This window comes from Hemicordylus capensis, chromosome 4 (genome assembly GCF_027244095.1).
Source record: "Hemicordylus capensis ecotype Gifberg chromosome 4, rHemCap1.1.pri, whole genome shotgun sequence".
In the NCBI taxonomy this organism is placed as follows: domain Eukaryota; kingdom Metazoa; phylum Chordata; class Lepidosauria; order Squamata; family Cordylidae; genus Hemicordylus; species Hemicordylus capensis.
The window spans coordinates 180,831,221-180,975,399 of NC_069660.1; the positions used below are offsets into that span (position 1 = coordinate 180,831,221).

Sequence of the window (144,179 nt, forward strand, 5' to 3'; positions counted from 1 at the left end):
ATTCACATGGGTGATTTCACCCAATCATGAATCACACAATCAATAGGATGCCATCACAATCCTAGTTGGTTAGGTTTGGCTGTGTGATGACATCAGTGAGGGCAAGTGAAGGCAATTCAGAGTGAGACCTAGTGAAGCAAAGTAAATGAATAGCCAAACATTTTTCATTAAGTGGGGGAAAATCACTGGGAAAAGGAAGCATTTTTTGCACTGCTGAAAATATTTGCGAAAAATATACCTTCTGAGTAGTACTGGCTCAGCCCCAAATACAATAAACTTTTAAGTATTACTGCAGTGGTGTTCATGGTTATGTAACTCTATTTGAGAATCAGTTTTGTCTTGTTTTTGTTAGATCTAGTTTTATGTCTTACCAAAAAAAGTAGAGGAGAGGTGGAAGTAAGCATCCTCACGGCGCATCCCTGCTATCGCTGATGTGTATAAAAGGCTTCCTCTCTGCTTTTAAGGTGATGAAAAGGACAACTCGATCGTGTCTAAATCAGAAGAATCTGATATGATGTCAAAGCCTTTGGCAAAACATAGATTGACTTAATTCTTTCAATAATGAACTTTGGTCCACAGCATTTAACAACCACAAGAGGGAGAAACCCAATATAAAAGAGAAAATCTCCTTGTTCAGGTTATCTTGACTCTGCTGCAGGCAAAACGTAGAAATTTTTTTTTAATCGAGATTCTCTGCAGCAGCCCTTTCCCAAATGCCAGTATCCATCACCGATGACTGGATCAATAGCTGTGTTTTGGCCCCAGTCTCCTACGAGAGATGGCATGCCATCACTGACAGACAAATATCACAGTTAAGCAAAGTATCCAGCCAGACCTAGTAACATTTTTATTGATTTTTGTTGTGCAAATAATGTCTTTTTGGGCTGAATAAATGGCTTTGAGCCAAACAGTCATTGTTTATGATTCCAAAATGCAATAAAAGGACAGGAAATATATTATAGCCAATGTCTCAAGGCACACAACATAATCATCCTTTGGTGGTGAAAAACTATCCGGCTGAACCCTTGAGTGCATATTTATCCATGCTTAAAGGTACCTGTAGGACTTGCAAATCTTACACCAACTGTCCTGTTAGGAAACAGATGGTATTGCCCTTTAACCTCCCAAATCATGACCAGAAAAAAAGCAGGGGGCGGGGGGAAATAAGCCCTCTCTTTCTTCAGTCAATACAAAGAAAACACTTTATTATATTCCCTTTAAATGAAATATCAGACTTCCTGGAACTGCATTAATATGCTTTCAAATAGCACGCTCAGACTTTTTCCAGTCTGTAAAACAAACACTGTGTAAGTGCTTAGATTATGATGATTATATTAGTATAGTATAGTATAGTATAGTATAGTAGTATAGTATAGTATAGTATAGTATAGTATAGTATAGTATAGTATAGTATAGTATAGTATAGTATAGTATAGATTATATTGAATCATCTTTGTGTACATGATGTTAGCACAGGCAACCAAAAAAAGGTCCCTGCTCTAAGGAGCTTACACACTATGAGAGCAGGAGACCACCACATTTTTCTGTTTCTTTGTCCAGCCCTCCTCCAACCAAGGTGATCTGTCCAGGATCTGGATTGGAGAGGCAGGGTTGAATAGGGAAGCAGGAAGCATGCCAACCTCCTATAAGTAATGTCTCTTGTACTGTAAAATGGATGCACATATGTACATGCATGATACACACACACACACACACACACACACACACACACACCCCTTAAAAAACATATGCACACTAATTATCAGCTCTCTCTAGCCCTAGTCATATGTTATGTTCAACGCACATGGAATCTGTATACAATATACACATGTACAGATCTGTAAGCACATTCACGCATTGTGGTTAGCACATGTACAATCGTGCACTTCCTATCTGTACCCTGCATGTTAGAAGGCCTATACCAAGCTTTATGTTTAAAATGAGCACACGTATATTCATTTGCATCACACGCTTTCCCTGCTCTTGGACAAGAAAGGGGGGGGCGCCACCAGCTCAAGCAGGAGCTTAAAAATTAGACCACCTGGATACTTGGGTCCTATACACTGGACTGAAGACATGACCTTTTGATAATGTTTTGTTCTGTACTTCATATTTCTTCTCTTGTCTTGGAGTGCTATTATTTGCCCTCAGGATCCGCCCAAATTTTTAAAAAAGTTTTAAAATATATTTATTAAGCACCTATGACATACAGAATTTCTTAAACACCTGTGGCATACAGATACTGTACAGAATTATTCTAAAAACATGACCTTGCTCAAAGGCCTACCACCAAATTGAAGTTCACGCGATGTTGGAGGGAGAACAACAGCAGCTGTACACAACACTTTTTCTAAGTTCTCAAACCACTTCCACATACATCATCTCAATAATGCTAATAACCACCTGCAAGGTAGGCCAGCATTATTATCTTTACATTACAGCTGGAAAGCTGAAGCAGACAGTTAGAAGTTTGCTTAAAGCCATCCTGCAAAATGATAGCTGAGCTCATACCTGCTAACATGTCCCTATTTTCCCATTCACCTGAATGGGAAAATAGGGACATATTGACAAATGTGCAAGCTGGAATTTCAAAGAGAAAGCAAGGTTTTCATTTTTGGCAATGGGATATGGGAAGGTTCCACTAACCCTGCTGCTCCTCTGTGTTATAGAAGAGAGGAGGGGATGGTCTCGGAGGGGAGGGGAGTGGACAGTGAAGCAAAATATATCTCTATATTTGAGACACAATCCATGGGGATTGTCTCCTATGCTGAGATGCCTCTTTGAAATTAATGGATGCTGTGGAAAAGTCAACACACAATTGTTGTAGCATGTGCATTTGCTTGTCCTGAGATGAAGAAGAGAACCTAGGTCAGAGGAACACATTATAACATCAGCTCCCCAATGTGAGTGATCAACTCCCGGTAGTTTTGAAGGACACTGATTATCTAGACCCATTTCAAACTGGCTTTAGAGCAGGCTATGGGGTAGAGATAGCCTTGGTCGGCCTGACTGATTATCTTTACCAAGGAATTGCTAGAGGGAGTGTGACTCTTGGATCTAGAGGGAGTGTGACTCTTGTTCTCTTGGATCTCTCTATGGCTTTCAATACTATCGACCATGGTATCCTTCTGGATCATCTGAGGGATTCAAGGATAGGTGGTACTGCTTTGCAGTGGTTCTGTTTCTATCTCTCAGGTAGATTCCAGATGGTGTCCCTCACATCTTGTGAAACAGGAGCTATTGTATGGTTCCCTCAGTGTCCTATCCTAACTCCAGTGCTTTTTAACATCTACATGAAGCCTCTGGGTGAAATCATCAGGGGATTTGGAGCAGGGTGTTATCAATATGCTGATGACACCCAAATCTATTTCTCCATGACACCACCATCAGGAAATTGCATAGTCCCCCTAAATGCCTGCCTACAGGCAGTAATGAGATGGATGAGGGATAATAAATTGAAGCTGAATCCAAACAAGATGGAGTAAAGGTTGATAATTTGAGGGATGTGATGTAACTTCCTGTTCTGGATGGGGTTGTACTCTCTCCAAAGGAACTTGTATGTAGTTTGGGAGTGCTTTGGGACTCAGGCCTCACCCTGGTGTCTCAGATTTAGACTTTGGCCTGGAGCGCTTTCTATCAACTTTGGTTAATATGACAGGTGCATCCATTTCTTGAAGATAATGATCTCAAAACCATGGTGCACTCACTGGTAACCTCTAGGCTTGACTACTGCAATGCACTCTACATGAGCCTGCCTTTGTATGTAGTTTGGAAACTTCAGTTCACTCAAAATGCAGCAGCCAGATTGGTCCACAAGGCTTCTCAGAGCAACCATATTATGCCTATTTAAAAATAGTTGTACTGGTTGCCGATATGTTTCCAGGCAAAATACAAAGTGCTGATAATTAGTTACCTTGAAAGCCCTAAATAGCCTAGGACTGGATTACTTGGAAGAGTGCCTTCTTCAACTTGATCCCAACCGCACACTAAGGTCATTGAGAGAGGTCCATCTCTGGCTGCCATCAGCTCTTCTGGCAGCAAGTCAGGATTGGGCCTACTCTGTAGCTGCTCCTGAGCTGTGGAATGAGCTCCCTATAAATAGGCTTAAGATCTTCACCAGCTTTTAATAGAACCCTAAAAGCCTGGCCTTTCGTGATGGCCTTTAGCCTGGCCTTTAGTGGTTTTTAAATGGTTTTAAACTGTTTTAATTTTAATAGTTTTAAATGTGTTATTTATTTTGTTTTTATCTGTTTCATTTGTGTGAACTGCCTAGAGCCATCTTGGTGGGGGCGATATGATATGATATGATATGATATGATATGATATGATATGATATGATATGACATGATATGGACCAGCACTGACCTGAGAGAACGGTTTTATCTTAAGTCATTTGTATGACGATATTTCAAATGGTGCTTTAATCTTTTAAACTGTAAACCACTTGAATGCCAAGGCAGAAAGGTGATATATAAAGGTAGTACCTTTGGGAACCAGCATGGTGTAGTGGTTAGAGTGCTGGACTAGGACCGGGGAGACCCGAGTTCAAATCCCCATTCAGCCATGAAACTAGCTGGGTGACTCTGGGCCAGTCACTTCTCTCTCAGCCTAACCTACTTCACAGGGTTGTTGTGAGGAGAAACTCAAGTATGTAGCACACTGCTCTGGGCTCCTTGGAGGAAGAGCGGGATATAAATATTATAATAATAATAATAATAATAATACCTACGTTAATGAACTTATAGCCATGAACAAATGGAACTATTTGCAGTCTCCAATATTTCACAGACAAACACTGACCCATTTTTATAACACCCAAATTCTGTTCCCAAGGATCACTGCCAGAGCCCTCAGCACCATCATTACACATTGGGAAAGGCTCCTCCCTATCTTTTGTAGGTTGTATTCATTTGCTGGGCAATCGCTAGTCTTCCTGCAGTTTAAAAGCCAGGAGAGTGTTTGTTCTTCTGATTAAAGGTATATTTGAAAAACATAATTGTCTAATATGTTATGGTATTATATGGTATCAAAAGATATCTCAACTTCTGTAATACATGGAATAGCAGGCTGTGCAGCATGGTGCCTTATTATCTATCTATCTGTCTCTCTATCTATCTATCTATCTATCTATCTATCTATCCAGTCAGTCAGTCAGTCTATATACTGCCCTTCCTAAAGTGGCTCAGGGTGGTTTACATTAAAATTAAAAAACACACAATAAAACAATTATTATTTTTTTAAAAAAAAATTAAGCAAAATTAAAATTCTGTCAAGGCTCCAAGCAGATTGGCTTTGGCTCCAGGAGTGGGGGGGTGTAAGGGGCATGGCTAGGCCTCAGAATCCTTTCAAGAGTCAGGTGTTCCTTCTCAGAACAGGGCTTGTTCCTTTCACAAAGCCCCTAAGAAATTACTGCCCTAAGCCTTAGCAGGAGTCATCAGGCTCTTACCAGGACGAACCCTCCTTACTGACTGGCCCCTCATCATTGGCCAGCCAGACCCTATATAGCCCCTGACAAGGGGGCGAGTCTTCAGGCGAGAACAGTATCTCGTTCCAAAGTCTTGCGGGAACTCCCCACCATCTCGCGAGATGCTCCCAATTACTCGGGCGTCCTTGCTTGCCATGGAGAGTATCTCACTTCTTCCTTGCAGTGGCCAGTGCCAGGTAGAAGGAGCAGCCGCCACCGCTTGAGGGGGTAAGTGGTGTTGTGACAGTCTTCCCGCTCTGGACAGTGGCCCGCCTTCCTCCCTGCTCTGCTCCATTTCCCAGGGTCCCCCCACAAACTCATTAAAATTAGAATTAAAACTAGATATAATTAAAAGCCAGGCTAAAAAGATGGGTCTTTAGGGCTCTCCTGAAGGCCTCCAAGAAAGATAATCCTCTGATATCCACAGGGAGCATGTTCCACAATGTGACAAATCAGAAGGCACAATTCCTGGTCACAACCAGATGAACTGGTGGCACCTGAAGACAGACCCCCTCCTTATGATCTTAAGGAGTGGTGGGGATTTTGCAGAGAAAGGCACTCTCTCGGGTAACCCAAACCCAAGTCATTCAGGGCTTTAAAGGTAATTACCAGCATTTTGTACTTTACCCAGACACATATTAGCAGCCAGTGCAACTGTTTAAGAACAGGCATAATGTGGTCTTTCTGAGATACCCCAGCGATCAATCTGGCCGCCGCTATTTGGATTAACTAACATTTCCTAACTATGTACAAAGGCAGCCCTACATAGAGTGCATTGCAGTAGAAGAACCTGGAGGTTACCACTGTTTCCAGATCATTGTCCTCAAGGAATGACTGGAGTTGTAAAATCAGTTGTAGCTGGTAAAAAGCACTCCTGGCCACAGACTCAACCTGAGGAACCAAGGTGAGACTCAAGTCTAAGAGCACTCCCAAACTATGAACCTGTTCTTTCTGGGGGAGTATAATCTCATCCAGAACAGGAAGTTCTATCCTATCTTGCAGATTACAACCCCCAACAATAAGCACCTCCATCTTGCTTAGATTCAGCTTCGGTAATGGGCTGGATCCCTCATCCAGCCCATTACTGCCTGTAGGCAAGCATTTAAGGGGCTAATGCCATTTCCTGATATTGATGTTCCTTAGCATTCATATGAACACATGCATGTGCACCAGAGAAAAGATGCACCCACTCCTCATTCAGAGATCTGTCTTCTAGAGACCCTGGGGAGGGAGCTGAGCCTTGAAGAATGACAACTTTAATAGTTCACACTAACACAAATTTCACAAGGCATTCCCCAAAGACAAAAACTGGGAGAAAATAGGCATAATGATTTACAGGGGGCAAAGATACTGGCTGCCGCTGGTAAACAAAGACAGTTGGAGTGCATGTGCTTTCCCATCATCTTGTCCACGTAGACAAAAATCCATTGCAGATGTTACATAATATGCATGATGGTCGGCACTTACCCAGAGACATTCCACTGTGTATACACTCTTTCCAGATGACTACCTATATTATCTGATCCATAATGTCCAAATTAGATCTGAAAGAAAACCTGGGGGTTTCTCTATCAAAAAATATTGGCTATCAAAATGGCCTTTTCTCCAAAGTTAGAATGGGGGGAAAGGATGTTTCCAAACTCTGTTGTTTCCGACTTCTCTTTCTTATTTCTGCTTTTATTTATTTTCACTTTTTCCCCTTTAGGGGCCTAGGTACAGATGTCAGAAAGAAAACAGAAAAGCTGCCACTTTAGATGATGGGAAACCTTTCTATAAGACTTAACCCACCAGAGTGTTGGGGCTGTGACATGAAGATAATAAAGAGATGATTGCTACAGAACAAAATCACTTTTTCGAACTAAAGGAGAGTTGAATAGACCCTTTTTCTCCCTTTATAAACCTTCTGCTACTGCAAGGTATTTTCCCTCGAGTGCAAGCAATGCTCCTGTTATCTCTCGGGTCAGATCCTCTGCCCCACCTTCCCTGACATCAAGCAGATGGATGGCAAAAACAAAGATGCAGATACAGATACAGCCCAAGACAGACTGGTTGGTTGGTTATGTTTTAAAGGAACATCAGTGGGCAGTAGGGTAGTGTGTCCGGCTTCAGGTAGAAGACAAAGACTTTCAAGGCCAAAGAAATTATCTAGCCTGGAAATGGAGGAGGAGGTGTCTTCTGCCTTACAGCACAGCAGGATGTGAGTTGGAATCATAGTACACTTTTCATCTTCTTTCCCCCTCCTAATTTATGTATTTATTTATTGATTGATTGGCTACTTTGCAAAATTCAATGTGACGTATACTATTTTAAAACAAAACAATATGCATATGAAATAAGACAGCAAATGATAATTATAAAATAGATTGCAAAGTATTAAATTCGCCAAATGCCTGTTAAGTTTCAAACAAACTCTTACAGCTCTAATGGAAAATAGCCAGAGATATTCTCCTCATACTAAAGGCAGGTCTTCCAAAGCCTATGGTCACTGTATCAGAGCACAGCAGTATCTGAAGCAAACAATGAGGTCATTCACACAATCAAAAACTGAGTTCTACCTGGGTTTGGGAGCTGTGTGTGCCCTCAATTTTCAGTTGTGTGGAAGCAAGGTAAGAGGAAAACCTGGGTAGAAGTGACCGTGTGGACACAAGGAAAGAGGAAAACTTGAGTAGAGGTGATTGTGTGTAAGCATGGTAGGAGGAAAACCTGGATAGCTTTTCCTCCTGCCTTGCTTCTACCAAAAATTGGGAGCACACACAACTCCCAAACCCAGGTAGAACACAGTTTTTGATTGTGTGAATGACCTCAGTGTTGTCAAACAGGTTGGGGGCAGGGGCAGGTTTCACAATATGCAAAAGATGACAGAAGGAGCCAGGGGTTAAGGGTGTGGTCGAAAGCAGGCTGGTGGGGAGGTTCTGGAGTAGGCTAACAGAACGCTGAGGGCCAGAGGGGTCTGACATGGTCAAGAATTTTCAGATTTCAGAGCAGGCAAAGAAGGGGGCAAGGAATAGCATGACAGGAGTCTGTTTATAGTTCCTTCTTCGAAGGATGAGCCACCTCGATGAGGGAGTCAAATCCAAGGAAATCCATTGGCTCATCAGGTCACCACCTGAATCTTCTGCCTGTCTGCAATTCCCTCCTCTGCCACTGTCAGGGGAGTGCTGTGGTGCAGCAAAGCTCAGGACAACCCATCCCACACTTTGTATGTGATCTCAATGGCACAAAGACTAAGGTACCTGTGTCTTGCTACCAGATCACCTGGTTTGAGCCTGCTTGTATCTTACCATATGTCATTGTTCTCCCCTCAGTTTAAGAACATCACTATCGTAACATTCCATTCCAGTTTCTCAGTGGTTATGCCCATGTGATTCAGGTGAGGTTGAGTTAATTGCATATTATGATGCATATTTTATTCTGATTCTCAGTTAAGGATTATTCAGTCTTTATTTAAAAAATGTCAAGGCCACCCATTTGAATTTTATGTTATGTATCTGTTAGCTGATAAATACTCTAATATCACATATCAAGCTGCAAAATTTTGTTTCTTTGCTATAAGGCCTTGCTGTATTCTTGTATCTCCTCCAGGATTTTTACTGAACTGGTCATGGGAATTTAGAAGTACTATCTATGTATTTGTTATATTAATATTTTACTGCCGTTATCAATTTTTCTGTTAATGTTGATATTTTGATGATTGTGTCACTGCTTTCTTATTCTGGTCTATGACCGTAAGGCATGCAAAGCAGGATTTGGTCACCTGATCACAAATGACCATGAGCTAATATAGGGAGAGGCAATTTCCCCAGTATCTGGGTCTCAGACTCTGAAGGGCTTTATAGGTCAGTGCTTGCACCTGGAATTAAGCCCAGAAGCACACTGGTGGCCATGCAAGACTGACTGAATATGCTCACACCTCCCTGTGCCCATTAAAAGAGGGGCCACAGTATTAATTTGCAGCAGCTGAAGCTTCTGAGTTGTCATAAAGGCAGCAAACATTCATGTTTTCCATTTATCCAATGCATATCAGGGATGTACAAAACGTTTTGAACTCAGAAAACGGGTCATTTCGAGTGTTCTGACCTCGAAACAAAATACCCTGTTTCAAGCTCAAAACAAAATAACCCCATTTGGAGTCAAAATCTTTCGAGTGTTGCGAGTGCCATTTTGGAGGGCTGTTTTTCTATGGAGAGCTGGTCTACTGATTGGAGCCGGCAGGTAGACCAGACCTCAGCTCTGGACTTAGTGTGTCAGTCCACCTCGGAGGACTGATCTGCCCATTGCGTGAGGTGGGTAGATGCTCCCTCCTCCTGCCCCTAGTAGTAGTAGTAGTAGTGGTAAAATAACTGATTGTTTACCACCAAATTTGTTGCCCAAATTTAGGGTCACCATGCAGTGCCCTGGAAAGTGACTCTCGCTTACTGTCAGAACAAATCTTCTGTTTGGCAGGTATAACTCGATAAAAAGAAGATCCTGGAGAAGCCGGCAGGAGCCCGGGTAGAGTTCTCTTTCCCCACTTGCAACTCCCCCCCCCCACCCGCTTGCAAGGTGCTCCTGTTATGTGTGTTGGTGTACCTCAGGGAACACTTGCTGGATCCGGATGATTCTTTGGCAGCAAGCCCTGTTCATGTCACTTTGTCTTAGGCTGGAATTAGATCTTGTGGGCAGTGTGTAGCTGCCTGCTGCTGCCGCCGCCCTGCATCATCCTCTCCTATCCTCCACATGATGTTGAGTAATTTAAAATGTGTGATGTAACACTAGTGCTTTGCGAGCTTCCCCTTCCCCACATGGCAGCAAATTGAGTGGACCAGGCTATGAGGAAATGTGCAATGTGATGACATCACATCACATGTTTTTCATGTCCCAATGTCCAGGAGGGAGAGGAAGAAGAGACATAAGCTCATTGCTTTTTGATGGCAGCTGCTCATTGGCTATATTGTTTAATGTGGGCCTTTTCCCCCAAGCACTGCAATTAGGATCTGGGTATAGGATTGGCTAAGGGCTGGACAGCATGTTATGTGAAAGACATGCTTGTTCCACAGGCTTTTTTCTTTCTCTTCTCTAAATAATGCAAGTGGGAACTTCTCTCCTGGACCAAAGATGGGGGAAATCTGGATTGGGGATATGATGTGGTTAAAGGGCTAAAAGCTCCTTCCCTGATGCCATGGTTCTGATCTGGATCGGACCTCCCACATGTGCAGCTATTTAGAGAAGAAAAATAAGTGTGTCAGGTCCAAGCACATTATGCACATAGTGTGTAGTTTGGTCTTAAAACAAATGTCAGTGACAGATTTTGGAGTGTAACGAAATGTTTCACCAATGACCCATCTCATTTGACTGTAGCATATGTAAGACTTCAGAAGGTATCATTTTGCAAGGCTGGGAAAAGTCTTTGGCTCTGGGAGAGGAGGGGAAAGACACCCAGCCAAACTATTTGCAACAATATTGTCATAGTAACCTATTCCTTGTGGAGTGTGATTATAGGAACTGGGTAGCAAGCAAAGCAGTAGTGAGGATTTTTTTCAGGGTTATCTAGCTTTGAAAGGATCATGTTCAAACCCTGAAGAGATAAAAGCGAGACTATACAGAATGTAAGCTGGACCGTTAAGCATTTCCATATGACAAACTTCTCTCCCGAGATCTGACCTGCCTGTAGATTCCCCAGTTTACAGATCTAAAGGAACCAGACCCACCCGCTCCTGCCCTAAAGAGAGGAAACTGACTCTGGCTCGCTTTTGAAAATTCATTTAAAATTCTCTCTAGAAAAATGCCCCCAATAAAAAGGGAATATATATCCATAAAAATTCAAAAGGGGAAAAAAGCCATCAACTGCGGTTTTAGAAAGCTTCTCTTTAGATATGGCCATAAAGAGAATATCGTACCTAGACATTTCTGAGTTGCTATCCTCTATAGATGACAATTCTTTTCCTTTATTGGCCAGTTATATCCACAGGCATCAATTATTTTGTATATAGTTTGTGGCATACAAGCAGTTTTATAGAACTATATGCTCCAGATACCCAATGTGAAACAAAGGCAAAGATGATGGTTTAATTCGAAGCTTCACTGGCAAATCATTAGTTGGTTGCTTAAACTATCAATACAATTGCTGAAACAACCACTCAGGAAAAATACCTATTATAGACTCTTACCTTAAGCAACTTCTATTCTTTGCTTATTAGTTTTATAGATTCTTCCATAATATCGAAGAGGAAGGACATTAAAAAAATGAAATTACTAGATAATTTCATTAGGGATTTCACACAAAAAGCCTCATTCTCATGGTCATATGTCGCAAACTGCTATCCCTTGTGGCTATAGAAGAAGCAAGGGTGGGGCAAGGGAAATACAGCAGACATGGAAGAAGCACAAACTTGATTCTTAACGGAACCAAAATAAACATGTTCCTCAAAATTCTGCTCTTTGAATGTGGATGCCAAATATTCATAGCATAGTCATTGGATGACCAAATATTTGCTGAATGTCCTCCAGCTATTTAACATCCAAATTTGCTATCCAATAATATTTGATTGCAGTATTTGATAGCTAATGATATTTAGTACATGACAGTATTTGGTAGTTGATGTGCAATTTTGTTTTATATTTGATGGTATTTGACAGCTGCTGTGTATTGTGAAGCTGCGGGAGTGTCCCCACAGTTAGGGCATCTTGCTTATTCAGTGTTCTATCATCATAAAGTTTGAACATGCTATTATTGATTACATTGAGATGATATATCTCAGATGGCATGAAGAATGGTCTTGGTGAGGTCTTACATCCTGCGGTGTGGAGTCTTACATAGCTGGATGAAAAATAGCTGAGTTATAGCAGTTTGAAAATGGTGCTTTGAGAAGTGAGGGTCACATCAACCACTTTTTGGCCCTTCTCAATATTCCTTAATGTTTGGCAAAAAATAAATATCACTCCCTAGTTTGGTGAAAATCCATTGTTTAGCTTCAGAGTGCTATGAAGTTGCCCTTTAACTCCATTGTGGCAAGTTATGCAGCACAAGTCATCTGGAAATTCTACAATATGCACCACTAGGTTTGTGAGGGAACCGCTGGGGCTGAGGCAGAGGGCTGAGTGGCTGCCGCCCAAGGCAGTCTGAGGCCCCTAACACCATGACTTGTGTTGAGTGGCAGCAGAGACACTGGCAGCTCCCCCACCTGTGGCCTCCTAGGCTAGCCATCGCAGGGATACTGGGGTATACTCCCGGTTGTCGGTGAAATTTCGCGACATGCCAGGAGCCTCTCGCAAGAACTCGTAATGGTCTCGGGAGAGTTCAGGCTGAGATCTCAGCTGGGGTCGAGATCTCATGAGAACTACCCCCAGTGTCAGGGGCTTTATAAGGATCAGCCGGCCCATAATGAGGAGCCATTGCCTGAGGAGGGCTTGGACGATCAGGAGCCCTATGACTCAGAGGGGAGCCTGGAACGGTCCCTTCCATACAAGGGACCTTGTGAATGGAACAAACCCCTGAAAGGCCAAAGCTCCCTCCTCGCCTAAACACTGAGGCTTGGCTGGACCACCAAAGCCCTAGACACAAAGGGGAAGCATGACAGGGTTGCTGGCTGAAGGGGGGAATTGCTGGGAATTCCAGCCAGGCTATTCACATGAATACCAGCACGTATAAAAACTCTCACATCTGATGGTTTCCTTAGACTGAGCAATTTCTCACTGGAGAATTCATCCCCAGTGAACCTTGTTCTTAGCCACCCTGTCTGCCTGCAGCCTATCCTCAGCCTTTTTGCAGTCTGTTTACTGCAGACTGTCTCTGGCTTGTCTGCCTAAATCCTGCTGTTGGCCAACCATCTCCAAGATACCTGTCTGCCCTCAGGCTTGAGCACCTGGCAAATGTTTTAAATAAAACAAATAATGTTATAATGTCAGCACTGCCATGGATTTGAACAAAGATATAACTGTGTGACCCCATGAGATTAGAAAGCAAGGACAGATGAAGGAGGCCACTGAGCATGTTGAGAATGAGTCATACTGCCTTATAAGGAATCATACTGCCTTTAAGTAGATAAAGAGCTGCCTTGTATGGAATCAGACCAATGGTCCATATAGTCCAAAGACATCTATCCTAGCTGCCAATCTCTCTCTCTCTCTCTCTCTCTCTCTCTCTCTCTCTCTCTCTCTCTCTCGTCTCAGCCACAGGTCTTTCCTTCAGCTGGAGATATCAGGGATTGAACCTGGGACCTGGATCTTACATATACAAAACATGCCCTGTACCATTGGTCCCTTTTCTCTTTTCCAAAGGATCACTAATTAAAAGGTACACTAACTTGAGTGCCAATTATTAGGCCTATGTGCATTCAAGAAATTCAGATTCAGATTTGTATTTTATGGGCTCTGGCAATATCGGACTGGATTTAGAATATGAATCCAAATTCCGACTTAAATTTGGAAAGTTCCCCATAGTGGTCAATCACCAAAAATCAGTTGTTGGTCCTAGAGCATTGAAACTTGCCACACATGTGGAAAAGGAGGTCAGAGCCCCCTAAAGTGAATTTGAAAAGAATTGGTCTATCTCCTGATTTTTTGTACATTTTTAAAATTTTTGTTTAAAATTGCTTAAAAGCCAGACATTTACAAAATGTTCTGGATCTGAATCCCCACCTTGGACCATCATTCTATGTGGAGGGGAAAGTACATTCCTTTGATTTTATATTAATTTTTTTCTTCCTTATCGCAGAAACAGGAACAAACAAATGATTTTTCTTCCAATTTCCCCATTCACCTCTATGGGGGAAAATCCTATTCCATTTTGCTAATTCTAAAATTCCAAAATATTTCTGAAATTAATTTCGATATTTCAAAATTCATTCCAACTTTACTGATCCAATTTTTTTAAAAAAATGGATTTGGATTTTACTTATTTTTCCTGATTTGGGGCAATTTCAGAATTTTGGGCAATCTGAATTTTCGAATCTGAATTTGCACAGGCCTACCAATTATATGCAGCTCACATTGGTTCAGCTGTGGACCAAAGCAGGGCCTGCCTAAATCCCATGGGCCTATTCATCAGACACACAGTTGTCTGCTAGCAAAAAAGAAAAAGAAAAGGGACTGCTGATAAGAGCCTCAGTCATCCTTTTGATGAATCCCCCATGAATTTTCCAATTGCTTTGTCTTTGCAAAAGTAACAGAAGCCATTCTGGCATAGCATGGATGAGAAAATGTGGTTTCATTTTACCATTCACACCCAATGAAGCTCTGAGGGTTGAAATGTGCTGGGATGGGGATTCAAAATGACTATTGAGAATTAAATTTTTTCTTCCTGCAGAATGTTAAGAACCATTTTTGCTAAACATAAGACCTCTCAGAGCTGCTTTAGTGCATTATAAACCTATAGCAAGAAGTGATGGCAGTGAAATTTCACCCATAATAAGGGTGAATAGCACCTTCTGCTCACCATCTAATGCAATACACATAGCATGAAATCAGTTTTAATTGCCGAATTAGGGAAAGACTAATGTGACTCTGTGACCTCCATTTACATGTACCTTCACCGGCATGGCAGCTGTTGCTTCTACAGTTTCTCCCACAATGGTCCAGGTACTTGAAAATGGTATCTATTCACATCAGCATTTCACTCTTTCTCAAGGAAGTTCAGGTGGCACACATCCTAAACTTCTGCACATTGTGGGATAAATGTTCACTCATGTGGTTGGATTTCCTGGCATGTTTACATTCCACTAGTATGATGTTGTCAGCAGAGTGCTGGGCATGAACAAAGCAGACCTGAGTTTGAATCCTCATACGGTCTTCATTTGATTATGGACCAGTTATTCTTTCTTAACCTTAACCTCATGGGCAGCGGCAGGATGGGACGACAGTGCTACCCCACAGCTCCTTGAGGTAGAAAGATAGTAAATAAGATAAAAAAGGAACAGTTTTCTCCAGGGTCTCAGCATGTCTTGCATGGTCACCAGGAAGCCAAACCATGCGGGAGAAGATCTTTGTATGTACTCAGACTGGCAACAGCAGCAACCATGCTGGTAAGAACACATGTGGGAAATGCACATATGCTATTTGGGTTGGAGCAGATAGCATCTTATTACCTCATTAGACAGGGAGGATGGATGGATGGATGGATGGAAGGAAAGGGTTCCCACAGTCTTTTTTGGTACGGATCAATGTATTCACTAGTGCATACTACTTAATAAGCACCAGAGCTGTAGGGCTGGTTCACACAAGCATGTACATAACCTAATTTTTGTTATTACTTGATAGTTCTCAACTAAATCTGACTCCACTGAAAAGCATTATATTTAAAATCATATGGAACTTCTCTCTGTGTTGCTAGACTCACACATACAAGTTCACCACTTGATCTTGCAGTCATCGAGTGATAAACATGTATCTGTGAAGCAGCCTTTAATGCTTTGATTCTCTATGGTTCTCTAAGTCTGTTCGCTGTGAACTGACACTGCTTTCAGTGGGCATTGAAGGTCCTATTGCTATTCTGGCCTGGAATATTACACTATCTCTTACAATCTGTTCAATCTGAATTCCTTTATCTACACTTTGGAAGACTGATCTAATTTGTTAAATTAGCAGTGTGGTTTAAGTGATCTGAAGGTATTTAAATCCTCTAGTAGGAAAACGGACATATCTTCTATCGCTCAGTATTTAATATTGCAGCAGGAAACTGGGGGGGGGGGAACCACGCACACACAGTACTCACTTTGTGTTTTATCACCAACTACTCAGTCAAAGTAGAATTCATAACAGATAGAGACAAATCATCTGATGGCAGAGGTTAAAAGAAACCTGTTACTATGACTACAGATAGGGTCAGATAACAAAATGAACAGCCACTTTTGATCTTCAAAAAAACCTTTTTCCTTTGCTCTCTCCTCTGTTATCTGGACCACTCCATCAAACACCTAGCAGATAACAGAGTTGAAAACCCAATCGACCTTCAAGGAAGACCAGACAAGTTGGAAAGTCTGTGTAAAGGTTACTCTTACAGTGGAAGGGCCTGTGATGACATTTTTGTATATGTGTATGGGCCTGTGTATTTATGAATATAACTAAAGCAACAGGCTGCAGTTCAAAAGAGGTTACTAGCAGGTTTCACGCTGCTGCAGAAACGGAGATTGACAACTGTACACATTGTGGGGGAAGCCAAAATTAAAGGGGGCAGGGGAATTGACAGTTCATCAAATGGCTATTTCAGCAAATTATTATCTTGTCTCACCTTTTCTGTTTTAAACTCTTCGTCAATGAACACTTTTTTTGGTGCTTTTCAGATAAACTGTTGCTAGAGGGCATGGTTTAAAGGCATCTGTTTGTCTTTGCTGGTTGTGTTTGGGAAATGAGGATGGTAGGAATAGTTGGCTGGGAAAGGGTGTAAATTCATTTATTTCCATAACAGAATGTACAAGGTAGTGTTTCTCCATCTTTGTCATTTTCTGTGTTGTAAAAAATATATTCAGATATAAAAAGGAAAAAGGAAAAAGAAATAAATATTTCCCTAAAGTGCTTCATCAGTTAAATTGCTGCCCAAGGCCGAAGGAAAAGACCAAGGCTAGATGTGGTACATAGGACCTAATGTCCCAAGCATTATGTATGTCCAAGTCATTACTGCTTCCATGAAGCAGAAGTGAAGGTGGCCAGCCGAACTTGAAATCTCCATGTGCAAACTACTCTCATCTTAAACCAAGGAGTTTAAGTATAAATATAAAAATATTTTATATCTCAGGGTTTTGTAAACATCACTAAATTGTGTGTGTGTGTGTGTGTGTGTGTGTGTGTGTGTGTGTGAGAGAGAGAGAGAGAGAGAGAGAGAGAGAGAGAGAGAGAGAGAGAGAATATAATTTTAGAGCAGTTTAGGGTGCTTAAGCCACATCATCTATATTATCTTGTCAAACATGCACAGTGTTCTGCTGCTTAACACAAGTTTTCAAGAGTTCATTTGCAAATCTTACAAACAATAATTGATGAAAGTAGGGCAATTATCAAATGAAACAATCCTTTAGATAAATGTATTTATTTTTTTATTATTAAAAATTTTATACCACCCTTCCAAAAGGCTCAGGGCGGTTTACATTTAAAACGCCATTAAAATCAATTAACAGAAACAGAAATTATAACAGAAATTATAAAACTGCATAAAATCATAATTAACAATTAAAACATCATAAAACACCAATTAAATAGCCAAAAATAGGTGCTCAGTTGAAGTAAAAAGTGAAAAATGACACAGGAACTCAGTTACTGACATAACCAATAAATTACTCAATGGAAATCCCATTGAAATTAAGTAGAGTAACTCCTGAATAGTACTACTGAGTAACTTAGTCTGGTTGTCAGCCAATGAATGGCAGGGGAGAGCATTCTTTCAATATTACTTCCGTAATACTGGAAAAGGCCCCAATGTAATGTAATTCAGCCATTTCAGGGGCAAAATCTGAGGGCCAGGGAATGAGATATACACTCTTGCATGTTCTCCATGGAAGGCTGGCTAACTCCTGATCCACAATTTTCTCTCTCGATGCAATTGAAACATTCCCAATGCAATCTAAAGGAGACATTAATTTTGCAGTCAGCCATTTTGAGAAGCAGAAATCACTCTCTCAAACATTTGTCAATACTTATCCCTCCCTTAAATCCTCAAATCTGCCCTTACATCTTGAAAGTTGTCAGAATCTGTGCCTTTAATTGATTAGCCTATTTTAATAGGAGCTTCAAAGGTGAATAACTCAATAAATACTGAACATTTTTTCCAAAACAACAAAAGCACATACTGCTCTATGGACCTGAACTTTTCTATTTAAAAGGGCAAGGGGATGGGGTGAGGGGAGAAAGAAAGATAACCCTGGACCAAATACAGATCACCAACAAGTTAAATTAGCTTCTTAGAGGTCAGTATCCAAACTGCTGCATCTTGGTCAGTTCTCAACAGATCTGCATGAAATGTGGCGAGATAACGGTGCTTGTCATCTACTTGCTCCATTCCAACTTTCACATGGAATGGATAAATCGCTTACATTTTATTACCAATGTTCAGGGCTTATAGTGGTGGAGCACAGTTTTTACAGCTCACAACTATACAGACTACCATGCCTGAAAAATTATTACCCATTGTTTTAGTTTAATATATGAGCATATGTAGTTAGTTTTTCTAGATCTCAGTTGGGTGTCCCCCCCCCCCCGCTTTTCTTTCTTTCTTTCTATCAATCAATCTCTTTATTTCAGTCAGCGACCAGCATAATTTCTTTCTATATAATGTTGGTATTTTTCAATAATAAAGAATAAAGTTAAAAAAAAGACATATATCTGCCCCAAGAAGCTTACTGTTTACATTTCAGTACTGCAGGAACCACAAAGGGAGCAGAAGGAAGGGCTAAAATGGAGAGGAAAGGGCAACAAATGTGTTGTTTTGAAAAAATCAAATCCCATACATAAACATTCATTAAATATGCACTTTTGTCTGGGGGCGGGGGAAGAGCTTCTGGCTCATTTATCCCCGACCATAAAGTGCTAAAGGACAAAATATTTGATCAGCAACCACAGAAGATTGTTGAGTTTGCTCTAGGGCACACACTTGATACACAATGTGATAGGGATGTGCAAGAACCACATTTCGAACCACGGTTCAAGCACATTTGGGGAGAGGGGCCCGGGAGCTTTAGAAAGAGGAGAGCAGGTGCACATCCCAAGATGCCCCACGTGGCATCAGTATGCATATGGTCAGCAACACTATGTCATCAGCAACACCATGCTTGCCAGGCAAATGGTGCCTGTGATGTGCAGACATCATGTGCATGCTGCCACGGTGCACGCTTTCTTGAGATGTGTGCTGCCCTAGCAGGAAGCTGCATAAGGACCTGCTCTCCTCTTTCTTTAAGCTCCTGGGCCCCGCTCGTAAAATGTGCTCAAACCACAGTTCATGCACATCCCTATAATGTTAGGGTGAAGCCCAGCTGTTTTCTATATGATCTGCGTGTGCACCCTGGAATAAACCCTCGAATTCTCTACAATGTACATCTATTCCTTGGCATACTCCCCTGTCAATGTGGAAAACTTACCTTGAAGGTTGAAAATTTAAAAATCACTGTGATCGCGGCAGCAAGCAGATGTGGAAGACTCGGGATCAGAAAAATGAGGGAGTGCTCGCTCCCTTAACCTCATTTCAGCAGGAAGCTACTTAGGCAGGGTTGCCACCGTGTAGCCACCAGGATTGGCCATGATCCCCATGGTTCACACAAGCATGCAAAACGCGGCTGGGCTCCCTTAGCTTGGTTTTGCATGCTCATGTGAATAGAGCATGTCAAATATCAAATGTGATTAAATACTGACTGTCAAATATCAAATGTGATTAAATACTGAAATCAAATCTCAAGCGTCATGTACAAATAACAATATGTGATGCATATTTGGTCATTCAGATACTATCTGATAAATGTTGACCTCAACATTTCCAAAGGAAGATTTGGAGAGAAGTTTTATTCCAGCTGTCTGTGGCTCCAGAAAAAGTCCAAGATAAAGTTCTGCCATTTATGTTCATAAGAGAATTGAAGTGCCTTCTTTAATACAAATAATATGAATGTAGTTATTGGGGTAGCTGTAGCGCGTCCCTCTTGTACTTGAAAACAATCCATCAGATGAGATTACCTTTAAGAACTGCCACATCAGCGTGAAAGTCAAATACCAAAATCCTATTGTATTGCCATGAGAAGCAATCACTAAATGTGCCTTTTTAGCAAGACGAAAATGTTTCAGTGGGAACCGTACTGGGTGTCAATACCTTAGAAGGAAATAAATGTTAAAACAAGCTAAATAATTGTCTAACAGTACTTGTACTAATGACCTTAAACTTCTACTATGCTAATTTTTCGTCTACACTTTTAATTACAGATCGATAATACTTTGCTGTTGACATTTTAAAAATGCTGAACCACACAGAGAAACACTGACTAGATGGAAATATACAACGAATTTGCTAAATCAATAAACTTTGCCATTTAACAAACAATCGCATGTACGGCAGTGACCAAGATTAGCAAGCATAAAAGACCACACTTCAGCTCCTTAATTATTCCTTAATAACTTTAAGCCTTACATCATTGACAAAATTATGTTGCTGTGAAAACCAATAGCTTCCTTTGTTTATTTACAGCATCTCCTTCAAATGTTTACGGTAGCTGTTTCTGAGTACACTAACCAAGGATCTTTATAATCCAAGGCTTTGAATGATCAGACCATAATCTAGAAAGAGAATTCCAAGCAGTCTATTTCTTAGGGGCTTGAGCCAACCAAAGTTAAACAAGTTCCATTACTTTCAGTGAGTGTTAAGGAAGTGCTTTTTACCTCCTAGTCCACACTTAAATCAATGGGATTCATGGTGGGTTTGTCTTTCTTTCTTCTTTTTGAGGAAAATGGAAATATTGTTGTTGCTGCTATAGACTTCCAAGTCCCCTTTATCTTCCTAAACGAGATCATTTTTTTCTCTTGATACAACTACTTGTCTCAAAGTACACTTACACTAGATAGTTCCAGCTAAGATAACGCCATCTGAAATATGAGTTGAAGAATATTTAAAGGCAATAGGCACTGTCCAACCAAAGTTAAGCACTCTTAAGATTCAAGCACATGCTTAATTCTTTCCCATTTAAATCAATGGGGATGTTAAAAATGCTTAACTGGTGGGATCATGCCCAAAGTATTCTATTCATTTAAGGATGGGAATTATTTCTTTCCTGACATATACTGTGCCATATTTCCTGACCTATAAACCTTATAAAAACAAGTAAAATGAAAACATAAATACCCTTAAATGTCATTTTAGGGTGCACGCTAATATAATCTCTTACTAATAATTGCTTGAGGTGATACTATCTGCACTGTATCCCATGATCTGTTCTTTGTTTGCCTTAGTGTTCCACTTCTTGTGTGTATGTGTGCGAGATACAAACTTCCTGCAGTTGGCTTAGGTCAGAGCTGTCAACTAATAAAACACTTCTTTGGTGAAATAAATTCACACATTCTCTAAACCCTTGAAATAGGTGCCTTTCTGACATACTGAAAGAAGTGCGAGATGACTTACAATTTCATGAAAACAAGTGTTGGAAAACTCATTGTTGGAAGGTCAACTTCAAATTTTTCTTCATTTTCTGTTACACTAATACACCAAAACCTAAATAGCATCAAAGAACTATAAACATGCATCCCAGTAACTATAAGCTGCACTGATAAATCAACTTTAGTTGGTTAATCAAATGAATTAGAGCTTGCAATCCAGATCTGAACAGAAGTGTCATGTTGTCCTTCTTCCTGACCATTTTCCTATTCTTTTTCCTTCATGTAAGATACACCAAAGAAGAACACTGCTAGAGCCCAAGCATGGTGTGTGTGGGGAAAAAGAATACACTTTATGAAGGCCCCAGCTCCAATTCCATTATCATGGGGGGCTGGGCAAAATAAGGATAAATTATAGTTGTATTTACAAACCAGAGCCAAAAAGGCAACATTCTGAAGAATGAACTGCTGGTTAAGGCCAGTATTCCCTGTAACAGAAATTCCCAGACGTTGTTGACTACGACTCCGAGAATCCCCAGCCAAAGGCCATTGCAGCTGGGGGTTCTGGGAGTTGTAGTCAACAACATCTAGGTATCCCTGTTACAGGGAACACTGGCCCAGGCCCTCCTCTAGGAGAGAGAGAGAGTGAGTACACACACTTGTACAGGGAATTCTAGGACTTGTAGTTTGAGAGACAGAGTGAAATGTACCATCTCAAGTGACATGGTCTGTTAAGAACTGTGATCCAATTTGTACTGCCATTTCCTGTGCACAGGCAGGAGAAGTCAACAGGGTGTGTCATCTGACTGTACGGATATGCAGAACGTTCCAAACTCGGAAGGTTCTACCACAAAACAGGCCGCTAAGAGTGTTCTGATTAGGGGTGTGCATGGAACCAGCTGGCCCAGTTTGGTTCACATCTGATCCTGAACTGGACCGGAATGGGCCAATTTGGTCTGGCACCCCCTCGAACCATCCCCCCCCGTTTGGTTCAGTCCAGGGGGGTTCGTGAATCCCCCCATTTTTTATCACTTACCCCCTCTGGGGGGCTTCCTCTAGGTGGTGAGGGGGTCCGTGGGGGTTCCCCCTTTCCCCAACCGGCCTCCTTGCCACCCTAACCAGCTGTTTGGCTGGCTCCTTGGCCCATTTGGGTCTTCCCCCTCTGGCGTGGTGACCATTTTGAAGGCCACCAAACCTGCGCAATGGGCCTCTGTGTGGCCTGGGTCAGGGTGGCAAGGAGGTCGGCGGGGGAGGGGGAAACCCCACAGGACACCCCCACCACCTAGAGGAAGTCCCCTGGAAGGGGTGAGTGGTTAAAAAAAAAATTGTGGGGAGAATCACAAACTCCCGGTGGGGTTTGGTCTGAAGCCAGACTGAACAGGGGGTGGTTCAGTTCGACCCCAAATGGTTGAACCGTTCTGACCTGAAATTGAACACCCTTCAAATGAAGGGCCATTCTGTCAGAACAACTGGCTCCACGGGTTGTTTTGATGGAACGTTCCAGACATGTGTTCTGTTCCAAATGTCCAGAACATTCCATTGAAACAATCAGTCAAGCTGGTTGTTCTGGCAGAATGGCCCTTCATTTGAAGGGCATTCTGTTTCAGGTTTGAACATGTGCAACAGCCCGTTTTGAGACAGAACATTCTGAGCTTGGAATGTTTTGCCCATCCTTATCTGACTACAGTAATAGCAAGGGACTAGCACCACAATAAAAAGATACCCTGGGATTGCAGAGGCACTAGAAGTTAGTGCTTCTGATAGGATTCACAGGCCTCAGAATATTGTGTAATATACATGCATGCCATACTGCCTCAAAGACAATTCAGAGTGAGGGAAATTCTTCATTCCATCACTATTAATGGGTAGACACTTTTCAGAGCCCCCTTTTGAAGAACTGACAAAAAGGAAAGGTGTTTTTCATGAGGCTAAGATGATATTCAAAAATATCTCCCTATTTCAGCTCAGCTTTATTCAATAATACCCTATGAAGATTCCCTCCCATATATGCAGCTTTTTTAGCTCCACATGCTGGACAGCATGGATCATGTTCTATGTTTAAGGCTGCAGCCCTAGGAACAAGCCCTGCTGAAAACAATGGATCTTACTTCTGATTAAGCATGCACAGAATTGTGCTTTTAATCAGATGTAGCATTACAGCCAATATAGATTTTTTTATATGACTTACAGATATGAGCAATGCAAATACCAACTTGTGTCATCTATGAACACAGATTGTTACACCTTACTGCATCATCATCAGTGTGCTAGATAGAGGGCCTAGATTGTATATGGATTTACGCATCCTTCCTCATCACTATAGGTAAACAAATAATTGATACTCCTGTTCCTCAAATCAAATTAATCTAAAGTCATGTTATTTATAAATTTTTATTTCATAATGTAAGCAGGAAATATATGTGTTTCTATTAAACATTGAAAGTGCTCTGTCGATGGATGTGCAAAAATATAATTCAATTTAGAACCAGTAATTTGTGTAAATAAATGTCTAATATTAAAGAATCACTGCAGGCAGAAATTAGTAGTGTTAAATTTTTATGACACTTACCAAAGGCGCAAAAGGGTTTATGTTCATGAGTTTGATTTTTTTTAAACTTAAAAATAGCAAGCCCTTATTTCTTCTGATGATTTCATATGAATTTTTTATTTTCTATTTTAAAGATACAGCTCTGCTGTACACACACTTTATACTATACGCATAAGTTGAATTTAAACTTTTCTCCTAAATTATTAAGCATGGTTTCAGTATGCTATGAGGTGAACAATTCAGAGTATATTGGCTTGTAGAAAATTGTAGGGAAATAGGGCATATGTCAAAAGAAGTGTTTATGATATTGTCTAGAATTATCTAGGGAGGGATACTTTGGTAGTACTTTGGTAGTATTATATTACAAGCAGAATACAGGAACTTGTCTTCTTTCAGCCTAGCTTTTATATGACTCTGGTCTTTTTGACAGTTTCTGCTAGCAGGAGCTGAAGATGTGGAGAAGCGATATGGAAATGCATATCATCATGGTGTCATGATGTGGGGTACAATGAACTAGACATTTTGGAGAGGGAGAGACACTAAGCTGTTGTTTGGGGCAGCAGCCTCGTGGTGTTTGTTTGTTTGTTTAATATATAGGTCCGTCCTGAATACTAAAAACCACAAGGGGAGGAGAAGTCATATGGGCCCTTCTCTTCCAATCACTGCCCTCCCTCTCAGCCAACTGGACAGTAATCAAGTGGAAAGGATCTGCATGATTGGTCCTATCGAGGTTATTCTACTATCCAGGTGCTAACCATAAGAAGATGGGTCCTTGCCACAGGAAACCCTTTTCATCATCCTTGGGGGTAAGCATGAATGAGGCCTTTGTCTTGTAATGCAAGGCAAGAAAGTCTTCTCATCACTACCTTGATGCATATGCTTCTGATGCTCGGAATAATGTGGGGAGGAAAGTTTGGAGGACTTTGCTCTATTGGAAGGCAATGATAGGCAAGAGACAAGGGATCCAATTCCAACAGAAAGGAAAAATCAGAGTCTGATGGTCTGGGAGCATTGCTGCAGAAGACTGAGCAGCCAGTGAACTGAGCTTCATGGTCAGGGCTTCCTAGGGACCAATCTGGATATCTGTGAATGGGCCATCACAATTATAAAACAACAGATAGAACTTTCACAACACTTCAAACACAAACACTTTTTGTTGGAGTCAGAGCAAACGTTCAGCTGCTGCCAGTCACCAAGTGTGCAGTAATTAAGGGCAGAGAAATTAAGGCTGGGATCCAAAGAATTGTGAAGCTACTTCCATAAAGTGTGTGCTTTTAAGGCTGTTTTTCTTGAACAGCTCATTCCACATGGCAAACTGCTTTTGAAATTGAGGAGAATTTCATAAGCAGCCTGTGACAGAATAGGACCCAATTATTCAGTGAAAAAAGTAGAGGAAATCCACACTAAGGTAAGTAAAATCCCATCTGAGATCTTAAACAATTATCTCCCAAATAATGTACATATAAGTGTACAAACAGCTGTAAGCTACACAAACAGCTGATGAAGTAGTATGTTTGTTGCTGGACCATAACACTTCAGACATCAAGTAGGGGTTGGGGTGGAGATTTGCATAATTGAATGTTCCGTGTGTGTGTGTGTGTGTGTGTGTGTGTGTGTGTGTGTGTGTGTGAATGAAACTTCCTTGGGTGACAAGAAGTTGTCTATGTATAGGATTTGGGGGGCAGGGGGAGGTTTAAACATGTGACCCACCACCACCAATGCCACCTAGAGTGTGATGTGCTACTGTAGCTCCCAAAAAGATCGGGGGCTTGATTACGGACTTCATGCCTTTCAATGCCTAGTGGTGCCCGTGGTGTGATATGGTATAATCCAGGAACAGTTTTTCAGTTAATGTAGACCAGTCCTTAGTTTCCCTTCTATAAGTTGGAAATGATAGTGTCTTTCTCGCAGGACTGTTGTGAAGAAGAACACAATAAAAATTGATAAATACTTAGAAATGCAAAGAGCTACATCAGTGACAAATAAGTCACCATTTTCTGCTTGTGTTCTTATACATTTTGCAAAGCTACTGTTGTTCTTTTGGGTGCCCTAAGTTTAAACACAGCTCCTGCGCTTGTGCTCCATGAATGTAACGGATTGTTTTTTGCATGTCTGTTTAATTTTCAGAAAATTGTCCTATTGCCTCCAAATTGTAAGTTTAAGGAAATCCAGCTGTCAATTCCTATTAAACAGAGCTGAGTTTCTATCGTTAATTCAGTTGTCTTTCACAGTCTGGCTGCTCAAGCTAAAGAACTCTTTAAAAAACCAGATTTATGATGGATGCCATCTGGCCTGATAGAAGGAAACAGATATCGATTTTTAATATTTTCTCCAAACTTGTTTACTCTGGGATAATACAGCAGCTGTGTGGCGGCTTGTCTCAGAGTGGAAAGGATTATTACCCCTGCCTTTTGATGAGATAAATTACCAAGAATGACTTGAATGGCTAAAGGGTATACTTTGATGTTCTGTCGCTTCATTTACCCTTATGACTAAATGATTATTGATTTTATATTTTTAAGCTCTTGAAATGTGAAAATAAGTTGGTCGAGAAGCCTGGCTGTGTTAGTTTTATTAATTTATTTCTGCAGGGCATAATTCACTTTGGACCAGGTTGTGAAGGTTTTTGGGTTCATGACCGACTCCAGATACAGTTGCAAAGAAATGGCTTATTTATATAGTCATTGCAAGTAGTTCCAAAATCAATACAGTCTGGGATTGGATGATTAAACCTAGTCCCTTTGTGGGATTCATTCCTGTAGCTACCTCTGAAATGATCTTGAGTCTCAAGCAGATTCATGTGATCCAGTCTTACAAATAGCAAGTTTGTTCAAGTTGAAATATTATTATTTTTTGCTCATCTTTTTCTTTCTTTTTTTATCTGCTGGGTTCATTCAATGACATTTTAACAGCCGTTGGCGGGGGTGGGGGGGAGGGAGAACAGTTGATTGACTACTTCAATGAAATTGCTAATCTGCATTCAAAGAGTCGCCTCCAAAGACTACTTAGATTTTCCATGGATAGATTTAACTACTGCTTTGATCAGTTAGTCCCAGTATGCAGTGGATTTAGGTCTCTGTACTTATGTAGACAGCAGGAATCCAAGGTGTACACTAAACCTTTAAATAGTTTTCACAGTTCAAAACAGCTGTTTGCCTTTGGAGTACAGCAGACACCTACCTTTCTCTGTGAAGTACTGCCTTTTCTGTCATCATCACTTAACACATTGGAGCTATTTAATGTTTGTCTGAAATGGGGCCTCTTGTCAATCTACTGAAGTATTTTGTAGACAGAACAAGTGCAGAAATGTTATGCCAGGAAGAAAAAAAAAATCCAATACACCCCCCCCCACACACACACACACCATAAAGCCCCCCCTCCCCATTATATACATGTGTGTGTTGAACATGAAAATCTCTGCATCTTTAGTGTTAACATATTTTAAATTTAATTTTCAAGACAATGATAAATGCTTCTAATGTACCTTTTATTTTTGCTTTAGCATAAAGCCAGACAAATTAATGTGAGACCAAATTGCATGTGCTGGGCATGATCTGGCCAACATTAAGCAATTATTAAGTCTCAGTGGCAGACATCCAGAACAGTGTATCAAATGGGGAGGATGTTGTGCTAGCACAAAGCTTTTGTGCTAGCAACTTGCACCAAGTCTGGACCATGCATTCCAGACTAGTGTTGCTGCTGCACAAATGAAAGCCCACTTGCAGCTGCACAACAGTTGTGCAACCACAGCATGCCTCGTTTGCTTTTATGGGAATTTTTACACACACACACACACACACACACACACACACACACACACACTATAGTACAATCCCCATTTGTAGTGCATCTAAGCCATCTTCTTTCACTAGCACAACAGTGCTCATTCTGTATGCAGTACATTGCTCTGGATGTTGGCCACTGCTTTCCATGGGAGAATTAAGCACATGTTGAAAAATGCTGTCAGTGGAAATTGATGGCATTTAAAAGTGCTTAAAATTGGCTGGATTCTGCTCATTGTGTTGAGAGTTTGCTAACATTTAACACATTTATGTCTCTTGTTTGGCTGTTTGGTGATGTCAGAACTGGCTCCTATCAATCTGGGGATAAGGCAGAGATAGTCTGAAGCCAGCATAACAGCAAGAGCAGGATCTCATAGCAAATCAGCAAGCAGCCTTGTCCTGGGAGCCTTTATGGATGTCAGGGTGTAACACTTGCTCTGTTCTGCCCCGTTGTTGAGAGGCTTCTTTGGCTGGTGTGGCTGGCTTCACTGCAGTTCCATCCTTTGACCAGAGCTAGACAGTGAAAAAGGTAAAGTGTGCCGTTGAGTCGGTTTTGACTCCTGGAGACCACAGAGCCCTGTGGTTGTCTTTGGTAGGAGGGGTTCACACAAGCTAAATTCCCCCAGTGACATCCCTCAAAGCCAAGGATCCTGTTTGATCTAGACCAGGGATTCTCAACCTTGGGTCCCCAGATGTTACTGGACTTCAACTCCCATAATCCCCAGTCCTAGTGGCCTTTGGTTGGGGCTTATGGGAGTTGAAGTCCAATATCATCGGAGGACCCAATGCTGAGAATCCCTGATCTAGACTCCTGACAATGACTCTAAGGAGGAAGCAGTCCCTTGCAAATGAAGGTACAACATCACACAACCTACCTTCATGCACCTACCTAAGTCTTCAGCAGACCATGTCACAAGGTCACAGATGGTGACTTCTAAGAGCTTGGAGTGTGGGGCTTGCTCTGGTGTGATTTGAAATGCGAATAAGTGCCTCAAGCCCCCATGAAAGCCTCTTGCAGAAGCTCCCTTAGTATTGTGCAATTTAGCCGCATTGCCAGAGTGCCTGGCAGCAAATATTTTCCTTCAAGAAAAAAGTAACTGCTTTCATAAGTAAACTGTACATTTATTTACTCAGAATTTAAACCTTTTATAGGAACTTGAAGTCAATACAAGTTAGACAATGGTGCTTTCATATTTTTTGTGTATGTCTGTGTGTTTAATTTGGGAGTGGGGAAGGAATCAAAGCAGCACTCTATACCTATTTGTGGAGCATTCTCCGAATTCAAGAGCAGCACTTATTATTTTCTCTCATGTCTGACTAACCCCATAGCTATCCTTCTTCTGCACCTCTTAAGTCACATAACTAAACATTTAGAAATTGTTTTCAACAAATAATAGAATTCTCCAGCAGCTAAAGCATCGCGTTTCTAAAACATGCTGACATTTCCTGGAATTAAATCGAATGGAATTTTGTTTAATTTTCAAATTACTCTGCTTAATGGTCAAGTATATTATTTTTTTCACAAGTAGTTGCCTTTCTTTTATTAAACACCATGACAGCATACTTTACAGAGCTTTAAAAAAAAGGTGTAAAACACTTTCTTTAGCCATATATGATGTATAATTAATGTGTAGTAAATTATACAGCTGGGCTTAAGGCTTGTTTAAATGCATAGAATTCGAAGTCTAATGCAGAAATAAACTAACTTTTGGATCAGCGTAATGTAATATGTTGATCCATTTTACAGGGTGGTGGTGGTGATTATTTAATTAATCACCTTTTGACAATTATTCACACCAATCCAAATCAAGGTCTCCATTAAAACCAAAGAATGGCTTCATTACAAATGACCCATAAAAGTGTCAAGTGCTGGCAGCAAAGACAAGTAATTTCCTTCCCCTTTAAAACCATTAGGTCGAATGATGGGGGTGGGGAAGGTGATGAAGTACATAATAGTGTGATTACAAAGAAAAATGTAAACAGTAAATTTGACAGCCATGTTGGAGTGGGTAGAAGATAAAGGTTATAAAGTGTTGGTTTCATGCCATCAAAAGCTTTTAATTTTCTATGGGAAAAGGAATAAGTAGTTTATATACATACACACACCTATTCCTTTTCCTTCAGAGAGAGAGAGTATAGATATATAAGTAAACTTTTAAAATGAAAAAAATCACCCAATCACACACTTTCAGTGCTACATGTTAATTGAGTATTGGAGCACTCCTAGTATTAGAAGTATGTTAACTCTAAAATATCATGAGGTTTTCCCCCTCCCCTGCAAATTTATTTATAAAGCATCATCAGTCTGCATGGTGCTTTGCAGAGAGAGGTTCACAATGTCCCTGTCTCCAAGGAGTTTACAATCTAGCATCAGCAGTGGGGAAGATAAAAGAGGAAGGGGATAGAGGATACCAAGGACAGAAAGGGATATATGTGAGCTAATGATGTTACATGTACTTAAACCTGATTTTGGTTGGGGTGAGGATTAAAGATGTAAACCAAAGACTTCATGAAAAGTCTTACTACACAATGAAAAAGTACAAAAACCTGTTTTTGAGGCGAGAGCTAGAATAGACAAGAAGGCACCACAAACATATCCTGGGAGAAAGTGGGCACCAGGGAATGGGTTTTGTTGTTGTTGTTGTTTTGTCATGGTACCCTGATAGTGGAATGGGCTACCCAGGTCTGTACACCTGATGTCCACACTGATTACGGCCGGCACCAGTTTATATATATATATATATATATATATATATATATATATATATTTGCCCAATCTTTTTAATAAGTATATTTTGTTTTGATGCTGTCAATTCAAAATTGGCGAGGGGGGGCGAGATCAGTCCAATTACATTTAACCATTGTGAATTGTTTTTGTCTGCTGCTTGTTGCTGAATTAATACAAGAGGTAAAATAAATAAACAATTTGTTTATATACATGTGTTGCAAGTTTCTCTAAAAAAAATTTAAAAAAAAATTAAGTGAGGTTAAAATGGTTAGCAAAAGTAGATACATTTTCGCTTTTGTTTTTAGCTTATCCAGGGCTGCACAACTCAAATGCCCTGGTGGCTCGGAACCATCCACAACTTGGCATACAGGGGCTGAGGTCAATTTTTAGCACATTATTACATTAAAATTAAAAATATTATTAGTTAGTTGTGGATCTATTCCCCGTCAATGGACCCATAGTTTTAACCAAGGATAGTGACCAGAAAATAGATTCTGTCCCTGCTCATTCAGTGGGCCCCCTCGAGTACATGCCAGGCCCAAACAAATGCCAAAACCTCTCCTCTCCCTAAATTTGTCGTTGCTTTCAGACTGCAATGCTAGGCATGTTTACATGGGAATAAGCCTCACTGGGTACACCATGGAACATATTTCTGTGAAAACATGCATAGTATGGCGTTATAAGGCAGTTTCCAGCTCCTGTGTTGCTGCAGGACACCTGGGGGTCAGTAAAATAGTCCCTGCGGGTTGAATCCGGCCCCTGGGCCTTATGTTGTGCAGGCCTGGATTATACTGATGTTACCGTTACTTGTTATATGTATTATTATTTCCTTGTAAGCCGCCTTCAACTAACCTTGTCAAATCAAATCTCCTTGAGCAAAGTCACCTTGGAGACCTGGGATATAAATTGATAAAATAAAAACAATACATAAATAAGGGCTGCAAAGGAGGTCATTTAAAATGAGGCCTTCAAACAAGATGGTAGAGTTATTGTGCATAAGAACACAAGAACAGTCCTGCTGGATCAGGCCCAAGGCCTATCTAGTCTAGCATCCTGTTTCACACAGTGGCCCACCAGGTGCCTCTGAGAAGCCCACAAGCAAGTGATGAGGGCATGCCCTCTCTCCTGCTGTTACTCCCCTGCAACTGGGATTTAGATGCATCTTGCCTCTGAGGCTGGAGGTGATCTATAGCCACCAGGCTAGTAGCCTTTGATAGACCTGTCACCCATGAATTTGTCTAAGCCCATTTTAAAGCCATCCAAGCTAGTGGCCATCACCACATCCCATGGCAGAGAATTCCATAGATTAATTATGTGCTGTGTGAAAAAGTACTTCCTTTTGTTGGTCCTAAATTTCCTGGCCTTCAGTTTCATGGGATGATTCCTGGTTCTAGAGTTGTGAGAGAGGGAGAAAAATTTCTCTCCGTCCATTCATACCTTAATGGATAGATGTCTGATGTTTTAACAGATTCTTTATTTGGACTGTGTCCTGGCAATTTTTAATAAAGCACCATCAGTGTACCTAGCACTTTATAAAGTAGCATAAGCAAAAAAGAAAAAGAAAAAGCAGAACCCTGCCCTGAAGAGCTTGGATTCTGAAGCTGAGCAGTGAGGGAGCCTACAAGGGAAGGGCAAGGTTAACAAAGGATGGATGTGAGTGTGTATGCATTTGCTCATGCTTAGATATTGAAGCTGTAATATTCATTTTCTCTCTGGGAAGTGGAGAGAAGGGGGGCAATTTCTCCCTTACTGCTCGGGATCTTGATAATCGTACAAATGATAAAACTTGTCTTCTCCCATTAAAGAAGTTGAGAGGAGCCTTCTTTAATGAACAACAGAGTCCATTAAAGGACTTTGGTATACTGCCCACCCTAAAGCAAAACCACAAGAACATGAGATGTTGGCACCTAGGTAATTTTGAACTCTGGACCTACTGAGCTTCACACACACGCACACACACACACACACACACACACACACACACAGAGCATCCTCTCTGTATGTATACATTTCATCACAAACCCAGAGTGCATGGGGATGGGAGGAGGGGATACCACAAAACTTCCCAAAGGATCATACATCTTCTTGATCATTCACCACAAACCCACAGATCAGGGCTAGAGTGCATTTGCCAAAAGAAAGAAAAAACTACACAAGCCCCAATGAATTCATACAGCTTCTTGACCATTCACAAACTAACTAGGATACAACATGTGTCCCTTCAAACACAAAACACAAACTAAAATAACTTAGAAAATAAATTAAATCCACAACTCATGCCCCTTGCTTCACAATTCCCATGCAGACCTTTTGGATCATAAACCAACTTTAGCACAGTATATTTGTAAAACAAAATGTTGTTTGTTTATTCAGATGTAACAGTTAGTTCTACTTTCACTAGATGTGAAGAACTCTATGGATAGAGATAACTCTTTCTGGCAGCTTTACTGCAGTAGGTGGGGAAATTCATTAAAAATCACAAGATTGACCAATTTTCTTGAAACAAAAATACACTGAGTCCTGCCATATTGGGCTACATGTGTGCCCAGTTTCAGAACTCTAAGCCAAGCCATTCAGGAAATGTAAAGGACTGAGCAAACGGGGAGGGACATGTTGCACTTTTTTATGAAGGCAAAGGACATGATCCTTCACATGGGCATGGAATGATGGCCTAAGCTGGGGTGGGGGGTGTGCTTTGGTTCCAGAAGATTTACTAATTTTCTACCATGAAACAAACCACTTATAGAATTTTTTTGAAGTTTTTTTTTAATTCACAAAATCATTAAAAATCAACTGATTGACCAATACTCTTCAAAATCAATATCTATAAAGAGTCCTGAGAACATCTTACATTTGTGCCAAATTTCAGAACTCTAGGCCAAGCCATTCTGGAAATATAAAAGGGGCCCTCTTTTCCCTTGGGAAACATCATGGGGCCATCTAAGAGAGTGGGCACAAACCTGGGCCACCAGCCACTAAGGGTGCCCCTGAATCCACTGAATACCATATAGAAAAACTTGGTTGAGATCACTTCTTGACATACTGGCGGGGAAGAAACATTCTCTATTAAGTCCAATTGAAGACCATAGATGGGTCACCAAGAGAGCTGGTCTTGTGTTAGCAAGCATGACTTGTCCCCTTAGCTAAGCAGGATCTGCCCTGGTTGCATATTAATGGGAGACTAGATGTGTGAGCACTGCAAGATATTCCCCTCAGGGGATGGAGCCGCTCTGGGAAGAGCAGAAGGTTCCAAGTTCCCTCCCGGGCATCTCCAAGATAGGGCTGAGAGAGATTCCTGCCTGCAACCTTGAAGAAGCCTCTGCAAGTCTATGAAGACAATACTGAGCTAGATAGACCAATGGTCTGACTCAGTATATGGCAGCTTCCTATGTTCCTAAGATGCACGCCAGGCTGATGACCCTCTTTTGACAGCGTTGCAGCTATGCCTCACTTTCCTCCATTACTCATACAATGAAATGATGATGTGGCTGCTCCACATTGAGGGCCATGATGATATACACTTGATTATAAGCCTGTGGAATCTGCTTCTCCTCAGCACAGCAGCATCTCCACAAGAAGCCGGGCAATAGGGCTGTGTGCAGTCTCCAGACCTCAGGTATGGCCACAGTTAGTTGGGACCATAGCAACAGTGCTGTCTGGTGCTGCATCCTGGAAGAGTGCAAGAGTATGAGGATTGCCGTCATTGCAGATAATAACGGAAAGGCACAATCTAGCCAAAGTTAAGGACTTTTAAAGCCCCATTGATTTTAATGTGAGAGTTGAATCCATCCTTTGGAAATCAATGGGACTTTAAAAGTGCTTAATTTTGACTGGATCATGCCCAGAAATATTTTTTAAAGGGAATAATTGGTGGCGGGGCAGGGGGAGATAATAATCTCAACTGGTGTGCTTCCTGTATGTACGTATGTATCTGTGAAAAGTAATACTGTATACCTGTTTGTTTGTTTTTCAGAAGGGTATCGAATGCCCTTTCCCACACACTTGCTAGTTGAGTCTACTTGTCATTCTTTCTTTGATATTCATTTGTTTTAAAACCTGCGCCCATGGTTGGATTAGTTATTGTGAAAAAGAATAACCCCCAAAGTTCAAGTGCTGCTCCTGAAAACAAATAGCTATTGACTTTCATTAGCAGATCTGTGATGTTATCTAACCCCGCAAAGGCATTTGTGGTATGCAGTTTACATTGTATCTCCTGATTGTATAATCATTATTGATTTTCCTTGTGTGTAGTACCTATGTCAAACAACCTAATATATTTAAATGGTGATTATTTTAGCCATTTATCTATTATTAGATAAGATCAAAGGCAGTTAAACTTGCCGTAGATTGTGATAAGATAGTTGAAGGGTACAATCCACCAGCCACTGTTTCTGTGCAAGCTCCATTTGTTTCCTCAGGCTGTGCAAGGGAACTTTGATTCTATTCTTTGGGCTGCCTTTTGTGAAGCACCCTGGAAATATTCACACTGAAGGGCAGTATAAAATAAATACATTTGGCCAAATCCTATTGAACTATATGGAGACTGAGAAGCCGCAAGGTCAATTGGATTGGTGCTGCTGAGCAGCTGTGCCTGAATCTTGACTTAATATAGACTTAACATGCAAGTTCTGCTATCCAGGGTCCCTGATCATTGCAGCTGTAAACCGGAAGCTGACAGATCCAAACCTTCAACATTCAAAAAAGTGCTCTGTTGACCAGTGAAGGCAAAAGTCAGGCTCCTAGTCAGGGGCAGCCCTTTCATGAGGAGGAGAGCTGCCCTTGTGGTAGCAAGCAGGACATGTCCCTTAGCTAAGCAGGGTCTGCCCTGGTTGCATATGAATGGGAGACTACATGTGTGAGCACTATAAGATATTCCCCTTAGGGGATGGAGCCACTCAGGGAAGAGCATCTAGGTTTCAGGTTCCCTCTCTGGCATCTCCAAGATAGGACTGAAAGAGATTCCTGCCTGCAACCTTGGAGAAGCCACTGCCAGTCTGTGTAGACAATACTGAGCTAGATGGATGGACCTATGGTCAGACTCTGTATATGGCACTTTCCTATGAGGCAAGGTGAGGCAGCCACCTCAGCTGGCAGATTACTGGGCCACCACCAGCAGGGCAGTGAGACACCCCTTGCTGCTGCCATTAAAGCAGCTCTTCAGCACAAAGCTGCCCCTTGCCAGCTCTGCAGGGAGCGCCTCCCCACACACTCCTTGCAAAGCTTGCAAGAAACATGAGGAGAGAAGAGGAGGCTGCTGGCAATGGTCCAAAACTTGCAAAGGGTAACTTTGAAGGGAGCTGCTCCCCGCCCCGCCCCGCCCCGGGTCGTGAGGCAAGGCCACATTTGGCACTGCAATACTTAGGGACACTTCCCCTCCTAATATTGATACTACGTCTGGCCCATCTAAAGGCTTCATAACGTCTACCAGTCACAGGAGATGAAGTTGCATCTTATTTCCTCTGTGCATGAAGAGAGCTCCAGGACCTGAGCAGTGAGCACACATGGTCCATGATAGCTTACTTGGCTATATCCCAGCTTCATATTTTAGGAATATAGGAAACTTCCATATTGTCAGGCCATTGGTCCATCTAGCTCAGTATTGTGAACAAAGACTGGCAGCAGCTTCTCCAAGGCTGCAGGCAGCCCTATCTCTCTTGGCTCCATCTTGAAGGTGCCAGGGAGGGAACTTGGAACCTTCTGCATGCAAGCATTTTGAGAAGATTTTGAGCCCTTGAGTTCCTGACAAATTGCTGATATCCTGAAAAAATGATGAACTCTATTGTTTCAACAGGGTTTTGCAGTGAGTGTAGAGGGGTAATTCCGATGAGCATCCTTCACACAGGATTAGAAGGCATGCTGAGATTGCATTGGCACATCCTTTAGTGGCTTCGGGACAGGTGCATTCTCGCTGCAGCCCCATTCTCCTTGCATGTAAGGAGGCTGTTCATCTGAATTGACCCTAGGACAGCTTGCTCCACTTGGTCTGGACCATGAGGTTCCAGGTTCCAGCCCTGGACTCTCTGACATTGCCTGGTGATATTTGCACCATTGGCTGTTGCTATTGTACATAAAAGCACAGTTCATAGTTTTAATCATTAAACTTTCTGAGGCATGTTGTGATTTCTGTTCTAAGGAATAAAATATGACAGATGGATGGGGGGAAACCCCATTTGAGAAAAAAGGCATTGGAGTTATGTAAATGTAACACAATTAGATGAATTGCTTCTCAAAGACCATGGGAAATCATTCTATATACTGCACTTCTTGTTCCCTTACAAGTTCTTCTGAAGAAAACTCAAAATGGATTTAGAAAGCACCATGATTTCCCAGAGGATATAATCACTGTTAATCCCACGAGTACGATTTCAACAGAATAACTCACCCCCAAGCAGCCAGTGGTTTCTTGGGCTAATCTCAGGAGCAGGGTAGTTATCGTATTTTATTAGTGATCAAACAGTATTCCACTTAAGCTACAGTGGGAAAGTAACTAATCTGATGCATTAATTTAATATAAAAGACAAGAATACTTCTTTTTCTATTTTGGAAACTTTCCTACTTGAACTAGTAATTTGATTAGTATGCATGCTATTCAAAAGAGAAGGCCTCATTTGTACTGAGTGCAAACACTGAGCATAACAATAAGGAACTACTATACTAGTGATATACCATAAATGATGGGAACGTGTATTACAAACTGGGCTAGTAAAGGTGGGCAAGTCTTTCCAGATTGTGAATGGGTTTTGTTGTTCACCCTAGTTGCCCACAAGACTAGATCATGTACCTGTGCCTCCCCTGGGCCGATAAAAAAATTAGATTCCCGCCCCTCCCCCAATGCAAAATTTTCAAATATGAGAATTTATGTCAAAATTTGATTCCCCCCCATTTGCTATTTGAACTTCAGAATTGAAATTTGACATCAAAATGTGAAAATTCCAGTTTAAGAAATTAATGACTGATGCAAGGATTGTCATTCTGACATGGCTCTATCTGAGAAGAGGTGAATAAAAAATAATAGGTGGGTTGTGCCTGCTTCTGTGCAAGGAACACCACTGTGAAATGCCTCATCTCTGCAAAATGGCTTATATAATTTTGTATTTTGTATCTGGGTTTCAGATCAGTTATTTCTCAGAGAACCGAGGGCCACATTTAAATCTCCTCTCCTGTGCAATTACAAACTACCTCAAACATAATACCATTTGCACTATGCTGTCATATATATTTATATAATGTGAACTTTCCATTCAAACACAAACAAGTTCAAGTTTACCTATAATCCTTTCTGAGTGGATGTTCTAATTCAATTCACCCTGAAAAAATGGATACCTGCACCATATAAGTTCAAACAACTCACTGCTGTTATTCTTCTACTATGCATTGAGATTGCTATAATATCACATTTGCAGCAGAACACTTTTATTGTTCCCAAGATTATGGCTGTTTTTTCTGCAGGTATGGGTGTATTTTCGATTACAATATTCACCTGTGCATATTCCTTGTCCATGCACACATACTTTGCTGCCTAGATTCACATCCATGACATTTGGAAATTTACATAGAATGGAAGAAAATCCTCAGAACTGGGAATTTGACAGCACTATTGCAGAATAGTGTTGTATTCATTGGTGAAGACTCTGTAGGAGTCAGCAGGAACTTTGATGGAGGGAGGAGAAATGGATCTGTTTGATCAAGGTCTCAGTTCTAGAAGAGCCTAGGTGACTCACTTTGCTTTTCTCATTGTCATCAGGCACTTTTTACTAGGGATGTACCGAAACGCCATTTGGCATCCAAATCACAGCACAATCCCTTTAAAACTAAGGGTTTCCACCGCCCATTTAACATGGAGAGCAGGTCCATACCTGCTCAGATCCATACCTGCTCCTCCTCTCTCACTGCCACTTCCATTATCAAGGCACTCCACCCAGCTATGATAGCATCCAGGCGGGGCGTCTCCCAGCTTCCCCTGCATGTCGCCCCATGCACAGCAAGTACAACAGCTATTTGCATGGTCAGAAACATCACTTTCACATCACTTGAACTTTTGACCTACACAAATGTTTTGGGTTTTTTAGGACTGCACATTTTACTTTACTTCTGTTTTGGAATTGCATATTTTGTGTACGGTTGCACATTTTTAAAAATCCTGCCTCATATCTTTCGATAAGAAACCTCAGCTCTCCATACCCTGGTTACTGGAGATATGGATGGAAGCTATAGACCTTTCTGGTATGCCCTGTGGAATTCTCTACAAAGGAGAGCCCACCTGGCCTAGTTTTAATATACCACCCAATCCACAGACTCAGGGTGGTGTACAAAGCAAGAACAGCATCCAAGATTTTTTTTAAAAAAATTTAAGGGCAAGTGTCTGGCAGATTTAGAAGATTGCTCCCCGCAAAAAAGACCAGGAAGGCATTTGGGCTCTTGGAGTGCATTTGACATTATTTCACTGAGCAGTTGTCTGTCTATGAATCTCTGTAGTTTGCATCATGTTTAATTTTTACTGTAGATTTTATATATTTATAATAATTTTATAATCTGTATGCAGCTCTTTAACACATTTGTTTACCCTAACTGATTTCAAGTGAGCTTCCTGCCATTTCAACTTCCATTCCTTTCCTTCCTATTCAATGTTCCCTTCAGTGGCCAAAGGCCATTGGCTGGGGAGGATGGGTGCTGTAGTCCAACCGTATCTGGGGCCCAAGGCTTGGAACCCCTGCTCCAGATCGTTCTATAGTATCATAGCAGCTTAGCCATGGGGTGTGGATTTGTTTCACTATCAGATGCATTTCTAGCTTCCTCTACCCTCTTCTTGTTTGGTCTCTTTCCCCCAGTCTACACCATTCAAAACTCTGCCGCTTTCATCCAGTCTTCAGCTGTCCCCTCCTTCCTCCATGTCTTCTTTTCGACTGCCCCCCCCTCCACCCAGCTTGCTTCCATCACCTGTGGCTGGCAACTAATTTTTAACAGGGGCCAGATTGGGGCCAGCAACATTGGTTTTCCCCACTGACTCCTGTGCCAGCAAAGACGGAGACAAATAGCTCCTTTAATGGCCCCTCCTTTAAATAAAATGAAGACTCTGTGAAGTTCTCCCCTTTTGTATCTCATCTGCTTATTCCCACTAGTTTGTGTCTTGGTTGGCTCCTACATGGAAGTCAGCAATGGGGGTGAGAGGGGGGCAAAAGCATACCATGTGAAATCTGTTGCTTTGCACATTGTGAGGAAGAAGACTAAGGAGCTCTTTGCCCATATATTCGCTCATGGGATAGAAGGTGGGTTCTAGTGTATTTATGTCCTGGATCAATTTTGCTACATGAACAGAAGCACTCACATGGTAAGATGCCAATTATCTTTCCCATCTGCCATCATATCCCTCCACAGAACTGGGTATCCTGCTGAAAAGCCTTCTGCTCACAAAATAAGAGCTCTGTGTGCAAGCTTATGTTTTTACTAGGGCTGTATGTACATGGGCAAAATTATCTGATCCGATCTGATTCCAATCCAATAGTATTAATTCATGCATCCAGTAATAGTACTGGCCCAAAGCATTTAATTTGATGCATTGTTATTGGATCAATGCATCATCCCATAGGATATGACCCACAGAAAAGAATGGGAATGCATCAAAATATATTGTTGTAAGTCAGAATTGGATAAAACTTTCAGGTGTTGTAGACCTTTCCTAGCTTTGACAGCAAGCCCTTCTTAGGTCTTGATACCACCCCCGTTTTATGCAGAAGTGTCATGCTTTCAGAGGAGCAGGAAAAATCCCCACACCCCACACCCCACCCCACCAAACTTTTTCTTTTAATATATACATTCAGATGAGGCAAACAATATTCAGTTGCAAACTCTCCTGGCAAACAGTACCTTCCCAATGCTCCTCTAAAGAGGTGCTCAAAGAAGGGTGGGGTTTGGCTCAGACAACATGTAATATACAATGTTACATGTCCCCCACCCACCCGCAAACACTGTAATTGGGAGATGAACCAATTGCAGTATACTTGGAGCAGCTGCAAGACTGATTTGACAACATGCAAGTTTTGTGACAGCAGCAGCAGAAAAAAGAATGTAAACTGCCATTCAATCATTGGATGGTGTTCAATATAACCCGATACATATCGTATCATATCCTATCGAGCACTGCCAATATTATCTATTTTGCATTGAAAATCATATGATGCAAAAATGCTGCCAATAGGAAATGTATCAAATTGGATCCAATTATTGTTCCTATTTGATGCACAACCTAGTTTTTATCCTGCTTTTCAACCAAAGTGAGCTCCCAAAGCAGCCTACAGTTCAAATGCACATAAATTAAAAATAAAAATGCAAAAAATAATAATTCAGATCAAATCTAAATGGAAAGGCAAATTGCTCACAACAAAAGGCAAGAAGGGCTAAAGCATATAATTAAGCTATTAAACTCCAGTAACGCATTCTCAGTAGTACTGGTCTAGAGGTCTTTAAACATCTGAAGTGAGCAGGTCAGATGAACCTCCCTCAGAAGTGAGTTCCACAGGGAAGAGGATAGAAGCCCTGGCTCTGGTAACCACCTCAAGGCAGAGGAAGACAAATATGGGTTGAAGCATATATCACTAAATTGTGGGACGGCGGATTCCAATGTAGTTCAGAAAGTGTTCCATCCCAGTTTCTCAGTTCTCCATGCTGTTTCCACAGGTTACAGTGTGTTACAGATTGTAAAGACTAAATCAAACCAAGTTACCCCTGTATATTTGGGGGGCTTGTGGGGAACAGATTTTTTTTAAAAAACAAAAAAAAACTCCAATGGCAGTACTAGATGTCCCTCTCAAACTTTAAGGGCTTCTCTGGGTCAGTCCAAACCAAATCCAAGTCAGCCCCCTACCACATATTTAGGGGCATGCATGAACATGTCTCCCTCCCCTTCACATCATGCCTTCCCCCTTCTCTTAATTCCATTGAGGACTCTTCTCAAGCATCCAATCATATTCAAATACTACAATGTGGTATTTAGATATTGTTTGTGTGAGGGTAGTGGGATATTCCACCTTGTTGCTGCAGAAGGTGAGCATCAAGTAGTGGTGTGCATGGACCATGTGTGGTGGTTCAATCCAAATTCAGACTAAATGGCCACTCTGTGAACCACTTCGTCAGACTGACTGGCTGGGCTTGTCTAACCAATGGACCAGTCAAACCAGTTCGGAGTTGTCAATGATTGAACCACTCGGAACACCCAGTTTGCGGCAGACCATTTCAACCGCAGATTGATCCATACCCACCCCTAGCACCAAGGCACTTGGCAAATGTCATTTGGCTCCTTCCTCAGCAGGACTGTGTCCTCCTGTAGCCATTTCCACCTGACTCAGCAAAGGCACCAAAGCCCCCTCCACTGGCCTGTAAGAACCAGTATCGTACTACTAAGTCTAAATACATGTACCTCAAACAATCACATATTCTTTCCCTGTTTTCTCCTGCCTCCACCTCCCGCTCCTTCCCCTGCTGTCTCTCATGTGCTTCTTTTTGGATTGTGTGTGAGCCCCATGAGGAAGGGAATCATCTTCTCATTCTGTGTACAGTACCCTCACACACACACACACACACACACACACACACACACCACACAATGTGCTAAATAAATAATCGCAGCAACATCAAGGTAGATTGTGCTGCAGAAGGTAACATAAGCAACATAAGTCAAGTCCCTGCCCCAAGCTGTTTGCACTCTAAGTTCCAACAGAATGGGAGATAATAACACAAGAGGTAAGGAGGGAAGGAATGGAGAGACAAAGATAACCAGGGTGCGATGAGAGTCAATGCACTTAGATGTGCTTAGTTGTCACACCAAATAGGGGAGGGTGGGATTTAAGGAAGAAAGAGAGGAAACATTACATGAGGCAGTTCCAAACATAAGAGGCAGTATAAATGAAATGACAAAATTTTATAAGTAACTGGCAATTAAATTATGGATTAGTCCTCAAATACCTGAGGAACACTTCAGAAAAATCATGATGCAGGACAAATGAGATGATTTCTGCCCCCCTTTTATGTCTTGAGTTTTCACTGATCACGATGGTGAAATTCTACTCAACAGCCTTGAGCCAAAATGACATGTCATTTTCATTGGCCTCGAGCCCTGTGAAGGTGACCGGAGGCTATTTAAAGAAATTTTAAAAAGTAAAGATCCAGACAGACAAGTATAGTTGTGGATAATACAGAATTCAATATGAAGATAACATCAAGCATAAGTAGACAAATCAATAGAACGGCATTGTAGGCTGGTAGGAAGTCAGGATAAATGGCATAAAGTGTTAAGACTAGCAGACAGAGGAGCTGAACAGTAGGCCTGTGCAATTCTTCAGCTCCAGATTCCTGAAGCCAAATATTCTGCACAGCCCCACTGGCACCAAGTGGAGGCAACCATTCCCATGTTTTACCTCTGCACTCTGCTATGCTTTCCCCAGTACTGGTGAGTGAGGTTAAAGAAAAAAAGATTCCCAGTGGCATCTGGGAAAGTACACAGTGACAGTGTACTTGAAGTGTACTATACAGTGTACTATACAGTGACAGCACTTGGGGGGGGAACTGAGGGGGGTACAGAAGGGGCAATGTGCATATCTGGGAGGGCATGTTATGTCCCATATGTTAGACTGGAGGAGGAAGAGGGGGCAGACTATTTGTCTGAGTGGGTCCTCCCCACCCCCACCCCATTGTGCCTTTCCTCTGGAGCCATCCTTGGTGCTATATGGAGAAAGTGCTGGAAAGGACACCCTTTCTGCATGTGTGTTGCTGGGGTTTGGCAAGGCTCCACTTCTCTTTAAAGGGCTCTATAAGCAGCACTAGGAAGAAAAGCACAGCAGTGCACAGAGTTGAGCAGTGGGAACGGTTGTGTGGCTTTAGGTATTCAGAGTTGAAGCTCTGAGAGCCAGTGTAGTGCAGTGGTTAGGGTGTTGGATGAGGACCGGGGTGACCAGAGTTCAAATCTCCATTCAGCCATGAAATTCACTGGGTGACTCTGGACCAGTCACAAATCACTCAGCCTAACCGACCTCACAGTGTTGTTGTGAGGATAAACATAAGCATGTACATTGCTCTGGGTCCCTTGGAGGATGAGTGGGATATAAATGTAAAATAAAAAATTAAATTAAATTTTAAAAAGCTTTGCACAGATGCTGAAAGGCACCATCTAATACTGCGCAGGAAATGGCAATGTTAAACGCCTCTTGTATTCTACCAAAGACAACCACAGGACTCTGTGGTCGCCAGGAGTTGACACTGACTCTACGGCACACTTTACCTTTACCTTTACTAAACAGTCCTGTTTAGAATAGAAGGTAACAAAGACTGTCCTGCTGGGATCAAATTCAAGATACCATTGGTCTATAGCAGGGCTGCTCTACTTTGGCCCTCCTGCAGATGTTGGCCTACAACTCCCATAATCCCTGGCTATTGGTCGTTGTGGCTGGGAATTATGGGAGTTGTAGTCCAAAAACCGCTGAGGAGACTAAGTTGTGCAGGCCTGGTCTACAGGGATGACAATAGGCTTCTCAATCCAGTCCACAGAGATTTCCCATGAGGTATCCAGCACCTCAGACACTTTCTCTCACATGAGCCAAGACAGAGCAAAGGGGCTTCTTATCTCTCTCTACTACAAAGCAGTACCAGCTGAGATACTGTAAAAGTTTTCCGCTTATGCACTTGAGCTGTTTGCTGACCTCCATATGTAAGCCAAGGCACAGGTGAAAGAGAGTGAGCAGTGTTTGTATAGCAGAGGTTTTTTTTAAAGCCCAGTTCACTTCTTAGCAAGAGAACACATACCCTGGGCCTGTATTGGCCTCTGATTTTGACAGCCAGTACAGGGTGTCACAGTGGGAAAGCTCCCTGATATCAGTTGCCTTGCTTTATAAACCAGGTGGCAGGGCTGGCAGTAGTGAACGGTGAACATAATGAAGTAGCCCATGAGATCAGTGTATGGATTGTTGTCAGAGGCGTAACTAGGGAAAACGGCACCTGGGGCAAGCACTGAAATTGCGCCCCCCCCCCCGTCGCGTCCCCCCCGCCGCCCCCCCAACATACATCTGACTGACACACATGTTTCAGAAAACTTTTATTTTAAAATTTTAAAAAATTACAAAAATTACCAAAAATTTCAAAATGCACTACATACTTAGGTTTTTCCTCACAACAACCCTGTGAAGTTGGCTTGTATCTCAAACATCAGAATTATGATGCAATGATGATTATTATGATTAAGATGCCCCTCCCTCATGCCCTGGTTCTGTTCCTGACTTTCCCTTGTGAGTGACTGTATTTTAACAAAACAAAAACCAAGGACTCCAAAGTAATTCGAGGGACTAGGGTGATAGTGCTAAAGACTCCTTATTCTCCCACTGTTAAAGAAAGACTCCCCTTTTCCAAAACCTAAAAGGTTTAAAATGGAGGGGGAAGCATTTATGCATTTATGCTTTGTTTTATGTTACGATTTCAAAGTTAGAAAAACTATAAAAGGGCCATTTTAGAGAAGATATGCACTGCCTTAGTTGCAAATCCTGCTTTTTTGAGATTCCCTGCAATTGAATAAAGCGATAATATACACCTTTGCTATTTAAATTGGTTGGACAGTATTTATGACAATAAAAAATGAAATGGCATTTCAGATGCAACATTGGTTGCCTAAGACCACTCAGATTTAACTAATCTTCATCACATTGACAAAAAGAGCAATTAAAATTAAAATCCATGACTAAAACCAAACCACTTTGGAGTTGTTTTTAATGAAAGGTGGTATATAAATTTAACAATAAATGTTTATAAGTATATACTTTCACCCCCTGCCCAACCTACAATTAATTCCAGCTTATTTTCAAAGGGCTTCTAGTTTTATTTACAAATTGCTTGGCAGCACCAATGTTTAAGTAATCGCTAATTGCTCCTAATGATAGTTTTACTTATTGTTAAATTTATATACCACCTTTCATTAAAACATTCTCTGTTCATCTGATTTTCAGTCTGGTTAATTAAATCGGTGGAGGTTTAGACTTTCCTGATGGGCTGAAACAGCTAATCCATTTTGATGATGACATATAATTAAATTAGCTTGCATTACATAGTGAAAAAGTCCAGGAAGGGAGAGATGGGGGGATGTGGAACCCAAGGTTCCACATCCCCCCATCTCCCCCTCCCTGAACCTTTTCAGTTAAAATGTGGTTAGATTATAGGGGAGGAAGGACATGAATGAGCAAAAAGGGGAACTGGTTCGGGCATTCAGGAAGTTGTTCAGAAGAGGGAGTTGTTCAGGAAGTTTGCTCTGGTGCGTGTCCTCCTCTCGACGCATGCGCGACTGGTGGCGGGGCGGCGGGGCGCGCCGGGGAGTGAGAGTCAGAGACTTGGACTACGAAGACGCCGCGGCGCCCAGTGCTGGATGAGTAATGCCAATTGGGGGGGGGCGGCGCCGGGACTGGGGGAGGGGGACTGCTCTGCAAAAATAAAAAATAAAAAATAAAATCAAAAAAAAATTTCTGGCAAATCGGCAGGGGCACTTTTTGGCACCCCCTGCCAAGTGGCGCCCGGTGCACGTGCCCCCCCGCCTCCCCTATAGTTATGCCTATGGTTGTTGTTGTTGTTGTTGTTGTTGTTGTTGTTGTGTTATCAGTCTTTCTGTACTTTCACTACATCCATTATTTGCCTTTCAGAGGGGTGGCAATTATCTATTTTTTTCCCCACTTTAATTTTTTAAAAATAAAATAATCTCTTCCTTTGACCACCCCCCACCCCAATTCCTCTGCACTTTGGGAGGGAAAGGCTATCATAATCATTCAAGTCAGCTACTTCAAACTATAGTTATATTCTAGCATTGGTAAACAGTGTTGGCTTTACTACTGGCTACCCTATACAAAAGAGAAAGGATAGGGGAATACACTTAAAATAAGGACAGGATTGGATTTGGACCATGATTTATCTTGTCTATCAGATCAAACAGAGGACATCTGGAATCTCGCCATTACAGAGAGGTCTTGAAGGAATGTTTACAGAAATATGTTTAAATGATGGTGTGAACCGCCCAGAGATGAAAGTTTGGGCGGTATATAAATGTGATGAATAAATTAATAAATAAAAAATCATCATTCTAATCCTGTGGGATAGTCCGCAATATGGGCACTTAAAGTCAGCAAATTCTTAAACTCCTTGCACTTGTGCACTAAATGGGGTTGTTGGCTTGTCATTTTTCCCTAGTAGGGTTTCCTTTATCTTTAATGCCTGCAAAACAGGCAGAAATTGTCAGGTGAAGCTTTTCCTATCGCCGAAACTCCATGGAAAAGTGATGGCCTTACATCCTATTTGCTATTTCTTTCTATCTCTTTGAGTTTTCTTTCTCTGAATATTTATGCTAGGGACTTGCCTGCCATGGAAGATAAAACGTATGTAGTTACATGAACTTTTTTTTATTTCCTACTTGAATATATGTACAATGTCAGCTATTCTTCAGACATCGGATATCTCCTAGAGTTGATTTATTAAGTATCATTGCTAGTGGACTTGCTGTTCCATTCTCTCTCTCTCTTAATGTTCTTGGGGGCAGATTATTCAGTCACCTAAATTTAAATATAATGTGAGCTGCAAGATTTTCCATAACTCAAACACATTAATGTACATAACCAGGGGCATAGCAAGGTTGGAGTGGGTCCTGGGGCATGAAGCAAAGGATGCCCCCTCGGCCCCTGGCTCCTTCTCCTGCCCTGCTCTGTGTTTTTGGTGCAGAAGAACTGTGGTGAAAAAATAAAACATTCTTGGCATGCCCTGTCTTTCGCTCCTATGCAAATAATGTCACACAAGTAGACAGTTTCACACACACACTGGCACACATGCATTCCCCTGGCTCAGAAACATTTCTAAACATACCACCCTGCTGCAATGACCTCATATATCCATACGACACCAACAGTGAAGAGCAAAGGGTGACCCAGCTGGCTATTCCCCCTGGGGCCCAGGGACATTTGTTTCCCCTCCCTGGGCCTTGTTCAGTTATAGTGATAATGTGGTCACTAACTATTTGGATCAGCTGCTCTTTAAGGCTGCAGTCCTTATCTGGAGTTAATTCTTTTTTAAAAAAATCCAATGGGACTTCTTTCCAAGTAAAAAATAAACATGCATCAATCTGGCCAATTCCCTTCTTGCTAAATGAGGACAGAGGTGCCATTTTAAAGTGGTGATTCTCTTTATTGAGCAAGGGGAGAGCAACTAGCCCTATCTATCCCCAGCACAGCATCCCTCCAGCAGCTGTTGCTGGTGTCTATCTTATGTTTCTTTTTTAGATTGTGAGTTTCCAAAGCGGTTTACATAGAGAAATAATAAATAAATAAGATGTCATGAAATAATGTATGAATTATCCATAAGCTTTCCCCTTTATCCTAAAACACTGGCCTATGTCTCAGTTTAAGATAGTTTGCACTTTTTCATTGTTTCTGGGGTGGGGATGGGGTAGGTGTAGGGTAGGGGCTGTCTTTTAAGAGGAGAGAGAGGGAAAGGATGAGCAAAACAGAATATGGGCGGGGGGGAGAGAATGACTGAAAGAGAGGGCAAAAACAGAAGATCAGCATGTATGGCTAAAAAAATGAGTGGGACTCAGGTCGTAGGTTGGGGCTATAGATTGTCCAGGGTCTGAAAAGACATGGAAGACCACAGTCATGAGAACATAAGAACAGCCCTGCTGGGTCAGGTCCAAGACCAGTATCATCCAGCATCCTGAAAAGTGTGTGTGTGGATAGATAGATAGATAGATAGATAGATAGATTGATTGATATGCTTTCAACAACAACAAAAACACTGTTCTCAAACAAAAACCCTGTTCTTATTTCACAGGAAATAAGAAAATTATTCCCTGTAAGGTTTATTCTAAGCCTCCTTGTTTCCTACCGCACAAGCAGCAGATGCAACTTATTTCCATGGATGGAAAATAAAAAGCAAAATTCCTCCTCTTACTACACAATTTTCTAACAAAAATAAAGGAGGATTGATGGAAGGGGAAATGACCATGAACAGGAAGAGGAAGCAGAAGAGGGAGGGAGCGAGGGAGCAAGTGAGCTGGGGGGAAGGAGGAAAGGGGTGTAAGGAAAATGAAGGTGCCTGCAGATAATGGAGGAGAGTAAGGGAAGGCTGTAATATATTTTTGTATAAGGCTATGAAGACTCAAGGGAAACTATTAATTTTCATTTTCTGTTTCTTTTTATCTTTTCTTTTTCCTCTCTATTTCTTCCCTTTTTTAACAGCCTACTCCTTACTACTTCTTTAAAATTCCAGCCTACTTGGAGTTCCTTATTAAACTCCATAGGCCCAACTACACAAAAACAAAATATGTCCAGCTGCACATTAGAAAAAACCTTGGTTCTCTGTCCCAGAAGGGCTTACAATCTAAAAAGAAACGCAAGGGAGATACCAGCAACCGCCACGGGGAGGGACACTCTCCTGGGTTGAACAGGGGGAGTTGCTCTTCCCCTTATATGTAAGAGAGCCAACACTTTAAATTGTGTCTCTTTGCCCAGTTAGCAGAGGTTGGGGCTGTGATTATTGAAGTTCCTAGAATCATAGGGCAGAAGTGGGAGAAGCACCACCATCGGAAACCATTGTTTTGCATAAAATGCAATAATGTCCAAACTGGGTGAGACAGTGCACACTAGGGTGCGAGGAGGGAACTGCCAATGCACTGTAAGAAATAAATTAACTAAACAAGATTCACTGATTTGACCTTGTCTCCTTCCCTTCAGTCTCTGCTGAGGTCTTGCAGTTCTCTGCACTGAGTACAATTGGATCCTTTAATTGTGAGGAAAAGAAGCAGCAGAATGACCTGACATCGGAGGAGGCCAGCTCAGAACAGTGACTCATGCAGAAACACAGTGAGTGGGCCCCTCTTCCAAGGATCAGGAGGTGAAGCTCTTCACACTTTTTTTATTTATTTTATTTATTTTTGCATTTATATACCGCCTTTCATTAAAAAGATAACCCCAAGGCGGTTTACAAAAGTTAAAAACATACAATAAAAACACAATAAAAACATCATGTTAAAAGTACAAAAACATATAAAAACAGGCATAAAAACAACACAACAAATACAACAAATAGAAACACAGAGAAGCCGCAGTAGAAAACAATCATGTAAAAGCCTGGGTAAAAAGCCAAGTCTTTAAAAGCTTTCTAAAAGCCGTGATGGAGTCCGAGGAACGAATGGCCACTGGGAGAGCATTCCAGAGTCTGGGGGCAGCAACAGAGAAGGCCCTGTCCCGAGTGCACGACAACCGGGCCTCCCTCATTGTCGGCACCCGGAGCAGGGCCCCCTCAGATGTCCTCGTCCAGCGGGCAGCAACCCTTGGGAGCAGGCGGTCCCTCAAATACCCTTGCACTCAAAAAGCTAATCTTGTTGGGCAGAAGCACGCTCCCATTTTAATTCAGAAAGAGAAAGGTGCTCCAGATTGAGATCATCTGATATTTAAGAGACACTGGCCTAGCACCTCCCTTTGAGATTAAATTGTGTCCACATTTTAGCTTGTGAAGTCACTTAGCCCTGGTCCACACATGAACCAGAATGTGGTGGGAGAATTCTGAGGTGTGTCCATTCACACTGCAAGTCAGGGATGCCATTTTTTACCGTTACACTGCACAGGTATTCCCTGAAAATAGAAAATTAGCACATCCAAGAGTAAGGTACTGTTTCAGTGATAGATAGATAGATAGATAGATAGATAGATAGATAGATAGATTTATTTATTTATTTTGAGTGTGTGATTCCTCCACCTGCAATCTAGAACCACCACCTCAGGACTGTGGCACCTCATTGCCACCTCTTTCTGTTGCATCTGTGGATCAGGCCTTAACTATTCATATTCAAAATATTCATCTGAAGAAGAAACTCCCAGAGGCTTGTGGAGGGAATGACTATCTCTGAATAACTCTGAAGCCTAATCAACAGATATCTTATTGTTAACTTAATTGTCACAAAAGCGGCATCTACCTAATAGGAAGGAAGGAACAGAACACGTGATCAGGGTTTTCTGTGCCGGGTGACAGCGCATAGGCGCGCTCAGTGATTTCCATATCCGCCGATGAACCGGAGAACGCACATAGCAGGTGATCAGGTGCTCTCTAGCGTTAAGAGCGGTAATAAAACCGATCGAGGGATAAGGGAAGGGAACGGCGGCTCGCGGGAGATCTTGCAACGGCGCCTCGGGATTCGGAATCACACCGACCAAGCCTGGCTTGCCGGTTGCCGCTCCAAAGGAAAGGATGGACTCGGCTCTGACTTCCAGTAACCTGGAAGTGTCTCTCTCCACATGTGTCGACTTTGCTCAGCTGCCAAAGGCTGTCCTCCCCCGTGGGCGCCTAAAGATTGCCTTTTCTCCATTGCGTTAAACTTTCCTCTTTCCATCGATTCTCTCTGGCCAGCAGCCAGCGCACAGCAGCTCCGCAGCCGGCAGGAGGGAGACGCTCTGGTCCCCAAATCGAGCGTTTCTTCAGTCGTACGAGCTGAATTTGGTGAATCCAATCCAGAGGTCTCACTGGGACGTGGTGAATTGGCTCGCTTGACAGATCTTGGGGAGGTGGGGTAAAGGGGGCCGGGGGGGGCAGCCAGGGAACTGGGATGGAGAGACTCTCCTTTTCTGATCGCATGTAATAAACAAACAGCGCAGACTTGAACTTCCCCCGGTGGACGAGAGAAGGCGCCCTCCTTATTCTTTCCCTTCCGAATGCCGCTTCTTACTACTAAAAGTTTTAGATAAATTATTTCTTTCCGTTCTTTTCTTTCAAAAGCGACAATAAGATTAAATAAAAGCCAGCAAAGGGGGAGGAGCTGTATCTGAGACATTTGTTAAAATAGATGGAGAAATACGAGCCATTTTGCAAGCCCATCAATATATTTTCCTGCCAGGTTTCTACCCCCTGAGTAAAATAATTCTTTTTGTTTGTTTTTCTTAAGAACCAAACACTAGGGCCATGGGTCTGGCTGTGCGTTTTTTCTGAGTATATATTGTGCTATGAGACTGTGATTTCAAAATCGCTTCTCTAACATATATTCCTTCCTCTTATAGGAAGGGAAGAATCCGTGGGCACGATTCAGCCTTTTGAGACCCGTTGGTTTTGAAAATAGAATAAAAGGGGTGCTTCCAGTCTGATGCTCACTTTACTAAGGGAGTAAGCTTCATTAAAATCTGTGGGGCTTACTTTTGAGTAAACCTTCTTAGGATCAGGCCTTCCCATTGAAATCAGTGGGGCTGCTTGACAGAGCTTAATTGACGCTTGTTCTCATTCTTCATTCCCCTTGCATTATTCCAGCACTGTTTTATATTCTTTATATGATTTGTGACTTTATTTCAGAGACCGAAAGGTGCTTATACTACGTCACAGCCGAAAATGACAGTGATCTCAAGAGAAGATTCGCAGTGACTTCCTTTCTACTTCCTAAATCTGGGATTTTGCTGCCTTTTTTCTTCGGAAGGAAGGATGGAAGGAAGGAAGGAAGGAATGCTCTCATCGTTATATTAAGGGCTGGACAAGGTCCAGCCAAAATTAAGCACGTCCCACATCCCTATTGATTTAATCAGAAAAGAGTTGAACAGGTGCTTGCATCTTTCCTATTTAAATCAATGGGGACTTAAGAGTGTTTAACTTTGGTTGACCAGCGCCTATGATCATTAAAATAATCTTTTAACTCTTCCATTCACTTTTGAAGTGGTATTATCTCAGACGGATTTATCTTGCTAGAAATATACTCCTGCAGCGCAATCCTCTGCAACTTTACTCGAAAGTCAACCCCACTGTGTTCATTGGGACTTGATCCCACGTAATTTTGCATAGGATTGTAGCCTTGGGCTGCTTTTTGTGTCAAGAAGGGATTCCGCCCCGCCCGCTCCCCCCCCCCCCAAACACGATAGAATGGTGTGGGTGAAAATCCATGAAGGGGACGTTATGGAGAAGATAACAATATCTCAGTGTTTCACGATATGAGAAGATTAAACGTGTTCGTGGAATTTACCCAGTAAAGTTTGGGGCGACTTTGTAACAGTCGACAGATTTGAGGATGGGTGTTGGCTCAAACCATACGGGGGTGGTGGGGCAGGAGCGGGAGGAGGACGACAGCATTATAAGTGAGAAGCACCTATGAGCCCCGATCCCATGCATGTTTGTTTACTCGGAAACAAGTTTCCCTAAGTTCAGTGAGAGTTTTCTTAAAATTCGGGGATCACCCAATGAAGTTGATCATCAGTAGGTGGTTTATGACAAAGGGAAGCTTTGAACAAAGCTTCAGTTATTTAGGCATTATTTATCTTCCGTGAAATTGATGGCCAGCGGAAAACTTGAAAAACGGAAGAGGCAACTTGAGAATGCTTACTCTCCATGGAGTGTCCATGCTGAGGCAATGCAGGTCTGTGGGAGACCAAATGGGCTGCCCATCGCCTTATTTGCCCCTGGTTTCTGAACTTTCTGAGGCAGCAGATCAGATGCTGCGGGGAAAAGACGCAATCCTATGTAACCGGGCCGGGGCTTACTTCCGAGTAAAAATGCACGATGGGCTGGAGTTTGCAAGGTTAGTGGGAAACTTACTTGGCAGTCAGCCTCACTGAACCTATTGGGGCTTATTCTCGAGTTAAACGTTCGTAGGATCTGATCCAGCTGGTCTCTTCCTATTAGAACTTACTCCTAAATCAGTGAAATCCCATGTACACTTACTTGGAGGTAAGGCCCATTGAACTCGGCATTCACTATGTCTAGGGCCAGGGTGGTGCAAGGTTGCAATCCCAAAGGTATTTTCTGGGTATAGTAAGCACCATTGGATTCAGTGGGGCTTATTTCTGTGTAAGTCTGGCTGAGAAGGCTTTGAAGCGGCGTCTCAGTCACGCCGCTGGGGTTCTGGGCACCTGCCCTCGGCAGCAACCTGGACAGGAGCGCCAAGTAGACATCATAGATCCTGTAATTACTAATATATTGGCAGCAACGTAAATGTGGCATTTTCTCTTTTTTTGTATGGAATAAGTACGCATGTTTTCAAGAAGAAAGGACAACTAGCAGCTGGCTCAGAGGCTTAGTAAGGGCAGCATGCCAAGCAAAGCGGCAGCATATTCAGCCACTGAAATATGGAGAATAGAAAATCGACGAGTGTGACATCGAGTATGGCTGGAAAAGAGAAAATCGAGGAGTATGACATCGGATAAGAGCAAACCAACCATCAGGTTTTGTATGCTTTTCACAACAGATTCTTCTGAACAGCCAGGAGCGGTCTATTTGAGTGCCAACAACTTGGCATTTCCGCAAAGTTCACAACAATGTATACATAACTCCCACGGCATTGGTTAGAGCGAGAGGACGAAATGTGGAATGGGAAGTCTGCCCTGAGCTTAGAAATTACTTGTGGCACAGAACTCTACTGCTGATTGCCGGTTGGTTGGGGTGCCAGTTCTCAGCGTTCCAGCCCCCTCCACAAGCGCTCCCAGAACTAGCCGCATTCTCCCAGAAGCTTCTGCCCAGCATCTGAATCCACGGGTCAAATACTTATTACCCGGGGGGAATCCTGCCAGGATTCCCACTTCCGGATTCTAAACTCATTTCCCCGTTGAGAACTAGATGACTTGCTCAAATGGGTCAAAGAAATCGACGGTCAGCTTTGTTTACACGATGTTGTTAGGATTCAATGTTGTTAGGATGCAAGTCAATAGGAATGCTGGCATTGATCTCCATGCCCTTAGAGCGCGCCAGCGTTCAAGCAAGATCCACAACCCTATTTAGCCAGAACATTACGATTTGAGAGCAAAGACCCATCGATTTCTTTGCAATACACCTCATTGGTTGCAAAGAAACCGCATTTTCTTGCAAGAAAACCGCTTTACGTCTTATTATCGCAGCCTACAGGACTCTGAGTGACATCCTGATTGTAATGTTGGGGTACCTCTGAAATCAAAGAGACTTGCCGCCACCTAAGAAAACTGGTATTTACTGGTTCACACGTGCATTTAATCCCTTGAGGCGGAAGCATATACACGATTTTTCATCACATATGAGCCCTATTCACACATTATGTTGTATGAGTGGGCAGATGTCTGTACACTTGTAAAGTGTTTCTGTGAATGACTGTACCTGCACTCCTTTTAAAAGTGAACCTGGGACAAGCCCCCACGACTACATGATACAGATAGGAAGAAAACTGCTGTGCCTGTGTTCAACATAAACGTGTGAATCGCTGTAACAGTGTACAGATCTGTACCTGTGTATACAAGTGTTGTCCTTTTATAAGTGTTGAGCATAATGCCTGAATAGAGCTATGATTTCACATCAGTTGATTTCTTTACACCATGGCTGCACAGCGTTGATCCACTTTCAGTTGTTGGACTCCAGTGTAGCTATAATTGAGCAAAAGGGTGCAAAGAACCCGGACCGCTGCTCCTGAGGGCCCCCCTCCACTCTCCCTATTTTTTCATTCTCTCCCTCACTCTGAGGGGCCGCCAGAGAGAGGGGTGAACATGGCCCCCTCCCCTCTAGTTATGTCCCTACAATTCTCATCATCACTGACTATTGGCCCAGCAGTGACTGGGGAAGGTGGGGGCTGTTCTGCAAAAATAGCTGGAGGGCAGAAGTTGTACAGCTCTGCTCTACACTATGACTGGCGGTTGAACATGTGAATTGTTTCCACTGAATAGGATTCTGTCTGAACTGATAGGAAACCTATGGAATCTCTGGAGACTCGTGCACACATGCAAATGTCAAAGTGATGAACTTTCTTGTAGGAGCAAGTGACTAGCTTGTGTGAACATGTAACCCACATCATCACACACATCCTGCTGTCTATAATTCAAGGCATGTGTGAAACAGCTCCAAATTATTGTAACTAAATGAGTTCCACATCCAAGTAAGCATGCATTAGCTAGATATGTCGATATCCCACCTTTAGACTCCCAGGAGGCTGCAGTGCATCTACAATCCAGCTAATCAGAGAAGCTGGGATTTATACTAAGTGGGCCCAATTGAGTTCCCCCATCAATAGACTGGCAACCTCATTATAGAGTGCACTGGATAGTTGATTTCATTATATACCAGCCTACACTGCAAGGTTGTTGGAAGGACTCTATCTTGAGCTTAAGTCATATTCCTGAGTTTATATTATGTAAAGGGCTTTGGCTACTTAGGGAAAGCGCTTCACACTGTATCCAAGAGTTGCCCTGTTTCAGACCATATGTGATTATTCCTCAGCAACAACTGCAATCGCTGGTATTATTTTAAAAGAAAGTAGAGTTTTTGTTATTTTATTTTGTATATATCCCAAAGCAGGCCTTTGCTAAGCCTGCTTTGCCTTCTACTGAAATCTCTTTGCATTCCCCACAGCCCCACTTTCTGCAATGACGCCCCATCTGTAATGATGATGTTATGTAATCATATGGACTGTCAATATGTAAGGCCAGTCCTTAAATATTTTCACTTGGAAGTAAGTAGCATTCGTTTAATACAAGTTACTTCCAAGAAAGTGAGCTTTGCAAAGCGATCCTAAACGTATTTAGTCAGAAGAAAGATCCACACTCTCATTTCAATAGAATCACCACCACCACCACCACCCCGCCGCCCCAAGCCTGTATAACTGGACAAGACTATAGCCCTGCAGGCTGATTCTGGAGAACTGACTGGTAGTTACGCCTCCCTCATTCAAACAGAGTGCATAGGATTGCAGCCTCAGGCACTTAATGCTCGGATATGACTTGGAGCAAGTTTCTTGGGGTCTAAGCCTCGTGGTCACGTTTTGAAGACCGGGGCTTAACCTCTTAATCCTTCATTGGAATTGGGTTGCGGATCAGATGGGTCAGACAGTACCTCTGGTCAGCCGGCCAGCTCAAATCAGAGGAAAGGTCACAGGATCTCTTTGGGACAAGGAGTGCGGAGCCCCCTGTGCTTTTTGCCTTTTCCCAGAGTATCACCAAATCCCACTGGAAAAGCATTCCTACGATCAAGAAGACGAACAGTGATTCAATTACCGACGTGCCTTTTTCTTTCTAGCTTCTCAAAACATTGGGCCAGATCCTGCGCCTTTCTCATCTCTTCTCTCCAGTGCGATTTCTCCACGAATTCGGTCTTCCTTGGAAAAATAGATGAACCTAATTAGTGTCTTTTTAATCAGACAGCTAATCAGACCACAGGGTCTGAAGGGACACGATCACCACCACCTTCACTCGGCTGATTTCAAGGAGACTGATTTCTCAGGAAGTATTAGTAAGGTTGTATCATTAAAACCAATTGATTTCAATGGCAAATAATTGATAAGTTTTCCTTTTAAATACATGGGAGTTGTTTTTTTAGACCTTAAGTTTAGCTGGATCTTACCCGTATTTAGATCCACAGATCTTGATCGCTTTAAAACGTCATCCCAAGAGAATGAGCCTATCTGGGGGAGGGCAGCCAGCAAATACCAGTACCACCACCATCCCGCCCCACAAATCTCCCTCCAGACCTGATCCAGAAATAATTGATGATTGCTCTTTCTTCACTGCTAGTTTACTGTAGCTTGAGAAGAAGTTGATATTCAGCTAAATCAGACGTGAGTCCCGCTTAGGGCCAAGGGGTAAAACGCTCCGCTAATAAATAAGTATTCAAATAAACAGCAAGGATCCGCCTAGGAACTGTAAAGCGTCTACTCAGGCGTTTTCATATCCCTCATTTATTATCAGTAATAAGCGCACGTAAGACAGCCCTGCTGTGTTACAACAATGCAGGGTACGGGATTTTTTGATATTTTTTTTTAAGTAGCAGCAGAGCGAGAGGAAATGGAAGCTTCAGATGGTCCAGCAGAGCCAACCATTCATGAGTCAGGTATCCCAAAAGCAGGGTCAGAGAGAGAGAGAGAGAGAGAGAGAGAGAGAGAGAGAGAGAGAGAGAGAGAGAGAGAGAGAGAGAGAGAGGTTTAATGTATCATTTCATCGCATACACATGGCCCAATTCCAGACGAGAACATTGCAGCCTTCCAAACAGACAAAACTCCCCGTGTATAGTTAAATGCTCCGTGTAGCTCTTCTGCGGAGTCAAATTAGGAAGGATCTCTTTGTCACAGACCGTATTATGTTCGCTCTTGGAAATGCGTGACAGCAATGTGGTGTTGCTCTTTTGAAGCCATACAAAAATTATGCAAATCGACCCAAAAGCAAGGACTCGCCTTTTGAAATGGTAATGCTCTATTCATTAATCACTTATTGGAAAACTAGCCGCTCTTCTCCCCACCCGCCCGCTTTTCATCCCTTCTTTTTTTTAAAAAAATGGAAAGCAACACACTGCATGGAAATATATCCACATGGGAAGCAAAAGGTGGAAGTACTGGGGAAGGCGAGTAGGGGGAAGGTGTGGGGTGGTAGATCTAATCTGTTTCTTAAAGTGTGTGTGTGTGTGTGTGTGTGAGAGAGAGAGAGAGAGAGAGAGAGAGAGAGAGAGAGAGAGAGAGAGAGAGAGAGAGAGAGACTCGGAAGCGTGTGTATGTGCCAGAGGAACTCGAAAGCACACTGAAGTTTTGCCTTCCCTTATCCTGAGCATAGCACATAAACCAAGCGTGCAGCTGTCCTGTGTTAGGCGCGTTATTTGAAAGTATATCCCTCTAAAATCAAGAGGACTTACTTCTGAGTCGGTGTAGTTGTGGAGGAAGTAAAGACAATAAACAGCACCATTTGGATCTAGGCAGAAAAACGTCGAATCTCTCATTGGAATCAATTGAATCTCTCATTAGAATCAATGGGAGAAGTGCTGGACTTTAGCCGTAAACCCCACCCGTTCCATTTAGTAGCAACCAAGGGGTGGGGTGGCGTGGTGGAGGAAATATACCGTTTTTAACTTCTGTTACCCAACATTAGGAAGTCGTCCCCACTTTATATAGAGGGAGAAATCAGTCCGAGCCCTGAGCAGGTATTTCCTTCCAGTGTCCCTTGATGGAAAGGATCAGCCCTCCAAATTTTAAAAAGGAGAAAGGAATGGAGGTAACAGCATTGCGTCGCTCATCCAACTTGACTGGGAGAAAAGTCATCACGGAGCGCGTTATGACATCCTAATTAATTTTGCAGTCCCAAATTGCCAGCTGCTGCGAGAATAAGGGAGAAGGGGGGGGGGCTTGTATACGCTTCAGTCCGTCTCAAACACAGACACTTGGCACCTTAATCTTCAGGTAAGCCCCCGCTGAATTCAGGGCTCTGGCTGCAGTTTTAAGAAATAATCAATAGTGGGCTATTACACCCCAATAACAGAAGCACCCATTACTGATTATTTCGCATAGCAACTTAAATATAAAGTATACGCAATGGTAAACTCTTGTGTATACAGTTCACCCATCCATCCATGCATACTCATATGCATATGCATACTCGCGAACTTTAGCTGTGTGCCTTGTCAGGAAGAAAGACCTGCGAGCCGAATTACGTCTCGGCTGCCAGATGTGAGGCAAAGAACTGAACTGGATGAATGGTAGAAGTTTGCGAGCTAGATTCTCTCGTTTGGGTTCGTAAATGTGAAACGCGCTTTGGTGCGGGGGGGGGGGGGCTTGTGGGAAAGGCAGATTGCAGAAGTCCCCCACACGTGCGGCCCGCTCTCCTAGTCCAATTTCCACCCCTGGCCTGGGGATCATCTTCACTAACCCTAATACTCAAAGGAGCATGGATCCGGGTTGTACCAAGTTAAGTGACACGCGGTAGTGCTTTCTGGCTATCTCCTAACTCCACCTTCCCTCCTCCGCTTCCCCTGAACAGAATGCTCTCAGTCGCACAATGATCGCTCTCCCCCATTTGCCTAAAAATAGTAAACAGGATTGCTGCCTTAAAACAGGATTGTTGGATTCGACTACAAAGCTCGATGCGCCTCCTCAAGCCGTCTCCTTGGATTCCACTGGTGAAGTGGGCAGAAGTCCACCCGTGTGCAAGGAAACAGCCCATGTTTCACCAACCCAGAATGCAGATATCATTATGAAATGTGATTACCATTGCTACTTGACATCCCACAGTTTCTGCCTCCAAGACTTGATCCCGACTCCCTAAGCAAACCCTAATTAAGGAGATGAGATTTTGGGATTCGCGTGCAGGAGTCATAAGAAAACCTAAGTGCCGTCAGGCAGATACACCAAGCAGAGAATTTTTGCCTATAAAGATAATTCGCTTGGGATGCAGGTAGCTGAATTTCTCCATTGCAAGAAATTCGAGCAAATGGAAAAGGAAAAAGGAATGAAGAAAGTGTATTTGCTGAGGCGCAGGTGTGTGTGTGCGCGCGCGAGCGGCTGGGTGTGTGAAATTAACCACGTAATCCTACACACCCCGATTCTTCCAGGTCATCTCCCTTTGAGAAACTGAACGCCGTAGATTTTCTCCACCACTCAAAAGTGCGAGATTGTAAGAATAGGAATGGCAAAAACGTGTTGGGGGCCCATTTGAGTAATTCATTTATATACAATTAAAATGTGTCCCAATGGGACACATTAACAACACTTTTCTCTCGACCGCAGAGAAAAAGGCCGATATCTTATCTACACATTTATTTACTTTTGTTCTTTGGCTCAGCAAAAAGAAAAAAGCAAAGTAGACCCCACTTTCTTGTCCCAAACTATGTTGTTGCTTGTACTTTCTATAGCACTTTAACAACTCGATCCTAAATATGTTCCCTTGTATTTCTACTTAGTCTTCACTGCGATCTTTACTTGGAAGTGGGTTTTTCACGAAGGCCGCGAACCTATACCGTGGAAATAAGCAGTCACTGGACAATTCGGAATTTACTTCCGAGTAAACATGTAGCCGGCTGATCTATTCTAACCTACAAAGCGTTCTCTTGGCCCTGCCTGTGCCTTGTGCTATACGTATTTCCCGGCCTCCTTCCTTCAAGATGTGACGCGGAAGTTCCTTTCAGACTGCGCAGGCATCCTTTCGGAGCTGGGCTGGTCCGAAATGGGAAGACACATGTCAATTGTCAGAGTGTCAGCCTTCTTGTGCCCACTGTGAATGCCTTAGTCTTGGTGGTCTGGTCTCCCTTCCTTCTCCCCTCCCCCAACGCCCTCTGCCTCCTCGGTGGACAGCTATGTGACTACGTGACGCGATATAACCTCGCGGGGTGGAGAGAGGAGGAGGAGGAGGAGGAGAGAAGAAGACAAGAATACATTTTGCGGCTCGGCGTCCGGTCAGCTTCTTCAGTTGCAGCCGCTGCGCAACATCCCCGGGCCTCAAGCGCCGCGCGCGCTCTCTTGTCTTCAGGCGCCGAGGGGGCGGGATTTTTAAATTATAATTTTATTTATTTATGGCCTTGCTTTCCAAGAGCCCCGCCCCCGTCCTTCCTCCCTTCCTTGGTTCCATCTGGGAAGATTCCGGGCGAGAGGGCGTGTTCTCCCGAATATGCAGATGAGCTGCTGTGACGGACAGCTCGCCTTGCCAATGTCCCTCCGCAACTCCTTCCCACACAAACTCCTCGCCTCACAGACTCCTATGCCTGCTCCAAAATCCAAGACTAGTCACAGGCGCTGGGGGGGAAAGCTTGCCTTGCCTTACTGGCGGGCTACGAGCGCCGGAGGGAGGGAAGGGAAGAAAAAGAGCCGGCCCGGCCGCGGCTGCTTGCCTGGTAGCCGGCCGAGGCTGATATTTCCTCCCGCTCTCTTTTATTTTTTGCGTCTTCCCTGCCTGGGCTTGAGGAGGCGCCTCCTCCTCGTCCTCCTCTTCTTCTTCTTCTTCCCGCGCGCTCCTCTTGCCCAGATGCCCACCTTCTCCTCCTTCTGCAGCAGCGGGTGACTCCTGTGTGGGAAAGAAGGAGAGAACGCGAGAAAGCGCGCGCGCGCCCGCGCGCCCAGGAGCGAGCGGCTTTCCCTTCGCCTGGCGCCAAGCTCTCCTTTTGGCTCGCGCTCCTCCTGCCTATGGAGGGGACGCTGTGAGCTCCTCAGCGGCTGGAGCGCCCAGCAGCAGCGGCAGCAACAGCAGCGCCAGCAGCTGAAGCGCCAGCCGTCCTCAGCCCGGCTCAGTCCAGGCCCCCTCCTCCGCTCCTGCCCGCTCTCTCTCTCGCCCGCCGGCCCGCCCGCTGCCAGTCGGCCAGCCAGCCATGTCCTACCCTCAGGGCTACCTCTACCAGCCCCCGGGCTCTCTGGCGCTCTACTCCTGCCCGGCTTACGGGGCGTCGGCGCTGGCGGCGCCCAGGAGCGAAGAGCTGGCCAGGTCGTCTTCGGGCTCGGCGTTCAGCCCTTACCCGGGATCTGCGGCGTTCACCGCCCAAGCGGCGGCCACCGGCTTCAGCAGCCCGCTCCAGTACTCCACAGACCCGGCCACGGGATTCCCCTCCTACATGGTGGGTAACTGATGAGCGAGGAGCGAACTACCCGCCTCGGCGCCAGCCTTCAGCACCAGCCTCCTCCTGTTCCTCCTCCTCCTCCTCCATCTTCTTCATCATCTTCCTCCTCATCCATCGCGCCCCCCCCACTCTCACCTCCGAGGCTGCCTGGGCTGGGCTGGGGGGGTCCGTTTGGATACAAGCCGCCGAGCAGTGGGCAACTTGCGTTAGGCACACAGTCTGAACTGACGAGAGGGGAGGGCAGCTCTTCTAGTCGTCCTTCCTTTTTTTTCTTAAATTCTTGTCATCTTTGGTTCTCTTGTCTTTTCTTTCTTTCTTTCCTTCCGCTATCTCTCCCATTTCCCCCTTCTCTCTTTTGTTTTCCTTTTCGTTTCTTTCCTCCTTGCCTTCATTTTTATTTTTATTTCTCTCCCCCTCCCCCTCTTTTTTCTTTTGCCCTTTCCCGTACCTTCTCTCTTTCATTTCTTTTTATTTTCTGACGCGCATATCTGAGCTTCCTACTTTCCCCTCTTTCTCTTTCCTTCTCTCGGTCCTCCCCCCCCCACCCCGCTTTCACTTAGATCTCTTACTGTATGATTGACAGTGGCGGCGGTTCTGCTGATTTAAACTGGAGTCCAAGCCGAAACTCGAAAAAGGGGGCTTGAGCTTAGGTGAAGCTTCGGACGAATTTCCACCTCTGGGCGATTGCTTCAAAACGTGGTCGCGCTGGCGATCATGTGTATTTTGTAGCTATTGCACACCGATGAAGGATTAAAGATAGCAGAGCCAATTGGTCCTGGAAAAGTGGGGCAAAGGGTTCGTTTTGTCTCACCACACAAGGGATATCAGATCGAGCGCCTTTGGCTGGAGTATTCCCTCTTCCCCCCCCCCTCCACCGCTCCCCTCCCTTTTCTCCCAGCCTGGCGATCTTTATTTAGGATAATGGGAGCCGATCTCAAACGCTCCTCTGTTTGACTTTCTCGTGGCAGAAGAAAAGCAGCCGCAAGTTGCCAAGCCTTATTGTTCCTGGGCTATTAAGAACATTAGGTAAATTTGGAGCGTTGTGTAACTTCGGTTTCCTATACTGGCTCGGAAAGTTATCAAGTTGCTCAACTAATTTTCTTTCCCATCTCTCCACACCCTTGTATTCTACAGACTTTAAATCAGCGCAATTTAAACGTTTAAAGGGCGAATTAAAATGCTAATTATATCGCATTTGACCAATTCGAAACGGTGCATATCTTCTGCTTCGCAAATTGGATTTGCAATGCATTAGCGAAGTGAATTGCTAAGTGGGGGGCTTTGTTGTCTCCCCCCCATTGTAAGAAATATCTCTGCAACCATGGGGGGAGGAGGAGAAAAGTGGGAAGATATTAAAAACTACCTGTAGGGCCTTTGAAGGATGAAATAAAAATGTCTGGTTTTAATTACAATAAATTGCATCGAGTAAGAAAGGAAAACGTGAGCACTTTTTAGTGGGGAGAAGTTCATTGTACTGCCCCCTGGGTACCTCTCTTTAAAATGATGTGTGTGAGACATGAAAATAAAAAAACCAATATATCATTTGCTAAAATAATCGCAGATTAGTTAACACTGTGTATAATGTTGTTATCACGACGTTTTCCCCCGCTTGACTTCTGGATGAATCGCTAACTCGTTGCTTTTTGTGTTCTGCAGGGGTCTCCTTACGATGCCCATACGACGGGCATGAGCGGGGCCATTAGCTACCACCCTTATGGTAGCCCAGCCTACCCCTACCAGCTAAACGACCCGGCTTATCGGAAGAACGCCACGCGGGATGCTACGGCCACACTGAAGGCCTGGCTGCAGGAGCACCGCAAGAACCCCTACCCGACCAAGGGCGAGAAGATCATGCTGGCCATCATCACCAAGATGACCCTCACGCAGGTCTCCACCTGGTTCGCCAACGCCAGGAGGAGGCTCAAAAAGGAGAACAAGATGACCTGGGCGCCCCGCAACAAGAGCGAAGACGAGGACGAGGACTTGGAAGGAGATGGCGGCGGGATCCGGGGCAAAGAGGAGACGTCGGACAAAGTGCGGGACAGCAACGAAACGTCAGCAGAGGACGAAGGTGAGAGAGAGACAGGCTCGCTCCGTGGGGCAGGGAGACGAATGGGCCTGGATTCACTTCTGCCGCCTGAACCTATGTATGCTGCTCACTTCGACATAAGTCTCTTGAGTTCAATGGGGCTTATGCGCCCAGGTAAGTGTGTGCGCATTAGGTTCGGCTCTTCCTACCGAAATGCATTGCAGGATCCTGGATAGGGGCTTGAGCTTATTGGTCCCCAGGGACTCCAGTGCCTTCCTTGGCGCTTTCTCTTGAAAGCTCAGGTGAGCAAGCGATACGGTCATTTAGGGTAAGCTCCATTGACTGGAGTTTACTTCCGTGTAAGGCGCTTTTCAGGGGGATGGGAGTAGTCTATTCCGTTTCAAATTAATCATAATAGCAATGCAATAGCATGCATTTCGAACGGTTAAGGCGCTTTAGGAATCCTTACAACAGCCTTGCAAGGAGGCTAGTGATGAAGATGACGATGATGAACAAATGCATACATACATACACACACGCACACACATACATAAAAATAATAAGTGAGGCTGAGAGATCAGTGTCTTATCGAACCACCAAGAGAGTTGCTACCTGAACCAGCGAGCCCCCTGCGAGAAACCCCCCTCCCACTGAAATCAGAGGCCAAAGCCCGAGGAATTTGCAAAGAGTTCAGGTCCCCAAGAGAGGCAATCCCTTAAGGCAGGCCTGTTGCTCCAAGCTTGGGGAGTATGAAGAGGCCGGGGGCTGTGGGGAGACGACAATGGTGTATGTGAGTGTTGGAATGTTAATCGGAGATCAAAGGTCTTCGCTTTCCCGGTTTGTTTGTTTGTTTGGGCGGGGGGGGGGGGCGGGCGGGCTCGGAGTTGGTGGGTGCTGCTCTTCCGCTGCCTGCTTTCCCTGATGGCTTCCCTGTGTTGTTTTTTCCCCCCTGCCACAGGGATCAGCTTGCAGGTGGACTCTCTCACCGACCACTCTTGCTCGGCCGAATCGGACGGCGAGAAAGCCCCTTGCAGGGCCGGGAATCCACTCTGCGAGTCAGGCTCGGAGTGCAAAGACAAATACGAGGAGATCGAGGAGGAGGACGACGAAGACGACGTGGAGGAGGAAGACGAGGAGGAAGAGGAGGCGGCGGGCAGGGCCCTCCCCGATAAGCCCGTCATCTCCTCCCCTCTCACCGGGGTGGAAGCCCCTCTCCTGGGCCATCCGCACGGGGAGGACTCCGCCAGGAACGCCACCAAGGCTGTTTTGGACTCCCGGATTCCTCCGTCGGCGGCGTCTCAGACGACTCAAGCCACCAAGCCCAAGCTCTGGTCGCTGGCGGAGATCGCCACTTCGGACCTTAAGCACCCCCACCCGCACCCCCACCACCCCCATCACCACAACCTGGGCCAGAGCTGCCAGCCGTCGGCCCCGCCGTCTTCCACCCAGCATAACGCTGCCTACTCGCCCTCCTCACTTCTGGGGAGGCATATTTATTACACGTCGCCTTTTTACAGCAATTACACAAACTATGGGAACTTCAACGCTCTCCAGGGCCAGGGCATCCTGAGGTACAACTCGGCGGCGGTGGCTTCCAGCGAGGCGGGTCTAACTCAGACTGTCTTAAGCAGTGTTGGAGGCGGCGGCGGCGGCGGCTCCACTCACAAGCAGAGCTCGGAGAACTCTTTGAAAACCATCGCTAGCCACCAAGACCATTACAAGTCCTCCAGTTCAGACGCCAAGAAAGGTAGGCGAATTCTTCCCCCACCCTCGCTTCTTCCTGGGGAAGGAGGAAAAGGGAAGGGAGCAACTTTTCGGCGGGGGTGGGGGCAGAATTTAGTTCTCTGCGATTCACTGCGGTGGGGGCGGGGACGGTGGCAGAGACAAAAACACGACCAACAGCAGCCCAAGAGTTAGATCGCATAAAACAATGACGGGGAGAGGGCGGGGGAAGGGGAAGTTGGCGTCTGGCAATCCTGAGATCTGAAGGTACACACAAAACTGTATTTGTTAAGAATCCAAACTGCATTCTCCGAGCGGTTGCTTGAGATCCAACAGATTCCAGTGAGATCTTTTAAAAAGCAGCCCCTAACTGTGGGCTGAATTGCAGCCCACGGCTGCGATCTTAATCAAGATTCTGTTGGAATTCAATGAAAGCAGTGGGATTTACCTTTCAAGTAATTAATGCGATTAAGCAAATAAATACACAGTAAAAAAAAATCTGTTCAAACTTTAGCTGAAAAAAGGCAAAATATGTATAACAAGTTTTAACTGGGAGAAGAAAAGCATTTTCGTGTGTATGTTTTGTTTTTGTTATTTTGGTATTGTGTTTGTTAAATATCTGTATAGGGCTCCTTTAGGATTCCTTAGCAAACAAGGAAGTTTTCCGTTTCGGGAGAATAAAAAGTAAAAATCACTTAAGAAATGTGAAGGACTCAGAGCCTTGATAAGTTGTGCTTAAGTATATTTCCTTAGAAGTAAACCTCACTGAATTCAGCGAGACTTACTCTAACGTAAATGTGTTCAGGATTGCAACCTCAGTTCCGTGCCTTTCCCCAAGGTTTGTTATTGTTTTATGAAATTAACACAAGCCATCCTATATAAATAAAGCAAGCAAGCAAGCAAGCAAGCAATGGTCCCCAAATGAACAACTCCCACTTCTCAAATCCCCAGTTAGCTGTGAAAGGCTGATTCAGGGAAAGGGTTTCCAAGGACTGGGCTGGGGGTTTTGTGCAAGAGAGAGTTGGGCCGTGCCCAGAGTGTATAATCTAGTTAGCCAGCTGTGTCCTGTGACTAACTGACGCTTCTATTTTGACAGACCCCACTGAAGTGTGCACAGTAGGAGTACAACCATACCTATAGAAGTGCAATCACACAGCAGCTAGGCAAGTAAGTGAGACCACTTCTTTTTCATTCCTTTTCTAAAAAAAAAATAATATTATTCTGTAACACTGCTTAGGAGGATCATTTGGCATCAATTCCAAGACATCTTGCCTGGCCTGTAAATTTGCTTAATGTTAATTTCTTGCTCCATTACCAAAGAGCATGATTACCAAGAAAAGTCTATTGCTTTCTCACCTTTTTTTTAAATTTAAGAAATCAATTCAGTTTTTTCACACACACTCCTCCCAACTATTTCTGGGGTGGCGGGGAGGGGGGAATCTTGTGTTTTTAATGAATAAATTGCAACATTTGTTAATTTTTCCAAATTAATTATTGTTTGCAGATTAAGGGCACAATCCAGCAGCTAGTTTTCCTGCATAATTCCCCTTTGAAATGAATAGGATAATGTTTTGTTCTCTTTGGCATGCAGCCAGAATTCATCTTGTTCCTCTCTGTTATTTGAAATGTATATAAACATATCAAATAAAGACAAGAATGTTGCTTTATGATGTATAATTCTAACAATTTCATGTTAAAATAGCGCACAAATCAGCAGGAAGTTTCCCTGCACAATCCTCCCCTTTCTCAAAATGAATGGGAGCTGCACAAAAGCACAGTAACGGTTATTCATTTCTGTGAGAGCTTCTGCAGAAAGTATCAATAGTAACAAGAAATTCTAAGAATTGTGAATAAGATGTTGTGTATTATGGTTATATATATTTAAAATGGCAGAAGGGGACAATAAGATGAATTCTGGCTGTGTTCCAAAAAGAATGCAATGTCAGTTAATTGCCTGTTTTCCGTGTTTATTTCCAAATAGCTGCTATGATTAAGATTTAAAATATATGTTTATTGAGGCCAAGCATTTCCCATGCCCCTTAAAAAAAAACACCCCCTCTAATCCTTTATAGTAAAAAAGAATAAACATTTTATTTTGCCTTTAATTTTTCAACATTCCGCATGTAACTGAAGGATTGTGGATGATCTGGTGTTTTCCTTGGTCCACAGGTAGGTGTCACAATTGCTTTGAGAAAAGTCAACAAGCCATCATCTCTCCCCAAGCTAATCTATCTATCTCTATCTATATCTCTAACAAAACTTTAAATCCGGATCACATCTTGTGCCACTGTATAAAAGAAGACCACAGAGCACTATTAAATCTACAGACTCTCTCTAATTATTAAACCAGAATTTTGTTGGACATTATGTGAGTTTGCTGGTATAGTCTAGTTTTCCCCAATGTATGTGTGACTTCAAAAAAGAAAACAAATCTGTTTTTTCTCAGGATATCTTGAATTGATCACTTCATTGCCACGGTATATATATCTATATATATATATATCTATATTCTGTAGGTGTGATAGGATTTATTGTCAAACTCTTTGTAAAAGATGCATACTGTAGCGATTAATTAAAGAAACCGTGACTGAAGAACTTGAGTACTTACAAAGTGGAAAAAATTTGATATTTATTTTTATAATGATATAAGTAAGAGCTTCTAGTAATTTATGCAAGTTGTATTGCAATGGAATCTCAACTCTTTTGTAAATAAATTATGCCTGGTTTTTATTTGAGACATTGATGGTTATACAATCCCTCGTTGTTTAACGAGAATTCTTTACTAATTTATATCTTTAATTGTAAATAAAAACAGATTAGTCTACAACAAGGTGGTGACTTCTTTGTTCATTTTCAGTATATTTGTGTGTGTGTGTGTGTGTGTGTACACAAACACACACACACCCCAGTAATTTATGGTAATTTATAAAATACTATCACAGTAGCTTGAGGTACCTCCTTAAATGTTTTACAAGATGACTAATTAAAGTAAACTAATTAAACCTAGATGAATATGTGCACTTTAGTTCAATGAAAACCTAATTATTGGATTTGAATATATACAGTTTACATGTTTACCTAATTGTATATGCTGTTGTTTCTATTCAAAATAACATTTTACCTCATACCTTAAGCAAACATTTATCTTTGATCTTTTTAATCAAAATGTACACCTTCTCCCAATATACCAAAAATTTGAACAAGTATTCAGAATATCCTCATTCCTTTCCAAATGCCTTTAATTCTCCTTTTTTGGATGTATTCCTGTATCTGTAATGTGGTAATCACCTAAGAGATCCACCTTAGGCTCATAAAATAGCTAAACAATCTCTTCAACGCCCCCCCCCCAGCAAATAATGAGAATTCCCATATAATATAATTTCAATAAAGAGACAAACAACCATTTATTCTCTCCCCCAAAGATAAATTGAGTGAATATAACTTACGGTTATGAAACAAGAATAATAGCTTCTTAGATTGCCCTTTAATCAATCATACACTTATTTTTCAAGAGGCTCATCTATTTTATTCCATGATTAATAATGTTCCAGCGTGAGAGCATTATTAGATCCCAGCAGGGGAGATCCTGGATGCTTTTAGCTGCTTTGGAATGGTCAGTTGGGGTTCATTATGGTCTGATATTGAACAATTTATAAAATCTTGTCTAAACATCTGCCAGCTCAGATAGGCCGATGTGTCTGAAGATGGGAAATTGCTGGACCAGTTGATATTGACAAACGGGGCGCTCTCCAGTGGCTTTTTGTTCACTGAAAATTAGTGGCCTCTTGCTCAGGGGCTTGTTAGAAAGGGCATTTGAAAGTGATCTTAGATACTTCAGGCTTCAGCCTGGGGAATGTTAACGGGATAAAGAGTGTGGTGTGTGTATGTGTCTGGGCGGGTGCGGGGGGGGGATTTCCTGTAATTACAAGAAGGCTGACTACCGTTTATTTTCTTAGGAAAATGTATTTTCCTAATACTGTCAACATTATTGTTAATATTATCATCATGCCCTGGGCCTACAGAGGAACCTAACCATCAACTTGTTTTTCTAACCATAAACCCTATACGTTTATGGGGGCGATCCTAAACCACTTAAGTTGAAATTAAGTCCCATGGGTGTGAATAGGACTGATGTCAAAGTAAATTTGTTTAGGAAAAGGCAATGATTGGGTCCATTCATTTGAGCAATGCAAAGCTACTTCGTATTCTCTCAGAGAGTTATTCTTGAGTTAGCATAAAATATTTTAATCTACTGATTACGTGTGGAATTCTTTGCAAGTTTACTCAAAATTAAGTGCTATTTTGCTCAGTGGAGTTTATTCCCAAGTAACCATGTATAGAGTTGCAGCCCAAATATAGTTTAGCCTTCATAGTTTGAAAATACAAGTGAGCAATAACTAGGAGGAACTGCAAACCATATTAATAGGCTTTAAATGATCAATGAAATCTTCAGTTTCCCCCTTATCTAATTTCCTCCTATGAAATCATTCAGATGACATTTCAAATTGCTCAGGGCAGAATATTACAGACTCGTTTCAGCTCGAAATTCTTCTGCGCAAGCCCTCATTTAAACGAATGGGACTGGGAGTCTCCCAGTCGTTTCGATTAGGTTTACCTAAGAGTGCTTGGTATTCTTGCCATTTCTTTTAATGGGAAATGAGTAGGAGAACTTCCCCGCGGATTTCTGCTGTTTCCATCCCAGATGGCAACAGAATTTAAACGAATAGCCCTGGAATTTATGCTTTTGGTTTTATAATGTTAGTTTTTTAAAAGTCTTAATTGCAATCTATGGGTTTACTTAAATACTCGCAAGAGGAGTTTTGCTCCCCCCCCCATTTTCCTTTTTAAAAAGATCTTATTCTAGGCTAGAACTGCTCGAGAGAATATTGTGCCTTCAGGCAGATGGGACGATGTAGAAGCAACCCATGCCACGGTTTACAGTCAGATATTCTAGCCGGGAAAAACTGTAACATTATTTCGGTTGGTTTGTGTGTGTGTGTGACATTTGAATAGAAACTTCTTCCTCCTATAGCTCGGATAAGACTTCCTTCTTTCTCCTCCACCCCCACCCCTCCCCTTGTTTTATCCCAGGTTCTCTGCCGGGTACCGTGTACATTTCAGCTGGGGTTTTTAAAAATACATTTTTAAAAAAATCATTCTGTGGCAGCGATTAGGAAAGCTAACGACTCTCCTTTGATGTTTATACGCCCAAAGAATTATCTAAGATTTCCATAATTTACTCACCCTTTGCTAGAATTTAGACCTGGGATTTCTTTTACTGGAAGGAAAAGTCGAAAGACTTTGGGCAGCTGGCTTTGAAACATTTCCCTCTTTGCCTGTCAGATCCAACGGGTTTGCTATAATCTCTCTCTGGGCGGGGAGGGGGGGAAGCAGAGCGAGAGGTCTGGAATGGACACCCCTCGCCCAATTATTTGGCAAATCAAACGATTCCTTAAAACCTAATTACGGCAATTCCATTGGGAAGTTCTCTTGCGGAAAAGAAAGAGAGCTGAAATATTAAGGGCATAATTCAGCGGACGCCCGCCTCCTCTAAGCCCTCTCTGATTTACACAGTCTACTGCGCAAAAGACAAGTCTGCTTTTGCGCAGGTTTCGTTTCAATGGAGGTTTGGCAAGAGAGAAAAGCCACCCACCCCGGCTGCCCTTGGTTTTGCACACGGCCATTTGTCTGCTTGCGCAGGAGAGCTTCCTTCTGGATCTGACCCGAAATTAATAGACAATCGTTTATACTCAAAACTATTGATTTTTTTAAAAAAAATAAAATAAATGAAGTGAAGGCACCGGAATGGCAGTGAGAATACTGTCTTACTGCTGTTGGAGGCTCGCGTATGTCTGGACGTTTAAAACCTTTTGCTTTTCTGAAGAGCAGCTGATATGCTCGTTGTTGTTTTACTGCTGGTGTTATTTTGCCGATCTCCAGAAGAGGCCTTTCTCTTCCCGATTCTCACCCGCCCCCTGCTTCTTCTTCCCACTTTTGGTGCTTGCATGGGACTTGCCCCCAAGCCAGCCCTCCTGCTTCCCTGCTGTGGCAGTTTCCCCCTCGGCTCAGCGCAATGGCAGCGTTGGTGTCAGCTCCGCTGGCGTGTGTCTCGCCCGCCCCGCTCCAGGAGAAGGGTGCCAACTGGACTGGTTGTCGTCCAATAAGGGGGCAGAGAGAAGTCCTCCCCCCCCCTCTCCCCCGTCTGCACTGCCCCCTTCTCCTGCCTTCAAATGTCAACATTCGCTCGCAAGCAAAGGAATTGTTTCTGGGAAGCGACTGAAGGAACTTGCTCCACCTTTGTTTGCCTGCAATCGGGCTGGCGGGGGAGGCGGACGGAAAAGCGCAGCCCAAGACCGGCCTTCCGCTCGCCTCTCCTTCCCCGCCCCCATCAAACATGTTTTGTTTATTTGTTTGTTTGTGAAGGGAGACTGGGAGAGACTTGCTCCCAAGTTCACGGCTCCAGGGGCATGCTTAACCCCATTGTTTGTAATCGACACCGCCGGGAAATCTGTTGCCGTCGCGTGGACTTGGGCGGTGCTGGTAGTGCGAGGGAGCCTCTGCGCATGTGGGGCTTCTCTCACGACAATGCAGGCTACGTCGACTCACAAACAGGCGGGCTGCCTAAGAAAGCCTGCTTACTCGTTTACTGGGGAATCAGCCCCATTGGAGTCAGTGGTACTTACAAGCGCATCCTATGCATGTTTCCTCCGAAATTGGTCCCTCTTGAGTTCCTAAATGTGTTTAGGATTGCAACCTAATAGACACACACCATGCAGAGGTGCAGATCGTGTCCCCTAACCTTTTGAGTCCCCCCCCCCCATTTTTCTCTTTCCACAAAAATAAAATTAAAAAGGGAGGTGCTCCTTAAGCTTTCCCTTGGTCTTCTTACGCTTCCGCGGACATTATGCACACTTTCTTGGGAGGAAGCCATATCGGACTCAGTAAGAATTACTTCCGAGTAAACGTGCACAGGGGAGAACTGCCAATGCTTGCCTGGACCATGCCCATTATTTGGAAAGAAACCCTATGTATTGCTTCTGTGGTAAAATCTGCAAAGCGTGTCAATACCGGTTTAAATCGCGGCGGATCACACTATTAGGGATTTGAAAGTGTGTATTGTTAAGCAAGGCGACCACCAGCAGCAGGAGATTAAATTATAGGTGTGAACCCTTCACTTGTCAGCTATACCCATACAGCAAACAACCAGTCTTTTCACCTCTATTAGGAGGGATGTGTGTTGGGGTGGGGCGTTTGTCTCCTGCCACCTTCAGACAAGTACAAAGCGCGGGGCTGGGGGAACCCTTAACACATACATCCTACATGTCTCACCTGAAAATCGGAGAGTCAGAAAATTGAAACCGAAATTCAATTAATTGCGCAAAGCTTTATTGTTTATTTTAACACTGATAAAAAGGATAACGGCTGCATTCTTATATATACTTACCTGTGGGTAAATCCCGTTGAATTTATTGGGATTTACTGCCAGGTGGGATTAGATTGTATATCTGTAGAAGTTTCCACCATTCTTTAGAGATGGTTTGCAAATAGGCAGGTAATTCCTCAAAATATTAAACTAACAATCCCCTCCATCCTGTTATTTTTTAGGGTGAGGGTGAGGGAAAGTAAATAAAGTACTGAAAAAGCATGTTGTATCGCACTCAAAAAAAGAAGAGCTGGAAAAGATAGGGGAAAAGAAAGAGGAGATGAAACCAAAAGAATAATATACCAACACCTTTAGAGCTCCGCATCCGAGGAAACTCCAGTTAAACAAGATACGCACACATCTTTAAAACAGAACACCCCAATTCCATAATTAATTTAAAAACAAAAAAACCCAGGCCCTATTCTTGAATATGGCGTGTTGGCTTTCTTTGCTTTTGAAGTCTGTGATTTAGACATAAAGTGACTTTCCAGAGTGGAAACTTCTGGATATGCCCGCCCGGTACACTCCAGACCGCTGCTGTATCCATGGATCTATAATCGCCATTGGCGCTTTGCATCTTGACACTGAAGCCTTTACTTACCGTCGCTCTCCGCTTAGGTCGACGGGAATCTTGCCATTGATCACGATTCGGAAAAGGATTGCACACCGCTCTGGCTTTAACGGCGTTGTGTGAGAGCATTGTTGTCCATGATTTGCGTCACTAACTTCCTGCTTCTTCCAACAGGCCCAGCATCTCTCTCTTTTCACCTGTGAGATAAACCCTTTAGCTGTAACTACCTGCCCAAAGTGGCCAGCTGGACCATTCAAGCTAACTTCCCCCTGCCCCCATCTGCCAGCGAAGCGAATTCCACTCACTCACATCTAACTGGGAAAAGAGTTGTGCAGTAAAAGCAACAACTACTACAGGTGCTCTTTTGCGCGGAGGAAGAACTTTCCTATGAAACCTGGCAATTGGTCTCGGTCTCTCTCTCTCTGGGGGATGAAGGGTAGAGAATCAGCTCTTCCAAACTGTAATTGAACATGTTAAGCAAGGAGGCCCCTGTATATTATAACTGCTGGCTTAAATTTTATCGAAAACCCGAAGAGGTGCTTTGCTGTCTTCTCTTAGGAGGCATCTAGCTAAATATTCATCGATCCAGTCTGAAAGATCCTTGCTTGAAACGGAGGTTCAGTTAGGGGGGTTATTTCCAAATAAAATGTTTATGATCCAGTTTGCAGGAGGGTTTTTTTTAAAGGAACGGCCATATGTGCATTCTCAGAGAGAATAAACTGACATTTCATTGTGTAGAACATCCGATCAATTATTAATCGTTAGCGTCAACAATGGGGTTATAATTACTTTCGGTTACTTAAAGGCATATTTATTTATTTTTCCTCTCCTTCTCTCTGATCTGGTAATTAGCTAATCCTCTTGTGTAATGGATTCCGAGTTTATTTCATTAGGATGTCAGCGTTGTCCTCAGTTCCCTCCCTTCTCTTGGCAGACCCTTCTGGCTACTTGGTGTGGAACCACCACTCTTCTCCATCTCTCCCCCCACACCCCATAGTCCTTCGCGCATTCTGCTTTCTCTTCCGAGAGAAAGGATTGGATTGGTAGGAGAGAAACAGCAGCAAATCGGCTCACAGCTAGGAAAGGGAGAAGTCTCTTCCAAGCGAGCTGCAGCAGAGATACAGGAAAGCAACCCCGGTGTCCCTCCCCTCTCGAGAGAAAACAAGAATGTGTTTTAATGCTTAACCTCCTCTTTCAGGAGCCTGGATTCCTACTAGCCGCAACTGGATGCCAAGCAACAGGAGTGCAAAAGTACCTGTTAGCATCAATGGCGATGTTTGGAGAGACAATGTAGGAAATGGCTGGTGTGCTGCCATGAAACGATCAGCCTGATCCTGTATGTGCTACTCAGAAGTAAATCCTACCCGCCCCCAGTTCAAGGAGGTTGCAGCCTTCGAAGCCAGAACGCTGTGTTGGGGCGACGACGAAGTGCAGAGTTAAAGAAAAGACCATCACCGGGTAAACAGTTGTGCTATCAGGCTTGCTTTTTCCTGGAGGAGAGAAAGTGAAGAACAGGGTTAAAGGGAAAGTGTTGGCTGTGTGTGTGAGAGTGATGCTTCCCTGAAAATCACCCAACCACATTCTCTTTTCTTGGAATAACTGGGCGCAAACCCTTCGATCCCTCGATTTGCGGGACTTTGGCCGAACCGGAGAGATTCAGGCCTCAGTTTTCAGCTATGAACAAATGAGCGCTAACCCACAGGGGTGTGAAGGACCTTCTAACGGGAACAAACATGCACACAGACCTCCTTTCCATTCGGATCCACTCTCCACTTTGTAGAGAACGCATTTATTTTAACCGAACTCTACGTCTAGGGCTCTGGGAATTCACAAAGGGATGCATTCCAGGTATCGGCAGCGGGGAGGTGGCAAAAAGATCTTAGTAGAGTATCGGAACGCGATAAGATCCTTCCTCAGCAAGTCCTAACATAAATGTTTACAGGAGAGACAGCCTATTTTAAGAGCAGTTATCCTTACCTTTTATTGCTCGGAATCCTAGCATTTCGAACCAATACAAAATAAAAGGACTCCAATCTTGCTTGCTTTCTTTAAAAGGAATTTGTTGTGCCTTTGCATGCACTCCAGTTAGAATAGATTATATAATTATAATAATCACCCAGTGGATAGAACTAGAGAGATTGTGTGTGTGTTGTGTGTGTGTGTGTGTATTTTACACACACACACACACACACACACACACACCTGAAGAAAAATCACATGAAACAGCGAGGGGACGAAATCCTCCTTAATTCACATCTGGTGGAAACAAGTATCTCCTTTTTGCGTCAATGGGACCTCTTTCCATGGAGTGTGTGTGTGTTTATAGTCCCGTTGATTTAAAATCGGTCAAAGTTTCAGTTGAACTGGGTTGAGCAGAGAGCTGAGCTAAGTCACTGTCTCTCAAGCCTAGTCAAGCATTACATAGCAAAGAACCCGGGTTTGCTAATAGACAAGAAGGAGGCTCGGGTATTGACGGATGCTATCTGTCACCATTACACTTTTTACAGTTCCAGGCCTACATTTAAAAGAACCTATTAATATGTAGTTAGGAGGAATGAGATAAATTCACACAGGAAGCTGCCGTATACTGAGTCAGACCCTTTGTCCTTCTAGTTCAGTCTTGTCTACAGTACACTGACTGGCAGCGACTCTCCAAGGTTTTAGGCAGGAGTCTCTCCCAGCCCTACCTGGAGATGCCAGGGATTGAACCGGGGAACTTCTTCATACAAAGTTGTTGTTCTTCCAGTGAGTTTGCCCCCACCCCCTGCTTAGGTACCACTTTATGCCCTGGAACATGCGACAATTAATTAAATAAGTGCACCGTTAAGCGAATTAAGGGCGTCCCAATACCTCGATGGAAAGTGCGAGCAATCTGACATATACAATTCCCCACCTCCGCCGCTTCCAAAACGCAAGAGCAAAATGCAGTCTCTTCCATCACTTCATCCTGCGAGCTCGGGCACCTCGCCCCCTCTCCCTGTCTGTAACTCGCCCTCCACAGATGAATGCCGCTTTGCAGAAGGGTATGTTTTAATTTGTCACATCAAGGCAATAAAAGGCAGCAATATATACTTATCCAGTTAACATCGTAATAACAGGTTTAAAAGGAGCAATTAAATGGCTGAGAGTCCGCACGTCGGATTCTCCCCACCCCCTCGCCTGCCAGCCCTAGGCATGACCACATCAACTAGGCTGCCTCCAACTTCGCCCCATTGTTTCCCTTCGCTTGACTGCAACCCGGAGAGTGTTACGGCAAACTCTTTGTTGAGTAATCAGCGCTTTTGCGCAAGATGAGAGATGGAGGTCTGTACTTAAGCAACAGGGACGTCCTCAGGAAGAAAACAAGGTTCGTCTCCCAGACTCCCTCCCCGCCTTCCAGGGGAAAAAAAAAGCTTAAAAATAAAATAAAGTATTTTTATAGGCAGTCATCCAGGTGAATTTCATCATAATATTCATTTACAAACGAACCCAAACACACGCCATTTTCTCCAAAAGTCGCTCTGAGAAGTTGTGTTTGGATAAGTCGCTATTGATGATCAATATCTAATCGACCAGATTCCAGAATCAGAGTGGCGGCAAAGACAAAGAGCCGTTTGTTTCTGTCCTGAATGTTCCTCAAGAAACCCGAGTCTATCGTTTTAGGGTTGTCAAAAAACACAGCACTTCACAATGGATCTGGTCCACTTGCGCTGTTTTGGCAGGTTGGGAGTGTGTATTTCAGTCTCGATCTGCAAAATAAAATGTCCCATAGGCCGTTCTGCAAAAGCTGCAATGGTCTAAACCCACGATGCCCTCCTGGCAACACAAGAATGGCTGGGGCGGATCACCACTACAGACAGGTAGTTTGCTCCCCCCACATGCCCCCATTTCTATTTCAGAAATCTAATATGTGGGGCACAGCTCGCTCACCCAGAAATGCACTTAGCCCCTTCTATGCCCCCTCCCATGCTGCCACTGCGCCAGGGCTATTGGAATCCGTGGGGCCTATTTCTACCGCAGACTTTAATAGTATGAAAGAAGTGCTTTAAGAGTCCTTGTCTCTCGCTGAGAACTGGGTGTGGGGCGGCGGGGGGGGGGACGACGCTCAGCAGCCTCACCATGATTTTCAGGATTTTGGTTTTTTTTTTTTTTTAGAGTGGACGGGGGAGCCACAGTAGTTTAACTAGTATAGCTAATATACCTTTAGGGTTATAATAGGTTTACCAGCCAGTATGAAACGGTTTTAAATCCAACCGATCTTGAACACACGCTGAAGGAACATGCAGTTTCTCCGATCAACGCAGAGAAGTGGCATAGGATCACAGCCTTCCCTAGAAACGAGCCCCCACCCCACCCCCCAAGGCATACAAGGAGCTTATTGGCAAGTCATGAGCTGAAGAATGTGTATTCTTTGGAAATCTGCCCCACTCAATGCAATGACGCTGCATCCTAAGGCAGGGTTGATATTCGCCGGCTCGCACTCCGCCAGGGTCACCAATCACTACTTCAAATAATCCTGTGGCATAGTGGGAAGGGAACAACCTACTGAGCAAATTAGACTAGGGAAAGTGCAAGACAGAGTGTGCACCATCTGAGGGGAAGAAGCGGGGAGTGCTTGTCAATCCAAAGGAAAAGGAAGGATCCCCATGGATTGTTTTTAAACAGGGCCCGCTTTTCTATTGCTGTTTTAAAAAGGTGCCGGAATCAGCCTGTTGATGAAGAAGCTTTTCTTGGCGAGAACTCCTCCACAGCCCACTTCCAGCAATGCTTCAGCCTCCCCTTTAAATAAGCCAAGAAGAGTCTGCTTGTGACTCCAGATTTTCAGGTTCCCCCTCTCCCCCCCTCCCAGTTTTCTGCATGCACATTACATTTCAGTCATGCTTTGCAGCAGAACACGATATCCCCCAAAGAACCCAAAGCAGAGAGGGCGGGGAGGGGGAGAAAGGAGGAAATGGAAAAGGTGTGGGGGGGGAAGCCCTGACAGCAACCATTAGTTAAGAAAACCCCTTGCACAAGAGTATCAGCACTAATTAAGATTCTGTTTAGCAGCCCTGGCTGGAATGTTAATGTTAGCTGGAGAGAAGCAAGGAGGGAGGGGTGGAGGCAGGGGGGGAGGGGGAGAAAACCCTACCCCTGCTTCTGAAGAGGAATGCTGGGGTTGGGTGATAACATCTCTCGCTTGTGTCCAAGGTCTGCCCAAGCCTGTTAGAAAGTCATTATCTCAAATTACTCCTGTACTTCATTTTCTCTCTGTCTCTCTTTCTTTCTCTCTCTCTCTTTCTCCAGGGTTTGGGGCTGAGCTAGGCTCCCCTGGCGTTACAGCCAGGCCTGGAGCCTGGCAAAAGCCAATACTCTCTGAGGGGGATGCAGACTGAATCAAGCTACTCTCTCTGCCTTGGAACTGTTGGCCTGTCCCAGCTCCTTGGACAAATATAGCCCCCCCCCCATTGCTGCAGCCCGATTAGGATCTCTCTCTCTCTGCTGGCGTCTCCGCACAGAATCCCGAGGGGCTTTGCTGACCCTTTTGAAGTTCCTTCCTCTTTTGCTTACATAGAAGTTTACATGATTAAGTCAGGGTTTTACAAGGTGAATTTAGTCAGCTTCCAACACTCCACACCTGGGGGGTGGGGAAGGTTCTTCGGAGTTGTTCTACTGTTCATTGAGGACATTTAGAGACTTGATTTGGGCCTAGTTGTCCAGAAGGTAGCAAATCTGTGTCTGGGCTGTCCCACTTCAGGCTAAAGTTTAGAGGGTCTCATGTTCCTCCATACAAAATAAATTCCTTGCACGTAGAACAGTAGCATGTCAGCAAGAAGAGGTTTAGTTGAATTCTCCTTGACATGCTAGCTTTTGAGGTGCAGGGACTTTTTGTATAGAGGAGTATTCCAGCTTTAGCGTACCCTAGCTGCCTAACTCTTTGGCTGGAATCTGTAGGGCTTATCTTTAAGTGGATTAGTGCCCAGCAGCTCTCTTACTACTATCTAGAGAATTAGGGTTCCCTCTCCAGCTTGGAGGCCCTTTCATGGTTCTGGAGTTTCTTCCAAATTGCAATGAGATCTCTTTCACCTAGACAAGCATGCTCTTTGTAAAGACAGTTATCTCACAGAATGAAATAGTAATGTTGATAAAAGTAGACATTTAATGCAAAAAGCCATACTAGGAAGTTTCTTACATATTTTTGATGACCAAATCAAAACTTAGGAAAAGCTCCAACATCCACATGGTTTGAGAAATTTATCAGATTGATCAATATTATTGTATACTAGAAAAATATGCATAGGATTGTAGCGTAAGTGTAATTTATGAACACGGGGTTCTCCTGTTCAACTCTTAGCTCAGCTACAAGTTTCCTAGGTAGCCTTGAGCAAACCCATCCTCCCCCCCCTGCTGCCCCGCCTCTCTGCCTTAGTGTCCTCTTTGTTGTTTTGAGGATAATAGTTCTGGTCTGTCTTACAGGGCAGTTAAAAAGATGGCAGCGGTGATAGCAAGGCATAGGAAACACTTTGAAAACTTGAAATGAGCTCTGTGAAAGAAAAATATTATTCTAATGTTGAGTTACCGTATGTTGCAAAGCAACCCCAAAATCATTTTACTTCGCAAAGGCCTCATTGGTTTCAACAGAGTTGCTCTAAAACAAGCTATTTATTTGTAGGAGGTGAGATTGAATGATTTCAATGCATTTGTAATATGCTTCATCATGCAACGTTATGACAAGGACTGCAGGGAAACAATTGCACTTATAGGGACTCATATAGAATTTGCACCAGTTAAGACAGATTCTTGCTCAGAGTTTGTGATCTGGGGCAGCATTATTATGAAGAACAGTTGAGGATTAAGCCTGCTTGGAAGCCACAGCCTCTGAAAGCCTTGCTTAGGACCTTGGAGACTGAGCATAATTGTTCAGTTCTAAGGGAAATGCACATGCACAGGGACTCCAGTAATGATCCTTACCATTGCTTCAGGATGTTCAAAGCTTTTGAGACGGTCTCAGTAAGCCTTACACAACAATCCTGTAAGGCAGGCCATCATGCTTGAATTATGGGGGCCCTGGTACTCTTACCATTTGTGATGCCATCCTTAGCTACGGTTGTTAAAACTGGATGGGATTGGACTTCTGGGTTTCATGAAGCCTCCCCCGCTCCTCTCCACTCCAAGCAGTGGTAGGCTAATATCATTGTCCCCAGATTGGAGAAGGTGGGGTGGTGAGGGATAGAATAGTGAGCTGCAGGCCAGCACAACTATTTACTACTAATACAAGCAATACGAGTGGTTATGTGGAATTCCAGAACTATAGACACAGTAGATGAGGTCAGCCTAGAGATCCAGGACACACAGAGGAAGGGAAGAGAGAGTTAGAGAGGCACTGGAGTGGATGGGGAATGAGGAAGAGGGAAGAATGAAGGAAAATAAGACTACATGGCTGAGAACCCTGCTTCTGCTTGCGTGAAATGACTGGCACATTTGATTCACTCTTAGTAAACCATTATTTACTTACAAACCATTCCACAAATAGCAATATTTTAGTGTAAGTGGCTCATGGCCCAGCCTTGAGTGAATTTGTTGTTCAAACGTAGTTTGAACCAGGAACTTCTCAATCCAAACATCTGTGGGCAGTGTGCTGGACATGTTCCAGAATGGATTGTGACTCTCAGAGGAGATGTGATAGATTCATTCTGGCTTTGATGAAATCCTGACTGCTAGACCAATGTATTGGGATCTCCTATCTCTCTCTCCCTGTGTAACCAATGTAAAAGTGTGAAGGGAAAAAATCCCACAAACCATAGATTATGAAAAGATGTACAGGCTGGTGAAGTTCAAGTGCTTGTATTCTTCATTAAAGCCAGCTCAGTCCTGCTGAGATCAATTGAGCTAGAGAGAAGTAGTTAGAATATGAACCACATAAGTTGTGGGCTATGCTGATAACATGCAAAGCAGGCTGGGAAGTGGATGCAGCTACACAAATGAAGAGCAAGGGAGAACCACTTTTTGTGCCTTGCTTGATTTGTAACCACTGACCATGCAGCTGAAAAATATTTATTGGTACTCCAGAAGAAGGAGAGGAAAGTACTCGTAACTGAGTTGCTCAAGGACAATAAAGAATGTTTCTTTCAGTGTGGGATCTCATGGACTTGTGGGAGGGTCAGAGCAGGTCTTGCCTGTGGCTTAAGACATCTTGGGATATAGGGGCTCTGAGATTACGATAGATTCACAGCAGAGGCGTAACTAGGGAAAATGGCGCCCGGGGCAAGCACTGAAATGGCGCCCCCCCTGCCCCCACCCACCCCGGTCGCCCCCCCCAACATACTACATTATACTTAGGTTTTTCCTCACAAGCGCCCACCGCCGCTGCCAAGCCAGGCCACTGACTGGCCGCCAGGTGCTAGCAAAGCAATGGGGGGGCACAGGTGGCACGGAAGGGACCGCTCGTGGGGAAGGAGGCACCGACGCGCTCCCTTGACTGCTGCAGCGCTGCTGCACGGAGCAGGAAACATTTGTATTAACAAAAAATTTTAAAAAATTAAAAAAAAATTGGTCATGGCGGCGCCCCCCATGTGACCAGAAAAGATGGCGCCCGGGGCACGTGCCCCCCCTGCCCCCCCTATAGTTACGCCTCTGATTCACAGCATTTAACTTGGAGTATGAGATATTCAACAGGCAGAGGCTCAGTTACATTGTGGGAATGGGAAATGTCATTAGCAGGAGAGCAAGACTGACAGCAAAACTAAAAATTCCTTTCTTAGCTATATTCAAAAATAAACTGAGGAAAAAACCCACAAGTGTATCTGAAGAGCATTTGATGTAGTTACTTTTTTATATCTCATAGTAATTGTAGCAATCTTCTGAACACAGGTCAAACAGCTGTCCCTTTCCTTTTTTTTTCTTTTTAAATTTTAAGCACAGTGATTTGTGCTGTAGGGATGTGCACTAGAGCTGTGCACGGATGATATTATTGGATCTGTTCCAATTCCAATGCAATTTTTGGACTACAATTATTAGTCCAATTATTGTACCAGAGCCCAGAGCAAATCAATCGATGCATTGTTATTAGGTTGATTCATCTTCCCATATGATATAATAGCCCATAGGAAATAATGGCAAATCACTGAAGTGTCTACAGTATTATAAATCAGAATAGGATGAAACTTTTAGGTATAGTAGACCTTAGAGTTTATGGTAGATGTCTGTTAGGCCTTGATACCACCTCCATTTCATGCAGAAGTGCCACATAAAGCAGGAAATGCTTTACTTGGATGTGTGGAGGAATTGGTAGCCCATTCTGAGAGGACTTGGTCTCCCAAAGTGCAGGCTGATATGTCCTAGAAGGTGACATCCTTTTCACATTTCTGCTTTGCTTGAATGCTTTGATTCTGTGAGAACTTTGCTCCCCAGCTTACAGGTAGGTAGGTGCCAGGTTTTGCAGCTGGCCAGGGAGGGAGGCTTTGAACAGCAAAGTCTGAACCTGAGGGAATGTGCTGAACAAAGGATATGCATTGCTGTGAAGAGAACATCTTCTTCACCGCGGGCCCCATCGCTCATTGAGATCATCTGGAGAGGTTTGTCTGCAGTTGCCACCAGCTCATCTGGTAGCTCCACAGGGACGGGACTTCTCTGTTGCTGTCCCGAGACATTGGAAGGTGCTCCCCCTGCTGAAATAAGAGCCTCCCCATCTCTGACAACTTTTAAAAAGTCTATAAAAACTTATTTTCTTAACTCAAGCTTTTTAACTGGATTGTGGTTTTAAATTGTTTTACGGTTTCTGTTTTGGTCATAATTTGTTTTATGTTATTTATTATTATTTATATATTAAATTTGTGCACTGCCCCAAACTTTTGTCTCTGCGCAGTTAACAATAGCATAAAGCAAGTTAAAAACATATACAAAAACTGTTGTTGTAAACTGCCCAGAGATGCAAGTTTGGGGTGGTCTACAAATTCAATAGATAGATAGATAGACAGACTGCTGGTGCTTTGTGGAGTGGAAGACAGGCAACATTCCTCATAGATTGTTTTCCCCCACCCCATGTAAACCATTTTGAGAATTTTGTTGAAGAGCAGTATATAAATATCAGAAGTAGTAGTAAGAGGCCAGAAACTAAAAAAATCGGGGGGGGGGGGCATAAACCCCACCGACTTAGGGCTCCCTGGGGGGAGTTGGGGCACAACCTGCCATGCCCCCAAACCCACTTTGGGGTGACCAGGAACCCCCAAGGGGAAGAATGGGCACCTCAAATCCTCACGTCCCCTATGGGAGAAATGCAAAAAATGCAAAAATCTTTTTTTTTTAAATCACTTAAAATCACAGGAGTGCCCTATTGCTTTGGGGCTTGGTTGGCAGTTGGCACCCATGGGTGCCTACCATCTACCCTGGTTTTGTGCCCCTAGCAGGCTGTAATACTAACCGGAAGTGACACAACTAAAAAGACACCAAGCTGAAAACTTTAGGTTTTAATTTCTGGTTTATTTGATAAACAAACAAACAAACAAACAAACAAGAAAAAACCACCACAGAGACCAACCTGCTGCTGTGCCTGCACAACAGCAAAACCAAGGAAACCAAACACCACATACTACAACAGCCACACACAAACAAGACCGAGCAAGATGGTGCAAGCCAGTAAAACCAACCCGGCATGCAAACTGCAAAGAAAGGGGGCAAGGGAAAAACACACCACATTGAAGAAGAACTTAAAGTAACTCACCTTGGTTTTCTGTTCTTCTCTTCATGCATGCACTTTACTTGTGGGGGAAAGTGCCTCAAAGTGGCAGGTCCACAACATCTTTGCTGGAGGCCACACAGATCCCAGATGGCGCGTGGTGGCACCAGACCACATAGTCATCGTTGACATGAATGCATGTTTGTGTGTGCATGTGTGCACTAGACAGAAGAGGGGAAAGAGAAGGGGCCCTAAATAAATTAAAAGGAGACGAAAGTCTGGCTCAGAGGCAGGTCCAGTGAAGGACACACATGGCGTGGTGTGGCAAAAGACTGCTTACTCATCATTGCCGGTGCATGCATGTTTGGTGTGTGCTAGACTGAAGAGGAGAAAGAGACGGGGGCCTAAATAAACAAATATCACAAATACATATATGCAAGTATATATAAATCAATTTATACAGCCATTTACACACCAATTATCTGCACAAACCAAAGCTTCCAAAACACTATCTACACAAAAGAAACCTCTACTGACACCTACACAACAAAAACCTACACACACAGCACTTCTACACCAGCACATATTTACACCTTTACGGTTTGAAATTTTTACAAATCTACATTTTTACAGTCCCCGTTGCTGCCTTCCGCCCAGTAACCTATGTAAACATTCAAAAATTTACATACTTAAAAATCTACATATTTACAAATCAACACATTTACAAATATACACAGTGCCACACTGGCACAACCGCATAGTGTTTGTGTGTGTGCCCACGGCCCCCCGAGTGCTGTGGTCAGGTGGGACAAGGGGCTTGTTCAGCATTGGGTTATGCCAGTGGGTGGGTGTGTCCAGTTATGTCACAGCACTAGTGGGCATGCTGCGATTTGGCATGGCTGGAGAAGGAAGCAGGGAGGATAGGGATGAGCAGAATCTGTTGCTGGGCAGGTGATCGGCACCATGGGTAAAACATGGGCCAGTCACACGCCCAGCTCAACATCCAACTCGGGGTAGCTCAGCAGGGGGACGTTAGGAAAACCAACTGCTTGACCAAGCCAGAGTCCAACTGGGACTGAGCAGGTGTTACCACATCGCCAGCACATGAAAACACCCGATCACTCTGGACGTTGGTTGATGAGCAGGAGAGGAGGTGCTCAGCAACCACCACTAGGTCCGTCCAGATTTGGCAGTCGGTTGCCCAGAACTGCGCATGGTCCATCTCGGGGTCTTCCTCCACAGGCTCCTCCAAGTACTGTGCAATGCATTGTGCAGCACTGGTGGGCCTGGTAGGCCAAGCCTCCCACAAACCTGGCAAGGCACCAAGACACACCTGCTTAAACCACTGGGCTGGTTTAGTGGGAGGAACTGCCTGTTGTGTTGGAGCCACTGCTTGGGATGCTGTGCCAATAGACTGGAAAGGAGAAGGGGTGGGAGATGAAGGGCCACCTGTACTGCTGCTGCTGTGGGTTGTATACGCTCAGGGGGCACACCATCACCATCCTCCTGATCTCTGCCAGTCCTCATGACCTCCTTCTCTCTAACTCTATCAACCAGGAGGTCCCTCCATCTGGGCAAATCATCTGCACAAACGACATTGCCCTTGATGGTTGGGTCGCAGACACAAGACAGGATGTACTCTTCTCTTTCACCCAGCTCAACTACCAGCCTGTCAACAACCCTAGTCCTCAGCCTTCCAGCCAGAGCATGCCCCTCTGGCATAGTCAGTGGGGTCCAGAGTTCACCCATAAGCTTCTCCAGGAGGTGAGCCATGGGCAGGGCCTGACTCAGAGGTGTGGTGTCACCACCCAAGCTCTTTGTGGCAAACAGGAAGGGCTTGAGTGCCAACACCATCTCAGACATGAGCTTCAACTCCACATTGGATAGGTCACATATGCCCAAGGCCTCGTTTCTTGCCAGGTTGTCGAGGGCCACCTCCTGCTCCAGCAGGCGCTGGAACAAGAGGAAGGTGGAGTTCCACCAGGTGTCTACATCTGTAGGGATGAGATGTTGTGGAAGCCCATGGACATGCTGCTGCTCGCGAAGCAGGTGCCTGGCCTTCTCACTCCAGTGGAAGTGAGCTGCAATCTTGTGGGCATTATCGACAAATGCAGCCATGGCAGCAACAGCACCTAACCTGGGATGGCCCTGTTTTCTGGACGCCTTCGTTTCCTTGAGGCCTAGGGTGTCCCTCACAGCCAGGTGGACCTTTGCCATGCAGCAGATGTTCACACCTTAACCCCTGCTAACTTGGCAAAGAGGCACTTTTTAACGTGGTGATTCTCATTTATTTAGCAGGGGGAGAGTAACTGGCCCTATCCACCCCCAGCACAGTACCTCCAGTGACTGTTGCTGGTGTCTGTCTTATGTTTCTTTTTAGTGTGTGAGCCCTTTGGGGACAGGGATCCATCTTATTTATTTATTATTTCTCTGTGTAAAGCACTCTGAGACATTTTTGTAAGGGCGGTATAGAAATCAATCAATCAATCAATCAAACAATCAAACAATCAAACAAACAAACAAACAAACAAAAAAAACACTGACTCTACAGCTGCACTGACGTTGGACCCATTGTCTGTTACAATGAAGCCCCGGGTGAGGAATGGTAGCCCGCCTATGTGCTCCTCAATCTGGCGGCAGTGTACGGCTGCCACCTCCTCATTGGTATGCTTGACATCCAAGGTCTCCATGTGCAAGATGACTCACTTGGGCTGAAATGCAATGTGGGATGTGCTGGAGCCAGAGGCAGCACTGGAGGTCCCCTCTCCAGGCCCCACCAGTGAACAGTTAGGGCTAGGAAAGCAGCATGCATTCCACTCACACTGCTCCAGAGATCAGTGGTGAAATCCATGCTGGTTCCAGCTGGTGCTGCACACAGCATGGCTGACACAAGCTCCCTGCACCAACTGTACAGGGAGAGGACCACGTTCCAGCTGAATGTGGTTCTTGAGGAGATGGTGTTGTCGGGCGCTAATGTCTGGAGTATCCAGTGGAAGCCGGTGTTCTTGACCAACTGAAAAGGTTTGTTGTCAGTGGCCATCATCTCCCCATGAGGCGGGTGAGGAGATGTGTGAGCACATGACCAGGACACTTCTTGCCCAATGACTGCATCCACCACTTGACTGGCAGTGTGCTCTGCTTCATGGAAGCCTTCACATGACCCTTGTCAGGGTTAGTCGCAAGCACATTAGGCACAGTACTGCTGCCAGTGAAATCAAGGAAATCTGAGTGATGCCGTTGCATGTGTCACCACATGGAGGTCATCTTCAGATGCTTAGCACCCTTGCCTCGACTGACCTGTGCCCTGCAGTGGACACAGCGAACAGCGGTTGGGGCACCTTGAGGGATCTCAAAATGCCGCCAAATATCACTGTTCTGGGTGGACTTCGATGTCCTGAATGCTGTCTTGCAGTCCCTTCCTCCTCAGACCCAGACTGAGAGGACCCAGACCTGGACTCCACCATGACCTGGGCATCATCAGGGGGGGCACTGAGTGTTGGGGGCATTGGAGGGGTTGCAAGAGGGAGGGAGAATCTGGCTGCAGTGCCAGTCATCCAGGCCCTGCCCTCCACCCCTGACATGGAAGCAGCTTCCCTTGCAGGAGAGCCCCCCACACCACCAGGCTCCACGCAGGGTGGAAGTACCGATAGTGCAACCGATGGACCAGCCACTGGTCCTGGACCTGGTTCAGCAGCAGCAGGCTGCTCCAGATAGGAGAACCTTCGTGCCACAGCCTCAACTTGGGCAAAGAACTCACCAATGGTGACCTGTGGGACCCCATGCCATCTTCTCTGCCCCCCATCCCGGTCTCCCGCACCAGCTTGGGGACCCCTCCCACCTCTGCCTGCCACCCTGCTGCAAGCTCTGCTTTCCACATGGCACTCAGACATTCCCAAATCCTAGGGGCTTTTTAAAAATTTTAGAAAAAGATTTTAAAAATGAGGAGGGATCTAAAAAACCCTATCCAAAAAAATCTTAGATGCTATCCTCCATTTTAATTTAAAATTAAACCTCTCCACCCACAACAATACAGTAACAATACACAATACAATAACAATGGGGGGGGGAACTAAGGAAGGGAACCTGCAAAAATAAGAAACAACCTGTAAAAACAAGAGGCAAACTGAAAAAAAAAAAAAAAAAGAAGACACAGAAAAAACAGCTTCCCCAACCCAGACCAGAAAGGGGACCTATTTAACAAAAGCTAAGGACAAATGGGGCACTAAAAAGAAAGCACTTACCCCTTATTGTCCTGAAGAGAATCTTCTACACCACACTTCTTGTTCTCAAGGAGTGGCACCACTGCAGAGCCTACCAGAGAGCCAGACTTATCTGGCCAATCAGAGAAACATGCACTTGGCAAATGAAATAAAGCAACACAAATGACACAAAATGGAGGATAGCACCTAAAATGGAGGCTCGAGCCTTCAAACCAATTCAAACCAAACCAGGCTTGGTTGGTTTGAACTTGGACTGGTATTGCCAATGCAATAGCCAGTTTGGTTCTAATTCAAAACTTTGAACCAAACCAGTTCGAATTCGAACCAGTCCAAACTTGAATCTGTTTGTACATCCCTAGTGCTAATATTAGTTTGATGCACAATGCTGCTGATAGGGCCTGTATCCAATCAGGTATGTTTATAGTCCTGATTCTATGCACAGCCCTAATGCATACATACTGTAGTTCATAGTCCCCAGGGGCGTAACTAGGGGAGAAGGGGGCCATATTTGCCCCTCTCCCCAGAGGCCTTTCGGAGTGAGGGAGATAATGAAGAAAATAGGGAGGGCGGAGCTAGGGAGCTGGGGGCCCAGCTGGAGCTGGGGCCCCCATATTCTTTGAACCCATCCGCTCAATTATAGTTACACCCCTGATAGTCCTATTTCCTATAACAATAGTCATTCAATATATAGAATGAGTGAGCAGGCCAGATATGCAGTGATGCTCTTGAGAATAACCATATGGGGTCTGAAACACAGGGCCTGCTCCCCTAAATGGCACACCACTTCACACTTACTTTCCATATTGCAGATGAGAGCATATCTAGCATATTGCTGAGGATAAGGATGTTTGTATTTGTACTACCTATTCTTACACCAAAGATTGTTACTACCTTAGTGCCTCCCCACTCCCACTGCTGAAAGTTCTTCCACACCTACTGTATGTCATATTCATTTAGTCTGCAATAGCCTGTCCTGATCTGGCTTCCGGAATGGATGTTCTTCCACTAACATTTACTGTGAGTGGGGGGGTGGTTGTTGTTGTTGTTGTTGTGGTGGTGGTGGTGGTGGTGTGTGTGTGTGTAGGAAGCAGTGTGTGGCCCTTTGGAACATTGCACTGGAACCTGATCACCAGCTTATTTGACTGCATTAATCACCTCAGACCTTACTAGGCCATGGTACCTGGCTGCCCAGGGGCTCATCTGCATTTGGAACATTCTAGATGCTCCTGCCATCATCCCGTCCACCTAAGGCTGCCGTGCATGCTTAAAAGTTTTATTCTTCATGCCACTTCTTGTATGATGTTTGCTGCTTGGCTTCCTCCCAGTGCTTGGTGCCTCTGCCATTTTTGTTGCGGGGGGGGGCACATTGGGGGCTTCAAGTCTGCTTCAGAGGGCAGCTATTCTCAACTCCTTATCCACATCAAATATGCTAGGAGAGGGTCTTTCAGGGGCAAGTTCTGGGGAAGAGGGTGTTTGGACTGCCTCCCCCTTCCCTTTTGCTTTTAGTCAAACAGTACCACTGAGCTTTGTCTCCCTCTGTGCTCATTTGGCACCGGACCCTTGATGGGACTGTATTTCCACTTGCAATTTTCTTGCCACCTTGTTTGGTGATGACTCAGAACTGGGCCTCTTCTATGGCTGCCCTGGACTTTGGAAGAAGAGCTTCCCTATCTCTGGCTGAGAGAAACACCTTCTCTTTCAAGCATTTAGTTAAAACAATTCTATATATTATTTGTTTTAGTTGGTAGTTTTTAGATTTTTTGAATTTTAAGTAAACTGCCTAGAGATTTTTTTATTGGGCAGTTTATAAATCAAATAAATAAATATACACCAACTGCTGACCATGACCATGCCAGTTCCCATGGTTTCCCTTTCCTCTATTTGTTGCTGGTTTTCTTTCCTAATCAAATGATGGATTAAAACCTTACTACCTTGCAATGATACTCTTTCCCCCTTTGTAGGGATGAGCATAAAACTGGTTTGCCTGGTTCAGTTCGAATTTGAACTGGGTTTGAACCAGGAGGGCGTGGTTCGGTTTTGGTTTTGCTCGAACCACCCTCTGGTTTAGTTCAAATTCAAACCAGTTTTGAACCAGTTTGAACTGTTTTGAACTGTTTTTGAACCAAAAAGTGGGTGGGGTGGTAGCTGGCACCCATGGGTAACTGCCACCCAAACCCTAAAGCAATCGGACACTCGTTTTTTAATGAATTTTTGAAATTTATTTTTATTTTTTCTCATAGGGTATAATGGGACTCGAACCAGCCCATTATTCCCTATTGTGGAGCACCCATGAGTGCCAACAACCACCCAAACCCCAAAGCATTTGGACACCCCTATGATTTTTTATGAATATTTGAAATTATTTTTAAAAATACAAATATTTTTAATTATTTTTCTCATAGGGTATAATGGGACCCAAACCAGCCCATTATCCCCTATTGTGGAGCACCTAGGGGCACAAAAGTGGGGTGGGTGGTAGGCACCCAGGGGTGCCTACCACCCACAAACCCCCAAGGCAATTGGGCACTCCTTTGATTATTCATAAATTTTAAAAGTATTTTTGAATTCCTCATAGGGAATAATGAGGATTGCATCAAATGTATGGCTTCACGTCGGGGGGGAAGGGGTGTCCTAGAGCAGAGTGTGGTGGGTGGTAGTTCCCAAGGTGGGCAAGGAACCTATCAGAATTATTTGAAAGGAATTGGGCAAAAGGCTGGTTTTTAAGTGATTTTTGAAGTTTATGCATCTTTAAGGTTTTTCTCCATAAAGAAGCATGTAGGTGTCAACAAATGTATAACTTCACGTTGGGAGCAAAGGGGTGGCCTAGAGTGGAGTGTGGTGGGTGGTAGTGCCCAAGGGAGGCAAGGAAGCTATCAGAATTCTTTGAAAGGAATTGGGCAAAGGGCTGATTTTTAAGGGATTTTTGAAGTTTATCTGTCTTTAAGGTTAGCAGTGAGAGTGGATTCATGGTTTGTCATTGAAAATCTAGTATGCTACCAAAGAATCTACACTCAGAACACTTCAGAAACAACAAAACCCAGTACCCCATGGGTTAGCAACCCATGGGGGTGGTTAGCACCCTTGCTCTGGGCCACCCCAGCACCCCCCAAGTACAATTATGGGGCTGCTGAAACCTCCAATCTTCCCTATGGAGAAAAACATTAAAGCCACTTGTGGGGTGCTGGGGTGGCCCAGAATGAGTGGTGGTCTAGTGCACAGAGGGTGCCAACCACCCCCAATGGTTGCCAACCCATGGGGTACTGGGTTTTGTTGTTTCTGAGGTGTTCTGAGTGTAGATTCTTTGGTGGCATATTAGATTAGGCCCTGATTTTCGCCAGTGTATACTACCATCCAAGAAGCATTTTATGAACACTGGGCAGCAACTGGACTGATGTAGTCCTAGTGCACTGCTGTTGTGTTAGTGTATGGTTCAAGTACAAGGAAGCTGCACAAAGAAGTAACCTCTCTTGCAGATGAATTCCTGCACTAATGGAAGATAATGTGCAACCTCAATTGTAACCTGGCATACTAACTAATTGTTGTACTCCCTCTTGCATATGTGACACAAGTATCACACAACACAGTGCACAACTGCTCAGCCAACATAACTCTCCCACAAACTTGTATATGTTCTGGAGAAAGTCTTCCACTAGTGGTTGTACAACCTTGTAAAAAGCCACACAGTTCTAAGCATCACACACATGCTCTGATTACACTAGCAAAGCACTAGTCTGGATGCAGCCCATTTTGAATCTTACCAAGCTAGAGTGCTATTCCTCCTCTCTAAATGGCCTGTTTAGTTTGTCTTTCCTTTCTGGTGTAAAATTACACTCTCCTTATAGGTTACCATGTGATAAATCTCAGAAAGAATTCCCTCACTATTTTTAATCTAAGATTTTTCTCAAAGTGGCTTCTGACATACTATAGGATTCCCTTTAAATTATTCATTCAGGAAACTCTTGATTTGATAATATCAGAACTGGAAGAGTCACTCTCTTATCTCTTATCTTAAGCTTTGTATTGTGATGTTCATATGGGATTACATTTCCATTTTTAATAACATTTTATATTGTCATATTTGATTTTTTTTCCATGCAGAAAAGCTCCCAGCAACACAAATGTAATAGAGTGACAGATGATATAGATGGACTCAAATTCTCTGTTTTGCCACACAGTTCGAGAACAGAATAAACGCTCCACATTAGTCCTCATTATGCTGGGATATAGACTTTCCCCCTGTCCTGAACAGAACTTGCAACCTTATTTTAGAATATGTCTGTTTTGTGTGAAAGTTTGGAACCACACCTTATCACTGCTGATCTGAATCTATTCCCAGTTGTCAGTAGCTGTCCATTATTCTCATCCTCTTGGTCTTCCAGCTGTGCTAAGGATGTCTTCTTTGCCTGGGTTGCATCAGGCACAGCTGTGATGATATGGAAGCCCAATACATCCTGCACTTCAGGCTGGTTTCAAGTTGGCCTTGGCAATGCTGCAGATCTAGGTGCCATGGTGTGAACAAGGCTGAGATTTCTGCTATCATTACATCCTTCTCACTCCTTAAATATTTATACTGGCTCCCTGTCTTGCTTTGCACCAACTTGATTGAAACCTTTCCACCTCTATGTGCTTGTTTCTGGCTTCTGCTCCTACACCCATTCTTGCCCCTCCTGCTTTGCAAATTTCCATCTCCTCCCAAGCACTCTCTTTATGTTTGTCTCCCAATTCATTTACCATCTCCACTCATTCTGCCATGCTCCTTCCTGTGTCTGAAATGGCTTCTCCCTTTTCCATTTGTCAAACTTCCCCTCCCATCCTTGTTTCTTCCGCTTTTCAAGATCTAGTTTTAAAAACAAAGCCTTTTCTGAACCATCCCAGCTTCCCTTTATCTGAGAGCTTCCCACTACCCCTCTTCCACACATATGGGCGTCCCCACTACCATCTGATCCTGCCCACTATTTGTTATCAATGTCTGATTTCTCCATGTCTCCATCATTGTATTGTTTGTCTGACTGACCTAGACCCTGAGTAAGAACAGCATCATTGCACCCCCAGACCCCAATGAAGACAGGACACACTTACTGTAGTTGGAGTAAAGTAGGGCCACTTTATTAAATACAGCAGAATAAGACTTGCAACAAGGTACCTAACTAACCAGAGTGCAGGTACTCCTCCCATGTGGGACCACCTCCTAGGGAGGGCTGTTTCACACCAGGACAAAGGGCTGGGTACTGATTTGGTCAGGCGCCAGGTCCTGACCTCCTCTCACTGCAAGGCTTTCCCCCGCTGGGGCAGGGATGTGCAAACCGGTTCGAATTTGAACCAGTTTGGTTCGATGGTTCGAATTTGAACTGAACCAGCCATCATGTTAGAGCTGAAGGTTTGAATTTGAACTGCTTCAAATCAGTTCAAACCTCTAAAAGTTGGTGGAGTGGTAGTTGGCACCCATGGGTGCCTACCACCCAACTCCCAAAGCAATCGGACACTCATACAAATTTTTATGAATTTTTGAATATTTTATATTTTTTCTCATAGGGTATAATGGGACTCGAACCAGCCCATTGTTCCCTACTGTGGAGCACCCATGGGTGCCAACTACCACCCAAACCCTAAAGCAATCGCACACTCCTATGATTTTTTATTAATATTTGAAATATTTTTAATTATTTTTCTCATAGGTATAATGGGACTTGAACCAGCCCATTATCCCCTAACATGGAGCAACTAGGGGCACAAAAGTGGGGTGGGTAGTAGGCACTCAGGGGTGCCTACCACCCATCAAATCCCAAGGCAATCAGACACTCCAATTATTGGTGAATTTTAAAAGTATTTTTGAATTCCTCATAGGGAATAATGAGGATTCCAGCAAATGTATCACTTCACGTCGGGGGGAAAGGGGTGGCCTAGAGTGGAGTGTGGTGGGTGGTAGTGCTCAAGGAGGGCAAGGAAGCTATCAGAATTATTTGACAGGAATTGGGCAAAGGGCTGATTTTTAAGTGATTTTTGAAGTTTACGCATCTTTAAGATTTTTCTCTATAGGGAAGAATGGAGATTTCAGCAGCCCCATAACTGCATTTGGGGGGTGCTGAGGTGTCCCAGAGTGAGTGGTGGTGTAGTGCACAGAGGGTGCCAACCACCCCCATGGGTTGCTAAGGGTTTTCTTGTTTCTGAGGTGTTCTGAGTGTAGATTCCCTGGTAGCAAATGAGATTTTCAATGACAAGCCAAGAATCCACTCTCATTTGCTACCAGTCCCAGCTGTGTGGAGGGGGAGCTAAGATGGCGGCACCGTGCCGGCTTCCTGTGATGGGGGCACAACCCTGCCCACCACCACATCGCGCAGGTGTGGCAGAGGGAAGCGGCATTTCTATACTCTGCTCTATGCAGAGATAGCCTTTGCACAGTTTTTCATGCTCTGGTAACATGCAGGTTGGATTACTGCAATATGCTATTTGGAAACTTCATTTAGTACAGAATATGGTGTCAAGGCTGGTAAGGACTGACCAATCTGAACATATGCCTGTAGAATCCAGAAGAAAGAGTTGTGGTATGCAAGGACAAGACAGTGGAGTTGAATCAGGAATATTAATAATATTTATTTATTTATTTATTTATTTATTTTTACATTTATATCCCACTCTTCCTCCAAGGAGCCCAGAGCGGTGTACTACATACTTGAGTTTCTCCTCACAACAACTCTGTGAAGTAGGTTAGTCTGAGAGAGAAGTGACTGGCCCAAAGTCACCCAGCTAGTATCATGGCTGAATTGGGATTTGAACTCGGGTCTCCCCGGTCCTAGTCCAGCACTCTGTCTCTGTTTAATGAGACAGAAATTATTTACAGAGAGGCAAATGCAGTCTGCCTTCAGTGCTCTTGCTGCTGGCTATTTGTTAGCCCCGCCTCTACTCCAGGACTGGAATAAAAGTAACTAAAGCACCATTCAAAAGCTGGCCTGGATCAATGAATGGATTAACCCAAAACACCACAATGCCAATGCAAAATGGCACTCTTCACTGGCTTCTAATTTGTTTCTGAGCACAATTTAAAGTCTGGCTCTGACTTATCAAGTCCTTAATGGCTTGGGATCAGAATGTCTGTAGGGCTATCTTCTCCCATATGAATCTGCTCATAGAACATCAGAAAGAAGGCCCTCTCTCTGGGTGCCTCTCCATTTGAAGTTTTGCAGAGGGTGGCCAGGGACAAGACCTTTCTATGGTGGTGCCCTAGCTGTGGAATACCCCCCTCCAGTCATGTTGCTTGGTGCCATTAGATTGCAGACACCAGATCAAAACAATCATTTTTGCCCAAGCATTTGTGGGATTTTTTTTTTTAAAAAAATATTGTTTCTGTCTCTGGCCACCTTTTAAAGATTTTTGCATAAAGTTGCTGTTTCTGATGCTGCTGTCTGGCTGATACTACTGGTACTGTTAGTTATTTTATGTGATTTCAATATTATTATTTTTTTTCATGTATTATTATAAGCTGCCTTGGGAGCAAAATGTTGACAGGTGAGGCCCCAATGCTCTAAATAAAAACATGAATATACCTCACCCAGCACACTGTTGTTGCTTAAGAAAATGTTTACTATTACTGACACTAGTAACAGTCGCTTTAGCAACGGTAATGGTCATTAGCAACTAAGGCTGGCAAGCTGCACATGCTTCCTTGGGAGTAAATCCCGAAGAGTGCAAGGTGCACACTTCCCCTATCCAATCTCTGTGTATGGATGGGGACCCCAAATTCACATGTGCATTACCCAGCTGGATTAGGTGTTGGTTTTAACACAGAGAACAACTGGGGTCATAGCCTAAATAATTCCAGGACTTCAGGGTATAGTTTTGATGATGGAACTGAGAAAGGTGCAGAAGCCCTCAGAACAATCACATTATAGTAAATACTTCAGGAAAAATTAGAAGTGGAATCATGTTCATCCTTCTTATGTGACTCATCTGGCCACAGCAAGTGATGTCCACATGAGGAAGCAGTAGGATTTGAGCAGATGGAGTGCTCAGAAGAGAGATGGATCAATAAAATAAATGGGGATATAAGGCTTTCATTGTCAGGCAGTCCCAAATGGGCACTAATAAAGTATTTCCTGACAGAACACTCCCATCTACCCTATAAATAATATGTTTCAAAAATGAACATTAGATGCTGGGCTTTATTTTATATTTTCAGCTTCCTTTTGGAGCTGAAATGAATATTCATACATATCAAAATCATAAATATCTAAATTTAATGTTAGAAATTTGAATTTTGATTGTGAAATTTAAATTTAAAATTCTAGTGCTTTGGACTTCTTGTCATCTCCCGACTGTTTTGATTATTTGGATATTTAATAGGAAGCTGCATAAGCTGTCTAAATACTGTTCGTTACTAAACATTGCTGCATGCCTTGTATTATATACAAGTGGATAAATACCACTGCAGATCAGATTTCAAATACAGCCAGATATTAAATCATTATTAATAATTATTTTATTAGTATACTGCCCCAAACTTCCATCCCTGGGCAGTTTACAACAACATAAAACAGATTAAAAATGAAAACCTTAAAACAATCTAACCACAGTCCAGTTAAAAATCTTGGATTCAAAAACAAGTCTTAGAGACTTTTAAAAAGTTGTCAGAGATGGAGAGGCTCTTATTTCAGCAGGGAGCACATTCCAGAGTCTTGGGGCAGCAACAGAGAAGGCCTGTCCCTATGTAGCTACCAGATGAGCTGGTGGGAACTGCAGATTAACCTCTCCAGATTATCTCTATGGGCAATGGGGCTCTTGGCAAAGAAGACATTCCTGGGCCTAAGCTGTTTAGGGCTTTATAGGTTATAACCAACACTTTGTATTTTGCCCGGAAATGTATTGGTAAACAGTGTAGCTCTTCTACCATTGCACGTCAATTATCAAATGCTGTCAGGTACCAAGTCTCAAATATTTGAATATTCAGAGAATACAGAGAAGATATAAAACATCTAAATTCACAGAGGAGAATTGATAGGAGTGAATTCATTTGGGCACTAATCTCATTCAGCTCAAGGAATTTACTTCCAAATAAGCATGTTTAGGATCAGACTGCCTAGTGCTCACATCTGCCATAACCAAATGCGGTCATTCTAAATTCCCTGTCATATTTGCAGCCAGGAAGATGTAACTTGAGGCACTTAATATCTACCAATGTGGCCCATATATTTACCTTCCGGTACCTTGGTGATTATTAATGACTACCTTTTCAGTCTGAAGGCATGTACTGCAAGGAAGTTTCCATCATTAAGCAACTGATGTCTTCTTCATGATGAAAGGATGTCTTTCTTCCCTTCTTTGAATTCCAGGAGCTAGATTTTCTTTGAGGGATATAACCGTACCATATGCAAACTTTACAGCTCAGCTTGGAAACAGTGTTCCCTCTAACGGGGATTCCCAGATGTTGTTGACTACAACTCCCAGAATCCCAAGCTGCAATGTCTTTTGCTTGGGGATTATGGGACTTGTAGGCAACAACATCTGGGAATTCCTGTTAGAGGGAACACTGTTTGGAAACATGCACTATGTATGCTACACTAGACATCTTTATGTGCTGAGATGGTCTTATTGACATTCATGACACCTCTATATAAAAGGTGTGGGCAATAGGCTCAGTAAAGATGAGGCAGCCATGAAACTCCAAATCTGAGTTGACAATTGTACTAGGTTAGAACAATGAACACCTCTGTTCTCGGAAATCCAGAAAGCTTCCATTTGCACAAGACAGGCAACTTTGGTCATTTCCCCCTTCCTCTTCTTCAGCCCTCCATGCCCCACATCACCTTGTTCCAGAGGGCTTCTCAGTCCTCAAGTGTGGATTTTCATGGGATTCAGGGGGCTGACATGCTGAGAAGGAGGCAGGAAAGTTCACTTGTGCAAACTTGCTTCCATTTGCACTCCTTAGGAACCCACTCATTGGGACCAGATAATAACATTTCGGCCAAGGTTAAACCATAGTGTCCTACTAATATTTAAGCATCAGTTCCAGTGTTCCCCAGTGGGACTTTACTGTGCTTAACTTTGGTTGAATAATACTCAAGGTTTCTGAATCCATTTTCAGTATAGAAAGCTCCCCCTTCCCAGTTCAGTGAGCTAGGATGTATAATTTTGGTTAAAACACAACCACCACCAGCAGTATTTATGAGATCACACCAGTGCTTGCTCCTGGTTGTTTTTCGCTGGTTGAGGAGAATTTTGCACAGTTCCTGTTCACTCCTGTCCTTTCTGTTCACTATAGCTTAGCCAGCGGTAACAGTGATCTGAGCTATAATTCCTCCTGACTAACTGAGCTGGCCACTGGCTCACTAGGTGCCAATTTCTTCTACTTGATCCCTGGCAACTGTTGAGTCCAGTAGACATATTCACTAAAACTATTCTCCCGTTTGCACATAGTGATTAAGTCAACCAAATGCCATCATTCTGAAAATGCTGGCAAAAATGTGATTAATACAGCAAATTTTGAAAGGTGATTAAATGATTTAAATCTGAAATGTACTCTTTACGGCATTCCTCAGAAACCATGGGAATCAGGTATGCTGCGCAGATACTTGAAAACTCCTTTCTTGGTTATAATTAATGCTAAACTGGAAAAGCAGCCCAATGTCTTCGGGTATTTGCTTGCTGGCAGTCCCACCTGCTGGCTGTTCCTCTCTTCCATCAATTCAAAATATCTCTGTTAAGCTGAAGTCATCTTTCTCTCCTGTTGCTTTGATTAGGACACCTGCCTCTTCGTAAGTATCTGCACTGGCTCCATGCTGCTTTCAGCACCAGCTTTAAGATCCTAGTCTTAGAGACTCTAGGCTCAAAGGGTTCATCTACTTCTCTGCTTCTGACTCTGGCTTGTTCCATTATCTGCTCACTGGCCATTTCCCCTAGGTGGCTTTCCACCTCCTCCCTCACCACAGTAACCACCTCTGCCAGTTACCCATCTCCCTATCTCATGATGCGCCCTAGACACACTGTGGCAGGCAGTCATCTCCCTTTTTAGACCTAGGAGTCACCATTAATGGCAAGAAAAGGTCCATGTGAAATTTTTTTTTACCATTATGTGATTGTATTTCTCAGTATCTTCCTCCGCCTCCACTTCTCCTGTTTCTGTTTTCTCTGTTTTGCTTCCTCTTGTTTCCTACACTTTCCCCCATCTTTTCCCTTTTCTTAACTCCCCCCCCCATCTTAATCAAACAAAAAAAGGAAGGTGGTGGTGTGCCTCTGGTGAGACCCACCTTAGGTCAAGAAGGGGTTCTGCCTCTCAAGGTGAAGAGGCTTCTGTCATGTTCTGTAGTGTTCTACAGAAGCCCTCTCTTATCTTTTATCTGGGCCCGTTCTTAAGTGACAGAGCGTTTGCTGCCACCACATGGCTCCTAGGCACGTGTGACCAGAAAGAGCTGGGCTGAAATCCATGAAGCTCAATAGATGCCTTTGGACCAGGCCTGCTCAACTTTGGCCCTCCTGCAGATGTTGGCCTACAACTCCCATAATCCCTGGCTATTGATCACTGTGGCTGGGGATTATGGGACTGGGAGTCCAAAAACAGCTTGTGGGGGGGGGGGGGGGCTGGACAAAACAGCTGGACAAAACACTAGCTCTCAGCACAAACTGCGTGATGGGGTTGTTCTGAGAATAAACTGAGATGATCACATGCATGTAGCTCTGAAATGCTTGATGTAAAAGTGTGGCGAATGTGAATGGAGACTTTTGCCTTCTAGCAAAAGGAATACCAGCTTCAACTGGGTTACATTCCTAACCCTAAACAGCTTCAACTGTATCACTTCGTCAGTGTCTTCAATCACATTAATGTAAGGCCTCCCATGTGTTCAACTCACAGTGTGAGTGTGGAAAAGGATCTTCATCCATAGGGCATCACGGAGCCCTCTCCCTCCTCTTCTAGGTGGCACTCAGTGGGGCATTGTGCATGGTGAGATGTACTCATCCATTGAAGTGAATGAAAGGTCTCCTCAGAAACCTCCAGAGGCCCTGTTCCTTTGCAAGCCTCCAGCATATAGGCTGCTTTCTCCTAGAGCATGAGTAGCCAGAATATTGGGTGCATGATGAACAGGTGGGCCACAGGACCTCTTTGTAAGATGAGCATACATTCTGCTGCTTGTGTGCAGCATTAGGAGCCGAGCGGCTCCCAGAGGTAAGCCTGCCTAAATGCCCTCCCTCTCAAATGAGGTTAATGGAGCGAGCACTTCGTTCACTCCGTTTTCCTGGTTGTGTGTCTACTGTGGCTGCTTGCAGCCATGGCGGACACACTTGGGGAGAGGGGACCCCAGGAATGCACTGTGCACTCACCTGGTGAATTACTGGGGCTCTGGGGGGTGGGGTGCAGTGCAGTGGTGCTTCCCTTCTCCTGAACCCCAGAGCGCCCGAGCGAGTTGCAGCCGGGTGTGGGAGCTCCAGAGCATGGGGTGCTTAATCTTCTGTGGGGAAAGTGGGTCAAGCCTGCTCTCCCCACAGAACCCTTGATCATGTGTAGAGCCTTATAGTTTTTCACTGTCTAATAATCATTCAAAGTCTGAAGGAAAACAAAACAAGTTTTCAGCTGCCATTTAAAAATAGCAAAAGGGGCAGCTGGCCAGATCTCCCTCCCAGATTTATTTATTTTATTTTTACATTTATATCCCGCTCCTCCTCCACGGAGCCCAGAGTGGTGCACATAGTTATTTTTATCCTCACACCAACCTCCCTTTCCAGTCCCTCCCTGGCTCTTTCTTACTCTTCCATGGAAGGAAGAGAGACAACTGGGTGACTTGCCTAGATCTCCTACTACTACTACTGGGCAAGGAAAGACAGGGCAAGGAAGAAGGTGGGCAGGCAGAGGTGCACTTAGAAATTTGAGAGCCTGGACCTAAAGGCCTTTGGAGGCCTCCCTCCCTTCCTGGAGGCCCCTCCCCCCCGCATCTTAAGCATCATCTCTACACACACACACACACACACACACACCATGACACAAACAATATTTTTAACACATGGGTTCTTGAGGGCACAAACAGCAACAAAACTCACAAGAATGTAAGAATATAAAACAGATATACGTATGCAAATATGCATTAGCAGAAATATTTCAACACACAACATATTTCCATGTATTTCTTTCCTCACTCCCCCCCCCGTCATGCAGGCTGTTCTCACGGCCAGCTGCCCCAGGCAGGGTTAGGCTGCTCATGAAAAGTGGGCAGAAGCAGAAGCCACACTCAGCCACCCAGCACAGGTCACAGTCCCGCCCAGCGCAGCATGGGCCAGTGGCGTGGCACAGAAACCACACAGACTACAGATGATTTGGGGGCACCCAGGGGGTGTGGCGGCCCTAGACCTTGGCCCCAAAGTAGAGGGGTAAGAATGCCTCTGTGGGCAGGGAGTGGCATGTGGGCTGAGAGTGTGCTGGGCTCCTTCTCTCTCACCATCACAGCACAGCAGCTTAGCCTGGAGGAAAAGGAGTCGAAGCAGCAGCGGTGGTGGTGGTGGTGATAATGATGATGATGGGGGAAGCATTATGAGTCAGCCAATCCCTCTGAAGCTTCACATGCTGCAGCAGCAGCTGCCCCCAGGACTGCCAGCCTCGAGGACAAAGTGCAGGGCCATCCCTAGTGGGGTGCAAGGCTGAGGGCGAATCAGCATGTGCAGGGACTCCTTCACTTTTCAATATGAAATATAAATTATACACATGGTTTGTTGGTTTGTTTGCTTGATCCATTTGTATACCACCCGAAACATACAACTCCAGGCACTTTACACAATAAAATACATCAGGATTGGCAAGTTTTAAAAACTCACTAGTGATGATCAGTGTTGCGCTGCCTTCACAATGCAACATGCTTATTTTTTTTAATCCTCATAACCATCCTTTAAGGTAGGCTAGACTGAGAGAGAAGTGACAGGCTCAAATTCACCCAGTGAGTTTCATGGCTGAATGGGGATATGAATTCAAGCCTCCCTGATTAATAGGAGCACTTAAATAATTAAAGAAGGTATTTTTGTGATTGATGACTCCCTGCTAGTTACAACTCTTAAAGAGTCACCTCCACTCTCTCCAAATTAATTTACCCTACCTCAGAGGCACAGTGGCCATAGCTGCTACAGAGGTACAGAAGCAAGCAAGCAAACAAACAACCTACTTCTTCTCCCCATTCACCATCTTCTCTCCCTACAAGCTAATAAATGTGTGTCTCCACACTCACCTGGCCTCCCTCTATGAATGTAGCAGCAAGCACAAACAGGCAGCAATCACAAGTGGATGGGCAGACAAGCAGGCTGAGGCAGGCAGCAACCACGAGGTGCCCGTGAACAGCAGTCACAAACAAATTGTTCCTGATTGCTTCTGGGAACAAATGGCTGGCTGGAAGGACAAATGGATGAGGAAGCAGCAACAACTAGCCTCAGAAGCAGTTAAGTAGAGCCGGCAGGCAACTCAAAAACAGAGCATTGGCATGATGTCAGTGTGCAGCTTTCCCGAGTTGCTGCCTGATTGGCCCCATCACCATTGGCAAGGGGCAATGGGAAGCTCATGGACCTTTCCCAAGGAGAGCTGCCTGCTGCTCCCATTTTGAATTGCTCCATCCAGGCACATTTGAATCCCAGCAGGAAACACATGCCTGTTTTACTGGCTGCTGTCAGCCTTCCATACCTACCTCCATCAAGGTAGCTCAGGGGGCGGGGGCGGGGCGGGTGATGGCCCCTGTGAAACTCAGGAAGTGCACACAGTGCCTCTTTTGAGTGTGAGAGAGCATGAGTGGCCAGGGAAGAGAGAGCATGAGCCATGAGGTCTGGGGAAGTGTGGGGTATCTTCTGAGCAGCAGTGGCAGGCTGTTGCGTGCTGGTCACCAGGGCGGGGGAGAGACTGTAAGCCCTGGAGGAGAACAGCGCTTGGGGCAAATGCCCATGTTACCCTGCTCAAAGGATGGGCCTTGAAAATGCAAGCCTGAACTGCCATTGTCACCTCCTCCTCCTTTAGCCCGGACACCAGCACGGGTGTGTAGCTAGGGGAGCGGCGGCCTATGTTCGCTTATCTCCCCGGTGGCCCCTCAAAGTGAGGAAGAAAATGAAGAAGATAGGGAGGGGTGGAGCTGGGGGCCCCTCAGGAGCTGGCGGGGGGCAAGTTCTTTGAACTCATCCGCTCAATTATAGGTAGGCACTCCCCTGCACCAGCAGCTGTGTAGTGGAACCTTCTTTTCTGCAGCAAGTGTTGCAAAGTTGAAACTAGAGATGTGCTTGAAGCGCAGCTTGAAGCACGGTTCGAGCACTTTAAAGGAAATTAGGAGGTGCCATGCGCATGCTGATGGCACATGGAGCTTTTGGGGACATGTGCCACCCCAGCAGGAAGCTGAAAGGGGTAGTGAAGAGCAGGTAAACACCTGCTCTCCTTTTCCTTAAAATTCCCTTCCTAATTTCGTTATAAGCGCTCGAACTGCACTTCCAACCACGGTTTGGGCACATGCCTAGTTGAAACACAGTTGTAAAGTTATTTATTTATTTATTTATTTATTTATTACATTTATATCCCACTCTTCCTCCAAGGAGCCCAGAGCGGTGTACTACATACTTGAGTTTCTCCTCACAACAACCCTGTGAAGTAGGTTAGGCTGAGAGAGAGAAGTGACTGGCCCAGAGTCACGCAGCTAGTATCATGGCTGAATGGGGATTTGAACTCGGGTCTCCCCAGTCCTAGTCCAGCACTCTAACCACTACACCACGCTGGCTCCAGTTGAAACAAGATGGCTGTTTACAAACCTCTTTAGTGCCACTCATCTAACTAGGAGCATCCTAAGTTCGCCTATATATTAAACCAGAAGGAGGCAAAGAAAAGTTGATAGTAAATAGTTCTCACATACAGATGTGACTACAATAGTGATTGCTCCTTCCTCATCATTTTGCAACACCATGTTGTTAGAAATAAGATGTAAGTACTGACATTTTTGGATGACAGTGGCTTGGAAATAACTTGTTGGCAACCATATGCCAGCTTGAAGCTTTTTCCTTTGGAAGACTTCATATCACATCATGCTTTTCTGGAGTGTCTCTTGAGACTTTGGAATTTATTTCATTAGAATGCTGGAAAAGGTTTTGACAGCAAACTAAATTCATTTAGACACAAGATCATTTAGACAGCTTTTTGAAGCCAGACACGGAAAGTGTAGAAAGCAGCATCCATTCTGCAGCTGATTTGTTAAAAATAGTTGATTGCAATAGTTTTTAAAAGAGAAAGACTAAATGTTCTGCATTTCTGAATGCACTGAATCCCTCAGGTAAGCCATGTGACTCTCTCTGAGTCTTGCTTGCTTTTCAGGGCAGTCATCTTTCAGCAAATCCACACAGGAATATTAGTCTTTTTGCATTTAATCACCAAAGCCTAACAATGAACTATTCACTTCATTAAAGGCACTCAGAAATTCTGGCCAGCTGTTCCATGCCACTTGGCTGAGGACAAGGTGGGGAAAGACAAGCAATCCAATCCTCCACTGCTCTCAGTTGTGTTCAGCATCTAATTCTGCTGTATTAATTAGACTTTCATCATTTTGTTCCTAAACTAGAATCAGAATCGAAGATGGATTATGTGATGCTTTCTGGGCTTAAATGCTGACACATTTTAATTCATATTTTTATGCTCCCACATTCCCAGGGATTTCAGTAATCATTTCAGCTGAATTCTTTGTTTCTACAACAATCATGCTTCTTTATGGAGTTATTTAAAAGTATAGCTGTCATATGCATAGGACAGGAAAGCATTATTGCATCCAGACCCCAACAAAGACATGAGACACTTGGATGGAATTAAATTGGGCCACAACTTTATTAATCAATTCAAAAGAAGAACTGAAGGATTGGCTCTCCACCCACCCACCCCCAGTGCAGAAACTAAATATTCACTTACCACACTGAATCCACCTAAAGAGAACGGGTGATACACTTTGGCTCCAGCCAGCATCAGCCCTGTGGTTAATGCTGCCATCTTAGCCAATCTATGTCAAAGTAGCCGGCCCCGAGATCACCTCTTTCATTCCGTGAAGTCCTTTAAGGAGGGTGATCCCTTGGCAGGAAGGAGTGAATTCAGGGCCAGCACTCCTTGAGCCGTGAAGCCTCTAAGGACTGCCAAGGATGCCTCCTGATGCCAAACACCTTGCTTTAAGGTGCTCACCAGGAACTACACTGCCCATTTTTACTGCACTGTGCCTGCCATTGGGAAAGCCAGCCTAGCTTGGCACCTCCCCATCCACCAACTATCCAAAACCAAAGTCAATCCTCCCTGTAAATCTTCCAAAAGTATATCACACCCCACGGATGATAAATGCACCCCATCCTCTCGGAACAACTCAAGACAGGAAAAAACAATGTTCATGTGTGGTATAAAACCCCCACCAACCTAGGAAACAAAACTACCTAACATCTGATTAATCTTCCTGCAAGTCCTGTCCACCTTACCGGGCTTTAAGGCACCATGCCAAACTCTGCACTGTAACAAATCAGACCACAATACATGAACACCCAGAATCCAGGACCTAATGGTTTCAATATCCTCAACTGCCTGTTGTGACACAGATATCCCTGGCCTAACTACCAGGTTGTTCTCCCCGACATGAAGCAGGAGAATGTCCGGGGATGAGTTAGTTTCAAGGAACTCCCGGACGATCGGAAAAAGCTGATGAAAGAACATGCCCCTCCTTCTGACCCAAGAGATTGATGCTTGACAGCCCAGTCCGAGCTGCATCCCCCATCTGGAATTCCTGGCCCGCTTGTGGGCCCAAAACACAACAGAGTGCCCCACTATCAGCACCTTGGCAGTCCGACAGGATATAGCTGGACCTGCCAAGAGAAAAGACAAATAAACTTCAAACCTCAAATATTAACGAATGTACCACTTCTAGGCATTGGAATGCCACTGCCAAATCCTCTGCACCTCGGGCTCAGGAAACACCAACCTGGCCACAGTGGAAGCTGCGCCAGTACAGAATGAATATAAAGAAAAGACCCCCACAGGCCAACCCCCTTGCTTCGTCTAGAACCGAAACTGGGTCAAAGGTGAGCCATTGGCAAGCCAAAAAATATATCACACTCCATGGATGATAAATGCACCCCATCCTCGACAACCTGAAGCGGGCCCCTCCAATGAAACATAATGCTCAAGAGCTGCCACTGGGCAGATTGCAGAGCCAACAGACCGATGAATGGTGATCAGGTGCCTTCTACCCTTCTGATCAGTCTTAGAATAGTGCAGCTTTATAGTCACATGCTGTGCAAAAATGGTCAAATCGCACCACTGGACCACATGAGCCCTGGGGCCCACTTTGCCTCTGGGGAACAGCTCGGAAGCATGAAAAGCCCCCCAAAAGGCCATGACCATGGCTGCGTGAAACAGGGAGACTTCGTACACTGACTCACAGACAGAAGGGAGGAAACCTATCAGGGCGTCAATACTCTCCGGTGTGAAAGGTTGCCGTGCATCAGGTAATGGCAGGCAGGCACATGACCACCCCTCCAGCATACGGCATACTCAAAAATCAAGGGTAGTGTCTGCAAGGCCTTTGTCAGGGCTGATGTCAGGGCTGCCAAATAACCTGCGATGGTAGTGGAAGACAAGCTGGACGACCTAAGATGGACCAGAAATTTCATGATGTGCTCAGGTGGGGCAGGCCAAAGACCTGAAGTGTAGGAAAAATCTGACTTTCCTATCATAAGCCACCCTTGTGCTGGAGGCCAAAGATGCCCAGATGGCCCTGCATGCCTCTACATGCCAAGGTTCCAGATCAATGGAGGCATGGGATCCAGGTGCTGCCTTGCCCCCGGGGCAAGCTGGATGAAACACTCCTCCTGTGAACGAGAGAGCACATCCACAATGCCATTCTGCAATCCCGGAATGTGGTGAGCCATGAACAAAATGTTGTGGTGAAGGCACTGTAATATGAACAGCTGAGTCAGGGACATTACCTGGTCAGACCTAGATGTTTGAGAATTGATGACATGCACCACAGCCATGTTATAGCACCAGAACCTCACGGTTGAGTTTGCAAAATACATGGTCCATGAGCATCCCAGTTGACAGGCCAGGGGGCTGTGCACCAACTCCCCCTGAATTAGACCCCAAAACCATGCCCCCCAGCTGCATCAAAGTGCACCTGCAGGTCTGCCTCTAAGAGCTGCTCAGCCCTCCAAAAGGATACCCTGAGTCTAGAAATGATGCCCAAACCTGCAAGTCCGCCTTCATGTGGGATGTGACCTGGACTTTGTGGTGAGGCTCGCGGAGACCCAACAAAGCATCACACAGACTTCTAAGGAAAGCCGTACCAGGAGCCACTACCTTCTATGCAAAATTCAGGTGACCCAATAGGACCTGCAGCTGATGGAAGGTGAGCTTTTGAACATTCAAACTCTGACTGATCAGCTCTTTCAAGGGATCCAGATTGTCACTCAGCAGCTGGGAGCAGCCCCAAATGGTGTCTAGCTTGATCCCAAGGAATACTAATCTAAAGATGTGGTCCTTGGTCTTATCACTGGCCAGGGGAACTCCCATCTCCACACAGATGTTCATGAAAATGCACAGTAAGGGGGTGCATTGCTTGGACCCTTGAGGGCCAACAAAATAAGTCATCCAGAAAATGTATGGTGGATTGGGCCCTGGCCTGCTTCTGCAAAAACCATTCTAAAAAGGAACTCAATGTCTCAAAATCAGTGCAAGAAATGGAGCATCCCATAGGCAGGGCCCTGTCAACATAGAAAAGGCCCTGAAACGAGACTCCAAGGAGGTCAAAGTCCTAAGGGTGGACTGGCGGCAGCCTAAAAGTCGACTTGATGTTACATTTTGCCACAAGGGTACTGGGACCGCAAGCATGAACAATGTGCACTGCCTCATCAAATGATATATACCAGATAGAGCAGAGCTCGGCCGGAATACCATCGTTAATGGAAAAGCCCTTGGAAAAGGATAGGTGGTGAATAAGCCAAAACTCCCCAGGATGCTTCTTCTGTACCATGCCCCAAAGCGAAATGAGCAGGTTGGAAAGCGACAGGGCCTCAAAGGGACCCAAAACTTTGGATTTTTCTAAGTACGACCTCCTCCATGCCCAGGAAAGATCTTAAGTTCCCTGAATTAACATGCACCCTGGGTAGTTGGCACAGAATACAAAAACCAGAACTGAAACCATCAACCAAATACTTTGCTTTCTCCCGCAGGGGATAATCTTTCAACCATTCCTGCAGAACAGCCAGCTTAATAGGACTAGGTCCCTTTTCCTGCAGCAGCTGGGGCAGTACCCCTGGATCCTTTCTTACCAGGCCCAGGGTCCCTGCTACCACTTCTAAATCCCCACATCCTGGGGCAGCTTGTGCTGGGATGCTTGGCCCCGCAAAAGCCACAGTCATGGCAAAATTGGCAGGGGAACCACATACACCGACCCCTATTGTTGAACTCCCAAAACACAAGCTGGGGTTGAACCAGCTGTTGGGAGGCCCCAGAGGAGGAAGAAGCTGAAGGCATGGGTGACCTGGAGATGATGTGACCACTGTCTGCCCTCTCGCTGTGCATGGGTCATGAAGGCACCATATTCTGGAACCAGAGCTCCTGATGCTGCTTATCCCATGCAATGGCGGGTTCTAATGTTGCCCTCATCCTAAATGGCTGATCATAGTGAGGCCGAGCATTGCCTGCGAAATCCCTGTAGCTGTGAGTAATATCAAAGTATTTGACCAGCACTGGCCCACCAGTGGGCTGGACCTGCGTGACCACCCCATAAAAGTTGTATAAGTGGAAAGCCCATTATCCCAATTCCTTATCCCAATAAGCAGAAAGCCAATTATCCCAATAGCCAATCATCCCAATGGGCTTTTCCTTGCTCTTATCCTGGTCCCTTGCCTGCTCCCCTTCCTTGGGCACTGCCTTTGGCTCCATTGACAAGAGCTGAAAGATGTCCATATACTCTCCGTGCCAGATATGCTCTTTAGTGGCAGGGAACAGGTGATCCCCAAGTGGCAAGGAAACCCCACTGGGGTGGTGGTGGTAATTCTCCACATTGGGCACTGGGGGCGATACTTTAGTGTTAGTACTAAATACACCGGGCCAGCCTCCTTGAGTGGGAAGGCCAGCACCTTGCTAAACCTGTGCAAAACCAGCCCATGAGGTACCCGGGAAGCCCATCTGTCCCCATTGCCAGACCAACCCAGTGGAAATGACACCCTGTTGAATGAATGATGAAGACTGAAGAGAAGAAGGATAAAAACCGTAAGGACCAATCGGCCATGGCCATAAACTGACGTTCACCTCACCTGAACCCTGGTCTGCAGGGACATTGCTATCAGGCGCTGGGCTTGGTGCAGGATTCTACTTAGGCTCAGTCAGATCCACTGGTGTCGCAGGAGGCGGTGGCATGGGTGCAGGCACGGTGCCTTGGTCCTCTAGCTTGACTAAGCATTCAGAAAGAGACTGCATTAGCTTGGCCTTTTTGTCTGCCTTTGACTTATGCTTGGGGCGAGAAGGAACCCCAGAAGGAAGGACCCCCTTTATCTTTGTCAGGTTGAGGTTTTTGCTTAGCCTTTTCAAGCGCCTCCAAACACGCGATGAGAGCACGCACTGTGGCCATATCTGGCTCATCATCAGAAGATGAAGACTGGGGTAGGGGTGCCTTCGAGGCCTTGTGGGTTTTCCCCTTTTTTTTAACCAGAAGCTTTTTTAGGTGGCATTATAGCAAATAGTGAAGACAATACTGCCCCCAGAGCAGAATACCCCAGAACAGCAAATTGGGCAGTGTATAACCAACCAAATTGGAGAGGGAAGGGGGGGGGGAGGAACTAGCACCCAAACCACAAAGGGCCACCCCCTAAGGGCAAACCCTAAAAGGAAACAGCAAAATTCAATCACACCAATGGAAAGATCTTATCCGTGCAACAGTTCTGTGAGGCAGGTTAGGCTGGGAGATGTGTTCAGCCTGGGGTCACCAATAAGCTTTAATGAGGCTCCTGAGTCCTAGTCTGATGCTCTAACCACTACACCACACTGGGTATGTCAAAACAAATAAGCCACAACAGGACAACAGCCCCAGGTTGCCCCAATACAAGCTGGCCATGAGGAAAGAAGAGGGAAACTAGATAACCACCACCCCAAGCAGGCCCAGAGAACGCGCCTAACTGCAGCTCCCTGATCTCCCAAAGTGGTGGTGGTGGGGGAGTACCAGGAGATACCAAGCTGACTCCAGCCAGAAGAAGCCAAAAGCTGAAACTCAGCCAAAAACGTCATCGCCCGTTCGAGCTGCGGGCCAAAGGAAGACTTCCGTGCCCCGCCAGATGACGCTGTACCTCAAGGCTATAGGCAGCCTGTGCCAACTGCAAAGGCACCTCTGCCGCTTGACCCCTTGGCCTGAAAAAAACAGCCCAGAGATCCCCTTGTCCGCAGCAGCAACTGCGAGGTCCAACCAGGTTGCTGCTCAAAACAGACTAAGGGGGAAGGCTGGCGTGCATGGCCACGGCCAGCCAAAGGCCCGCCCCCACAAAGTCCTCAGCCAATAGGCTGCAGAGGAAAGCCTCATGCCTCGTTCAAACTGAGGCTGGGGCAAAGAAGCTGCACCCCAAATGGGTCGGGAGCAAGCAGCTGCATTGCTCTACTAGCAGCATATTTGAATAGGGCTGAGCTAAAATTATTCCCAAATATTGTTTTGGCACTGTCAAAAGCATTTTCTCAGCTCACTGAGTTCTTAATCACTTTTTGTGAAAATGTTTGCTTATTCAGTTGACTGGTCCTCAGTTCCCTCCCTCTCAACTGCACACAATGACATCATCATACAAACAAATCTGATTGAATGTGTTGATTCAGGTGTTTTTATTTACGGACCTCCAGTGACATCATCAAATAGATGTAGGGTGATTCCTGACTGGGCACAATCATTCATGTGACTAATTTTGGAATGAAGATGAAGTATCAGCCATAGGAAACAATGTCATCAAAGAAGCAGTGGCTAGGGGAAACAATAGCAGTATCAAAATGTGAATACTTGTACAACTGAATAGTATAAAAAATGTGAATAGTACAATCTAAGCCAGAGGCACATCCTGTCAAAGTTAAGCTCTTTTAAGTCCCATTGACTTTAACTCTCTCCCATTCACATCAAAGGGACTTCAAAGTGCTTAATTCTGGCTGGATCATGCCCCCTTTTAAGAAGAAAAGATCCAACCCTGCTGGATTTATTAGTTTTGACCTAAAAATAAAAAAGTTAAATATTCAGCACAGCCCTACATATAGCCTGGTTCTTTCCTATTGGGAATAGTTCAAAACTGTATTTCCATTTATATTAAAATTTCTTAATCCTGTTGTCATATGTTACCTGATTCTTAGATAGTTTGTAGTCAAATACAAATATGTACAAATATTATGAATACAAATATGACAAATATTTATATTCTGCTTTTCAACAAATGTTCCCAAAGCAGTTTATATAGATCAATCAATCAATCAATCAATCAAATGGCTCCCTGTCCCCAAAGGGCTCACAATCTAATCACAAATCTGATTTTAGCCATAACATGCTAAAAAATGAAGATTTCTCAGATTTTAAATGAAGATTTAATTAAAGCTAATTCCCATGACTTTGTGAGTTCTTTATCCAACTGCCTGTGATGCAACATCAATAAATGCATATTGAATCATTTAATTTTTATTTATTTCTGGGAAAATATATAATCTCGTTTCTACTGAACAGTAGTAAAGATGACTCACAATTCAACAATCAACACTCTCTACAATTAAAATCAATAAGCAAAGAGTCGCATTCATGATGAATTATATAAACGGCATATGCAAAAGTTTGCCAAATAAGTAAACCACCTTTACTAACCACTGATTAAAAAAACATGGGCGGAAGCCTGCCCTACTTGTAAACAATAACAAGTTGTTCCAGTAAGAACTAATCAGCCTACTTACCTTTCACTGTCTCTACAACTGGAATAAATCTGGTGCAAATCGAGTTGCACAAGTTAGATCTCTTGCACCTCAAATGTTCATGCATCCACCATATTGGATCAGGGTGGATGACATCTCTGCAAACTACACCATTGAGGTGTCTCTGTGTGTCACTCCCTACAACTGTTCCAAATTTGGTTCAAATTGGTTAGACAGTCCTCAAGTTAGTGCACTTGCGTCTCAAAAGTTCACACGTCCACCATCTTGGATCGGGGTAGATGACATCATCACAAACTACACCATTGGGGCATCCCTATGTGTCCATACAGCTGCATCAAATTTGGTTCAAATTGGTTAGACTGTCCGCAAATCAGTGCACTTCCACCTCAAAAGTTTATGTGTCCACCATCTTGAATTGGGTTGGATGATATCATCACAAACTATGCTGTTGAGGTGTTCCTGTGTGTCACTCACTGCAACTTTACCTAATTTGGTTTAAATTGGTTAGATAGTCCACAAATTAGCCCGCTTGCAGATTGGAGTGGATGATGGCATTTGGGTATCCCTATGTGTCCCTACAGCTGTGTGTCCACAGAGGTTCCCTTCTCCCCACCGGCCTTTTTGTAAGAATCACCCAGTTCAGACATGTTCGGCCTTTTCTGGGCCTATTCCCTGGCGCAGTGGCCATTTTGGAGGCTGCCATGCCTACACAGTGGGACTCTGCATGCCCTGGGCCATGACCCAGCCATGCAGGGTCCCACTGTGCAAAATGCAGGGTCCCACTGTGCAAAATGCCCACCGTGCTGGAGAATAGGCCCGGAGAGTGCTGAAGATGCCCAAACCATGTGATTCTTACAAAAAGGAATCCCAGCAGGGGTAGAGGAACCTTGGTGGACCCCCACCAACACCACCTTGGAGAACCCCCCCCCCAGTTGGGGTGAATTTTTTTAAAAAAAGAATCCCCCCTTCAAAAAGATGAACCCCTGAACTGGGGGCGGGGGGTGGTTCGGTCCGGGGTTGAGCCAAACCAGGGGTGGTTTGGCTCGACCCCAAACCTTTGAATCAAACCGATTCAATATTGAACTGGTTTGGATTCAAACATGTTTGCACACCTCTATCCCAAAGATGTGGCTCCCCAGTGGAGATGCCCTTGTTATGAATCATGTCAGAGTATGTAATCTGCAAAATCAGAGCTGGGCCATATTGTAGATCTCAACAGATGGGCAAGGGAGAATTCTTGTATAGGGGTTAGGTGCTCAGAAAGGTTAAAAAGCTCTTGTATGCCAGGGGCAGACTCTCAATGAGACTGAATAAATGCTAAATCAGAAAACTTGGCTTGACTGAGTGCTTCCATTTCATTGTTCTACAATTAGTGCTGTTTCATCTATTATGCAGAAGCAAACTGGGTTGCTATCCAAATGGATGTGAACACCTGACCATCATTAACTTTCTATGGAGAGTCTTTTCTGTACTGCTGTTCCTAATGTGGCATGAGGCATTTGCTGGGACCTCTCTCAAAAGAATGGTTACAGTTCCTTAAACAGTTTGTTTTTGCATCTCCTTCCTCTCAGTTTTCTGATACCCACATCACTGATGGAAAGAAGTATGGCAAACAGATGCATTCATTGGTTGACATCTGGAAAATTATTACAGAAGATAGCAAAAAGTCACCAGGTGCAGCCTATGATCACTGATAACTTGTTATGCTATCCAGAAAGCTGCATCCCAGATGTCTCTACCAATACAGTGCATGAAAAAGGGCAATTGTGGCTCTCACAGACCTTATCCGTGGAATTTTTCTTTCTTTCTTTTGTTTAAGGCTCTTGCATGTTTTAACCTTTTGGCATAGCATAAAGGCATCACTGCACACAGGCCAGAAGTTGCTATTAATAGAAAGAGTCCTGCTTCACTTTTGGAAAACTTGATCAGAGAATTAACAACTTCAGCGCTAATGATCTGAGGATTATCCTTATTTGAAATGGAGAAAATTGTGCAATTGTCCAAACGTTATCCAATATACACCCCATATATGTAATACTGTTCAGAGCCAGGATAGAGAACTTGCTCCTTATGCCTATGTCAGTTTACTAAGGACCAATGGTGATGCATATAGAACAGCTGTGTTCTGGTATTTTGTATTAAATTTGTGGGGGCGGGGATGGAAATGGGGTGTGTCTGTCAAATTCCCCACGGAATTTCTTAATCCCTGCATTAAAAAACCCTAAATAATATCTGGGGCATTGTTTTGTCTGGATGCATAATTCACTCCATCCTTGGTACATACATGTTTGACCTTGTTTTCCCATTAGTTTACCATCTAAGACAATCCATTACATATTAAGAAGTTGGGGAGAAGATAAAGCAAAATGTACACATTGTTCTACAATCTCCACAAGGGGTACACTTGACATGATAGTGGCATATCTGTGGGTTTGAATGGGGTCACTAGCAAATTCCTATAAAGTAGGCTGATGGGATGATTTAAATGGTAAGGATGTGCACGGATCAGGATTTGGGCAGTTTGGTGGGGGGTGGGGGGTTACCTTTAAGTAGCAGGGAGGGTGCCCATCCCCCCCGCCATGTTTTCCCCGCTGACGCTGTTGTCAAAAACGTTGGCGCAAAGCTGCTGCATACCTCCTTGCAGCCCTGGTCCACATCATACCGGAAGTGGCCAGTGCACATGCGTGACAAGCACATGCACATTGGCCACTTCCAGTACGATGCTGACTGGGGCTGCTTCCTGCCAGCATTTTTGGTGACAGCACGGCAGGGAAAACACTGTGAGGGGGATGGGCACCTTCCCTGCTACTTAAAGGAACCCCCCCCCCCACTGATGCACCATCTGTATGCAGGACCTCCGAAATGGTTCGGCGGTCCATAAAAGGACCACCGAACCAGTTCGTGCACATTCTTATTAAATAGTAGCATGGTTAGCTAGATATGGAGGGATCTCAATCTCTTCCCCTACATGTCCTTCCTCTCCAGAAACCACTTCTCCCCTGTTTTTCTCCATATGGGGCTCTGAGAACAGATGCTACTCTTGCTGGAAGAAAATGGCTGGCCTCTGATGGCCTTCCCTCTTTCCTTTCCCCTTTTGCCAAAATGGGTATTGTAAGCTTCTTCAGGCTGGAGACTGTAAGAAAAAGTGTTTGAGCTGACTGTGTTGGGAAGCATTGCACTTGAGATGATGGGGAACGCCATGAAAGTTCTATCTGTTGAATTCAGTCAGTAATGGACCATTCATGAATACTCACTTGACACTGTCAATGAGGAATGAACATGCATTTGTGAACCACCCCAAAGGGAAAATGTCATTGACCCATCATCACTCAATATATCATTAATGGCACATTCTGACATCATGGCCCGGTAATCAAGGTCTTAATAAGGTGGGGGGTGGGGGACTTCATAGGAACATAGGAAACTGCCTTATACTGAGTCAGACCATTGGTCCATCTAGCTCACTATTGTCTACACTGACTGGTAGCAGCTCTCTTACAGTCAGGAGTCTTTTCCAGTCCTACCTGGAGATGCCAAGGAGTAAACCTGGGACATCTGCCTGCAAGCATGAAGATGCTCTTCCACTGAACAACGGCCCCATCTTACAGAGCTCACAAGTAGTCTCCCATCCAAATGCATACCTTGTTTAGCAAAGCAGACCTTGCTTAGCAAAGGAGACCATTCATGCTTGCTGAAGATTGCAATTCTAGATGTGTATTGGAAGAAAACAAGTCTCAGTAAACACAGTGAAACTTACTTCCCATAAACATACGAAGGATTGTTCTATAAAATGCATAAGATACCTTGCACACGTGTTCAGGGCAAAAACTTTCCCTTGCTCTCATAGATAGCTGAGGGGGCCTCTTATGGGATTCAATAGTTAAAATCTGATCTCCAACCTAAATGGCAAATTTATTTCCCCTGGCTCTTGCATTCATAGGCTTCTTAACCTCAGTGACTCTTCTCCTTCATTGTGTTAACCCACAAGGCAGCAGTACAAAAGCAGTTGGCTGAAGCCTTGAAAGAGAACAAAGTGCCAGTTTAATGACTCCAAAGTGAAACTGCTCTGGGGCAAAGTATCTGCGGAGCTCTTTAACAGGCTGCAGGCTCATCAGGTTCCTAATATCATTTTTTGACACGTATGAACAGGCATTTTAACTGAAATAGGTACTATACATGCCTATGACAAAGACAAGAAATTAGTTGTTTGCTTAAACTTGAAAGAATAGTGTCTTGAAAATGGAAGCTAGCAGATGTATGGATAGGGCATAAATATGCCAGGTATCATTCTGTAGTACTGAAGGTGTTGAGGATGTTCTTACTTAGTTTTATGGTACAATTTTCCATAAAGATGGTCAACAACATTCCTTTGCTGGACAGTTCCTTCCTCCATTCAGAGAAAGTTAACAACAGATGATGGTATATTTTATACTGTTGTTAAAGATAGTGCAGACCTAATAAGATAGAAATGAAGTGGCTGGTCAAATATTATTTTCTCTCTGCAATGTTTTCCAAGCTTTTGACACCTGAAACACTGAGGCTCCTTTTTTCTCTGAATTAAAATGGAAGACAAATTGCCCCCGAAAGACAGAATCCTCTTGATCAGCTCCCAGAACAATGGGCAAGCATCCTCATTATGCCAGGCTAGCAAAAAAGAGAGAGAACCCTCAGATGCCTCCCTGATGTCTTTGTTTGGCCCAATGAGTTTCAGAGAAAACCCTTTGTCAAGGGCACTTTCAAGACTTAATAAAACATTTTAAGAAGAGACTAAAGCCAACAAACACCACAAATCTGCTACTATTCAAAACAGTAGCGAAGTTGTGGTGAGGTTTGTTGGCTTTAGCCTCTTCTTCAAAAGTTGTATTTCGTCTTGAAAGTGCCCTTGACAAAGGATTTTATCTGAAAAGTGCTGGGTCTAATACAGATACCAGTGAGACCAGTAGCAGCCCTTTGGTGGTGGTGGCAGCGGGGGAGGAGGACAGAAAATAAGTTGCAGGTGCTTATTATGCACTCTGCTCACCCCACCCCAGCTGCCTTGCCTCTCCTTTACTTCAGCCCACTGTCACATTAACCCCAGGCATGTGGGCTGGCCAATTGCCCGGTTCCCCCAACCCAGTGACTGACCATCCTGTGCAATTTGGGTTAATGCAGCAGTGGGCCAAAACAATGGAAGGTGAGGCAGCCTGGTGGTGGTGGTGGGGGAAGCAGAGTGGGAACAAACCACACCTGAGGCTCATTTTCCACCTCCCTGTCCCACTTGGACAGGCCTCTACTGTGTGAGGCACCTGAGGCTTTCCTCTCTTCTTCGTTTCCTTGCTGGTGCCTCTACCTGATTCTTTTGCTTCAATTCCAGTGTAGCCCTGTTAATATTGCCTCCTGCCATTCTGCCCTCCCATCTGCTCAGTAAGTCAGGAATTAAGGATGGGACCACACATGTTTACTGGGGAATGACAATGCTTTTTGGGTTCCCTTTCATTTGTTAGCCATAGCATGAGCTGTATCAGGTAATCCCTGCATGATGTCCTCTGTTAGGATGATGTCACCATCCATATATAGGCAGCGAGAGAAGCAATCAGTGTTACATGGGAGCCATCCCACTCTGATAGAGGCATCCAAGCTGGGAGCTTGATTTTTCAATGCATAGATGCACTCTCTCACAATGCACTGGCATACTTCAGCACATAGTATGGGTATCACTGATCTGTCCAAATAAATATGTGTGGCAAGAGGATCTAAATTAGATCTCTTGTCAGAGGAGTGAACTCCAGATGACATTTGGAAGAACAGTGGTTCACACATTCATGTACATCATTTGATCTCTCTGTTTCTCTACACCTTATTAATGTACACTGAATGACTGGCAGTGAATGTGTGAACTGACTCAAAATATTGAGCTTGAAGTGATATGATAGTTCTGTGCTATCATATCTGTGAGGCAGGGCTTATTTTCAATTTGTTTCCTGCACTGCCTTTTCTCCTTGTTCTTCAGATAGTATTGGCAAGCATTCAGACTATGAATGCATACACAAAAGAACATTTTGTGTGCACAATGGAGTAGAGATGAATTTTGCTGATTTTTGCCCTCCCTTCCCAAAAATATTTCCCAGAGGGTCCCACCATCCTCATGGATATATTTCGTTTTGGGAAGTAAAGAAGTCTGCAGACGGAAGGAGAAATCTGTATATATTGCTCTTTCTCCATTGGGCATTTGAGAAATTTGTCCATGCATGTGTACTTGGGCTGGATTTGGCTATTATTGTTGTTTGTTATTATTATGTGCAAACAATTAGATGACATTGTAGTCATCGACTACTAGTTGTGGCTACTTAGTGTGGAATTTGAAGGCAAAACTAGCATTAGGCATGACTTGGGGTTGCCACCACAAATGCAGACCTGACCTATGTTCTTTCACTCCTCCTCTGTGCAACTTGGTTACACTTACCTTGTGTTCTGGTGAAATCATGTTGTCTGTTTCTCTGCCCCACAAATGTGTGGGATGGAGCCAGAAAGGTGTTCAATGTGATTATATCAAGATCTGAAGTGTAACTGCAAGCTGCAGAGAAAGGGAGGCAAAGTGTATGCCACTGCAATTCCATGTTTGGAAGTATCATGCCAAATGCTCGTTTGATTGGTTAAGAATTTCCTGTGTCTCCAAGCTTCTACAGAGTCTCACTGATGGAGATCTGGCTTGCTTTATCTCTGATCTTTGGGCTGGATGGTTGTTGGCTGATATTGTGTTTTGATGGTTTTCAATACTGTTAATTGCTATTATTAATTGCTGTTAATTGCCCTGCTAACTGAGCAAAGAGGCACCTTTCAAAATGGTGATTTTCTTATATTTAGCAGGGGGAGAGCAACTGGCCCTATCTAGTCCCAGCACAGCATCACGCCAGTGGCTGCTCCTGGTGTCTACTTGGTTTCTTTTTAGACTATGAGCCCTTTGGGGACAGGGATCCATCTTATTACTTTATTATTGTTTTCTCTGTGTAAATCGCTTTGGAAAATTTTGTCAAAAAGTGGTATATAAATATTTGTATGTTGCGTTATTAATATTATTAGAAAACAAGGTTAAATTCTTTAAGAATAAATAAATCAGGGTGTGTGTGTGTTTTTTTTAATATATGCAAAGAATAGAATTTGAGATCACTATGCTATCATATAACACATTGTGGCTCACTTTCTTCAGTGGCTAAATTTCATACCACAAATCACCACTTCTGGAAACAGCAGTTCTTTACAGGATCCTAAACACAAAGGCTATTTAAACCACAGTTAAGATGTACTGATCTTTCCCTTGTGATTAATCTCACCACTGACCCAAACATATCCTGCTACAGTGACAGTTCTGCTTACAATTTATGATCCTCTTCTGCAGTCAACTTCTGTTCTTCACCAAGCATCTGAAATCATGGTGAGTTACCTTCTGTCAGGACCTTTCATTGGTTTGGGGCCTATATTATATGGTTAGGAAATGTATTATCCTGTAGTAACAAAATAGTGATCATGGGATTGGAGGATTTCTGGGGGAGTGGAACAGGGGGATAGGGAAAACATGGTTGGGATGCACACAAGCACACTCATAAGAAATGAAGGGATCCACGCTTTACTTTTACTCAAACCTGAAACAAATCCGCAATAGCAGATTCAAAACCGATTCACAATTTCAATTCTTTGATGGTGTGTGTGTGTGTGTGTGGGTGGGGGGTGGGCACAAGAATTTCATAATATAACCACAGAAATGATAGCCAAATGGTGCCTCCTGAATAAAAGTCTCCACTTTGCTGCTTACAACAAGAACCACAGAGAATGTACTGTGGAGAGCATGTGTATTTCTTTGTGAATTCTACTACAGGAGTGATACTCATTTGCATGTTGCTAATGGACACACCCTATCATTTGAGTGCACAAAATAGATGGAAATTTAATAGTGGAGGCCTGCTGTGATGTCTCATGTTAGTAATAATTACTTACACTGCAGAACATTCACTAACATGCTATAAAACATTATCATAATTAAATAAATATTCATGCCAAATTAATCAAATGCCTTATTTTGCTGCAGGAAGAATTCACACCTGCACAGTCCAAGCATTAGGCAAGCCTTCTCACACATCTCTGTTATTCACTTTGCTTGGTTGGAAAGTTGTTATAACTCTCAGCCCTGAGCCTCAATGCCATTATCTGTGGCATTGTCATCTCAAGACTGGAGTTTTGTTATGTTGGAATCCTGCAATATTAAAATGAAAGGTAAGTGCCGCTTATTTCAAGCCTTCCAGCAATTTTTCACAGCATCACTTTCAGCATTACATGAAAGATGAAAGTTTAGGGAAAGGACATAGAATATCCTTGAGGGTCCAGGTCCCCATGGTTATGGATCCCTCCTTTGGGGAAAAATGGATAAATCATTTGGGGCAGGGGGAGGGAGCAGTTGCCCCCATATTTAGGGCCTGCATTCAGATTTCTTTTTGTGTGTGTGTGTGTGTGTGTGTGTTTGTGTGTGTATTTCCCCTGCCCTGCCCTGCCCTGCCCTTGGAAGAATTCCTGTGGATGCCCAAGAGCAGGGGAGTTCTGTATATGAAGCAGAGTTAATGAGCCTGGAACAGACCATAGGCCTGGTGGTGCAATGTTGCATAATCCAATTGCAGTTGAGCAACTATCATGCTCTTTGAAAACTATTAGTGCCTGTTACAATGAATGCCCAGCAGTAGTGCTTGATCATCTTCTCCCATGGAACTGTAGAAATATAAAAAGTAATAGAAACCATTTGGCAACAATGCATTGATATGTATGAACGACGAGGGATTGGAGGCCATGACTTGACTTTGCAAGATGCTCCCTCCTCCCTCCACTTCCCTTTCTCACGGCCTACCCATCCTCTTGTCTTCTCTCTCAGTCTCTATCTTTCCTTTCTGGGTTGTTCCTCTTCTCATAAGCTTTTTCTTTTTACATCTCTCTTTGCTGTGCTGAGTATAATTTGATTTTAAATATGCTCAGTGGGCACTTTTTGTTCTTGTCACAGAAAGTCTATTAATTTGCTTTTAACTATGTCTTAATTTATATTATTTTATTCATCAAATTTGCATTCCACCCCAAAGTCCATCTCTGTGTGGTTTACAACAACATAAAACAAGTTAAAACACAAAAGTAAAAATCTTTAAACAATTTAAAACCAATAAATTCACATCCCTCAAATCAATGGAATAAAAATGTTATACTGAGAAATGCTTTTAATTTCTTTTTAAAAAAACCTTTCACATCTTGAGTGGCTTACCACGCAGATCAGCACCACCATCACACAGAGAGGCTCCAGCCACCCAGAGCTGCCACCAGGATTCCAGGAATAAAAAAACCTTTGGTTTAAGATGAGAATTAAGATGCTTTACATTTTCACTCATGCTCTAAAAAGAATGGAAATTGCAGGTTAAGGTGCCCATCTTAACTTACGCGCCATATAAGCTTCAAAGACTTTGTACCATCTGGTATATGATGGCTTTAGAAATTTAGAAATGTGGGTGCTCCCACCTGTTGTCTTGAATAGAGCTGCATCAGGCAGAAATTCATCAGAGGCATCTCTAGGAAGTGATTAGCAAGTTGCACCTGTTAAATGTCTGCCTTGATACATCCCTCCCCAGCCTAATTTCCAAGTGAAAGACCAAGGCAAAGTGTGGGTGAATGCAATGGAGCCTCATTTCTAAAGCCACCATCATATACCAGACTGTACAAAGTCTTTACAGCTTATATGGTGTGGACATTAAGATGGGCACCTTAACTTGCAATTTCCATTCTTTTTAGAGGATGAGTGAAAATGTAAAGCATCTTAACTCTCATCTTAAGCTGAAGGTTTTCAGATTACAGAATGTCCAGGCATCTGAAAAAGGGAAATCTGATTAGGCACTATGGGAAAGAGCTCACCCATGCTTGTTTAAGTGGAGTCTTCCCATTCTTAGACAGTATACCTCTGATATAAAGCCTCTGTGTTCAAAGGCATTCTGCCACCATGACATATGCCACTGCAATTTGTTGACCCGTTACCTTGCCAACAGTGTATGCTTCCTCATAAGCATCCATGCCACCTTAAGTTCTCTTCCACAACCTGTTGCCCCCTCCTTGCATCCCCTCACAAGTTCATACACCACTCCATTGCAGGCATGGCAACTGTGCTGGGAGGAAGTACATTTCCCAGATGTCCAGATGTGCTTTTCTAATGTCCTGTGTGAATCCTCAGCCCCATGGACTCTGCTTCCTGCAGAAGAGGTTATCCCAGCACTGGGAATGTAATGAACTGCACAAGAGATGGCCACGGTGGAAGCAGCATCACGGGCATGCTACAGATTGATTGGGATTGCAGTGCCCAATGAACAGCCCTAGTAGCCAACACTTGTTTTTCTAGAGTTTAAGGGCCAGTTTTAAAACTGCTGCATCTTAGCTTCTTTCTGCACCATATCTGAAAAAGTGGTGTCCCCTAGTTGATGCCTGTAACTTTTGAGGCAGATTTAGATTTAGACAATTTAGATTTTATCACCAAGAGAATAAGCCATTCAGGGCTTATAATGTTAGCATGCTGAAACAATTGCTGCACCTTTTAAGCCTCAGGCCTCCACTTGACATTTAATGGCTGATAGGACAATGGCTTACTCAACAAAGTCCCATTGAAATTGTCAGGACATTTGGCATTCCTTAACATGTTCTTTTAATTTTAGTAGAATTACTTTAATTACTAAGTTGTTATACACCACCCAGTTTTTGTGCACCTAAGTTGTACACCGCCCAGAGCCTCTGGATGGGGCGGCTTATAAATGTAATAAATAAATAAATAAATAAATAAATAAATAAATGTTCCTCATGATGTCAATTGCTATCTCTTGCTGTATTCTATACAAAGTAGGAGAGGAGGGGTTATTGCCATTTTTGTTTTAAATATACAAACAGATCTTATGCCCTCTGGAATGCTGTGCTAATGTCAGATTCTTTGAGAACAGTTGGGCCGCATTTGCACATAATGTGAAACTGGAGTTTAAGGGGGCAGAGATTGCCAAACCTGCATTTCTGAATACAGGAAACCCTGGTTCTGCGAGGTGACCAATCCGAGGATTTCTTTTTGGAATTCCAGTTTGAACCCTTGGGTTGTAGTGACTTTTGTTGCTCCAGCCCAAGGTTAAATGAAGCCTGTGTTGCATCTGAATTTAAAATCGCAGGCTGTGTTGCCTGTGACCAGAGTAGAGGGAGAAAGCTCCTCCCTCTCTCCAGCTGTGATTGGTTGTGCAGGCTGTTCTTCATGTAAGAAGAAAGCCCACACAACCAGCTCCATCTCCTCTCTGCAGTCTTGCTGACTTTAGTCTCCCTGCTCTCCTACATCTGAATTTGGATAGGAGAGCGAGGTGGGGTGGAGAGTAGAACTGCAGGTCCATCTTGATTATCCTGATCCATTTCAAACTGGCTTTTGGGCTGGCTATGGGGTGGAGACTGCCTTGGTTGGCCTGATGGATGATCTCCAATTGGTGATTGATAGAGGAAGTGTGACTCTGTTGGTCCTTCTGGACCTCTCGGCGGCTTTTGATACTATCGACCATAGTATCCTTCTGGAGTGTCTGAGGGGGTTGGGAGTTGGAGGCACTGCTTTTCAGTGGTTCTGCTCCTACCTCTCGGGCAGGTTCCAGATGGTGTTCCTTGGAGAATGCTGTTCTTCAAAAACTGAACTTTTGTATGATGTTCCCCAGGGCTCCATATTATCTCCAATGTTGTTTAATATCTACATGAAACCGCTGGGAGAGATCATCAGGAGATCTGGTGCAGGGTGCTATCAGTATGCTGATGACACCCAAATCTACTTCTCCATGTCAGCATCATTGGGAGAGGGCATAACCTCCCTAAATGCCTGCCTGGAGTCGGTGATGGGCTGGATGAGGGATAACAAACTGAGACTGTATCTGGCTAAGACGGAGGTACTCATTGTGTGGGGTCGGAACTCAAGAGATGATTTTGATCTGCCTGTTCCGGATGGGGTCACACTCCCCCAGAAGGAACAGGTATGCAGTCTAGGGGTGCTTCTGGATCTGAGCCTCTCCCTGGTGTCCTAGGTTGAGGCGGTGGCCAGAAGTGCCTTCTATCAGCTTCGGCTGATACTCAAGCTGCGTCCATTTCTTGAGGTAAATGACCTCAGAACGGTGGTACATATGCTGGTAACCTCCAGACTGGATTACTGTAATGCACTCTATGTGGGGCTGCCCTTGTACGTAGTCCGGAAACTACAGCTGGTCCAGAATGTGGCAGCCAGGCTGGTCTCTGGGTCATCTCGGAGAGACCATATAACTCCTGTATTGAAGGAGCTACACTGGCTGCCGATATGTTTCCGGGCAAAATACAAGGTGCTTGTTATAACCTATAAAGCCCTAAACAGTTTGGGCCCTGGGTATTTAAGGGAACGCTTTCTTCATCATGAACCCCACCGCCCACTGAGATCTGCTGGAGAGGTCCGTCTGCAGCTGCCACCGGCTCGTCTGGTGGCCACTCAGACACAGGGCTTCACCGCTGCTGCCCTGAGGCTTTGGAATGCGCTCCCTATTGAAATAAGAGCCTCTCCATCTCTGACAGCTTTTAAAAAGTCTTTAAAAACACATCTCTTCACCCAGGCTTTTAATTAATGTTGTTTTAATGGTTTTAATGCTGTTTTAAAATATTATTTAAAATTTTTTAAATTGTTGTAATGTGTGTATCCCTCTCCCCCCATTTTTGTCTTAATGGATGTTTTACTTTGTTTTTATTCTGTTGTAAACCACCCAGAAATGTAAGTTTGGGGCGGTATAAAAATGTTTTAATAAATTAATAAATAAATAAATAGGACCTGTGGTTCCGCGTTATGTGCAAATGAGGCCTCTGAGTACTGGGTTTCCACTCTGATTTTTAAAAGGAACTTTCCATTATTCTCCCCTCCCCAACAGCATTTTTCAGGGGTTGTTTAACTGTTTCCTCATTAGATGGAAGCAAGTCCCACTGAGGTTAATGCAGTTTAATTCCTTCTAGGTGTGCAGATAGAATTCCAGGTTCATTTATCCAAATGCTTTTGGAAAAGGCATGTATACTCCAGCCCAGCATTCTCTTTCTCACAGTGCTCAGCTACATGCTTCCCAAAAACTCCAAAGAAGTGCATCAAGGAAACCAGAAACCACTCCTACCCAATGCCAACAAACTATTATTGTGATGTAAGCTGCCCTTGAACATGGAAGTTCTCTGTGAGACCCAAACAGCCTGTGAATATGGAGGCTTCGTTTCTTAAGTATGGCCAAGTGAAGCTCCCATATTCACTGGCAGTTTGTCTCTGATGTAGAAGCTCCATGTTCAAGAGGTTCTGCTTCTTGAACATGGTGCTGGGTGGGAATGGGTTTTTAGGATTTCCTTGAGGTTCCTCCTTTGGAACTTCCTAGCATGGGGTCCTTGGTCCCAATACTATACATTTTAACTCAGAAATAAGCTCCGAAGATATAAATGGGCTTGCCCTCACAGAAACCCCTTTCTATGCTTTGCTGAGGGGCTGAGATGAAAAAGAGAGAGAGAGAATCCACATTCTTGCTTAGGATCTTTGCTGGTCATAATTCCTATGTGTGTTTACACAGAAGTAAGCTCCAGTTGAATTAATGGACTTACTTTCTAGTAATTTATTCCAAGCTTTGCTGAGGAACTTTGCTTCTCCCCTTTGGTGGCGGGTGAGAGAAAGGGGGCATAGGGAGAAAACAAATGCCCATGAAAATGAGGGGACTATACAAGTGGCAGAGTGCTCATAGACTCTCCTTCAGGCACCTGTGTTCAGAAACAGCATGTCAGTCACTAGAAATTGCCAGGACTTGCCCCTTCCAACTTTGGCTTCAGAATTCTCAGTGGGCAGACTCAGTTATGTTTTTAACTAACTTTCCTAGCTAATAGAGAATTGAGAATGATGTTTTAACATTGAAACATGTTTGCTCAAGTTTGGTAAGATCTTTGTTTTCAAATTATTTTACTTACACATTAAAGCAGTCTTAATATCTTGCCTGGAGTAAGGGAAAATGCTTATATAATCGTCACTATATCATTTTAACTTTCCCTTTGTTATTTTCCCTTTTATTATGGGGATTTTGAACAACAATTACTAAATAATCACTAGACTGATGTTTTTTCAAACCAGCAAAAGGCACCAGTCCTGTGTGGACATGATTTGGGGGGAATGCTAAAAGGACATTAAAAATGTTAAAAGATGAATTATCTGTGGTAAAAAAAGGTTGGCAAAACTTTGAAACCTCTTTTTAGAAGTTAAAAACTTTAACTGCTGTATCTCAGCCATTTTGCAATGGATTTGTACCAGATACCGGAGGAGTGGTGTCTCCAGTCCCCTAGTTGATGTGTGCACAGTTTCAGAGGGATCAGGTGGATACGTATGACTTCATAAGCAATAGAATGTTCAGGGCTTATAATGGTGTACATGTTGAACACACTCCTCATCTTAACTATACTAGCATGACGGTGCCAGGATAATACCCAGAAGTGGCATGGAAACCAAACCATCACTCTGATATCCCTTATCCATATGCTCAGCTGCTGCAGATGTTAATGCTCGAGCATAGTGCATCTACCATGTGGAAGTTGTTATATCGTCGTCTTTATTTGCACAGCTGTACTATACATCTTATTCTGTCTTTAAACCTTGTGTGAAGTTTTCTTACTATTTAAACTTCCTTCATAAAACCTGCCCTGACAAAACTATTATTGAGGATATCTCTGAGCTGAGTACTAAACTAAGTACTCCTTAAGATCATCAGGAGGAGTCAGTCTTTGGGTGCCAGCCGTTTATCTGGTGGTGACCTAGGCTCAGGTCTTCTCAGTTGCTACCCCTAGGTTGTGGAACACACTCCCTGTTGAGATAAGAGGATTATGATCCTTTGAGGCCATCAGGAGAGCCTTAAAAACCCATCTTTTTAGCCTGGCTTTTAATGATATACAGTATAGTTTTAATTTTAATCGGGTTTAAATGTATTTTGATTTTAATTGTTCTAGTATGTCTTTTTGATTTTAATGTAAACTGCTCTGAGCCACTTTAGGAAGGGTAGTAAATATAAACTGAATAATAAATAATAAAACAAACAAACATGACTGTCAATGTTATTTATGAATAACATTGTTGAAAGTCTAATCATTGTAGATATGGAGATGATCTTTTCTCTAGTCTGTTTATGTTTCAGATTCTATCCCCCCCACCTGCTTTGGCCATAACACATAACAAAAAATAAACTACATTGAGTGATATGAAGTAGAAAATTACTCAAAGTAGTTTCATTGGAATTGAAATATGCAATGCCTATTTTGTCTTTTTAATCTCAATGCGACTAATCTGAATAATTTTCCTCATCATGTCTGCCACTAAAAACAATGACTAACATGATGCACAGCATTATGATGTACCAGTGCTCAGCAATGTAATGCTGACTTGATGTGCAGCATTATGGAGCAATAACACTGTCCTCCAGGGCTGTTGTGGACTCCTAAGGCAACCATGACACTTGTTAAGAAGCACAAGCAGTGCTATTGCTATTTCCCCCCATTGTCATGAATGGGGCAGGCTGCAGTAGCATTGCTTGCCTGTTTTTAACAGTGTCAGGAATGCCTTAGCAGTTCACAGCTCCATAGCACTGCACATCCTGTCAGCCAGTGATAAGAAACTGTAAAACAATGAAATCATGTTCTCAAAATGCCATGACAGACTACAATTACTGATCTCAAATATCATATTTGCAGTCTGTTGTGTGGGTCGTCAGAAAATTCTGGCAAAATTTGACAAGTACTTAAGCAGCTGCTACATTTAGTTTGGCTTGTTGTTACCATCTCTCGATACACCGATACACACTGCAGAAACTGCAAAGAAACTTCTGTGTGTGACTCTCTAAAGTTAGATATGGAAACACGTAGTGGCAGATATAGTACCGTTACCACATATATATTAAAAAATCAAATGATAGGAAATATTTTTATACCACCCAGAAATAGCTTCTGCTGGCATTAACTGAAATCTAAGTTGTGCAAAGGCTCTCCTTAAGAGAGTTGCAAACACAACTACAACAAACAAGGTTCAAGTTCATACCTATATTTAAACTTGGCACCCCATGGTGCTAGCATGATCTTGGAGACAAAAATGCTTGTGTTGCTCTGATGTAGCACAGTGGCTAAAGGACAGTTAGGAATTACGAAGTCTCTCTGGCACGAATCTCACTTCCAGGATCAACTCGCACGGTTGCCTTAGGCTGACCCCTTACTCTCAAAATGCCTTATTTATGTGCAATATGGTGACAATAATGTTGGCCTATCTAAAAATGCTATACTGTACATCAGGGGTGTCGCTAGGGGAGAGGAGGCCCGTGTTCACCCCTCTCCCTGGCGGCCCCTTGGAGTGAGGGAGATCATGAAGAAAATAGGGAGGGGTGGAGCTGGGGGCCCCTCAGGAGCTTGGGGCCCCAGGTTCTTTGAACCCATCCGCTCAATTATAGCAATGCCTCTGTTGTACATAAGAACAATGTATATATAAACACACTTGTATTGGGAGTAAGGAATGAAGAAGATGCTAGAAGCAGAGTGACGGGAGAGAGGGGGTTGTGTAGTATCACCCATCATTAGCTGACTATTTCTAGTAAAAATGCTATTCTTGCAATTACAGTAATGATAATATGAAATCGCAGTCTTGCCTTCTATCAGATCTTCAAAATATGTTTGTACTTTGATGTCCAGATGTCTTTCTTTTATGCTTAGCCTCAGAAACAACATCTGGAAGACCCTATTAAAAGAGAGGTACCATTGTTCCCTGAAGTATGAATGACTTAATTAAGAATATGACACTCATAAGCACTAATTAATGCTGCTTTTGTTGGTATACAGATGCACTCCTTTTTTAAAGGGGAAAACCTGACTAACATAAACTGTGGGATGCACAAAACAAAGAAACCCCCACTGTAAGGAAAATTCCCAACCATTGTTAGATTAGATTAGATTAAATAGTATCTCTCAAATATAAAAGAGTAAATAGAATTACTGATACCAATGACAAATGTATACAAAGGCATTGTAGACTTACAATCGGTAGCTGACTGACACGGGGAACAATCAGTCCAAAGTTAAAACACTTTTAAGGGCCATTGACTTGAATGAGGGAGTGAAAAAATACATTTAACATGTGGATATGCCATGGTTGGTTCTAGGGGAGTGCAGGAAACAATACAGCTTTGGTGCTGGTGTTGGTTGCTGCCATCTCACCAGGAAACCCATATCTGTCACTCCAGTAAGGGGAGGAGGCCATCTGCCCACCCATCTGGTAGCTGCCAGTTGCTGCTGGACTCAGCCCATTCCTGGGGGACAGGGCAGGCATCCCCAGGTGTGCAGGCAGAGGGAAAGCTTGAGAAGCAACTCATTTTTTGGTGGGGAGAGGAAAGGCACTTCTGTGGGGCGGGGGAGGTTATTTAGTATGCCTGGGGAGATTTCAGTAAAATCATGGGGGGGGGGACTCCTCCAATTCTTAAAGGGGATCTGCACCTCTGGGCAAGCAGTGGGGCCCCCAGGACACTGAGACCTTGGCAACTGTCCAAGCATGCCTTATGCTGGCCCTTGCTGAGGTGGGGCTTTACTAGTGCCCAGCACAGCCCTTTGCCCTTCCTAATGACAAGCAAAAGCAAATTATGCAAAATGGTAAAAAAGTGCAGACTATGCAAAAAAAAAAAGAATAATCAGGCAAAAGAATAATTAGGCAATTATGCCTAGTTTGCTTAATCAAAATAGATGAGGAAGAACTCAGCTTTTTCTTGGGCAGAATGTACTGCAGAATGTTAGGGGATGTCAGCACAGAGTACCAAGAAAGCCTTAAAGTCATAAAATCACGGTGCACAATGGCTTTCAAATATTGGGCACAATCCACTACTGAGCCAATCTCGTAGATATGAATGGGAGCTGTGCATGAGCTTGCTTATTTATTTATTTATTTATTTGATTTGATTTGATTTGATTTGATTTGATTTCTATACTGCCTTTCCAAAAATGGCTCAGGGAAATACACAGAGAAATAACAAATAAATAAGATAAATAAAATGGAGCTTCACATGAGCTTAATCACCATGTGTCCCATTTCTTTGCCACAAAAGCATTTTTTTTACTGTCCTATATTTTGGAAGCAACCTGTCAGCAATATGTCCCTAAGACTGGACTGATTATAAGATGTCTCTAAATCTTAGTCGTAAAGGCAGTCTTAAGTCAGAAAAAATACACCCTTGAAACACAGCTTTCTATTTTCCAGTGGTGGGAATATTAAAATAGTCCCAATGCTGGATGTATTTTGATATGATTGTTTCTGTTCAGTATCAACCAAGCAGAGACCTTCTTAACACATTTCATTTGTGATCTTTTAAAACTGTCAGACTGAAATGATTTTCAGTCACTTCCGTCTGGAGTGGATTTAAAATCCTGTCCCAAAGGTGGTAGATTAATAGATTTAAAAGGCAAAGTATTAATCTAATGCACTGATCTGTCTCCCAGCCCATAACTTATAGCATAACTGTCATGAGATTATGGCAGTTCTCCAATGAAACAAAGTACTTACATTTGATTTTGCAATAATAAAGCATTTCACTGACCATTACAATTGCTACTTTAATACATAATCTTCTATGTTCTGTGAGGTAGGAAAGCAGGTACCAGAGGGAGTTTTAAAGACTTAAAGGGCATGTAATGGTTCACAGTGCTTATATTGGACATATTTGGGTTTGACTTTAATTATGAGAAGTAAATCCAACTGTTGGATGAAAGAGCCTATGACTTTGGAAGCTAGGCAGCCAAAGCTCTGAAGGTAAAGGCTTTTATTCATTACAGACATCTGCTCTTGAGAATGAGGTGGTGGGGTTCTGGACAGCACATGGCAATATCTCATTTAAAACATTCTCTCCCATGTTAAAACAACAACAAAAACAAAACACCTCTCTGTGTATTAAACTCACAGAAACTGAGCTGTGAGTGTTACTAACGCTTGCCCGCCCATTCAGGTGAAGGCAGGAAACTAGAATAAGAGGGAGTAGACTTGAGAGATGCTGTTAGGTGGCTCTTCCCACTCAGTGTCTCGTTCAGAGACATCCACAACTCCCCCACCCACATGGCATTAGCAGTAGCTAACCCATGTGGGGAAAGCCCATTGGGGAAAGAGTAGTGCTTTTTCTTTTCTTTTCTTTTCTTTTCTTTTCTTTTCTTTTCTTTTCTTTTCTTTTCTTTTCTTTTCTCTGCCCAATTGGCTGTGGCTGCCTTTAATTTCTCACCTACTTCAGGCTGTTTTGAATGTCATGGATGTGTTAGGGTTCAAAAAGGGGGTCACAACCAGTGGCGTAGCCACCACTGATGCCCCTGGGCAGCTGGTGTCCAGAGACCACCGGGGCCTGCCTTGGTCCTCAGGGTACCCTTTCACCCTACAGAGCACCAAGCTCAGGTAGGCAGTGGGGGGGGGCAACCTTCCTATGCCCCTGCTCACAACTGACAAGCAAGGGGTGAACAGGGGAAGAGGTTGGGGTGTACAGCTGATACATATTCAGAGGCCCTCTTCAAGTAAAGAGAGGATTTCAAAGAGAGAAGAGAGCCAGGCTAGGGTTGCCCAATAAGACTGAGTGAAGGAGGTCACCAACCTGCCTCTCTTCCCAAGTTTAGCCGCTTTCATTATACATGGGCTGGAAGCTGACAGCGGGTGATAGATATACTGCAGATTATGTTGTGATGCAGATTATAGAGTTGTGACCATCCTCTGAAACTCAAGCTGATGCCTCAGCTGATACTGTAGTGTGAAGAGAGTAGTCACGGAGTCCTAATTTGAAACTTGACTAAGTCATGAACTCACTAGATGACCATAGACAAGCCTCTCAGCCTCAGCATCCCCATCTGCAATATGGAGATTATAATTCTGACCTACCTTACAGAGTTGTTATTAAGAATTACTAAGATAATGTAGAACAGACATTTTGAACAACCGTAAGGCTACATAAAGGGCCATTTATTATTAGTGATGTGCTACATGTGGGCACCTTCTTATGCAGGGGAGCATTACAGGTATAACCCACTCCCCCACACAGTGTGAAATAGAAAATTCCAAGATTCCACCACCTCATTCTATGCATTCTGTAGAATGGCTAAGAGAAATAGAGTATGCAAATCAGAATCCATTGGCATATCAGGAGAAAGAAGGGGAGTGCTAAATGCATGAAGCTGTTTAACTGAGAGAATAGATGTCTGGTTGACCCACCCGTGCCCCTCACTGATTTCGGTAGTGGCAGCAGCATGATGGGAGCTGAAGAGCAGCACAGCACTTTGGGCATGCTGGATGTTCCAGCAGCAGGCTGGGGAGGCATCCGGGCAGTTTGGGCAGACCTCTGTGCCAGGCTGGGGAGGCACACGGGCAGTTTGGGCACCTGGACTGCAGCGCACCCTTGAGCGAGTCAGCCAGCTCCTGCTGATGATGTCAGCTGGGCAACATGGCTTTCCGGGACTGGTGCTGGGGATGGGGAGAGGTTGCAAGGGGGAGGCTACAGGTGGAAGGGGGAAGAAACGAAATGAGAAGAGGCAAAAAAGCACTTGTTGGTGGGAGCAGAGAGGGTGGAGCCTAGATGTTTAGCTTGTCAAGCAGCCTTTAAAGATGGAGAAGCCACTGATGAAGGGGCAGAGCAGAGAGGGAGCTGCAGTCTCCCAGAGAGGAGCCAGCTTGAGGACTATCCTGCCCAAGAGGATGAGGATAAGGATGAAGGCAACCCTCTGTCCTAACTCTGAGGCCTTGCCTAGAGGACAACAGACCTCACGCAGGGAGTGTGGTGGCTGCTCAGGCTGACAATAGATTTCTGAGACAGCACACACAGAGATGGGAGGGAGGCAGTTTTGTTTAGGGCTACCTATTCTGCATCATCTAACTGATGCAGATGAAGAGGAAGTTGATGATTTTTATGCTCAAGTAAAGTCTGAAATTGACAGAACATGCAGCAAGATGTGATGATGGTGGTTGTAGACTGGAATGCCAAAGTTGGAAAGGGTAAGGAGGAAAACACAGTCGGCCTATAGGGCCTAGGAAACAGAAATGAAGCAGGAGAACGACTTATTAGTTTCTGTCTAGCCAATGATCTCTTCATGGCTAACACATTCTTCAAACAACCAAAGTGGCGCCTATACACATGGACATCACCAGATGGAGTACACAGAAATCAAATTGATTACGTTATTGGTCCAGGGAGGTAGAAGAGCTCAGTTATAACAGCAATGACATGGCCGGGGGCAGACTGTGGAACAGATCACGAACTATTCGTGTGCAAGTTCCAAGTCAAGCTATAGTGGAAAAACAAAGCTATCCAGCTCCCACAATATGATCTTGGGAATGTACCCACCATTTTCAAGGAGAACATCAGGAACTGCTTTGCAGTTCTGAACCTCACTGATAGGGAACCAGAGGAACTGTGGAATGAAATCAAAGAAGTTGTTAAGGACAAATGTGAAAAGAGACTGCCAAATAACAAGAAACAAAACAAAACAAAAAAGCAAAATGGATGTCAGAACAGATGGTAGAAATTGCCAAGAAGAGGAAAGAAGCCAAAGTCAAGAAAGATAAAGGCCTCAGAAAGGAACTTAATATGGAATTTTAGAAAGCTGTTAGAAGAGACAAGGAGCAGTACTACAATGACATCTGTAAAAATCTTGAGGATGGAAATAGACATGGAAAAACAAGGAAAGTTTTCCAAAAGATCTCTGAACTCAGAGGCAGGTTCCAACCTCGAATTGGTATGTTAAGGAATGCCAAAGGACATATGTAGTAACTGATTCAGAGAAGATCAAACAGAGATTGGAGGAGTATATGAAAATCTGTAGAGCAGGGACATCAACATCCAAGATACTCTAGAAGATATTCCCTACTTGCAAGAACCTCTAGTATAGGAAGATGAAGTTAGATCAGCATTACCAAGTTGGAAGGCTACAGGAATTGATGGAATAGTTACAGAAATATGGCAGGCAACAGAAGAAGAATCAGTCAAGGCTCTAACCAAACTATGCCAGCAAATTTGGAGAACAACAGAATGGTCAACAGATTGGAAGAGGTCAATCTACATACCCATACCAAAGACAGGAGACTTAACAGATTGCACAAACCATCACACAATATCCTTAATTTCACATGCTAGCAAAATGATGCTCAGGATCACCCAACGCAGATTAGAGCCCTACGTGGAAAGGGAAATGCTGGATGTCCAAGCTGGTTTCAGAAAAGGCCAAGGAAAAAGACATCATTGCTGTTGTTCTCTGGATAACTGAGAAAGCCAAAGAATACCAGAAAGAAGTCAATATGTGCTTTATTGACTACAGAAAAGCCTTCGGTTGTGTGGACTATGTCAAGTTGTGGAATATCCTTAGGAAAATGGGCATCCCAGAACACCTCATTGTTCTCATGAGAAACCTATACACAGCACAGGAAGCCACAGTCCAGACGGAACATGGTGAAGCAGACTGGTTCTAGATCTGCAAAGGAGTAAGATAAGGCTGTATACTCTCTCCTTCTTTATTCAATTTATATGCTGAACATATACTGGGAGAAGCTGGATTGGAAGAAGATAAGTATGGTTTCAAAGTTGGAGGGAGAAACATCAATAACCTGTGCTATGCTGATGACACCACTCTGATAGCTGAGAATGCGGATGAGCTGCAAGCTCTCGTAATGAAAGTCAAGGAGCACAGTGAAAAATGGGACTACCACTAAATGTCAAGAAGACTAAACTAATGACAACGGGTACAGCAACCAGCCTCACAATTGACAATGAAGACATTGAAGTGGTGGATAGCTTCTGCCTTTTAGGATTAACCGTCAACAGTAAGGGATCCAGCAGTCAAGAAATATGCCTCAGACTAGCACTTGGTAGGGCTGCAGTGAAGGCCTTGGAAAGGATATTTAGATGCCTAGACATGTCTACACCTACAAAGATTAGAATCATTCAGACAATGGTTTTCCCCATGCCACTCTATGGATGTGAAAGCTGGACTTTGAAGAAGCAAGATAGAAAAAGCATTGATGCTTTTGAACTTTGGTGCTGGAGAAGACTTTTGAAGATACCATGGTGTATCTTCAGCCAGGAAAACAAACAAATGATCATAGAACAAATCAATCCTGAATTTTCACTCGAGGCACAAATGACCAGGCTCAAACTATCATACTTCAGACACATTATGCGGAGATCCAGCTCCCTTGAGAAATCCATAATGCTGGGGAAAGTGGAAGGAAAGAGAAGAGGAGGACAACCAGCAGCAAGGTGGATGGACTCGATTACGACAGCAATGAATGCACCACTGAGAGACCTTAAAGGTCAAGTAGAAGACAGATCATCCTGGAGAGAATCTATCTATGTGGTCACTAAGAGTCAACACTGACTTGACAGCACTTAATCAATCAATCAATCAGTCAGTCAGTCAGTCAATCAATCAATGAGTTCCAGCATTTGATGGAGGAGAATTGATAGTCAAGTAAAGAAGAGGCTCTTTAGTATGATGCTCAGACTTCATGATTATGAGACTCACTTGATCTGCTGCTCTGTACTGTACCGCTTCAGTCTGCAGTAGGGATCACATGTTTCAGATCTCTCCACACAAAGGTCCTCTTATGTAGAAAATTAGCACTTTCTCAAGCAAATGGCCAAGCGAATGCCACAGTTCCATGTGCTTCTATGTTCTATGTTCCACAGTTCTATGAGCTTCTCACATGAGGAACTCATAGTGAAGAGCTGCACACCCTCTCCCTTCACTGTGCTGCTCAAAAGAAAATGCAGACAGATAAAACATTTCATCAAAACAGTGGTCGATCCAGTTGTTTTGACGGAAAAAACCTTGAAACAAACTTTTGAGTGTTTCAGCCATAGGGAATAATGGGGGAACTCAAAACACCACATTATTCCCCATGGGTAGCTCCTAGAAAGCTGTGTGGTAGGACATGATGGGTGCTACTTACCACCCAACCCACAAAATAAATGGGCGAGTAGGCGATTTTAAACAATTTTTTAACCTCCCCCACAAAAAACAGGCCTCCAAAATGGTGCTTGAAAGAGGGTTATTTTGTTCCAAGCTCGAAACAGGCCCTTTATTGAAAGGGTATTTTGTTTCAAGCTTGAGACATTCGAAATGGCCTGTTTCAAGTCAAAACGTTTTGACGTCAAAACACATTCCTATTATATCTTCCAGAGTTCTGAGGTCAACATCCCCATTAGGGAACAGAATCTCATTAAAGGACAACAACCTTGTTAGGAAATAGATACGCCCAAGAATCCACACCCTGTACTTACTGGGTGGGCCTCTTTACTCTTCTTCTTTGCTCTCAGTAGCGAGGGAGCAGCTGCTCCCAAGCGCAACCTCTATTTCAAAAGTAATTCAGGTGGCCTTTTCCCCTTTTGTTTTGTTTTGGCAGTTCCCACAGTACCACCTTCCTCCTCCTCCTCCTCCTCCTCCTCCTCCTCCTCCTCCTCCTCCTCCTCTTCTTGTTTACACAGTCATACAGGTGTTATTGACTGGTTTGTTTTATCCAGACATCGAGTCCTTCTTAAGGACCTGGGATGGCTGAATTTTATTATCAATATTGTTGTTATTACTATAGATATCTTCACAAAATATAGGCTGTTCCCAATAAAGTAGTTTTTTGAAGTTGGCTTATGGTGATTTCTGTGGCCCCTATGGTACTGAGGTGCTCTTCAAGGTCTTTTGGAACTGCACCCAGGGTGCCAATTACTTCTGGGATTATTTTGGTCTTCTTCTGCCACAGCCTTTCAGTTTCAATTTGTAGATCTTTGTATTTTGTGATTTTTTCTATTTCTTTTTCTTCTATTCTGCTATCCCCTGGTATTCCTGTGTCGATTATTTTCACTTGTTTTTCTTTCTTCTCAACTACAGTTATATCTGGTGTATTGTGTGGCAGATGTTTGTCTGTTTGTAGTCGGAAGTCCCATACTATTTTTGCATCTTCATTTTCTACAAGTTTTTCAATTTTATGGTCCCACCAATGTTTGGCTACAGGTAGCTTGTATTTTTTGCAGATGTTCCAGTGTATCATCCCTGCTACCTTGTCATGCCTTCGTTTGTAGTCAGTCTGTGGGATCTTTTTACAACAGCTGATTAGGTGGTCCAGTGTTTCATCTGCTTCTTTACAAAGGTGGCACTTGCTGTTTGTGGTTGATTTTTCGACTTTTGCTCTTATTGCATTTGTTCTTAGTGCCTGTTCTTGTGCAGCCAGTATTAAACTCTCAGTTTCTTTCTTCAAGTTGCCATTCTTAAGCCATTACCAAGTATTATTATTATTATTATTATTATTATTATTATTATTATTATTATTAACATAAGAACAGCCCTGCTGGATCAAGCACAAGGCCTATCTATTCCAGCATCCTGTTTCACACAGTGGCCCACCAGATGCCTCTGGGGAGCCCACAGGCAAGAGATGTGCATGCCCTCTCTCCTGCTGTTGCTCCCCTGCAACTGATATTGAGAGGCATTGTGCCTCTGAGGCTGGAGATGGTCCACAGCTGCCGGACTAGTAGCCATTGATAGACCTGTCCATCATGAACCTGTCTAAGCCTCTTTTAAAGCCATCCAAGTTGGTGGCCATCACCACATCTCATGGCAAAGAATTCCATAGATTAATTACGCACAGTGTGAAAAAGTACTTCCTCTCGTCGGTCCTAAATTTCCCAACCTTCAATTTTATGGAATGACTCCTCTTTCTAATATTGTGAGAGAGGGAGAAAATTTTATCTCTACCCTCTCTACCCGATGCATAATTTTATACACATCGATCATGTCTCCCCTTAGTTGCCTCTTTTCCAAGGTAAAGAGCCCCAGATGCTGTAGCCTAGCCTCATAAGGAAGGTGCTCCAGGCCCCTGATCATTTTGGTTGCCCTCTTCTAAACCTTCTTAAAATACGGTGACCAAAGCTGTATGCAATGCTCTAGATGTGGCCGCACCATAGATGTGTATAAGGGCAATATAATATTAGCATTTTATTTTCAACCCCCTTCCTAATGATTCCTAGCATGGAATTAGCTTTTTTCACAGCTGCTGTGCACTGAGACAACACTTTCAATGAGCTGTCCACCATGACCCCAAGATCTCTCTCCTGGTCAGTCACCAACAGCTCAGATCCCATCAGCGTATATGTGAAGTTGATGTTTTTTGCCCCAATTATTATTTTTAAACAGTTTCCAAATGGTCCAAGACTGCAGAGGAAACAAAACTTCTGAGGATGTGGATTGGATCGGTTTCAGTTTGTGACTCCTAAGGATATGGACAAGCTGCTTGGATCAGTAAGGCCTACCACTTGTTCTCTTGACCCGTGTCCAATATGGCTGGTTCGATCTAGCAGGGAGGCAGTTGTAGACAGCCTGGTAGAAATCATAAATGCTTCTCTAAGGGAGGGCAGGATGCCTCCTTGTCTTAAGGAGGCAATCATTAGACCTCTTCTAAAGAAGCCTGCATTAGATCCCTCAGAGTAGAGCAATTATAGGCCTGTCTCCAACCTCCCATGGCTGGGCAAGGTAACTGAGAGGGTGGTGGCCTCTCCAGGTGGTCTTGGAGGAAACTGATTATCTAGACCCATTTCAAACTGGTTTTCGGGCAGGCTACAGGGTGGAGACTGCCTTGGTCAGCCTGATGGATGATCTCCAATTGGCAATTGACAGAGGAAGTGTTACTCTGTTGGTCCTTTTGGCTCTCTCCGCGGTTTTCGATAATATTGACCATAGTATCCTTCTGGGACGTCTGAGAGTGTTGGGGGTGGGAGGCACTGTTTTACAGTGGTTCTGCTCCTACCTATCGGACAGATTCCAGATGGTGTCGATTGGAGATCTGAGCTTAAGTATGGCATCTCTCAAGGCTCTGTACTTTCTCCAATGCTTTTTAACATCTACATGAAACTGCTGGGAGAGATCATCAGGGGATTTGGAGCTGGGTGTTCCCATACGCTGATGACACCCAGATCTACTTCTCCATGTCAACTTCTTCAGGAGCTGGCATATCCTCCCTAAATGCCATAGGTAATGGGCTGGATGAGGGAGAATAAACTGAAGCTGAATCCAGATAAGACGGACGTACTTATTGTGCGGGATCAGAACTCCAGAGATGATTTTGATCTACCTGTTCTAGATGGGGTCACACTTCCCAAAAAAGGAACAGGTTCACAGTCTGGGAGTACTTCTGGATTTACACCTCTCCCTGGTTTATCAGGTTGAGGCGGTGGCCAGGGGTGCTTTCTATCAGCTTCGGCTGATACGCCAGCTGCGCCCGTTTCTCGAGATCAATGACCTCAAAACTGTGGTACATCTGTTGGTAACCTCCAGACTTGACTTTTGTAATGCGCTCTATGTGGGGCTGCCTTTGTATGTAGTCTAGAAACTTCAGTTGGTTCAGAATGCGGCCACCAGGTTGGTCTCTGGGTCATCTCGGAGAGACCATGTTACTCCTTTACTGATGGAGTTACACTGGCTGCCAATAGGTTTCTGGACGAAATACAAAGTGCTAGTTATAACTTACAAAGCCCTAAATGGTTTAGGCCCTGGGTATCTAAGAGAGCGTCTTCTTCATTACAAGCCCCACCACCCACTGAGGTCATCTGAGGAGATACATCTCCAGTTACCACCGACTTGTTTGGTGGCTACACAGAGACGGGCCTTCTCGGTCGATGCCCCAAGATTGTGGAATGTGCTCCCTGCTGAGATACGATCCTTCCCATCTCTGGCAATTTTCAAAAAACAGCTGAAAACCCATCTCTTCACTCAAGCTTACTCAGCATCCTAAATTTTGGGGGTTTTAAAATCTGGTTTATTTTAAAATTTAAAATCTGATTTCGGGGGTTTTAATTACTGTAATGATTTAATTGTTGTTTTAAAATATTTTTAAATTGTTAGTTGTTATATTGTTTTTAATTTGTTTTAGCTCTTTACTGTTTTAGTGGTTTGTTTTAACTGTAAACCGCCCTGAGCCATTTTGGAAGGGCAGTATATAAATCAATCAATCAATCAATCAAACAAACAAACAAACCCTACACTGGAGTATTAGAGCATGGTCTAAGGGTACATGATGCAGCCACCTTGCTGAAGCTAAGCACGTCTTGGTGTGTTCATTGCCTGGATGGGAGACCCATGTATGCCATCTTTGTGGGTGGAGCCATAGCTCAGTGGTAGAGCACCTGGTATGCATGCAGAGGGCTACAGGTTCACTCCTGTCATCTTAGGGCTGGGAAAGACTCCTGGCTGAAACCTTGGAGAAGCTGCTCTCAGTCACTGACAACAATGCTGCGCTTGATGGACCAATGGTCCGACTCGGTATAAGGCAGCTTCCTTTGTTGAGTCCTTTTGAAATAGAAGCCATGCTCAGCACTTGCTACTCCCTTTCCACTGGGAGTGAGGCCAGCCTAGAAAGTACAGGGGTTGAGGGGAGGACTTCAGGTGGCTGATGCTTCAACTCTGAATCAAAGCAACCCTTTAGTTTTGGGGCAGAATTGAATATGCCAGATTTAATTGGTATCACCACAGAAGAACCAACATGGCCTCCAGATCAACCGTGATTCACACAGCCCTTTTATCTGTGATGAGCCATTTATATATTAAAGCTATTAACTGATGTTGCAGTATTCAATATGCATGTGTGAATCAGTTGCATGTGTACAGTAACCAAGTGTCGAAAAACTAAATGTTCTACATGTCTATGTGAACCAGACTACAATTAATTCTTTTTGATATTTTGTTATCTTACTTATTTCCCTTACATACAATGTGTGTGTGTGTGTGTATGGCGGCATATAAATATGATAGATAAATAAATAATTGGACTTGATCCAGTCATTGATAAGCACCTTTCAGCCTCATTTAATTTCTCTGAGAGAGTTGAACACACACCAAGTGTGCTTACATTTGACTGGATTGCGTCCATTGCTTCTATTCTTGCTCTTCTTTGAACAATGTTGTGGGGGTTGTTTAAAAAATAGAAATGGATCATTAAAAATACATATTCTACTACGACTACTACTATGAATATTTATTTACTGCTTTTGAGCAAAAGTTTTCAAAGCAGTTTACATAGGAAAATAATAAATACATAAAGTTATAGAAGATAGTTCCCTGTCCCAAAAGGGCTCATGGTCTAAAAAGAATCATAAGGTAGACACCAGAAATAAGCAACCACTGCGGAGTGATGCTGTGCAGGGGTTGGACTGGGACAGTTGTCGTCCCCCCACCCCACCCCCACCCCCACTGCTGCTAAGTATAAGAGAATTGCCACTTTAAAAGTTTTGCTCAGTTAGCATCCCCGCCGCAATTTAAAGGCTTCTTCAACTTTTGCTCTCTTCTCAAATACTTTTGTGCACTTGTTGAGACCTGCCTTTTGCCAAAGGGTTGAGATCCTGACAAGCTTGAGGGCTTTGGAGGTGCATGTTATGCACTCTCACAATGCCGTGAATTGGCATTCCTCACAAGACCTTGGTTTGCATCCTCCCTGTTTTCCTTACTTCCACTCTCAACTCTCAGATGTTTCATTCCCCCCCACCCCCACCTACTGTAAACACAACTGCATGGCTAGTTTCCCTTTAGCAAGTTTTCTTTCTTTCTGTTTTCTTTTTAATGCATAGGAAAAGGTGGGGGAAAGTAACAGATTGTATAACAAAATGTTCTATAGCTGTCAGTGAGGGCTTTGGAAATAAACCATTTCCCTCCCTACTCACAATTGGCTGACAATCGGCACATAATGAATAATAGCTCTTGGGGACCAGCAGCAAAAGATGTGTGGGAAACTTTAATTAAAAGCTTGTCAGTACAATTTTACCTGGGTGACATCATCTGACTGAAATCTCGCTGCCGGGCTTTGTTGTCTGTTGAATCACAGGTAGCGGGCTTGTTTTGCTGACAGCAAACAATTCAAAAAGTGCTTTAGAACACTGGGGGGAAGAGACTTTGCTGCCAATAGAATACAAGCCATTTACTGTGGTGTAATTTTCTAATTAGCAGTTGCAGAAGGCTCATGCCTATCTTCTCTCTTGGAAGAGCAGAATGACAACTGAATTTGGGTAGCAGCCATTTGAGATTGGGGAAAGGTTCAGAAAATGTGACTGTAAAAGGAATTTTTGAGAAGGAGGAGGGAGCAAATCACTTTTCCTGAAAGATCTGGACAATGCATCTTTCGTTTGTTAAGCTGTATTTCACAAAATCCTAAAAAAGCAAAAGAAGTGCTAATTCTAAAACAGCCATATCTTTAGAATGGAGAGTGATGAGAATGCAATTGTTGTGACATTACTATGTTTTTGTATCATATTACTATGTACATAAGTAACATGCCAGGAAAGGAGTAATTTTTTTAGCAAACTCTTTAGGAAAAAAATTGTCTTTGAAAAATTATGGTTGTTATGGACCTGTTTGGCTTCCAGCAATTTCTGTCCTAAGAAACACAAACAGAGTTAGTCAAACAAAATATTAAGTTTCAGCATGCCAAAATTCTGTATGAAAAGTGGTTTGCAAACTGACAAGGTTTTGGAGTGTGAAGAAAATACATATTTTGTTTCATGTAAACACAAGCTTGGATTCAATCTTAAGCAACCAAAGCTGTTGTCTTATGAGTGCATTATTTGCCAGGAACTCATTTCTAACATCTTTGGGCAGTTGGTAGGGATGTGCAAATTGATTTGGGTGCAAAACTATTTGTACCCAAAACTGGTTAATTCAGGTGATTTGTAGACAGAACAAATCACTCCTGTGCTCAATTGCCCAGATTCGGGTACAAAACAAATCACCCCAGATTTGGACCTGAAAAACTCAGAGATTCGGAACTCCGTTTTGTGGCCAAAGTGGGTTGGGTGGTAGTGTTCCATGGGTGGAAGCTGCCACCCAAATTTCAAAGAAATTGGGCAAAGGGGTGATATATATATATTCAACTACACTCTCTCTCTCTCTCTCTCTCTCTCTCTCTCTCTCTATATATATATATATATATATATATATATATATATATACAATTATATATATATATATATATATATATATATATATATATATATATATATATAATTGAATATATATATATATATATAGAGAGAGAGAGAGTGTAGTTGGCGCATCTTTAAGCTTTCCCCCATAGGGAATCATGGGGATTTCAGCAGCCTTATAGCTCCATATGGGGGGGGTCACCAGGGTTGTGCAGGTTGTGGTGAGTGGTAGTGCCCAATGGGTGCAAGGAAGCTACCACCCATGCTTCAAAGACATTGGGCAAAGGAGTGATTTTAAAGAGATTTTTGAAGTTCACGCATCTTTTAGCTTTCCTCCATAGGGAATAATGGAGATTTCATCAGCCTTAGTTATAACTCCCCAGATGGGAGGCATCAGGGTGGCCCAGAGTGGGTTGTGGTGGGTGAAAGTGTGGTGTGTGGTGGGTTGTAGTGTTCTTCTGAGAGTCTACTCTCATTTCCTACCAGAGAATAAACTCTTAGAACACCTCAGACATTGAAAACAACAAAACCCAGTGTCCCATGGGCTTGTCGTTCTGGGGGTGGTGGCCACCCTATGTGCCCTATGTACACCACAACCTGCACTGGGCCACCCTGGTGCCCCCACCAGTGGAGTTATGGAGCTGCTAATATTTCCCCTAATTCCCTATGGGGGAAAAGCTTAAAGACGTGCAAACTTCTTAAAACAATTAAAAATCACCCCTTTCACCAATTTATTTGAAGTCTGGGTGGTAGCAGGCACCATTGGGGCACTACCACCTGACCCACACTTCTGCCCCCAAAATCCCTTTTCTGCCCCAAATCTTCCACAAAGACATGACAACTTCAAAAAAACAAAAAACA

The 144,179-nt window shown here is 43.7% G+C and overlaps 1 protein-coding gene and 2 long non-coding RNA genes across 6 annotated transcripts; 2 read left to right on the top strand and 1 right to left on the bottom strand.

Annotated features, from left to right (window-relative positions):
- Nucleotides 1-17,586: 17,586 nt before the first annotated feature.
- On the bottom strand, nt 17,587-21,979 carry LOC128324047 (uncharacterized). Its single transcript, XR_008306600.1, has 3 exons — nt 21,519-21,979; nt 20,087-20,219; nt 17,587-17,990 (listed from the first exon to the last, which is right to left on the bottom strand). It is a non-coding gene; the product is annotated as an uncharacterized LOC128324047 (long non-coding RNA).
- A 116-nt stretch (nt 21,980-22,095) lies between these two features.
- LOC128324046 (uncharacterized) lies at nt 22,096-49,965 on the top strand. Of its 2 annotated transcripts, none has more exons than XR_008306598.1 (4): nt 22,096-22,135; nt 23,681-23,813; nt 24,636-24,844; nt 49,283-49,965. It is a non-coding gene; the product is annotated as an uncharacterized LOC128324046 (long non-coding RNA). The 2 variants fall into 2 exon arrangements; XR_008306599.1 differs by lacking the exon at nt 49,283-49,965 and adding an exon at nt 26,166-26,267.
- An 11,002-nt stretch (nt 49,966-60,967) lies between these two features.
- IRX2 (iroquois homeobox 2) lies at nt 60,968-75,543 on the top strand. Of its 3 annotated transcripts, none has more exons than XM_053242505.1 (5): nt 60,968-61,823; nt 63,483-63,897; nt 64,814-65,602; nt 66,674-66,744; nt 74,770-75,543. In XM_053242505.1, the coding sequence occupies exons 1-4, from the start codon at nt 61,581-61,583 to the stop codon at nt 66,715-66,717; spliced, it is 1,491 nt and encodes a 496-aa protein (XP_053098480.1). In that variant the 5' UTR covers nt 60,968-61,580; the 3' UTR covers nt 66,718-66,744; nt 74,770-75,543. The 3 variants fall into 3 exon arrangements, with proteins under 3 accessions (XP_053098480.1, XP_053098479.1, XP_053098481.1); XM_053242504.1 differs by lacking the exon at nt 74,770-75,543 and adding an exon at nt 67,747-68,307 and having other exon boundaries at nt 60,969-61,823; XM_053242506.1 differs by lacking the exon at nt 74,770-75,543 and adding an exon at nt 67,747-68,307 and having other exon boundaries at nt 61,715-62,852.
- The last annotated feature ends 68,636 nt before the right edge of the window (nt 75,544-144,179 follow it).

Bases quoted from the DNA above. Each gene is read 5' to 3' on its own strand.
- IRX2 (XM_053242505.1), top strand. From the start codon at position 61,581: ATGTCCTACCCTCAGGGCTACCTCTACCAGCCCCCGGGCTCTCTGGCG. The intron at 61,824-63,482 runs GTGGGTAACTGA...TGTGTTCTGCAG, and splicing joins CGGGATTCCCCTCCTACATG to GGGTCTCCTTACGATGCCCA. The intron at 63,898-64,813 runs GTGAGAGAGAGA...CCCCTGCCACAG, and splicing joins AACGTCAGCAGAGGACGAAG to GGATCAGCTTGCAGGTGGAC.